The sequence below is a fragment of the Rattus rattus genome, chromosome 3, assembly GCF_011064425.1.
Source record: "Rattus rattus isolate New Zealand chromosome 3, Rrattus_CSIRO_v1, whole genome shotgun sequence".
Lineage (NCBI taxonomy): Eukaryota > Metazoa > Chordata > Mammalia > Rodentia > Muridae > Rattus > Rattus rattus.
Genome location: NC_046156.1, coordinates 7,479,906 through 7,624,084, shown reverse-complemented (window position 1 = coordinate 7,624,084; position 144,179 = coordinate 7,479,906). Strand labels below are relative to the sequence as shown.

Sequence of the window (144,179 nt, the reverse complement as noted above, 5' to 3'; positions counted from 1 at the left end):
TTGCAGGTGAGCAGGTGCCAAGGGTGTGAGCACCAGAGAGCTGGTTCTGCCTCTTGTCTACTGGGTGTTGGCACAGACAAGTGAGAGACACCGTCCTCCCCTCACTCACCATGGGGGGCATGAGTCTACAGATCCAAAACTCCAGGATCTCCATGGCATGGGGCAACAGCAGGACCTCTGAGAGGAGTCCCAGTGAGGATCCAGTATTGACAGATTAGCAGAGACTAGAGGCCTCATACCAGACCAGTGACTCATTGGAATGAACATTTGCAAGCAAAGAAGTCTGGACAGAGGGGAAAACTGTGGGACACAGAGTGCACACTGCAGCTTTCGTGAGATTTTGTTCTCTATTGGGTGTCAGTCATGGAGGGTGGGGGAGGTTGCAAGCCTGGAAGGCAGGTACAAGGGTTGATGAGTGGTGGTGGAAGTATGATGTGAAGTCTACAAAGAACTGATAAAAGGTTTGAAAAATCTTTTTTTTTTTAAGTGGAAAGATCTATTTTGCTTCATGGTTTCAGTTTCTGTTTCCTTGGTCCTGATGCCTTTAGGTTTGGCCATGGTGATACTGCGTGAGAGAGAAAGATGCTCACTCCATGGCAGCTTTGAAGAGAAGAGCACAAGGAATGCTCACCCAATGACTATTCTCACTAGAACCAAAGGTTGCCCAAAGGTCACCGCCCCCTGATGTCACTGAAAGCTGGGGACCAAGCCTTTACCACATGGATATTCTGAGGACAGTCACGCAAACCACAGCAAAAACTCAATGGCAGGAGCAGAGTTCTGTGTGCGTAAACAGTTCGCCACTTTCCCTAAAGTCTTACCTGAGAGAGGAGCCTTGAGGACAAAGTTGGTCAAGGACACTGCCTGCCTAGAGGGCTGGGTTTACGTATTAACCCACCAGATCTGTGTCCTATGTACATGTTAGAGCACACAGCTTACTAACCCACCAGGCCTGTGTCCCGTGTACATGTTAGAGCACACAGTGTACTAACTTACCAGGCCTGTGTCCTGTGTACACGTTAGAACACACAGATTATTAACCCACCAGGCCTGTGTCCCATGTACATGTTAGAGCACACAGCTTACTAACCCACCAGGCCTGTGTTCCATGTACACTTTAGTGCACACAGTGTATTAACCCACCAGGCATGTGTCCCGTGTACACGTTAGAGCACACAGTGTATTAACCCACCAGGCATGTGTCCTGTGTACATGTTAGAGCACACAGTGTACTAACCCACCAGGCCTGTGTCCCGAGTACACGTTAGAGCACACAGCATATTGACCCACCAGGCCTTGCTTTACTACCATTTTCCAACATCCAAGAAAAAGCATCCCTGGCATCTGAATCACCGAGAGGCGTTTTACTTCTATCACCTCTAATAGACAAAGGAAATGCACTCAGAGTGTCTGTCTTTCCCTGACTGCTCCTGGTCTCCCTTAGCTTTGCTAAGGAGCACTTTAAAGGTGCTTCAAGGACACACAAGCTCAGACCTGATTATTATTTCTTTTGACAATGTTTATTAAAAACTGGGGAGACAGAGACCCTGTCAATTTCTCATTCTGGCCGACCTTGTCATTTTCTAACGACATCAGCAAGAATAAGGCATTATCTGTGCCAAAGGTAACATTATCTTTGTAAGAGGATATACTGGAGAAATCGCTCGTCTGGTGACTTACACTTTTTTATCATTATGCTGAGAAGCCAAGGGAAGGAGTCACGATTAATGTTGGTCAAATATAGCTTCCTTTCCAGTCCACCTTGGCGTCTTCACTGCTGAGGTTTCTAAGACAAAGGCTTACATTAATAAGCTAATGGTAATTTCTCTTTTTCTATCTTGTGTGTGCATGTGTTTGGAGGTACACACGTGTGTGCAGGCCAGAAGTCACCATCCGGTGTCTTTTTCAATCACTCTCTGTCTTATTTTTTGAAACAGGTTCTTTCCCTGAACCTGGAAGACAGCAATTCATCCAGACTGGCTGGTCAGCAAGTCCTGGGTATCCCCCTGCCTCTGGATGTGCAGATGTGTCACTACAGTGCTAGAGATCCAGATTCATATTTGCATGACAAGCATTTTGCTGACAGAACCGTCTCTCCATCCCTGATAATACGTCTAATGCTAATTCTTCCAAAAATGCTAGATACAGTGTGTCTAACATGCGTTGACATTCATGTTCGAAATTTTATTCTCACCAACCAACCAACCAAAAAAGCCAAGGTTGTGAATTACAAAGAAAAAAAAAAGTAATTTGGTCGGGCAGACCAAGCTTGGAGAAGGTCACCTGCTGTTCATGGGTTGTATTTACTGGGGGAATCTCTGGGATTTCTTCTTCCTCCTCTATAAAGCAGGGATGGTCTTGAACCTACAGCCTCTATGATGCCTCTGAGTGTGTGTGTGTGTGTGTGTGTGTGTGTGTGTGTGTGTGTGTGTGTGCATGGTCGGCGCATATAAATATGTGTGTGTGCGCGCGTTCGCATGTGTGCATTTGTGTGTGTGCATAGTTGGCATACACACACTCACACACACACACACACACACACTCCATTCCCTGAAGAACCCCAGTAATATAACAGGGTGCTATGGTCTAAGGGACAGGGGGATCTGTAACATGGCTGAGTGGTTGAGAGCTCAATCCGTTCTCACAGAGGACCCGAATTGGTTCCCAGTACCCATGTCAAGGAGCTCATACCTGTAACTGTCACTCCAGCTCTGGAGGATCTGACACCTCTGACCTGCACTCGGGTGACCACACCCATGTACAGGCACAAGTATACACACATGATGCACACATATACGCATAATTTAAAAAACCAAATGGCGTCATGAGGTATTTATTAATTTGTTAAGTACAATTCCCGGCACACACTAATATACACACTGCACATTGTCTTTCTTGTGACCGACAACACGTAAATTGTTTGACCACATTGAAATAAAAATATCCCAACATTATCCTCTTGGATTGAAGACACAGGATGAGTAGCGCAGTATTGATCAAAGCGGCTTGTCATTCATCCCGAGTGCCGTTGTCGCCTGAGTTATTTGTTGTGATGAGACTACAGACTGGGTGGACTCCGTCTGTCCTGTTGTTAGTTATTACGGCCATGCAGCTCACGTTGGCTTATTACAGTGTCAGTAACGTCAAGGCCAACCGCCTACTTCTCTTTCCTTACAGATATTTTAGGTCATTCCTTTTTAAAGCTTCTTTAAGGCATCTATAAAGAAAAATAACAGCTCAATAAATAAACTGTCCAATTGGTGTGGTGACACTGACCTGTGTCCTCAGACGGAGGGGATTATTTTCTGTACAATGTTCTTGTGAAAAGCCCACAGTGGAACCCTGCAGACAGAGTGTGATGCAAAATGTCTTAAATGACCTGTTCACTCCCGAGCAAAACCAGGAGAACAGAAGTAGAAGGGCTCACAGGAAGGTTGAGTAAGGTGGATTCTGTGCATGGCTTTCCGATCCTGACTCAGCCCTCTGGTCTTGGATGGCTGTTTTGTATCAGGCATTGTGGTTGGTGCTGAGTGCATAAAGGAGAAAGAAACACCTTCTCTGCTCCTGAGCTCAGTCTGCCTTCCACCCCGTGTGGGGTCCAGGGTTTAACAAAGAAACTGAGAAAAGGACAGAGGGGAGAATAGGTCAGCTGGGTGGAGAGACAGGGAGGAGGAAGGGTGCTGCTGAGGAGAGAGGCAGCAGCAGACAGGTCCACAGTGCAACCTGATGTGGCAGGGTGGACAGTGTTCTCACCAGCCAGCAGAGGGTAGGGGGCACAGAACAAAGGTGGGTATGTTCAGGTTACAGAGACCGCCAGGGACGTACACAGGGATGTCGGTGGCTCATACAAACCACTGTGTCTGTATGCCTCGGTGCTCTCTTGGGGAACAGAACAGATACAATAAATGTGTATTTGAAGAGGATTCAATGGGTTGGCTTTTATGGTGTGGATAAGTCAGAGCAGTACGGTGGCTGTCCCACACCAGAGAGGCAACAAGTCCAACCATTCGTTGCACACCGGGAGCCTCAGTGCTGCAATCTGGCACTGTGGTCCCACAGGGTTACTGATGGCCTCTGGTCATCAGTCCTCATCAGCAGCTCAGATGAGCTCACCACGAAGAGCGAAGTCCAAGCAAGCACCCAAAGCTTGCTTTCTTCTGTGTCTTTTGTTCTTGGGCCACACTACCAGAGGTCCTGCACACATTTAGGTCACAATTCACAAAACACTTCTCTCAGACTTGCCTACAAGGCAGCCTGATGTAGATGATACTTCCTTAAGGGCGTGTCCCCAGAGCCCTGCCAACGACCCTGCCACACAGCAAAGGTGGGGAAAGGTGCCCAGGAATCTGGGCAGAGGACATACAGAGCTGTATCTGCTGCCACCATGCACTGTGGGTGGGAGAAGACATCCAGAGACCGGTCTGCTGTCGCGCTACAAGGTGCAGGTGTTGTTGTAAAAATATAAAACATAAAATGGTATCTTTTATCCCCACTAGGTCTACACCGCAGTGTTACATATGAGACAGGGAAGCAAAGGGAAGATGGCCATAACTAACTCATGGATCTTCAGGGAGAGGAAGCCGGGTTTCATATGGATGAAATCACACTGGAGCAAGGCTGAAGTTTACAATCAGGTAGCTCAAATTATCCCCCACTAGGTCAATTATGCTGGGACAAGCTCACCTTTTCAATGCAAACCTTGTAGCAGGACTGATTTATGAAGACTGAGCTGATTAAGCACGGAGCTGGAGCACGGACAGGGGCGTGGGGAGCACAGGCTGTGACGGGAAGCTTGTGCCTTACAGAAGGAAAGGCTCCAGAGCCTTCCGTGTTCATCCCACTCAGGTTCCACCAATGCCAGGAGAATGTGTACATTGCTGGCATGTGTGTCTAAGACTTGCTTTTTCAGACATGGCCAGATTCCTTAGTTAAAACCACTAAAACATGTACTGATCCAGAAACCAAGAAACAGTCTGTGGAGGTTTGAATAAGCTTAGTCCAGGGAGTACCACTGCTAGGAGGTGTGGCCTTGTTAGAGTAGGTGTGGCCTTGTTAGAGTAGGTGTGGCCTTGTTGGAGGAAGTGTGTTGTTGTAGGGATGGGCTTTGAGACCCTCCTCCTAGCTGCCTGAAGACAGCAGTCTTTTGTTTGCTTTTAGAACAAGATGTTGACTCAGCTCTCTCAGCTCCATTCCTGCCTGGACACTGCCAAGCTTCCCACCATGATGAAAATGGACTGAACCTCAGAACCAGTAGGCCAGCCCCAATTAAATGTCGTCCTTTATAAGAGTTGCCTTGCCTATGGTGTCTGCTCACAGCAATGGAAACAGACGTCGAATAAAGTAGAATGTTCTCGGAGGACCTAAGATATTTTGTAGTACTTCTAATAAGTTGGTTTAATAATCTTTTTTAAAAAGTCATCTTTAATTTTTTTAGAATTTGTGTCAGATAATTTATTTTTATACTTTATGCTATAAATTGACATGTAAACAAGATTGATAGCTAAAACGAGATTTAATAAATATAATTTTATATAGAAAGATATACTACTAAATCAATTATTTTAAATATGTGTGTGCATATGGATAGACAATTCGGTCATACTCCTAACCCCCCCACATTGATAAAGATCTGGGGGGGGGTTATTCACACTCTTTATCTGCTCTAGCTTCTGTAGTCTATACCATGTACAGCTCATAAAACACAAGTGTTCTCTCATAGTAGCCATCTCTACGTTAGCTTGTACTATGAACGTGCCTTGCCTTCAGAAGAACTTAACCAGTTCAGGTTAACTGAACTTTACACAAAGTAATGGCTTCCACTAGGAGATTTTCCAGACATATTTGTGGTTGTTGATCCTCTTGCTCCACTCTTCCTCCCCCACTTCCTGTTCCCCTCTGCTGGCCCCCTTCCTTCTGTAGAAGCCCATCCCACGTTCATGTCTGATTGTGCTTCATTACCTCGGAAGTCTTCCTGGATGCTCCCTTCTACTTTATCTAGTCCTCAATTGTGTGTGTGTGTGTTGGGGGTGGGGGTGGGGGTTAGCACCACCATCTTTGCCCAGTTTGGTGCTTTCCTGACTGCTCTTCACCTACGCCTGGCTTAGACACCACCGTGAAATGCTTCAAATACCTTGGTTTGTGTCCTACAGTATGACCAGAAAACTAGTGATTATTTCAAAAGCAAACTAATCTGGTTTTGCATTCTTAATTTTGAAAGAAAAAAAAAAAAGGTGTAACCGAAGAATCCAGGCAAACGCAGGGACCTAATTGATATAGACCCACGCACCGCTGGAATAGGAAGGGCTGGTTTGGGAAGCACTAAGGAGCATTCTGTATGGGAAGGGTTACTATGGCGGTGAGGGGATGGAGGAGTCGTGGGCAATGAGAGTTCCTTGAGACTCAGCCTCAGAAGAGAAAGGTGAGCTGCAGACTGCACACTTCTCGCCCAGGACATGAAAGCTGAAGCTTGTAGAAGTTCACAGATTGATAAGAGACATTGATCCTAGGTGGATACAGACTGATGAGAGTAAGAGACATTGATCCTGGGTGGATAGTGTCACTTACGAAGCAAGGAAGGCCTTCCAAGACAGCTAAGCACTCTGAGACATAGTCACATCTGAGTATGAAATGTCACGAAACCAGAGGGGTAACCTTCTCCCACCCAAATCCATTAGTTGCCAAGTTATCGATAAAAGACTTAACACACACTTGCTCTTTTGAGCATCTGAATTCACAGTTATGCTGGAAAGCTGACATCTAAGTAGACATCTGGTAGACCAGAGATTTGGATCTGAAGCTGCCGTATTTTTAAGATGCCTTGGGAACAACCAAGAGATAAATATTAGAAGATCTGGATATGTCTTGCAAATAATGTTCTTGGGTATCAGTTTAAAATGACGAGAGCTGAAGATGCAGCTCAGCTGGTGGCTTGCTCGCCCAGCCTGCATGACGCTCTTGAGGTTCATCAGCAGCACCACATAAAGTAGGTGTGGTGACCTGGGCCTGCCACTCATGTGCTGGTGCAGAGACGGGAAGATAAGAAGCTCAAGGTCATTCTCAGAGCCAAATATCCAAGTCGAGGGTAATCTTGGCCACTTGAGATGTAAATAAATAATAAGAGTGAAAACAGGGAATCCCTGGTGTCTTTGGAATGGTGTTCTGCTCTTTGTTGGTTCTGGGCCCTCATAATCTCTAAATTCCGGAGAGACAGAATGGCAGGTGGAGTTCACTGGAAAACGGAACACACACTGGGAATGGCTGGGGAGGGCAACGACTCAATGGCCTTCCCTGTTTTTTCAGTACTGGCTCTGTGGGGCACTGCACTTAATGGGCTAGAGCAGTCTAGTGATCCCCCTCATTGATTTCCACCTCAGATTATCTTGCCCAGTGGCATTAATCCCCTTGCCCACACGACCAGCAATTTGAAAACAAGAGAGTTCAAATTAATAATGTTTTCCTGTGGTCTTCAGAGTCCTTGAGTCAGAGTCGCCTTTGCCTCAGCTAATTTGTAATGGAAATAAAGGCATCGGAGAAGTCGCAAGTTAGATCCTGACCTGGTAAATTAACTTCATTTAAATCACTCTGACTACAGGAAAGAACAGACCTTCCTGCTTTGAGGGCAAAAAGAATCACAGTTTGAAATGTCATTTGCCAGGGGCAGGCACATCACATTGAGTGGTATTTAAAGATTGCTTCAAGATAGCTTCACTCTGAGGTACAATGGAGAAGTCAGGGAGTCATCTCCTCGTCTCCTCTAGGAAAGGGGAAGAGATTTAGTGCTATTCAGCCTGGAAAGCAGCTCCTGGGTCAGGACCAGTCACTACTTTTTCCTGAGGAATTAAAACCTAAAAAGTTTTCCAGTGACTTTCTATACAAAAACAGGGTATTGTGATAAAAATAGGAATTTAAAAATATCTAATTATTGTGGTTGGCAATGATGATTTAGGGTTAATAATTATCTAAAAAAAAAAAAAAAAGCAAGATAAAAGTTGAAAAGCTTTTGTGCTCGGGCTGGTGAGATGCTCAGTGGTTAGGAGCACTGAGTTCTCTTCCAGAGGTCCTGAGTTCAATTCCCAGCAGCCACATGGTGGCTCACAACCATCTGTAATGGGATCTGATGCCCTCTTCTGGTGTGTCTGAAGACAGCTACAGTAAAAAAGCTTTTGTGCATAAAAGTATAAAGTGTGCTAACAAGTAACGACATCCAAAAAAAGAAAGTCATTTTTCAAAGCGTTTTCCCATATTTTTGGTCAGTCCAGCTAAAAATCTCTGGCTACATGAATCATACCTTCTTGTCATATATTCTTTGTAACACTCGGGCTGAGGACATGCCACCTGGAGGTTGGTGAGCTCTAGGTTCATCAAGAGAGAGAAACTTGTCAAAATCAAAAAAAAAAAAAGATAGACAGTGATAGAGGCAGACACTGGACATCAACCTCTGGCTGCCACATATGTGCACATGCATAAGCACATACAGCACACATAGGCATATACACTGGCAGACAAACACACATATATACACACTGACCTGAGACAGAGATCACACACACACACACACACACACACATACACACACAGAGAGAGAAAGAGACAGAGACAGAGACAGAGACAGAAACAGACAGAGACAGAGACAGACAGAGACAGAGAGACAGAGAGAGCCAACAAAAAGTATGATTTTCATCTATAAGATGCCCAACAGAAAACACATAACCCTAAATATTTATCCCAAATATTTTTATTAAGCCAAGGTAAAGGGCAGTAAAGAAAAACAGCTAGCAGCTTGAGAAGCTATTAAAAATGAATGCTAATTGTAAAAGTAATATCAGGAAGGTCAGAAATCAAAGTACTAGTGAAAAAAGACAATGGTTTTATTTGGTTTTAATGCTGATTTGGTCTCTCTCCAGTGTCTTCTATCAAGAAACACCCTACTCTCTTCTCATTCAAATGGCATCAGTTAGAGATGTTGGCATGAGTGTAATTTCTTCAGAGACTTCGCCAGCGCGCATTCCTGTCTGCTCTGCTTGGCGAATGCTTCTGTAACACCCAGCACAGCACTCTATGTGCTCACAGTCTGTCTCCCTCACTGGTTTATAATCTTACTGCCACTTCCCCGCATAAAATAAATAAATGTAATAATAATGGAAAAGATATCTCAACAAACTCTTCTCATTTTTTAACAGCAGTCAAAATACTACCAGCTATGGGGGAATAATCAAAGAATGGAGTCTTAGGGGCTGGAGGGACAGCTCTGCAGTAAGAGCACCAGCTGTTCTTCCAAAGGACATCGGTTCAATTCTAGCACCCGCAACCATCTGTAACTACAGTTCCAGGGGATCTGATGTCCTCTTCTAATCTGCTTGGTCACCAGACATACTAGTGGCACACAATATACGTTAAGGCAAGACACCAATATGAATGAAGTAAATAGAAATTTTAAAAAGAGTAAGGTCCCTTAACTGAGTGGGGTTTGCATCAAAACAGAAGAGCGGAGATTTAGGAGATGCAGTCCCAATGTCTCATGTCTTTACCCAGGGCCACTGGGTGAAAAGTCACCTGATCAATGGAGACGTTTGGTTGAAGTTAATACATGTGCCTGATGAATGCTTGCTTAAGTAGGCCCAGCTATGGTCACACTTACAAGGGAAAAGGGGCCTTAGCAGAGGTCCGATACAGAGCCTTCTGTCCTTGCCATTCTCCATCCACCTCAGTGCTACCTGAAGCAACAGCTGAAGGGCCTAAAGCTTCTCCAGGTACAGGAGACAAGTCCCCATGTGCCGTGGAAGAGGCACAGGAAGTCTTTGGCCATCGATGATTCTTTTGAAGGATGAGGGCAAAGCAAGGAACGTTCTAGCAACAGTTGTCTAACACTGGCTTGAAATTCCTACCCAGTAAGCAAGGCGGGAAACAGAAGTGGATACAAATCTTCGTTGACCTCAAAATGTCAAAATTATTTTTATTTTCAGATGACACTCTTTCTTGGGAAGATGCAAAAAGAAGAAACTAGAAGAGAACATGGTTAACAAGAACCATGGTCTGGTCGTATTTCTGGTAATAAAATCCATATGGAGAATTCAAGTATTTTTTTTAACATTTCAAAAACTGATAGCTAGATTATAGGATGGGAAAAGTTCCATTCCAAATATAAATAAACAATATAAAATACACAGAAACAAACAAACGTACGGAGAGATGTATCAAGGTTGTTGATGAAGGATAAGGAAAACCTGGAGAGAGAGTTCTATAGGCAAGTGTCAGCTGTGCAATCGTGAGGGCAGGAGTCCAGAGGCAGGGTGATCGCTGGAGCTCGGGGAGAGACTGTGCCCACAGGAACAGATTCAAACTGGTACTTTCCTCCTTCTAGCCTCTGCTCATAGGTACACACAGATACACAAGGAAATAAACCCTTTTAGAAGAAGAAGAAGTCGCAATTGGGAGACTTAAATGACTGAATGTCCATCTTAAGTTTCTAGATGGAAACACTCAACATTTAAACATCTTTTAAAAGATATTAGTTCATCCATCAGTATGGATAATGGATGGGTATGAAGATTCACCACGATATAAACATAATGATAAAAGGAGCTACATAACTGTGACTGAACAAAACACGGTGGAAATTTGCAGAACTAAACCCGACTGAATAAGTTTCCATTCATCCACCCCCGGCTTTCCCTGTCTCTCAGAAGTCAATTGCACATTCAGACTTTTAAGCGGTAATTTCTATAACCTTGTGGATTTTGGTGGGTTTTTTTTAATGCTGATTTGTATCTCATTCTTGCATGTATACATGTTCTCTGTGTATGTGCGAATGTAGGTATGTGCATGTGTGCATGTGTGTGTGTGTATGTGCAGATCTCGCTGTGTGCATGTATTCAGAGGGTAACTTGCAGAAATCAATTCTTTCCTATCATCTGGGTTCTGGGGATCGAACTCCGGTTCCTAGGCTTGGCAGTGCACCTTTGAGCTGAGCTGTCTCACTGGCCCTGTGAGCTGTTTGTTATGCAATACGCTTCATCTAAGATACAGAAACGGGGTGTGTCAGCCAAGTGACAGGATAGGAAACCCCAGGTCTCCAGCCTTCCATGGAGACACCAAATTACCAATGCACGGACCAATTCTGTTCTCTGAAAATACAGAACCAGTGTTCTCCATTTAAACTATATGTCCTGCCTTGATTTTGTTTATTAAAGGGCTAAAACTTTAGTATACATCCTTATGTTATCTAAGTAATTGTATTTCTAATGTTCTTAATGGCAAATCATCTATGTTTATTTTTAAATGAGGTTCCAATTATATAGATTCTGCCAGGTTTGCAGAAAAAAGTTCTAAGACCGTGTTTCTAGATTTTGTTTACTGGGTTGTACGTGTGGGGATGGAGATTACCTACTGCATGGAAAAGAACCTATGAGGACAAGAGTAGGCAGGAATCATGCAGAACTCAGGAGTTGTACCTGACTAGGTTCACATTAATAATTAAATTAATATGCAGTGTGATGTATACAGGGTGCTTCTCACACCTGAGAGATGCATGGCACAGACTGGGTGGAATTTTTCTTAAAGTTAAAATTGTTTGCTCTTAGCTCTCTGCATACTGTCGTTGTCCTCTGGGTTTCTCAAATGCCACTAACTTCACAACTGCCTTAGTTTTCTGACCCGGGCTGATGACAGTTCGGCAAGTATTGTGATGTCACCCCCTGCTGCCCTTGCTCTGGCTGCCGGTGGGCATGTCTGTGTCTGGAGTTACATTATCAAAGCATGTAACTGAAGAATGGCAGTATGACTGCCCACCGTGTTCCCTCTACCCTTAGAAGTAAATGAATAACTCTTCTAAATTATGCGGAAGACTTCTTTTCCAAGAGGCAATATATTCTGCAACCTCATTGACAAGATAGTTAAGAGGCCCTCTTTGCAGTTTCTGGGTCAGTGGGGGTACCACTGCTATGAACCCAGGATTTACAGAACGCTGGCAAAAATTCTGAGGTATGTTGACTTGGATGGCTTTGACATACTCCTCACTGACTATATTGCTTTTGTGGAAAAGTCGGGACACCGTTTTGAACTCAATTTTAACCTCGAAGTTTACTGAAATATGTGTGAATACCATTCTGTATTGGGTTTTCGCCAGAAAAAGGTAACCCTGACTTTGTGGAACTGCTTCTCAAGAAGACGAAGGACTATGTCCAAGACAGAAGCTGCAGCCTAGCACTCATATGGAGGTAATTTCATGGTTTGTCCAGAGGGAGAAGTGTGCCTGGAGTGAGTGCGGTGCTGTCTTCTTAGATCAACTTGCATGGTGGGGATGTGGACCGTGAGCTTTACCTGTAGTGTGCACTGTCAAGTCATAGTGGACCTGCTGAGTAGAGCAATGTTAGCAAATGCACTAAAATCCCTTTAAAAGGAACAGACCTGTCCTTACGGGTGTAAGCGGTGGTCACTTCTCTCGCCTACTGAGATTGCAGTGTGGGCACAGTTCACTCAGAACCTTCCTGTCACCAAGTGGTGCTCCATCAGCACAGTTCCACAACTGAGTCCAGTGAAAAACCATGTTCTTTTACAAGGCCAACTCTTTATAGCCCGAACTTGTCAATCTGTCTGACAATGTTTAGGAAATTAAAAACTCCAGCTTGACTGTCTGGTAGCTCAAGAGTTTGATCCAATGTCAATTAGTTCTCTGGTTTCAGGTCTCAAGCCTGATTAGAACAGGTGTGCATTGACTCCTTCATTCAACAAATCGTTTATGCGTCACATCCTGTGCACAGTGACAGGCCCAGATCAGAGACTAGGCAGGATGGGTTAGGCCTGGAGTAGCCACGCTTTCCTGGCTACATCACTCTGAGGCTCAGAGCATGCAGGACTGTGTTCCTGAATGATCATCCCAGCACATGAATGGGTAGCTGGGGGTCTGAAATAGTAAATAAAACACCCATTAGGACTTGGGGTGGATTGAATATCCTTGACCCACAGGAAGTGGTACTTTTAGGAGGTGTGGCCTTGTTGGAGGAAGTGTGTCACTGTGTAGCCAAGCTTTGAGGCCTCCTAGTGATCAAGTTCTGCCCAGTGTGGAAGAGAGCCTCCTCCTAGCTGCCACACAAGACAGTCCTTCTGCTGCCTTTGGATCAAGATGTAGAACTCTCAGCTTTTTCTCCATGTCTGCTTGATGTTATCATGCTCCCTGCTGTGATGATAAGGACTGAATCTCTGAAACAATAAGTCAGCCCCAGTTAAATGTTGTCCTTTATAAGAGTTGCCTTGGTCATGATGTCTCTTTACAGAAACGAAACCCTAATGAAGACATGACTTTTTGTCATTTTAAATGTTGTTTTATGTAGTTACAGCTTTGACTAACTAGCTTAAAGCCCAGGCATATCCTGGGTCAGGCCGGTGGACAAGAAAAGTATAATAAAAATAGAGAAACGGAGAATTAAACATGGGCAAGGGAAAGGAAAAATTTTAAGGAAAATGAAAGAGGAAGTGAATCGTGATTTGACACATTCCTAAGTGTGGTGCTGGGGCGATCTTGAGGCCTGTCACGTCCATGCCCAAACTCCTCACTGGGCAAAATGTGCTACATTTGAGCTGCCTTGCTCACTCCCCTCTATGTATGGGGCAGTTTTTAAGGTGATAAATTCTGATGTGGATGCAGAATCATCTAAATCATTATCTCTAGCCCCAACCTCTTCTGCTGTTATCAGAAGTTTTGCCACATGGAATAAAACAGAATACCGACTGGCAGACATTTGGGATTTATCCTTGATTCTTGTATTCCCTTGCCATCGCTTCAACAAGTACTTTTGACTGTCTATAAAATCAGATCCTACTTAGTTCCATGGATATCGCCTCATGTCTAGCCGGAGTGGGGGCCAATGTCATCTCTTACCAAAGGCAACTCTCTTAATGTGTCAACCTTTTAAAGTTGGTATACAAAACAATGGTTTATTATGACTTGTCCATGAATTGGTGTGACTGTGCCTTACTCATTCCCTCCCCAGCTACCTCCCATGCCCTTGGGTCCCATCATGTTTCCTAGTAGTTCCTTCTGCATCCACACCACCTTGTCATACATGTACGTACATACAAATTTAAGTCTAAATTGTTTATAAGATGAAGCATTAATATCTTGTCTTCCTCCCATTACTATTCAAATTTTTACACACACACACACACACACACACACACACACACACACACACACACACACACACACGGACATGAAAGAGAACATGATATTTGACTTCCAGGTATTAGCTTATTTGACGTAACATGATCATTTCTAGCTACAGCTCATGTATTTACTTGCCAGTTTGGGCTCTAGATATTCCTCTGTCATCCTGATGGGTTGTTATTCAGATAACCTCAATGGTTCCATATGAACGATCAAAAGAACAACTAGACACCTATTAAATCCGTTTTGGACATAGCAGTTTGAGCTTCCCAGGAATACTCATGTCGCAGGAGTCCAGCACGTACTAGATACAGAGTGCCTGCCATCTTTGATGTCTCTGTCTCTACATCTAATCTGTTAGGGACATCTGTTGGTTCTGTCTACACCAGCGAGCAGTGGCAGATATGGGTGCCTCTTTTCTCTCACCCGTCCTACTAATGGGCAGCACCTTTCCACATGCTGTGCAATGAACAAAGGAAAGGCCATACTGCTCCTACACCCCAAACCTCATCTTTATTATCCATTCCATTTGGAGCCAAGAGACTTTCTCGTGACAGTGCATTGATGCTCTTCATAAGGTGGCTTACTGTCTCCCTAGCTGGCTTTACCCTTGGTCCACACTGCTCCCTTATTCTCCCTTCCTTCCACCCACACGGTGATACAGCTGAGTAAATGGGTCTCTAGCCTTTGTCCTGATGGAGCCTTTCAGTCACGTCCTGTCTCCAGTGCTCCTGCATCTCCTGGTGTGCCTGTCCCACCTCCTCTGTTCTACTTTATCTTGGCTTGCAGATTGATCTCCTTCACTGTCTTCTCCAGACTCTGTGGGGAGGCTTGTTTCTGTGTCCGTCCTGACTCGTTAGTCATTGACATCATTAAGAAAGGACGGCAAGGGTTTATTCCATTCCAATATGGGTACCTAAAACTGCAGCTGTCGCTTAGCCTTGATCAGTACTCTGTTAAATAAATGAAGAGCAGTTGATAATCATGGTTCTGGATGAAACTGCGTGAGAATGGCTGAATCAGAATCGCCCATTATCTGGCATGCAGCACCTTGTTAGACAACCGAGGCCAAGGGAAAGGACAGGAGGGATGAGGAAGAGAGAAAGCTGGAGAGGAGCCTGCATCGTGACCAGGAGAACAAACCTTGGAGACAGTGCAGTGTTAAGCACACACATTACACTATTGTAAAAAAATCCTTATTCAGTGTAAAACGGTCAGCGGAGAATGTAGAATTAGAAATGTGTGTATCTAAAAAAGCAAAATGCGTCCTCCGTGTGCCTATACAGAAATATTATGCCTCATTTCACACGCATGTGTGGCAAGCTTTCAGGGGGACACAGAGGGCTCAGTTCATTAACCTCGCATTTAAAACCAGCCCTGCCTCGCTCCATCCACGTAAGTACTGCTGATTAACTGTCAGGACAGATTGGGAGTTTGTTTTACAGTTCGCTCTTTAAACCCAAGGATTAATCACATCATATGGATACAGATTAGATGTAAAATCTCATTTTAAACCTATTTGAGTTTTTTAGCCATCTTTTCAACATTTTTTTTAATATTCATTAAATATCCTGGAGGCAATGTAAATTTTAATACACCTGAACCTACTGGGTCTTAACAACGACCACTTGCTTTTGTCCTGAGTTTCTGAGCTCCTTAGTTAGAAGGACAGGTCAATGCCTTCTCAAGAACTAAGCGAGACAAAAAAACTGCAAATGCCTCTTAGAGGTTCAAATGAGTAAAAGTGCCAAAAATCTTTTTAGGATTGAAATGAATTCAATAAAAAGCATTTGATTGACCCTTCAAACTCAGTATTGTAGCTGTCATGAGAAATACATTTGGAGTGAAAACCAGAGTTACTTCCCTTGAACTAGCGAGCTCGGCTGCCAGAGGCAGCTGCTGTCAGTGTCACCCAAGTTCCATCCTGGAACCTATGATGTAAAGAAAGTACTGACTGCATGCTGTCATCTTATCTACACACACTCACACACTCTGCACATACACACCACGCACACACCTACACACCTCCACGCACTCTTACACACGCACGTATACACACACACCCACACACTCATGCACACTTTGTCTACATATACCTCACACACACACTCACGCACACACACACACTCACCACGCACACACAGGCAGGGGGGAATAAAAACATTTTCCTATTGGAGACATAAATTTACAGAGCTCACCTTGTTCAACTTTTTTTTAAAAGAAAGATGAATTTATAAAATGCTAAGTAAGTTATCAAAAATAAAATGTTGAAATCTGTAAGAGTTGAAGGTAGAAAGGACCAAGGACCTCAGGAGACCTCAAAGAGACCTTAGAAAACCTCAGGGTGACCTCAGGAGACCTCAGGATGACCTCAAGGAGATCCTCAGGGTGACCTCAGGGACCTTGGGAGACCAAAGCACATGCCATGAAGAGATCCTGGACAGTCTCTCCCTAAGATGTGCTGTATGTATCTCAGGATAGAATGGGAGGAGAGAACACAAACAAGACAATGAAATGCAGTGATCTTGGAATCAGAGTAGCAATGAAAGATAATCTAAAAAATAGAGAAAAGGAAGAAAAGAAAAAACAAAACAGCTGGAGTTCAATCTTTGATGTATATTGGAAAAACTTGAAAAAAGTTGAGATGTCCAGGAAAATACTGATTTCAGGCAAGAAAGAGTATCAGCAGGTGAAACACACACACACACACACACACACACACACGCATTTGCACAATCAGTAGTAGAATGAAGACAGGGCCCCATCCTGTGTCCTAAAATACTATATAAACATTATAGTATACTATCCCTTTAGGTGAGAAGGCTCTGACATTTTAGAGCTCTGTGAAGCTTTAGAGTTAAACGAGGCTACTGGTTTCCAACTGTACTTTGGAGTTCTTGACTAGGGATCTGGTAAGGAGAGAGAGGGTTCTAGGACCCTCAAATCCATGTTTACTAGGAACGTTTCCATCTTAATGTCTAGGCACAAAAATACTCCAGTGCAGCATTTGCTATACCCTGAACCCTCCAAGAGTTTCATTGGAAAAAAGTTGGTAGGCCTACAACCCTTCATTCTTTGGTACCTGCAGGAATGACCATCCCAGGGAGAGGTAGGTGTCACCCTCAGGGATGCACTGCCTGGAGTGAACATAGCAATGGCGTCCTGGGCTCTGTTTACAGTCTGCTGTCCTTAGCAGGCTTCAAGAATTGCATCTGTCATCTATGCCTACTCTCTAGTACACCTGGCTGAAAGGTGGCAGGCACAAACCAGGATAAAAGAGACAAACAAGGAGTGCTCGCTTGACGGCACATATTATACTAAAAATTGGAACAATACAGAAGATTAGTACTGGCCCCTCGCAAGGATGACACGTAAATTCATTGACGTTCCATATTTTTTTGAGGCAAATGCCAGCAGCAAACCACTGAACTGAGAATGGGACCCCATTTGAAGGAATCAGAGGAAGAACTGGGAAGAGCTTGAAAAGGGCTCGAGACCCTTATGAACAACAATGTAAGCAAACAGAGCTTCCAGGGACTAAGCCACTACCTAAAAAAGACTATACATGGACTGACCCTGGACTCTGACCTCATAGGTAGCAATGAATATCCTAGTAAGAGCACCAGTGGAAGGGGAAGCCCTGGGTCCTGCCAAGGCTGGACCCCCAGTGAATAGATTGTTGGGGGGAGGGCGGCAATGGGGGAGGGAGGAACACCCATAAAGAAGGGGGGGGGAGGATTAGGGGGATGTTGCCCGGAAACCGGGAAAGGAATAACACTTTGAAATGTATAAAAATACTCAAGTTAATAAAAAAAGAAAAGAAAAAAAAGAAAAAAAAAGACAAACAAGGAAGCAGAGACTTGAGACTACTACCCAAGTCACACAGCTGCTCAGGACTGAACTGCTGAGCTGCAGAGGCTCAGGTCTGCTTCATTTAGTCTACCATCATGCTGGCTCCATCTTATCAAATATGTGCAATTTTTCACATTCTGTTACCTGCATGTGTGTGGGTACACTGTGCTACAGCACAAGTGCGGCAGGCGAGGACAACTGGTGGGAGTAGGTGTTCTCCTTCTACAACTCGAGTCTCCAGGCTGGGTGCCTTTACCCACTGGGCCGTTTCACTGGTCTCTATTAGCTACTCTCCTAGTGCTGAGATAAAAGCCGTAACAAGAAAATATAGAAGAAAGAGTTTCTCTGGGCTTACGGTTCCAGGGCTTAAGAGTCAAGTTCGTGGGAGCAAGCTGCAGGCATGGCAGTGGAAGAGGGCTGAAAGCCTCACATTTTTGAGTTAAAGGAAACGGAAGAGAGAGAAACTGGGAGTGGTGTGAGGCTTTCCATGCCTCTATGACGTATTCCTCCAGCAATGGAGGACAAAAAAATGTTCAAATGCATGACCTATAGGGGACATTTCGAGACCAACACATGTGGTCCTAAAGTTTCCACTTCACTTGCTTAGAATAGCTGTTTGAAACCAACACTGATATTCTGTATGCTATTGATACAGTCTATAAACTGTATCAATATTTGATTAGACTATTCAAGAGAATTTGAGAGACAAGGTTTACTTAATAAAATTCCTCTTTTGCTTAATGTAAAAGTGGTCTTACTTGGCAAAGTTAAGGATCTGTTCTGGTCAGAGACATGATTCAGCTTTCTCTGCAGCTATAGTGATTAACTCTGAACGAAAGAAAAGCATGCTAATTGAAACAATTTAAACTGCTCTCTGCCATTCCACTTCTGGCACAGGGAGTTAAAATGGACATCTAGCCACTGTGTGATACTCCAAGATCTAGATTTAAACATATTATTTATCTTACGTTCCAGGTTTTTCCTGCAGATGACTTTCTATTACATGCACGCCTGATGTCCTGGGGGCCAGAGGAGGCCATTGGGCCCTCTGGAACTGAAGTATAGACAGTTCTTAGCTGCCATGTGTGTACTAGGAAACAGATCCAGCTTCTCAAAGGACAGCAAGTCCTCTTAACTGCTAATGTCAGTTCTCGGCTCCACCCTCTTTTAAAAACTGTCTCATAACGCCGCCCTGCTAGCTAGAAATTCAAAACTTTTTAAAAAGGTGTCAGTATGCTTGCGTGTGTGTGTGTGTGTGTGTGTGTGTGTGTGTGTGTGTGTAGACCAGTAGGCAAACGTGGAATGTTGAATTTTCGAGCCATGTATGTTAACTCACTAAACCCAGAGCTCATCAAGCAGGTCATTAGTTGGCCAGGCTGAGCCTCCCAGCAACCTCCTATCTCCTGATTCCTCTTCAGGAACGTAGGATTACAAGCACAAGCTGCTAGACTGCTTTTTTGTGTGTTTTATCATTTGTTCTAATGCTTGCACAGCAAGCACTCCACCGTCTTTTGAACCATTCCAGGGTTAAACTTTACCTTTTGAAGGAGGAAAATCAAAAACTGAGGAACCTCAGATAGGTCTCACCACAATAGCATGTCTTGATGTTCTAAAAAATAGACTAGGGTGTTTCTGCTTGTTTGTCATCTAATCTCACTCTCAATTCAATTTCATGTCTAATATATGATCGAAAACAAACAAAAAGATATCAAAGTGATCGATATTTCTATTAACAAAGTAAACTTTACCCGAGAGACTGTCTGCCCTGCCTTCAAAGGAGGCCACCCATGTCAAGGCAGCCCACAGCTGCCTGGGTCATTTTCCATCCAAGACACCTGACAGCCTCCCCTGCCCTCCTCAGGCACCCCTTATAAGCACAGCACATTCACAGGTATAGACACACATAGTAAAAAGCAGGTATGAAAACTGTTTTTTCTTTCATTTCTATTTGCAGAGCTTGGAAAGGTTTATGCCCCCACCAGTGTGGGGAGAGACTTGTAGGTAACACTGAGCTTCTGTGATTTGGTGCTTCTTGACCTGCAAAACCTGTTGTTTTCACAGGAGCGTGAAGGAGGCTTCAGCATTTGGTGGGGGCTTTCTTTCCTCCTTCAGTTTTGTCTACAGTTACAATGCAAATTCTTAAGACGTTACATGGGGAACATTTAGTTACATGGTGTACAAGTGAGAGGTCAGTGAATCAAGCCATTGCTGCTAAGACAAGCATTCACGAGCCTGTTTCCTCTGCTTTTGGCTTGCAGAACCTTCACACCCGTGTACTGCCCAGCCCCTGAGTGGCATCCACACCTCTACTCTATGTGGCTCAGACAAGACAGTCAAATATCTTAAAATTCTCCTGCAATGGAATCCTAGAAAGAGAAAAACCCCTATCAACATTGTCCTGACAATACTACTTTTTACCCTCGAGAGTGAGAATAATGGTTGATCATGGTTGATTGACATTCAAGAAGATGCCAAGACGGTTTAACGTTATGTTCCATGCTTTCCAATCTCAGTCAGAGATAGAGGTACAGAATACTGCCCTTTCCCAGGGGATGTGGGGGAGTGGGGTGAGGAGGGATAATCAGAGAAGCAGAGCAACACTTTTGGGTTAAGCGGAGCTGTGTTCCATGGGGAAAAGCAGCCGCTTCTTTGGGTGCAATCTACCATCAGTGGTACACAAGGCAAAAGTGTACAGTATTTTAATTATGTACTACTCAATCTGAATTACAACCGTATGTTCAGTAATTAAAAATGAAAAATTTGAACTAGCTAAAATTAGTCCTTCAAACGTTGGGTTTTATTACCATGAACTTCAAAACGGCAAAGATCAATGTCCTATAGACATTTTAGTGTTATGCAAATTGTTATATTTCAATAACCAAACTCTATATTAAGATTTCTATATTATAAGAAAACAAGTTAGATTTTAACAGCTCTTAACAGTAGAATATTTTAAAACGATAGCTCCATTTCTTCCCACAAAATACAACCACATACCAAGAAATAGATTTTTCCATTCAAGATCCCAATGCAATTTAAGCATTATAGAAATATAAAGACATAAAATATTTATTCAACTGAAAATATCTCTCAGAAATACAGGTATCATTCCTTAATAACATTTTGGGACTACACCAAGTTAGAGAAGAAAATCAGCTATAATTGGGAATGTTCATTCTTCTAAATGAAAATGACAGTATCAAACTGTATCTTGCCCATTAGCAGCAAGAATTTAATTAATCTGTATATAGAGGTTAGTCCTATCAATTTAACCAACTAGCTTAACAAGGAACCAAAGTTGTTCTAGTCTTTTAAAAGTGTAAGATTAGAAATAGACTTATAAGAGGCATAAATGCTGATTTTTTAAATGCCTTGATAATAAATACTGATGTGGTCAGCTGTAAGGCAAACAAATTGTTCTGTTATAATTGGCAACCTATTTTTTGAAAGAGAACATACTTATTTTTATTTTTTAATTTTTATTGGTTTATTTATTTTACATTGAATGTTATCCCCTTCCTGGTTTGCCCCCTCCCTCTGCTCCCCTATGAGGGTGCTCCTCTACCCACGCACCCACCTCCTCCACCCCCCTTCCCTGGCCTTCCCCTACCCTGGGGCATCCAGCCCTCGACAGGATCAAAGGGGTCCCTCCCACTGATGCCCCACAAGGCCATCCTCTGCTACACATGCAGCTGGAGCCGTGGGTCCCTCCATGTGCACTCTTTGGTTGGGTCCACGTGCTCAGTCTGACGGCTGGGCTGCAAGCACCCTGCCTGTATCGTGAGAGGCTCCGCAGAGCCTCCTGGAGAGCTGTTTCTGGTGCCTTCATTTGTCTTTACACCTTTGCTTCACAGTGACTGGCTGGTCTGCATGTTTACTGCAGAATACATGAATTATAACAAAAATACTAGGATAGAATTGATCAAAGTCACTTGAGAAGCACAGTCTATAGCCAGGCTCCAAACAACTGTAGTGAGAATGTCCAGTGGGGAAGCACAGTGTGGAAGGGGGTCAGGTTCACGCTGCCTGGGGAGCTGGTTCCTCTGCACCTCCACCTCCTCTCCTCATATCTGAGGCGTTTGGATGTCTACACCACACCTTCTTAAGCACAGACACTGAATCTACTTTGCATACCTGCTAACTATCTGAAGTACGTGCCATAGTTGAATATGCATTAGCAATTCTTTAATCACTGGATAAATAGTGAATATATGGACGCTCACCTAAGTGTCAAGCGGCCTGACAGTGAAGGTTTGTTTTGTTTTTAGCTTTTTACTATTTTATGTGTGGTACAGTTGGAGGTCAGAGGGCAGTTCTGTAGAGTTGGTCTCTCTTTCCACTGCTATAAAGGTCACTAGGAAAATCTCTTAATGCAGCAGTATCTTTTTCCTTAGCATTTAATCTCCAAACAGAATCTTTAAACAGATGTCTTCCTAAACTTAAAAAAAAACAAACCAACCCCTCCTGTTATTTCCATGGTGTCCACTGAGGCTCTGGCATTTTACGCGGTTGGGTCCAACTGGGTAACATGTATGATTTACACCATCTGTTTCCCAACTCAAACCACAGAGTCCACTGTGGCTTTCCAGATGACTCCTGCATGTGGCGGTGGCGGTAGTGCCTCCAGAAAGGATGACAAGGCAGAAGATGATCCGTTGAAATGAAGAGCTTACCTGTCCACAGTTTAAATTTTGTTTAGTGCCTTTCACAGACCACTAGGAAAATAAAATCGAATAAAAATGCCTGTAAAGTAAAAAGGGCTTAGATAAAGGTTCTAGGTTATACAAACTCAGAATCTCCTTTCTGAATTTGAATAAAATATAAACAAAAAAGTGCTGAATCCTTCAGACCATTTTAATCATTACAGATAGCATTTTCGCTTTTTTTTTCCCCAGACACAGCTGAACTTAGGAAGACGCCCAATTATTCAAAATTGGTTTGGACTACATCCCTCCAACAAGATACAAAGATCCATGTGAACTCGGTCCACCTCTGCAGAATAACCATTAGAACCCAACTGCTGGCCAACAATATGCTCCCCAAATGGAATATTTTCGCTTCTAATTCCTACTGCCTACAGAACTTCCCTGAATTTAGAAAGCTAACATGCATCTTTATGCTGTTCCTTAGGATAATAGCACTGTACAATTTAGAAGTTAATAAATTGTTAACTTCACACAACTCCGCTATGTGCTTCTGAGATGTGTTGTGGGGATAGAGGTGCCCAGCGTTAAGAGCATTAGTTGCCTCACAGCAGACCTTGGGTCAGTTCTCAGCACCCACAGGATGGCTAGCAATCACCCACACCTTCAGTTCCAGGGGCTCTGATGCCTGCTTGACCTCTGGGAGCATCAGGCATGCACATGGTATACACAGAAGACAGATCTTCATATGCCCTACGAGAGCAATTTTTTAGTTACTTGGGCTACACAACTTTACCCATTACCTCCCATGCAGTGTGGAATACATTCTGTGCAGTAGATAAAAGGAGGTCTACTGGGTATATTAACACAATATTCAGGAAGTGCTAGGCACTCTGGAGGAAAAGCCTCATAAGGAGCTGAGACCACAGCAGCAGTCTTTACGGCCAGAGAACCCTGCTCATCTCAACTGCAGAAGCTAGACACGTTTGTCAGTTTGTTGAACTCAAAGCTGCACATCACAGTCACTCCACCCTTGGCTCTAGGGCCTGAGATAAGCCCTCTGCCTTCCACTCCCTGTGTTTTTTATCTAGAGCTGCGCACCACCTTTGCTATAGATTTAATCTGTGGGACAAAGGTGTAACAATAAACACGACTGCTGAGGTGAAATAAAGGAAGGTATTAGTTGCTCTCTGTTGATGGGATTAGGCGCCATGACCAGAGCACCTTACGGAAAGGTTTGGCTCACAGTTCAGAGAGGCTACATGTCCACCATGGGATGGGTTAGGGTAGAGGGAGGCATGGTTCAAGAGGTAGGAAGCTGACAGATCTACATTCAACTGACACAGGAAGCAGAAAGAGTAAGCAGAAAGTAAGGCAAGGCTTAAATTTTGAAGTCCACCCCCAGTGCCATACCCCTCTAGCAAGGCTCCTCATCCTCAAAGTTCTACAACCTTCCTGAACAATGCCACCAACTAGGGACCAAGTGCTATAGAGGATCATTCTCAATCCAAACACCACAGGAGGCCTGCTGAGACACTGAGGGCGGACACAGAGAAAGGCTGGGCCAGGGCCCTTTATCTGTAACATAAACTCGGGGCCAAAGAAAACTAGCAAAGACAGCAGTAGCTCTTAAAGCGAGGCGAGCTGCTTCCCCAGTGCTCACCCAGTCATGGCAGCTGGATGTCTTCAGCTCACTTGCTTTGCAGCATGCCTGCTGCTGCACACAAACAGCATAAGAGAAAGTAACTTAAGAAATAAACTTTTTTCCTTGAGACTGATTTCTCTGTGTAACTTTGGCCTTAGAACTTGCTCTGTAGACCAAGCTACCCAAACTCACAGATATCTGCCTGTCTCTGCCTCCCAGTGGTGGATTAATGTGTGCACCCTACCACCACCCAAGTTATAAGTTTATTTTTTAATTTTAATATCTAAAACAAAAAGAGTTTTCAATGATGAACTCTTTAGAAGTCGGTCTATTGGCACTGAACACTGGGTTAAAGGAAGGGTGATGTACAAGAATGATCTTGATATATCCTTATTTGCCCCTGAGTGTTGGACTGTTCAACTCATGTTGTTCTGACTCTCTGCCTCCCCCCAATCTGCAATACCTGTCCCTTCTGTGTCTTCACAAAGCTGCCATAAACCTGAATTATCTGATCTAAGGATAAAATAATCCATTGAGATGTTAATTAAGATGCAAACAGAATGAAGCCAAGCATGGTGAAACATATTTTAATCCAGCACTGGGAGAGGCAGAGACAAGCAGAGATGGCTAGCCTGGTTCCACAGAATGAGTGAGTTCTACACAGCCAGAGCTCCAGAAGTTATACCCTGTCTGAAGAAAAAAAGAAGTGATTAAAGTTCAACTATTCTGATTCTCTCTTTCAAAGACACAAATAGGAATACATAAGTAATTAAACAAGAGAGTATATATACTTAAGGCACAATGAATTTAATTCTCAAAAAATATGCATTTCATTTGAATTATGACTTCTTGAATATATTCATGGCTATTGATGTTGGAATAGTGAACCAAATAGAAATAATAAACTTTTCTTTTTCTTTTGAGACAAGGTTTCTTCTGTAGCCTTGGCTGAACCAAGATTAATAAAATTAATAAAATGGTACCCAGATCCTTCTGGGAGAGAGCTGGATTCTTAGAAGTGCTGACATTCCTGAGAGAGCACAGATGAAACCACACACTTATGCTTAAAATTCCTGCTCAAGAGGAACCTGCCTGGGCCCCTCCGGATACAGGAACTGAAGAGCAGTCTGAGACAGGATCCTTCTTGGTTTCTTGTCTGTGCCTGGAGTTGACCTGGGTGTCACAGCTCTGTACCCAGATGCCCCTGGCAGAGAGCTGGTCTCCTAGGAGTGCTGCCACACAGGCTCACAGGAGGGTCAAGCCACTGTCAGAGACAGCAAGACTAGCTAACACCAGAGATAAGCAGATGGCGAGAGCCAAGGGCAAGAACCTAAGCAACAGAAACCAAGGCTACTTGGCATCATCAGAACCTGATCTCCACCAGCAAGATTTTTGATTTAAAATTGCAACTCATGATAATGTTAGGGGACTTTAAGAAATATAGGGACAACAAAGGTAAACAGGTAGAGTCCTGAAGAGGAAACACAAAACTATCCAAAAAAGGTGAAGGCTGAATTGAACAAACCATCCAGGATCTAAAAGTGGAAATAGAAACAATAAAGAAATCTCAAAGGAGACAACCCTGGAGATAGAAAACCTAGGAAAAGATCATAGATGTAAGCATCACCAAACAGAATACAAGAGATGGAAGAGAGAATCTCAGGCAGAAGATACCATAGAAAGCATAGACACAAACATCAAAGAAAATGCAAAGTGCAAACGCCCTAACCCAAAACATCCAGGGAACCAGGATGCAATGAGAAGATCAAACCTAAGGATAATAGGGAATAGAAGAGAATGAAGATTCCTAACCTAAAGGGGTCAGTAAACATCTCAACAAAATTATAGAGGAAAATTTCTAACCTAAAGAAAGAGATGTCTAGTCATACAAGAAGGATTGAAGGAGCTGAAGGGTTAAAACTCAATAAGAACAACAATATCAATTCAACCTAAGCTCCCTAGGGACTAAACTAATTATCCAAAGAATACCCATGGCTCCAATTTTCATATGTAGCAGAGGATGGCCTTGTTGGGTATCAATGGGGAGGATTTGCCCTTGGTCCTGCCAAGGCTTAATGCCCCAATGTAGGAGAATGTTAGGGCAGGATGCGGAAGGGTGGTGGTTGGGTAAAACAATTCATAGAAGCAGGAGGACGGGGTGGGGTGGGGGGACAGAGATTTTGACCAGAAATCAGGAAAGGTATAACATTTGAAATGTAAATTTAAAAATATCCAATAAAAAAGGAAAAAAAAAGAAAGTGGTGTGTGTGTGTGTGTTTAAAAACTCTATGAAGGTTAAAAAGATGGCTCAGTTGTTAAGAGTACTTCTTGCTATTTATTCCACAGGACCTAAGTTAGAATCCTAAGACCCACACTGGGAGTTTCTGAACCATCTGATAACTCCATTTTGAGGGGTCCAATGCCCTGTCCTGGACTCTTCTGGTACCAAATGGCACACAGACAAAAACACAGACAACGTGAACCAACCAGCCTATGCAGTCTGTGAATAATTTTGTTGTTCCAATTACTATGAATATTGCAATTCCAAAATAAATGATTCAGGGGTGTACCAGTCCAGGGACTTTAGTTGTTTAAAAAAAAAAACAGAAAACTACAGGGTAGACCTGAGAGTTAAGGACTTTTATGAGCAAGTCACTGGAGGTGGAATTGTTACAGAAGCATTTGAGAAAAAAGAGTTCTTTCCTCCCAGGGAAATAACTGACATGGTTTGTTTTTGTTTTTTGTTTTTTCTCTTTATAAAACAAGGATCTTTTGTAAAACTTGATATGGTGGTGAATGTGGCTTGCCTGGTGAGGCACTGATTTATAAAAAGAATCACACTTTGAATGTGTGTTTATTTCTGGTTGTTTCTCAATATTATAGCACCATAGCATTTGTGTGTATGGAGGTCAGACAACTGTGAATGAATCTCTCATTACTGTGTGTATGTTTATATGCATGTTTACAGGCATGTAAAACCATGGTGTATGGAGGTCAGGACAACTGTGGATGATTCTCTCATTTACTGTGTGTATAAGCTTACATACATACATGTTTACAGGCATGTAAACACAGTGTAAAGTGGAGGTACGAGGACAACTGTGTGAATGAGTGCCCCTCATTACTGTATGTTACATACATGTTTTAAGGCATGTAAAATCTATGGTGTGTATGTGGAGGTCAGAGGACAACTGTGGTGGATGAGTCACATTACTGTGTGTATGTTATATTACATGTTTACAGGCATGTAAACCATGGTGTGTATATGGAGGTGGGAGGACAACTGTGTGGATGAGTCTCTCATTACTGTATGTTTTACATGTTTACAGGCATGTAAACCATGGTGTATGTGGAGGTCGAGGGACAATGTGTGAATGAGTCTCTATTTCAGCACAGGTTCCAGGAACTGAACTCAGAAGACCGGGGGTTTATATAATGAAGCAAACTTGGCCTGAAAGAAATAAAATTCCCAAGCAAAAGAAGAATGTTCCTGGGAATAGCCAAGAAAGGCAAATCGCATCATTTTCCTTTTTATGCAAAATAAGCGCGGCCACAAAATGAAAAAAACTAGAAAGGAGGATTGACGAGCAACGGCCTGACTGCTGAGCACTTGACGCAGGGCTGCTCATGCCCCCTGCCCCAGTCTCACTTGCTGCACTACAGTGCTTATCTCCACCTTGAGGGACGCCTTTGACCAGACCTTCCCAATCCCAGCACCACAGTATGGAGTTCAGGTCACTGGTGTTAGGGACTTGAGACCCCAGCTAAGATGTGGTTAAATCATGAGCATCAGAACAGAAGGCAAAGGCTTACAGGAAGCTTCAGACCTAGTCCTTACTGTATATTTGAAGCTAGAATATTTGTTAACATTCTAAACATAAATCATAGGAACTAAACTTAAGCTTACTTCACAAAATGAAAACTATTGTACCATTTTTCTAACAAAAAAACTTTTCTTTAAAAATTTGTCCCTTTTTTTTGAATTGATATTTTCTTTTTACGATATCAAATGTTATCCCCTTTCCCGATTTCCCCTCTAGAGTCCCCCTATCCCTTCCCCTTCTCCCGGCCTATGAGAATGTTCCCCCACCCATCCACTCCCTCCCATCTCCCTGCCCTGGCATTCCACACAGGGCATTTAGCCTTCACAGGCTAAGGGCATCTCCTCCCCATCGATGCCTGACAAGGTCATCCCTGCTACATATGTGGCTGGAGCTGGGTCCCTCCATGTATACTTTTTTAGTTAATGGTTTAGTCTGTGGAGCTCTAGGTTTTTTTAAGCTATTGTAATAAATATTTTTCATTTAGAGTTCATAGGTGAACATTCTGAGGTTAATATACTATAATTTTCAATTAAAATATAAACTGATAACCAAGATTAAACCCTGTATACACTGTGAACTGATCACCAGTCTTTCTGAAGGTCCGCAGCCCTGGGAAAGTCCTCATACTTCTTTCTTGAGATTACTCAGATATGTCCGCAGCCTGTCCCGGCTCCAACTGAGAGTTTCGAGCAACCTGGACAAGCCTTTGTAGCCAGATGGTACAGCTCTCTGCCTATCCATCTCAGGGGAACTCCTTCGGGTTTTAATTATCAAAATATGAGATTAAAAAATAAATGCATATTTAATTTATATTTTTGTATTATTTTATCTCATTTCATAGAAATAGGAACTCAAGGTCTCACACATGCTTTAAAACATGCTATCTTGGAGAATTAAATTTCTCATGTACATATACCTTTATGAAGGACTTGAATCCTTGCAATTGACATTTGAAGAAGAAACTTTTCCTAAATCAATCAAATTCAGAAATGAAATACCAAAAAGTAAAGAGAAACTCAGCAGAGAGAGGAGTTCTGCAAACACATTTTGTTTTAGAGGTGGATGGGCAGTGGGCTTGCTAGCAGGGACAGCTGCAATGTCACTCCGGGGATAAGATGAGCCCCAGAAAGCCACTCCACAAAAGACATGCAGCGGTAGCTAACAGAAAATATTGCCTGAGGAGCAAAAATGTACCAAAACAAACATAAATGAGAGCTATAATTATGACTGATTCTTAACAAACCATATTAAGAATTTCTAAAATTATTACTTAAAATATATCTATTGTGACTTAAATGTTGGACAGAAAGTAAGGGTTTTTTTCAACTTCTAATCTATACAACTCACTGAAGTAGGTAACCAACAATTTCTACCTTAATAACTGAAAACTTAGTAAGTTTCCCAGTACTTCTTAAAGTCCTAGGCAGACACCTCTCTGTAAAATACACTTCCCTCTTCCAACACAGTAAAGTGAGTAAACTTCAGTGCAGCAGAATACAGTCATGTCTGGTCATCCATTGGTGCCCTTAATTAATTACTCTTCTTTATATAAAGCTGGGGTGTGCTCTAGGCACTGAAGCTTGTGTCTGCGTGTTTCTACCACAATCGTGCTAATGCTAACGGAGCTCCAGCAGCGACACTCTCGCAGTGCCTGTGAGTACTGTGTGGCCTGCCGTGAGCCCTGACTGTGGTTATGGGAGGTCTGTAAGAGGAGCCGGGCGCGCAGTGCAGAGAAGGCAAGCCCACTGCCAGCACAGACCAGGAAAGCTCACAGGAGACAAGAGAACGAACCAGTCTGACTGACTGCAGTGCCAAACTGAGAATTCTGGGTAGAGAAACAGTCAAAGCAGGGGGTAGAGACCTGAAACACAACCAGGAGATGACACATCAGTAATGGAAGCAAATGACATGAACCATTGAGGTAGGATAAGGGCATACAAAACAAAAGAAGACCCTAAAGCAAACTAAAACCTAGAAACCCCAGGCACTTAAAACTGCATGCTCTGATAATTGTAGAAGACCTTAAAGGCTCAACTTCAACTTGTTAATGTGTCTGACAGCTCCTGATTAGGGCGGTGGGATTTATGCACTGAGAGACAATGTGGAAAGTGTACAGGGTGGATAGGAAAGACAGTAAAAGTCTAATGAAAACGCGGTTTGTGAGGAAGGGGCCACAAACAGCTGTAATGGAGGGCATTTGACGGAAGACAAGAGCTTTTTTCCAACAGATGAAAATTTGATTTTTTATTTAAAAACTGATGATATATTGAAGGGTGGCTGGCAAGATGCCCCAGAATGTAAAGGTGCTTATCACCAGACTTGATGACCTTAGCTCAATCTTTGGGAACACATGATAAAGAGAAGCAATTCCTGTTTCTGTCCCTACCCTGCCCAACAGCATGTGAAAGTTTAAATGATCATTAAAAACATTTTTAAAAGATGTTATAAGAAATGTGGGGAGGAATGGATGCAGGGTTAGTGGAACTAGCAAATGGAAGTTGGGGAAAAGACTATGAACAGTGCAGACTGCACACAGAAGGGGGCTGAGGCAAACACCTTCCAAACCAAATACACTGGGCACGTGAAGAAAAGGAAGGGCGGGTGCTGGAGAGATGGCTCAGCGGTTAAGAGTAACCACTGCTCTTCCAGAGGTCCTGAGTTCAATTCCCAGCAACCCATGGTGGCTCACAACCATCTGTAAAGAGACCTGATGCCTCTTCTGGGTGTATCTGAAGACAGCCACAGTGTACCTACATATATAAACGAATAAATCTTTTAAAAAAAAAAAAAGAAAAGAAAGAAAAGGAAGGGGTTCTTTTGTGGAGAGGACAAGGTCCCAAAGCCCCACAGGATCAAAACTTTCTGGGGAATAAATCTACTAGGCACCAGGTAAGAGCTGGGAAAAGACAGTACAGGGTCTAGGGGATGGGGATTGGGATATGGGGATGATGGGGATGGGGATGGGGATGGTGTAAGTACAGAGAATAGGTGGTTTCATTAGTTACAGCTTAGGAGAAAGTTAGTCTGTAAGTGAGTCATGGGAGAAGTTAATATTTCTCCAGGAAGAGTACTGTCTGAGCAGCAGTTCTCAAACCTGTGGCCATGATCTCAATGGAGGTTGAAAACCCTTTCACAGGAGTTACATATCGATATCCCATATCGACACTTAAAATTATGATTTACAACAGTATAACAGTATCAAAATTACAGTTATGAAGTAGCAATGAAAATAATTTTCTGGTTGGGGAGTCACACAACATGAGGAAATGTATTAAAGGGTTGGTGTTAGACGACGCTGACACAGCAGAAGGAAGAGATGTGTGAGAAGGTTGGAGAAGATTTTTGAAAAGCACTAAGCATATGAGAGACGGAGAGTCAAGTGAAGAAACATGGAGGCAAAAAAGGAAGACAGGCAGCTAAGAAAGTGGATCGAGGGGAGGAAGGAGTAAAAGTTACTTTGACAATATCTGAAACAAGGTTTCTAAAAAGATGGCATTGGGGAAAACGCAGAGAGTCCAACTCGGCAGGCAAGATGATGGGAGACAGAAACACTGCAGGGTTAGGCATCCAAAAGAACTCAAGATGATCAAGTAGTTCTTTAAGCGCAAATCAGAAATTATTTACAGACACAGGGTCATCAAACACTCAAAACATGGAGATGCTCTTTGACAAAGTCACCTAAGCCAGGCTGAGCAAGGGAACAGGATGAGTATGCAAATTGTTGAACATAGAGATTCAAGTGGGAACACTAGGCTCAAGATGAGTACTCTCAACACCATTAGGGAGACTAAAGGGAAGAGAGTTGGTTGGTAACACGGGATACATAGCGGGGATACAGAACATGGGGTATGAACATGACATGTAACATGGAATATATAACATGGGATACAGAATATGGATATAGACCATGGGATGGAAATGGACATGAAGAATAGGCAACGAAGGGTCTTCGTGAATGAGAATAATGCCCAAAGGGCTGATATGTAATTCAAAAGACGATTCGCAAGTAAAGTCACAGATACAGTTCAGAAACCAAAGGAAAAAAGCACACTGAAAAAAAAAATGATAAAACAAAACCAATCAAAACAAACAAAAACTAAAAATAAACCAAAAAACAGCACAACAAAAAGAATGAAATGGACAAGTAACTATTCATGAAGAAACTTCCACACTACAGCAGCTCCACATACCTTGGGTTAATTTCCTGGATTTTTTCAAACACTATGAAACAAAAAGAAAAAGGATCTGATTTCCAGGTTGGACATGTGACTTCACTTGGACCCACTGTTTCTTAGCAAGTCACTTAACTTCTATGAACTAAAAAAAGCTGAAAGCAGAATGATCCTCCCTACAATTTACTATTTAGACATAGGACCATTTATTCATAAAGAAAACAGGTTTAAGCGCATAATGGAAAGAAGAGCTTTGAAAGGTAAAAAGATTGAATGTTGCAGTTCATGCTTTTAAATGCACATTTCAAACAGATTTGCTCTCCCAAAATAAAAGAAGCGGTAATTATTCAGGAGCAGAACTCTGTCTGTTAAAACAACAGGAAGTTGAGATGGAATGAATGGAATGATTAATAATAATAAAAAAGAACCAACTTCATCTTTTAAAGAAGAGATTTTCTTAACTAAAATTGACTTTTATCTTAAATTTTTGATTATGAATATATTTAGATGCAAAAAGCCATAATAGTACATATTGAAATATTGTATGTACTTTCCATTGTAACGCTATCCACCAAAAAACAAAAACAAAACATGACAAAGCAAAAAATCCATGAGTTAAATCCCTAGAAAGCAGCCAGCCTCTGTTCTTGAGGTGGCTGACACTCCCTGCCTGCAGCTCCTCCTCCTTCCCTTCCCGGTGCTGCCCTGGCTTCTGCAAGCTTTACCCACCCTTGACTGCATGCACACCAGGGCAAGGGCCTGAGTGGCTGTGTCTAGCTGCATGAAGTTCTTACAGTAAGCTGTGTCACAGCAAGCAAATGCAGACTTTAAGGTCTTATTTACAAAGTTTGGGAGGTGTTTATTTTTACCGAGATTTGCCTTGTAATTTGTGGGTTAGGATCTCTCTGGCATCCAAGACAATTGATGGCGTTGAAGTGAGGAGGCCTCTGCAGCTTTTTAATCCCAAAATTACAGAAAATGGACATTAAATCATTGCTGTGTAGTCTTGGCTGTGTGTTCTTCAATCCAGCAGACAGTTCAGTGAGCATGAAGTCCCTCCATGATACCTTTATACAAACGCCAAGTGCCAACTCCCTCCTCGGCAGGCGCTGCCCTTCCACAGGCTTCCTAAGGATGCCAACAGTTTACCTTCCTGCAGGGTCAGAAGGCAGAAGCAGCACCACATGTTCACCCAAATGACTGATTTCTGTGCTTAAAAATAGGGCTGACACTTGATAACTACTGAATTCTGATGACTCCATATCCAGGACAGATTATTCCATCTCACCCAATTCCCAGTTGAATGGAGAGTGAGAAGGCTTACTAACTATGTGATTCAGGAAACTGCCCAGTTCATTTCCTACTTTTAAATAGTAAAGCAGGTTTCATTTTTCTCATAAGAGCTCATATCCATAGATAAAAGTGATTTTGAAGACTTCAAAATGCGGAAAGTTGAAAATTTCCAGAACATGAGAATCTGCATGTTACACAGTTATTTACATAGAAAGTAGTTGACAAGAATTTAAGAATGTCATGGTTTGAAACACACACACACACACACACACACACACACACACACACACACAGAGAGAGAGAGAGAGAGAGAGAGAGAGAGAGAGAGATAGTTTGTATATGCTGGGTCCATGGAGTAGCAATATTAGCAGGTATAGCTCTGTTGGAGTGGGTGCCACTGTGCATGGGTCTTAAGACCTTCATCCTAGCTGCCTGGAAGCCAGTGTTCTAGGGCAGCTCAGATGCAGATGTAGAACCCCAGCTCCTCCTGCACCATGCCTGCCTGGATGCTGCCATGCTCCTGCCTTGATGATAATGGACTGAACCTCTGAACCTGTAAACCAGCCCCAAATGAATGTTGGCCTTGTAAGAGTTGACTTGGTCATGGTGTCTGTTCACAGCAGTAAAAACCCCAAACCCAACACAACACACACACACACACACACACACACACACACACACACACACACACACACACACACACACACACACACACACACACACATCCTGAACGTGTTTGTAGACCAGGATTGCAGACTCAGAGATCCACCTGACACTGCCTCCCAAGTGATTAGATTAAAAGCATGCACCACCACCACCCAACTAATGTATTCCATTTTAAGATTTTTTAGATTTAACTATAAAATACCCTGAGAATAAAGTGACTATGGAAAAATGAGTGTATGGGAAGTAATGATATGTAAAATTATACAATTTATAAATGTATCTGTTGCACTGAGGCTGGAAAGACAGCTCAGTGATTAGAGCCCTCACTGCTCTTTCTAGAGCACTGATGTTCAACTGACATTACTGACGGACGGCTCACCACCATCTGTAACTCCAGTTTAGAGGATCCCACGCGATTCTGGTCTCCCTTGAGCACCACACAACACAGGGGTACATATACATACATGCAGGCAAAAACCCATACACATAAAATAAACAACCTTTTTTAAAAAAAAAACTTAAACTTTCTACAAGCCAAGGCTCCTAGGGCTTTATGCTGTTCTAATGCTACAGTTCAGTTGTAATGTATCAGTTCAGAAGACATAAATGACAAGCAAAGAACATAAACTCATATATATTATGAATTGGCAAAGAAACTAGGCTGTTAGAAAGCATATAAACACAGAGAAGGATGGGGACAGGCAAACAAAGGGGAAAGAGGTCTGCCTTAAGAGACGTGCATTGTCTTGATGTCTACATTTAAATTCTACATGCAGTACCATAGTTTTTTTTTTCTTCGTGAGTCCTGAAAGTTTGTAGGCATACAAAATTGCGCCTTTATTTTTGAGGTATTCTTACATGCTGAACTTCAAAATGCATGTTTTCTACATTAAGATACAGGGTGTCTATATGGCACAGTCTCCAGGAAATGGGTAGTGAAGAGGTAAATGCCTAGAAACATAATAAACAATGAGTATGAGTACTTTTAAATTATCTGTAAAAAACCTATTTCAACTATTTTTAAACATAACAATTAGCTTAACCTTCCAACAAGTTTGGCAAAGGCAGGAGTAAAAACCATCATCTCAGAGATGACATGTTCAGGCCATGGGTTTTCAAGTTTATATCCAATGAAAGGTCAACTTTGTTTGCACGCACAACATATGTGAAAGAGACTGCCAGGCATGGAGGAGCACACCTTTTAATCCCAGCACTCAGGAAGCAGAGGCAGGCAGATCTCTGTGACTTTGAGGCTACTCTGGTCTACAAAGAGAGTCCAGGACAACCAGGCTACAGAGAGAAACTCTCTCTCAAACAAAGAAACAAACAAAAAAATGTCATGAGAAAAGACTAAATTCCAAAGTAAAGAGATAAAGTTGAGCAGAGAAAGCGATTTCGAAAGGTGGCTACCTCTTAGGGAGGCGCCACAGCTCTGCCACAGCCTTACAGCACTTTCCTCAACACTGCGCCCTTCACACTGCGCTCTCCTCCTAGAAGGACCAGCAGAACATGGAGTTAATGCAATTTATTAGGTATTTAAATTCTCAAGGCTTTTATTTTATGTTTGTTTTTTTTTTCTTGTTTTCTTTTTGTGCCAGAAATTAAATTCAAGGAGAAATTCCCTGAGCACTTGAGGGGCAAAGGCAGATAGAGCTCTGCGAGTTCAAGGCCAGCCCAGTCTACAGAGCAAGTTCCAGCGAGGACTGCACAGAAAAACCCTTCCTCAACAGCCCCTCCCCCCGAAAAAGAGCTATTACACTTAAGAAATAATAGAGGATTGGTTGAAATTTAAATGTCATAAATCCCAGCATCTGAAATGCTAAACCAAGAAAACTGCTGAGTTTGGGACCAGTTTGCAATTCACAGAGAATATAGGCCATCTAGTAAGGGTGTATAACAAGATTCTGTCTCAAAAGAAAGAAAATTAAATATTTGGCTGGCAAATGTCTCAACCAAAGATAACAGCAAAAAAGCATAAAGATTTGACAATATTACATAGAAATTCCCCAACTGTGACTAGTAGTTTGATACAGCGGGTGTGTCCTGGATAGTTAACTGGTCACAGCTGACCAGTGTGGCAAACTCCAGGGAGATGGAGAGTAAGAAAGAACAAAGCTGAAGACATTTTGAATAAAATTTCCATTTTGAATAGGGGTCAAAGTTTAAGTTCCCAAGACCTTTCCTAGTAACTGACATGCTGGTTATTGAGAGAGAGAGGATGTACATGGGTAACTGACATGCTGGTTGGTGAGTTGAGACATGAGTGCTAGACAAGATATCGCCATAGTGGAATAATCCAACCAATGGAGCAGCATAACTGAACCACAAGACGCTGCTCCTAAGGACGCCTCTCTCCTAACTGCTGGGATAGTCGGCACATCTGCTCCCGCAGCATTCTGGCTCAGGGTCGCAGCTCAGCCCCTGAGTCTGCTCTGCAGCCCTGATTGATCAGTAGCAGCCTGAATACATCTTTTGGATCTGCTTAAATACTCACTAAGATGAACGCTTGAAAGACACAGTCCGCCCCGAGTCTGTGCTGTTGTCCCTGACTGAAATGCCTCTTGTCATTTCCTGGGTTTTGTTAGGACTTCTGACCCCAACAGAGGGCCCTTAAGAGGAGTGGTTTAGTGGGGAGATCACTGGACACAGCTTTGGAAGGAGTTATCTGGTCTTGGTGGAGGAAACTTATGGGAGTTGCTGACATAAAAGATTGGCCTTCAAACTGCTGAGCAGTGAATGACTGACAACAGTGTGCTTAGAAGGACACGTGCATCAAGGGCTGCAGATGCAGCTTTGTGATAGGGAGAGCACTGGCTTCCCAAGAGCCAGGCCATGACTTAGGGTCCTTTTCAGCATGCACACATGCACACAAGACCTTTATAAGCCCTATTAGGTTAATTCAGTAAAAAGTAACCTCGACTGCCCCTAGAGCCCTTGAGGCTTGGCTGCTGTGTCACGTGGACGCCAGCAGGGGCAGAGAGGAGAGATCTGTCTGTGCTCAGTGTGCTGACCCCACGGCATCTGAATGATTAACATTCACTGAAAAAGTGAGCCTGCGCCTGGTGCCACAGATCCCATGAGGGAGTGAGTCTGAGACAGATGACCTCCCCATGGGGCCATGCAGGTGACCCAGGTAAGGAGCAAGCCTTAGATGACCACTCAGTCTGGTGCTGTGCAGGCCTGAGGTCTGGCCATAGCGGAGATGACCTTCCTGGTGTCAGAATGCATGGGTAGGGCCTAACACTCCTGAGACTACACCTAAGGCAACCTCAGACCCTGAGCAAGCCCCGGGCACCACTCAGAGGAGCAGGTGAGTGGTGGAGAAATGAACGAGAAGGAGAAGCAGAAGGAAGTGGGCGCAGAGAAAAGAGACAGAGGAGACTCGAGGGTCGTGAGGAGCAGCCTGATGTGAGTGGCCGGTGATGCCTCCTCAGACCATGGTGGGGTGGTCCTGGCCTGTGTGGCAACAGAGGGTCACATCTGGGTCTGTGACCCTGCAGCAGCAAGGATCTGTTACCACCAAAGGACAGATAGCCAGGTCTAAGCCGCTGCCTGTGGACATGTTGATGTGTGATATAAGGTCTTGTTCATGTGAGAAATTCTGGCTGACATTTGAAATTACATAAAATATGTGTATTAACACTACTTTTATTAAATATATGAGATAGTTTTTCACCCTCTATAATGAACTATTGTGGACTCTTGTTTAAGGTTAAAAAAACTCCTTAAAGATGCTTTAAGGTATTTTTTAATTATGAAAATGTGCTTTTACATTTCTCATATCTAAATATATTTTAAATAGTCATCTATGAAATAATTTTCCAAATTAGCTCAATAACAAAGCAAAAATAACTTTTACAAGATTCATGAGAACCTGTTTTCTTTAAAGGATGCTGTTTCCTCTGGGTATTTTGTTCTATGATGCCTCAGAGATTGTTACATGTGTAACGTGCTGTCTTCAAATTGTCAGATTCTGTAATATGTAACATCTTCATATTTTGTTATTCGATTTGATTAAATTAAAGCCAACTGACTTTTGCACTATCTGTAGGTCTCAATTTACTCATTGATTTCTTGTATACACAACAGTAATTATTTCTACTTTCACCAGAAATCAAACAAAATCCCTGTAGTATGCCTTTTTACCCAAAATTGTTTAAAGAGCTATTTTGGTGTTGACACAATCATCATGTTGCATACATGAAACAGGCCATTTAGGATGAACAGGGCATACCTTTTGTGCTTCAGCAGATGCTCACAGACAGCATAAGAAATCCCAATCCTTCTTCTGTATTAGTGCCTCTGCCAAGCTCATCAATCAGTATGAGTGACTTGTCGTTAGCATTGTGAAGAATATATGCTATCTGGAAGACATAATTTTAATACTATTCATTAAACCCAAGCAATGCTGTTCTCTTAAAAAACAGGGAAATTGGTCCCTTTATAAATATGTCTGAAATTTATTTTAATAGAGAAATCCTGCTGAGCAGAAAATAACATATTGCTTCTCTTTCTGGCAATCTCATAACTAATAATTCCATTTGAATACTCCATATATAAAAACAGACATCTACATATGTATGAGACAACAAAACAGTATTATCTACAACATGAAGAAGCACATCAGTGAACATTAAATGCTTAAATAAGACACAAAGATGGTCGTTCTCTTCTCCACAAATTACCAATCACCGTTATACAATGTTGAAAACCAATTCAAAATATATTTACTTGAAAACATACTTATATTTGCTAAAGACAGAACAAGATATTAAAAAACATATTTGTTTAACAAATTTAAATCCCTGGCCAACAAACAACAAGACTTAAATTGATAGAAATTCTTTCCCTCTGGAGAATATCATCCTCTTTCTCAAATACAGACTTCCACTCAATTGCATTATAACAGACTAGCTTTTTGTGCAAGCAGGCTCTATTTAAAAGATATGCTTCCTAGGAGACAGAAGCACTCAGCTACACTGCCAGCACTTAGAAAGACAGAGGCAGGTGGATCTCTGTGAGTTCGTGCCCAGCCTGGGAGGGCTAGAGATAGTGATATCCTTTCTCAAAAATAAATAAATAAAAGACAAACCTTCATGTATCTAAACTATTGATAGAATCCTCACAGGCATTCTATACATGCTAAGTAAAAATAATGTGTTTCTTTTTTAAAACCTCACCTTCTATGACACATCAGAAAAGAAACCTAAGCTCACAGTGATGCATGAATCCTTCCGAGCACAGACGTTATAAGTGCTCTGCCTTGGGCACAGGTAGGGTTTACTCAGATCAGAAAGGGAAGGGTATACATGTTTGTGGGGAGCAAGCATTCTCATTCCCCTTGTTTGTATGGGCAAAGACAATGACTTTTAAAGCTAACGGACAATTGATTCTATGTGAAAACACCACTGCCTTCTGAAAAGCCTGTCAGATACCCCACCATGGCCGCCCAGAGCTGTGTTTTCTGTGAAGCATCGGCTTCCATTTCGCCCAGGACTCACTAGGAAGCTGTGTCTGACTGCCCTCTGGCTCTCAGGAACTGAAGCGCACCAGTAACTCTGGATGCTCGGACACTTGATGTGCTTCTAAAGAAAGGGAATATTGCTTAGTTACCTCTTTCATTTCTTTCATAAATGTTGAAGAGTTTGTTTCAATATCATCATCAGTGCTGATTCTCGTAAAGATCTGCGCAGCAATCCTGAAGGAGGCGTACTGTGCTGGGACGAAGGAGCCTGTGAAAGAGAAGCAGCACTTCCAATAGACAGGAAGGTACCACAGCACCGCGCCCCTCACAGAGTGCTGGACGTGGAGTCAGAGTACGGCCCTGGCTCTCTGCTCACTGTACAAGCTGGGACTTAAACCCTTTCGCATAGAGAAGACGAGTGCCTCTGGTACCTGCCTTACAAGTCACGCAGAAACCCAAAGATTGTGGTGCTTGATGTGATGCTCAGCCACATCAAAAGAAAGCAGCCACTTTAACCTTCATAAAGGATTAGTTATTAGCTAACCGATAAATCATGTTCAAGAGAGAAACAAACGAAATCTGAAAGAAACATGTGAGGGCCAGGCTGATGAAAAATCACTGTAAAACACAAATAGTTGTGTCTGTGCAACCATGCAGAAATGTGTCCAAAGCAGGACAGTAAAAACCAAAAGAAAGATGAGTTATATTCCATGAGTCTATTCTTATGCTATTGAGCTATCTACTCTCCATTTGAAAGCAGAAGATCTGAGTGTTAACCCATTTTTCTACATAATGTGACATGAAAGTCATTCTAACATCATAAGACAAAACAAACAATGTAGAATGGGAAACATCTCTCACAGAGCCCTGTGTAGATAAAGGTGATGTAATGGGAGGGAAATGCAAGTGAAATTAGTCCTGGATCTAGGGCAAAAGAAGGATGGGGACAGGGCCTGGCTGAGGAAGAAAGGCCCACTGGAGGAGGTCATGTAGCCTGGTAGCCAGATTAAACTTCCTCTCCCTTAATAAGGTCCCATCCAGCAGCACTGCCTGTGGTCTCTTAGCTCTGGGGAAGTCCTTCCTGCCTTGCTCCCCTCTCAGGATCCACCAGTTATGATCACAGGTGGTCACGCTGCTACTGGTGGGGAGGCAGAGCTTGGACGGCAACTAAGAGCAGTGTAACTTGTCTAAGATTGCAGGGTCTCCAGGCTACTCATATATATGCCTTCAAGCTTCAGTTTACTTTGCACTCAGGTCTGACAATACACACACACACACACACAGACAGACAGACAGACAGACAGACAGACAGACAGACAGACAGACACACACACACACACACACACACACACACACACACACACACACACCAGAATTTAAGATGAAAGTGATAAAAAGTAAACTAAGTGCCTCAGACAGTTGAACACCTAGCACAGGAAGAGGAGGTCACTCTGGGATACATAAGAGAACCAGATCAGGGCTACTGAGTGAAAAGCATGCGAAGCCAGGTTTCAATTTAGTGCAGTGATCCCCCCCAATCCTCTCATTCCCCCCTTCCTCTCTTTTCTTTAAGACAGGATCTCTTACAGCCCAAGTGGGTTTCAACTACATATGTGAGCTTGGCTTCTGATCCCCTGCTTCTCCACCTCCCTAGTACTGCTGGGATACGGGTGTGAGCTGCCATGACTGGCCTCCTATAATTCACAATCAGTTCTCAGAAAAATTAGCTGTAAGACTTATGTTAGATCTCAACATGAAGACATATGTAACAGTGCTGGAGCATTGGTAGGCATTTACCCACATGTACATGCATACACACAAACACACATTATACATACTTATATACATAAGGAGAAAGTCTCTATGCCCAATGTTGTAATGTTTAGAAAATGTCATGTGGTCACTAAAAATAGTTTATCCTACTCACGATTTGGTGTCTTGGGTATTTTTCTATTGCTATGAAAACAGCATGACCAAGGCAACTTATAGAAGAAAATGTGTACAGAGGCTTACAGTTCCATAGGGTGAGTCCATGACCATCATGGTGGGGGGCATGGCAGCAGGCAGGCATGGCACTAGAAGAGAAGCTGAGACCTTGGACTTATCCTCCGGTTGGAGAGAGAGAGAACTACCTGGGAATGGCTTGGCTTTTAAAACCTCAAAGTCCACTCCCAGTGAGACACCTCCCCCCAGCAAAGTCACAGCTCCTAATCCAGCAGCAGCTCCATAACTGGAGTCTACACATTCAGAGATGTGAGCCCAGGACCAGAGAGCAGGCTCCGCTGTTAGAGGCTGGGCTCCCAGCCCATGTGAGCTATGGGATCGTTCTTGTTCAAACCTCACAACTGGCAATCATACAGTGAAGTGCAGCTTACCGATCTGGGCCATGATCTGACAAAGAGCAATCTGCTTTAAGAACGTGGACTTTCCACTCATATTTGGTCCAGTGATGATCAGAACGTTACTCCCTTCTGTGATATATGTATTGTTTGCAACAGGTTTCTCTGCAGATATTTTTTCAAGAATGGGATGCCATCCTTGTTTGATGGCTAAAGTGTCAGTAAATTCTGGTCGAACTGAAAAAAGAAGGGGGGTTTTAAAGCTGAATACACACACACACACACACACACACACACACACACATATTGTGGTATATACATGGGGGCTGGCCTAAGTAATTTTTTTTTTAAAGATTTATTTAGTATGTATACAGCAGTCTCCTGCATGTATGCCTGAAGCCCAGAAGAGGGCACCAGATCCCATACTGTAGCTGTCTTCAGACACAACAGATCTGATTACAGATGGTTGTGAGCCACTATGTGGTTGCTGGGAATTGAACTCAGGACCTCTGGAAGAGCAACCAGTGCTCTTAACCGCTGAGCCATCTTTCCAGCAGCCTGGCCTTAGTAACTTTATGAGCCTAATTTGGGACAGTAAGTTACTACTTTATCCCCAGTATACTCTTGAATCTCCCTTAATTGTAATGGGTATAACTCATTATTTTTAATTATTTCCAGAGAATGTAGTTCCTTTTCACTGTCCTGGTTTCCAAAACAACTTATGAAACATCTGTAAAAATTAAAATGAACCATATGGCCATTGGCAATGTCTTCAAAATAACCACTGACTCCTCTACATAGAATGTTTACCTAGGAGGCCTAAACATTGCTTCCCATCTAACCATTTAGTGTTGAAAGCAGAGTGTAGCTAAAAAGTGGAGCCAAACAAAAGTAATATTCTGTCCTACACCCTTGAAAATATGTCTAAAAACCTATTTTGGAAATGGAGAAACCCAAGTACAAAGGACCTGTTAGGTGACAGAGGGATCTCTCTGAGAAATGGACTGCATGGGTAAGCTTCAAACTCATCACAGACTGAGTTGGTACAGAAAAAACCAAAGGGATCTTAAAAACTACTACATTTGGGAATTTAGATATATTTCTCAAATTAAATAGTAGGTTACTTAATAATTAACAAAACAATTATTAGAACAGCAAATCCTGGGCGGGGACATGTCCAGTTGATAGAGTGCTTGCTAAAGTCCATGCCAGACTGCTTACAGTGGGCATGCCAGTGCATGCGTGAGGTGGGCGGTCTGAAGGTAGGGCCATCCTCACTCTCTAACTCGTGTTCAACAGTCTGCAATACTTGAGATCCCAAGGTAAAGTTCTGATCCCAAAGAAAATGTGAAAGAATAAAATATTCCATCCTAAGACAGCAGTGAGAAAAGTTAGTATCTATTATTTATTGTTTGCTAGTATCATTTGGCATTATTAAAATTTATGTTTAGAAGTATAAAAAAATTTTGTAAGGTACTTCCCACAAAAACAAATCAATGTAATGGTACTGGAGAGATGGTTCAGTGGTGAAGTGAACTTGTTACTTTGCAGAAGACCTGGGTTCAGTTCCCAGCACCCACATAGCAGCTCACAACCACCCATAACTTCAGGTGACCAGATCCTCTCTTCTTGCCTCCAAGTGCACTGCATGCATAGGGTGCACAGACATATATTTATGCACACACATACATACATACATATATATATATGTATGTATATATCAAAAATAATCTTTAGAAAACAACCAATCAATGTAACAAATCAGAAATGTTGTTGCTAAATTAATCACAAATGTTAATTTTAACATTATCATACCTGCAGTTACTCAACCATAATTAGCACACACTAGGTCTAGGTGTTTGCATGATAATTACTGGTGAGTTTCATAAGAAGTTTCAGGGGCTAACTCTACTGGAATGGTGATCTGACATTGGAAAATGGCTATACATTTGCAGAAAGGCCTTTATACAGACTTGGGGTGTGAAATGTAGCACAGATCTTAGTGCACTCGTGCCCCAGAGCTGAGAGATGTGCACCATGCAGATTTGCTTCTGTTAGTAGTCAGTATACCGCTACTAATGAGTATCCAGGTTATAACTTTTGAATCATGGCCACTTCAGCAGTCTTTCTTACTTGGGAAATCTTTAAAAATTACTGTAGCTTTGTTCTTTTTGACTTGCCAAGTTTTAAATGAATATTATTTGAATTTAACTTCAAATTTCTGTAGATTATTTTTATTGTAATTATGTGTTTGTGTGCTTGTGCTTGGGTATGTGCATGTGAATGCAGCACCCTAGGCAGCCAGGTGTCTGTCCATGGGGAAGAGTTACAAGCAGTGGTGGGTGCTGGGAATCAAACTCAGGTGCTGGAACAACAGAGTGCATTCCCAGTCATGGGACCATCTATCCAGCCCCTGAGACTTTTTAAAATGGTGATTCCACTATCTCCATTGTGTGTCATAGGCAAGAAACTATCTTAAGTAAAAAGAGCAAACTATGCACAACTGTTCTATAAAGTTGAACAAAATACAAACTTCAGTATGCCACATGCTTTTCTTGTCAAGGCAGTGACTCACCGTAGTCAGAGAGAGTGCAGGCATGAGCAAACGACAGCAGCATGTCCAGCATTGACACTGTGTCCGAGAGCTTGTACAAGCAATGGATGTGCTCGTAGATCTCACTGAGCAGCTTGCACACTATCCTGAAACACAGAGCGGACAAGGAGATGAGCAGGCTTTAATTGCTTAAGAACAACAGCATTCACAGTTGTGCACTACAAGAAAGTCTATTGTTTGGTTGGCTCATTTTAGATAAAATATACGTGTCTCAGTTCACCATCACATCTATCAGATAAAAAATAATCCATCGTCTTCTATATTCATTGTTGAAATGATGGCCTCATTAAATATAAACAAAACAGACATTTTCAAATAAATAATGTGCTTTAGAAAATATAAAATATTTTACATAGATATAATCCAGTGCTCATTATACATACATCTTATCTGCTAGTAATCTTTCTCACACACAAAAACATAAACACATATATAAACATACAGACAGAGACACACAAAACACACACACACAAAGACACAGGGGGAAAGGGACGAGGAAGAGATAGAAACTCAGACAAACAAAGAGTCACATACACAAATACAAACATATACACAGGTGCACCCCATGTTTAAATCATGTCATTGTTTAGATTTTTATGAGCAAGGTTATGATGTAATACACTCCAGGGATTATTCCCCTTCCAAGGATGCACCCAGAATTTGTATTAATAGTATCTGAGGCCCAGGACTTGAGACTTTTGAAAGCCTACATCTTCCACTCCATCTCAGTCTACCAGTTCTAGATGTTCTGTCTCTCCGATATTCAAAGCTACTGTTCCATGGACAAGAGAAGAGCTGGCACTATTGTGATGCTGCCTTAGAAATACCAGAATGTGAGAAGCCAACGCTCAGGGCATGGGAGAAAATAAGCTGAATTAAGCCCAAGAGAAGCTCATGCTTTGCACAAGCTTTGCACAATGGCGCAGGGCCCGTGCAGAAGTCCTGGGAGTCCAGCTAGCTCTTCCTATTGCCTCCCCTCATGCTTCCATGAGGTCCATTTGTTCTCAACACAGTGGCAGGCTTTCTGTTCTAACAGTCACAACTCAACTGCCTGTAATAAGACAGAGTCAATTAATTAAACCTATTATAGTTCCCCTAACTAAACCAGTTTAATTCTGTACTCAAATACTTCAAATGCTCTTACATGTAGGTCATGTGATAGATTTCTCATAAAAGACTCTTGGCATCTTTCATTCATTTTAATTAAATCTGCTGATGTAAAGCTATATGAGTTTTTCACTTTAGAAATCTGTAGGGAGTTAAAAGCAATGTCAAGCTACGTGTACATGCACATGAGGTAAAAAACACACAGCTCATAGGACGGGAAGGTCAGTGCTCAGATTAACCACTTTACTTTCTAGGATAAAGTAGTACAAGGAAATTGAAACACTGTCTGTGAAAATAAAAACAAGATCATGTAAAGAAAAAGCAAGATATTTCTAACCCAAGCTCTCCAGTGACTGACTGGTAAGTTCTGACATGGCCTTATGGACTGCATCTCATTGGCAGGTGACACACATGGTGGACAGCAGGGACCCTCTGTGACCCCACTGTGACTAGGACCCTCCTCAGCCCGTGTCCCCTATGGAACCTTACTCAGAGTCTAGCTCTGTGACCTTTTCATGTCCACCTCACAGTAAGACAGTGTCTGTGTGTACTGTCTGTGTGTGCAGGAGAGTGTGTCCACAGGAAAAAGTCCTCCATAGTCACAGGCTTAAAAACACTATGAAAACAAGCGTATTTCCTTACTGCAGACATTCTTAAACCTTTCACAGGAAAATGAGTCTGGAAAACTGTGTAAAATAAGAGGTAGGTGAGGTCCTTCAGCAGGTAAAAGAACTCACAGCCGAGCCTGGAGACCTGAGGTCAATCCTGGGACCCACAGGGTGGAAGGAGAGACCTGACTGGCACAAGATGTCCTCTCACCTCCAGTGTCACATATAAAACAATGATATTTAACAATTTTAAACAAAAGGCACTCCAATGATTTCCTAAATTTTGTCAAAAACATCTTTTGGACTTTGTTTCATTTGCCTTTTGCCTCCTTCAGTTGTCCCCTCAAGGAGTCAGTATGGTGTGGCTGCTCAGTGGGGTACAGTAGCAAAGCCACGCCCCAAACAGAAGCCTGGAAAGTCTACCGTCAATTCCACGAAACCAGGAACAGCCATTTCCTTGGCACTGAGTTAACCTTAATAAACTCTGAAGGAAGCTGGTCACTGGAGAGCGCAGCAGTCTGTGGTCATCTGGATGAAAACCCCCTCGCTGAGCTGAAGCTGGTCCGTAAGGAAGGCTGTACTTCTCTGCGAGCTGTGATATCATTCCTAGGGACCAGAAACCAGGAAAACAAGAATCTCCTGATGGCAAATTTCCCTGCAGTCATAGCCTTTTACTTATTATTTTTATACACAAACAGGAAACTATTCTTAGTTTTTTTTAAACATCAAAAAAAAATGTTAATGTCTAAAAGATGTGGAAAGTCCCTTAAAACGCTGCTGTCTGATGTGTGTTTCTAAAGAAGAAATTATAAAAATTAAAACAAGAGAGAACAAGAATAGTAGTATTAGAGTTCTGTCTCGTTACTCGACTGTTCAGGAAAACAGAAGCCACATAAACTGCAGCAGCTCGAGTCTTCCCACGGACCCTGCGCCCCTACACAAGCTCCTGCTGGCTTTCCTGCTTTCCCAACCGACTCACCATTTGGGGCCTAGACATTTCACCTGGCATTTGCAGCTACATTTCTCTTTACAGTGGCCATGCCTATCTAATAATTGGTAAGTTTGTTAATTAGTATTATTTTTCTGTTAACTTTGTGTCTTGTTAGGGTTCCTATTGCTGTGATAAAACACCTTGACCAAAAAGCAATTTTAGGAAGGAAGAACAATTTTGAGGTGGCACCCCATCACTGAGAGGAGTCAGGGCGGGAACCTAGAGTGGGATCTGTGCAGAGACCATTGAAGTCTTGCTGGCTTGCTCTCATGACTCCCTCCCAGTCCTAGTGAGCTGGACCCTCTGCTATCCATCATGAAACAGGAAAATGGACTTGTCCATAGGTCAGTCTGGTAGGGACATTTTTTTTCAGTTGATGTTCCTCTTCCCAAATGACTCCAACCTGTGTGGGGCACAAGCAGCCTGCACACCCAGCACTCTCGTCTTGGACCTTCTATCACCTTTCACTGTGCATTCCCAGACCCCGGCCAGTGTGCGCACGCTGTAGGAGCTCAGTAAGCACGCAGTGAGTCACTAGTAGCTCAGATGCTAAGCCTCTGATAAAACTGGTGCCTGCCGCTCCTGGCTAAAGCACATTGATAATCTCTATTCTCCAGAACTCCCATGCACATGATTTCCCTCCAGTACTCTGACATCATTCCTTTTATTCTAAGATGGCACCTCGCTGGGTAGAGCAGGCTGGCCTGTGTAGACCGAGCTGGCATCAAACTCATAAAGATTTGTTTCTGCTCGCCCTTAAGTTCTGGGATTAGAACGGTGTGCCACCAGGTCTGATGATAGCACTGCTTTTTTCAACTTAATATTTTTTACTGATTATCTGGGAATTTCAAATAATACACCCAGACTACACTCATTTTCCAGTCTTCCCAGATCTATCCATCCACTGTTAATTACCTCATCCTTCAAAAAAAGAAAAGAAGGCAATTTGTATTGCCCATAATAGACTCACTGAAGCATGGTCAAACAACATTGGTTTTTTCAAAGAGGCTTTTTAGAGAGCAATGTGTATTAGCCTTACTGTGTACATATAAAATTATACTATATATATTATATATATAAATATATATACTATATATATTTATATATATAATAGATATATAGGTAGTAGGGTTTTATATATATGTATCTCTCTCTCTCCCTCTCTCTCTCTCTCTCTCTCTCTCACACACACACACACACACACACACACACACACACACACACACACAACACACTCACTCACTCCAGTAAGCAGAAGTAAAGCATGTGATACAATGCAGCAGCATGCTGGCACCATTACCTGCTATGTCGTCCACTATCTCTGTGTATGTCCTCCTGGCTATGTCCAGGAACTCACTGATGTTGGAGCGCACTGCATAGCACTTTGAGTCCGCATGTTCAGGCAGCCCTTCATGTACCTTGCATCATCATTTATCACTGTTTTAATCTTCTCAAGTATTAGCCCAAACCTAGAATTAATACAAAACAAAGACAGGTAATAAGCAAATAGCTACTTTCATAGTTAATGAAACCAAACCTCTGTGAGAGTTATTTTACAATAAATAACAAAGGCTTACATTTATCTAGGTTAAACTATCATTGCCTCAACTTAAAACTATTTTCTCAGTCAAGACTACTCAAAAAATGATATGAAACAACCAAATAAAACTAAAATTTGCTAATGGGGACATCTCTCAAGTCATGCATGATTGATATGCTGATATGCTGTGAGTAAATACAGGGTTCACTAAAAACAAGACCCCTAATGAATTGACAAACAATTCTAACCCCATCTTCCTTCATTCCACATACACTTAGGCTGTATAGCAAGGGTTGTATTAGACAGGATTACCCAACAAATATGCCCCCCTCAGTAAGGGGACATGTGCTGTGGGACACAAACAGGAGCCTACAACCACCAGTTGACAAGCACTGTAATTACAACTATACAAACCACAGACTGACATCAGTTTACCTAACTTTTCAAATATTCTGTTCTTGAACATCACATTTAACTAAGTTGGTTTCAGTATCAAGTTCAGCTTGTAGCATAACAAATGATTCAAATCTTTGATCAACAAGGCAACTGTTAAGTTTGATAACCTGTTTGGTCAAGAACCAAGGTGCTGCTGCTAATAACTTAACAATACTAATTGTTTTTAGAACTTGTTCTATATTGCTATCTATTGGGATTTGTTTTTCTACATCAGGCCTTCCATGGTTTAGCAAAAGAAGATGATGTATTTCATGGACAAGTGTCCCCATGGAGAATGGCTACAAAGGAAACACTGGTCATTGGTACAAGCAGTCATTGGGCATTTATCCTACTATCCTACCCACAGAATCAATATGGAACTGGTAGTTAATGAATTCTTTGAAGAACCTTGAACAAGGATCTTCCTTTGTAGCCTGTTTTCCCGGAATGTGCTATGTAGACAAGGCTGCATGAACTCACAGAGATCTGTATGCCTCTGCTTCCCGAGACCACGCCCACACCAACAAAGTTTTCTATAGAAGATACGGTTCAAATCAATTATGATTAAGAATAGAAGTATGAACTATTAGTAGGTGACAAACCTATGGTCTTCCAAGGAGCCATAGTAAGCTCTTAGTAAGGGTGTGCTACAGTTCTTTAAAGCGACCTGTTAAAAAACAGAACCAAAAGTCAGCAAGTCATGGCACTACTCAAATTCAACACTTGGTACTCAACACTTGATCAAACGCTTTTGCTCCATTTTCTCATGTTTATTCTCAGGAGATTTCAGACATGAGTGAAGGTGAAGACAGACTGCATCTTCCCATAAAGTCATCTTTCACTTCAAGGTGATGATTTCTGTTTTTCTGTCTCCTAAACGGCATCCATCATTTTACAGAGGTAGGCACTGACACAGCTACTGCTGGGCAACTGAAGCTGCCCGACTGCTATTTCAGCATTTGGACTTAACGTTTATAAATGGAGCAGTCTCCCCCTCCATACAGTAGAAGTGGGATTAAGAACTTCCTTTTGTTTAATGGGAACTGCAAATAGGTAGCAACTGAACAAAGGGACACAGGAGGAGGAGGGGGAGGGGAGGGGAGGGAAGAGGAGGGGGAGGGGGGAGGGGAGGAGGAGGAGGAGAAGGAGGAGGCGGCGGCGGCAGTCTCTCTCCACGACCATTTCAATGTGGGGAGACATGACGGCTATGATTTGATTTGCTTCGGAATGGAAAAACAGTATGTACATACTAGTAAAACTAAGAAGTTCACAGAAGCATAAAAAAAATCAGCCACTCATAATTCAATTTACTTTCCAAAGATTATACACCCTAAATATTATGGCACATTTCCTGCCTCCATCTGAAATTTAAAAATGTATATAATCATATGTTCCCTTTTCCCTCACTTAATGCATCATGGATATCTGAAACTTTTTTTTTTTTATTAACTTGAGTATTTCTTATATATATTTCGAGTGTTATTCCCTTTCCTGGTTTCTGGGCAAGCATCCCCCTCCCCCTCCCCTTCTTTATGGGTGTTCCCCTCCCCATCCTCCCCCCATTGCCGCCCTCCCCCCAACAATCACGTTCACTGGGGGTTCAGTCTTAGCAGGACCCAGGGCTTCCCCTTCCACTGGTGCTCTTACTAGGATATTCATTGCTACCTATGAGGTCAGAGTCCAGGGTCAGTCCATGTATAATCTTTAGGTAGTGGCTTAGTCCCTGGAAGCTCTGGTTGCTTGGCATTGTTGTTCATATGGGGTCTCGAGCCCCTTCAAGCTTTCCAGTTCTTTCTCTGATTCCTTCAACGGGGGTCCTATTCTCAGTTCAGTGGTTTTTGCTGGCATTCGCCTATGTATTTGCTGTATTCTGGTTGTGTCTCTCAGGAGCGATCTACGTCCGGCTCCTGTCAGTCTGCACTTCTTTGCTTCATCCATCTCGTCTAATTGGGTGGCTGTATATGCATGGGCCACATGGGGCAGGCTCTGAATGGGTGTTCCTTCTGTGTCTGTTTTAATCTTTGCCTCTCTATTCCCCTGCCAAGGGTATTCTTGTTCCCCTTTTAAAGAAGGAGGAAGCATATCTGAAACTTTTATTTCAATGTCCAATCATTTGTTTTATGTGTATGTGTGTGGGCATGTGCACAGCACAGAACATGTATGAAGGTTAGAAGACATCATGCAAGATCTTCCACTACATAGGTCTTAGGAATCATATTCAGGTGGTCAGGCTTGACAGCAAGTAGTTAACCCACTGAGCCACCTTGTCTTGAGAGCAGTTTCTTTAATTTCCAACATTCCATCTTTGTTTATTTTTCTTAGAGAAAGAGAGAAAGAACGTAAAGTTGGGATGTAGGGAGGTCTGAGAAGAACTGAAGAAGGGAAAAAACATGATGAAAATATATGTATAATTTTTTTAATAAAAATGTTTTAAAAGTGTTAAAAATAATTTTAAAGACATTAATGAACAGTTATGGGTGAACTCTATTAGAAAACTATAAAGAAAATTACTAATACTAAACAACTGAAATGAGTGTTAGATGCAGATATTATTAATGCAGATATATTAATGCTAACTATTCTGAGTTTGACAAATATATTGAGGTTATGTAGAACATCCTTGCTCATAGAAAAGACATGATTAGTACTTAGATACTATAACTTGTTTTAAGTGGGTCAGTGAGAGTTAATTAACCAAAGACAACATGTATTTATGTATGCATGTTCTATACATGTAAAGAGAGAGAATGCACTCTTCTTACAACTTCAAAGTTTACTTTTTTCTAAAGAAAATGTGTAAAAATAATGCTTTATATGTTTGGTGCAACACACTTGAATTACCTTTAAAGGATCCACAAGTTCCAATGTGTGCTTCAGATAAATCAAGTTTGTTATCTTTGATTCAGCTGCATTAACCTGTACAGATAAAAGACAAACGTGAACACCCTCAGTTTCCTCTGGGCCAGTCAACTTCTATTAATATCCCATAGCTGAATACATCATCAAAGCTGGGGTGTCATCACATGGTGGTTAGAAATTACTGGCCATAACTACAAACCCAATACGCTGATCTCCGAAAATTTGATGAGAGTTCACATAACTGTACCAATTTTCATTCTATTTCAGCATCTTTAGTGTAATTTAAACTTTAATAGTCAAAGGAAACACAGCAGCAATACAAATACTTAGCAGCAGCAGGAGACTGATATTAATTAAAGAAGGCGCAAAGCTTCTTGTAACCAGGCTGAATCTCAGTTTCTCGGGTGACTTAGAAAAACTTTCCCCATTGGTTCCTGTTGGGCAAGCAAAACGATTTTTAACAATTTCAGTGTCTAAAATTAGTAATAGCCTTTCAGAATACAGCACTTAAAATTATATAAATAAGCTTCACAGAAATTAAACTATACTCTCTAGAGCTGAGCAATGGCATAACTTAACACTGACAGACTGGCTTAAGACGTCACAATTGTGACACATTGAACTTTATGTGAGGCTGCTGCTCTCTAAGGTGCCCTCACTTGGATTCTCATTACAAAAGACCTGAATTGTGACCCAGTGTGCAAGAAACATCATGAATGTTTTAGTCCCTAAAGATGTAATCTCACATTCTCTTACAATGGATTCCAGAAGATTTAAATAAATACAACTAAGCAGGAAAAGGAATCATTATCCCTAGAAGGGAGGGGAAAGTCAGCTGTAAGCAGTGGAGCAGGTGTCTAGACATGGACCCAGAGCACACCATAACCTGACTCACGGCCAAGCTGAGCACAGTCCACTAGAACCTCTCTATAGATGGCAGCGGTACAATTGCAAACCCATCTGGGGAAAAGAAACGTGGCTCTTTCTTTGTGCTGCACACACAAATTAATACAAATGAGTTTACAGATCTAAATAAAAAAGTAAAGTGATACAGTATTTGGAGTGTGTCAAGAAGCCCCTGTGACTGACAATTAACTTCATCTGCCTGTCACACAGTCAAACTAACAGCCCAACTTGGTGGCAGTCTTGTTTCTGCCAGTGCACAAAAGCCCAATTCCAAGTCCTCCTGTCACAAAGCTCAGCATTGCCTCATAGATGCCCTCCCTTAAGGGCTTGCTGGAACTGTAGACATAAAACTCTTCCTCTACCCTGCCCCCCTTACCCCTGGCCTCTCTTCACACTCCTCATACCCACTGTGTGGCCTGACTTGAGCAGCCTCCCCTCTTGTGATAACAAAATGTTTGGCACTGCTGTCTCTGCACCATCATTCATACATTTTCATCATGGGCTGCAGATAAAGCATTACTACAGCATGAGCAATTCTGCCACTAATTATCTGTCTTAGTTAGGGTTTTACTGCTGTAAACAGACACATGACCAAGGCAATGCCTGTAAAGGACAACATTTAACTGGGGCTGGATTACAGTCCATTATCATTAAGGCAGCATCCAGGCAGGCATGGTGCAGGAGGAGCTCAGAGTTCTACATCTTCATCTGAAGGCTGCTAGACACTGGCTTCCCAGGCAGCTAGGATGAGGGTCTTAAAGCCCACCCCCACAGTGACACACCTACTCCAACAAGGCCACACCTTCTAGTAGTGCCACTCCCTGAGCCAAGTATATACAAACCATCACATTATCCATTTTAGAAAATAAGGAGGGTTTTTAAGGGGCTCAAAGGTTAAGAGCACTAACTGCTCCTTCAGAGGTCCTGAGTTCAATTCCCAGAAACCACATGGTCATTCCCAGCTTACAACCATCTGTAATGGAATCCCATGCCCTCTTCTGGCGTGTCTGAAGACAGCGACAATGTATTCATATATATAAAATAAATAAATTTTGAAGAAGGAGGAGGAGGGGAAGGTGGCAGCAGGGTTTAAGGGTTTTTAGGTCAAATGACTTCAGCCTCCATCATTAGAATGTTAGGACAGGATCAACCAAATAGACCAAAAAGCAAAGAAGAGAGGAAATAGACAAATCCACCTTACCCAGGGGTGGTCCTGGTCAAGGTCCATCAACAGAAGAATGTACATAAAACTGAGGAGAGCCATGAAAGTGGGATAACCCTTAGCGGACCAGAGAAGGGCACATTCAAATTACCATATGGTCTGCAAGCACACCACGGAAGACTCCACAGACACAGTAGGTAAAGGGGCATTGTGAGCAACTGCATGACAGTAAGTTTACAAAAGTCTTTGAGAGGCACAACTAACAAAGTCCATTCCATTGAAATTGCATCTCATCTATTTTATTCAAGTTTTTTCTACAGAGTATGATACTGATGGCCATGTTCTTGAAAGCTCTGTAACAGGGGTAAGGAAGGAAGAACGAAGCTTCACACAAATGCTACCAGACACTGAGGAGGGATAACCCCACAGCCCTGCTATGGAGCTGGTTCTCTCCTACCATCATGTGTATAGACTGGATTATACAATCTTCTCTCATTTAAGGAGACTCCCAACTATGTGGTGCCTGTCAGCAGGAGGCGTTTCCTACCTCCTGATGCTTCTATTACAAAAGGACTCTGCTCTCCAAAGCACAGAGAAACTCCCCAAATATGCATTAGGTACCAGTGAATTTATACAAATCATCACACTCAAGTTTCAGAAATGTAAAACAGCTCCTTTTTTCAAGTAAGTGTGTATATGTGTGCAATATACATGCATGTAATTAAATATCCTTCAATTTCACCCCTAAAAGGAAGAATGTAAATAATCTATTATGTCATTTATCTGTAATTATGCCCTTTATCTTTATGGGGTTACTTAAATTTGAAAATTATCCAGAGAGGTTTATTTTTAAGATTAAGCATGCTTGAAAAAGTAATCAAAGTTCATTTGATGATTGCTTTAAGAACAACAATATAGCTGGACCTGATAGCATGCCTTTAATCTCATCACAGGAGGCAGAGGCAGGTGGATGTAGACTGGTCTACATAGTGAGTTCCAGGAGCAGCCAAGACTACAGGACCCATTCAAAAAACAAAAAAATACAACAGAAAACAATATAAAACTTTAGAACTAATATAAATTTTTATATAGTAGGAAAATAGTATATATATAGGTTTGTTGAAAAAATAAATTATATTTAAGTAAATATTTGATTAGCTTAAATATACTACTTCTTCAACTGCCAAAGATGCTTTTACCTAAGGCATAAAACTAATCTGGGCCATCAGTGAGGCACACGTACCCAGGACATTTTCATATCCTCGCCCCACTGTCCATCAAGACAAGCTGTGTTTCATGAAGACCAGCACAGCACAGCACAGCACAGCACAGCACAGCACAGCACAGCACAGCACAGCACATGGTGCCCTGTAACACATACGTGTCTTGCTTTGGAATCCTGAAACCAAAACAGAAAGCAGCTGCTCTGTGGTGAATCTTGATATGACTGCAACAGAAAGTGAGCACTTGAACTTCACACAACAATCCAGGCAAGGGCATTGTGGGGCATTCACTGGAGCACAGACAACATAGGTCACAGGGAAGTCAGGTATCGACTTAAGCACAGCCAAACCCTGTGTATCAGATTATATACATTCTATATAATCACAGGGCAGGAAAGAGACGAGATCTCAGGATGGCCACCTCCCCAGTCGGACAAAAGTTAAAGTCATGGCTGGCTACAGCTAGCCTGCTTGAGGTCCATGATGGATCTGAAGCTTAGCTGGACTATGGTCATGTGTTACCTGGAGTAGCACATAGCCCCTCCTAAATGAACAAGTATTAACTCCCCATTTGGCAAGGAACATACATTAAGGCCTGTGGCTGTGTGTAATTTAGCTCTCAATGTTCCCCTTTGTCCCCCACTCCCAAAAACATGAGCACTCCCAATAATAATGACCTCAGTCAGTCTTCCTCCAATCCCTGCCATAATCTACATAAAACCCACTGGTCAGCACAGCACAGCACAGCACAGCACAGCACAGCACAGCACAGCACAGCACAGCACAGCACAGCACAGCTAAGCCATGTATTCCTCCCTTGGACTCACACTCTTGAGAGTTCTTATATTTCCTTAGTAAACATGTTTGTATTTCCTTAAATCCTGAAGCCAGTGGTCTGAGGTGGTTTTGGACACTGTTAAGTTTCTGGGATGCTAGCTCCTCAGTTAAGCCCACTAAGAGTCTAGAAAGGATTTGTCCCTCTCAAAGAACCCACTTCTTTGTCTCAATAAATAAGCCTGAGAGCAATTGAGGAAACTTCTTGAAGTCAATCTCTGGCTTCTACACCCATGCACACATATAAACAAGCACACATGTGACATACATATACACAAAGAATACATATACAAACACACAAAGAATAACTCAAAGTTCTGGGCTGGGAATATATGTATGAACCCACTAAACTTAACAGCAAGCCTTTGATGGTGATAGTGCTAGAATACATGATTGATGATGTGAAAGTCTTCATGTGCAGGGCGTGCAACCAAATCAAACCAAGAGGGTATGGGCAATGACAGGAAAAGTGACAGGAATGTACTTTTCAGCTGAAGGTGGTGGCACACTTGCCCACAATACAAGCACACAGCAGACTTGCCAATCTGAAGCTGGGGTCTGGATTATATAGCAGATCCTGTCTGTCTCAATGAGAAGGGCTGTAACTCCGGTTTAAAGGGTACAATGCCGCTTGGTTTCTGAGGGCACCTACATGCATGTAGTACACATAAATTCATGCTATCACATGTACATAAATAAAAATATGTCTTTAAGAAAGGAAAGATGGGAAGAGGGCAAAGGTACAGTAGAGGGGAGGGGAAAGAAAGAGGGAAGAGAAAATAAAATGAAGGAAAAGAGAAAGGGAGAAAGAGAGGAGGACAAGGAGGGGCAGAAAGGAAGGGACCTAGAGACTTTCAGAAAACTCCCAGGCTTTACTGACCCCTGCAAAGCAGTTCTGGGAGTGCAGTCACACCAGGCTGAGAGAGCTGGGCTTTTACACACCAGTAAAAGGGCTCTACTTACCCCAAAGCAGCCTCTTAGGACAGCCTATGTATGACATCAAAGCAAACATACAGGGTGATGTAAGAAGGATCCAGAGAGCAAGCAACACCTGAAATGGTACCTTGGACAAAGCATCTCAGTGCACTTGTGGAAACTAGAGACAAAGTGGCAGCTGACAGGATGTGCTGAAGAAAAGGACAGTGAGCTTTCCACTGTGCAAAGACAGAAGGGGCTGGAGAGATGGCTCGGTGGTTAGAGGCTGAGCTGCTCTTCAGAGATCCTTATTCAATTCCCAGCAACCACATGGTGGCTCACAACCATCTGTAAAAGAGATCATTCCCTCTTCTGGTGTGTCTGCAGACAGCTACAATGTACTTATATATAATAAATGAATAAATTAAAAAAAAAAAAGACAGAAGAAACTGTGGTGAGAGCTATACAGAAAGGTGATCTGAGGGAAGTCCAAGTCCCCATGGCAAAAGCCCACAAACACACAAAGCCAAGCCCAGGAGGCAGCCAGTTGGACAGAGATGCAGGCAGATGAAGAAATTAGCAACAGACAGGCACAGAAGAACTGTCACGCAGGGGTAAAGGACAGGCAAAGTGTGGACGGACTGCATTTAAAAGTGAAGTTTAAACATTTAAAAAGCTGGAGCTTGGTCCACTTCACAGTGAAACAACTTCAAATTTTGGCACTTAGGATTTATAGAATGCTAGATAAACAGCTAACAGCATATTACTGTGAATAATAAAGAAAGGGCTAAGGTTAAAACCTCCTCTTCTGAAGGTGGAGAGAGTGCTTAGTGATTAAAAAATAAAAGTACCGTCTGCTCTTCCAAAATCTGAGCCTGCAGCAGCTCATGATTGACCTGTGATTCCAGCGCCCTCTTCTGGCCTCTCAGCAGGCATCAGACACACAGTGCACTGACATACACTAGGCAAAAACCATACCAGACATTTTAAAAGATTAAAAACAAAAAAGTTTTTGAGATTTAAAAACTTCAGAAAACTACCTTTCAGAAACTTAAGCAAAACCCTGAAGCTGGCCAACATTTTAATTTAAGAGATTAGTTAAAAGGCAGCATAGGCATCCTGTAATCCTAGCACTTGGGAGACTTAGGCAGGAAGGTCTGACCGACCGGAGCTAAATTGCGACTCTAAGTAAATAATAAAATCTGCTCCCCTGCATGGAGTCCATAGAAGAGCTCCTCGTCCTGGAGCAGCTCCTGGACACAGTCCAGCCTCATGCCATTGTTCCACATCAACCAACGGCTCCCAGGAGATGTTGGAGGCAGCCTTCCTGCTCCCTCCCGCAGTCTTGGTGTAATTTAAAACACCAAAGAGAGTGTGATTACTCCTTCCAAAAGACAAGTTGGAAATCTCATTAAGGAAAAACAGAAAAATCCTTTTCCTTTTAACTTCAAAATTAAATAATTCTATAATCTACATCAATGATTCACAAACTTTATACAGACAAATTGCATGGGGATGCTAACTCAGTAAAGACTCAAGTAAGGCTAACAGATACATTTTTATTTATGCTTATGTGATTTATTTACACAGGGTCTCCCAGCACAGGCCATCCTTGAACTTGTCTCCACCTCTGAAGAGCTGATATCAGAGGGGGGTGGGGTGGACCACACCCAGCCTGAGAGTCTCCTGATCCCAGTGGTGCCATCACTGACCCACATGTGACTAACGAGGTCAGCAGCATCCTCCCTGGGAGCACACAGGGCAGATGTGGTTCTACTCACGGGCTTTGCAGGTCAGTGGCTGATGCAATAGTTTTTTATCAGTCTACTGGTCAAGACTAAGGACAAAACAAAGCATAGGGAGAGACAGACAATCAAATTGTCATCTGAAATAATCGTGATGACATGATGACTCAGTGAGTGATGGTGCCTACCACAAGACCTGGGGACCTGAGTTTGATTCTGCAACCCCACATGGAAAAAAAGGAGAAACCAACTCTTGCAAATTGTCCACTGACTTCCACATACATGTTATAGAATATATATGTATGCATGTGGGAGCATGTGCATGCACTCACACACAAATCATTATAAAAAAAAAATTTAAATTATTACCCGAAGGTTGGTCATTGGCTTTCTATGTTCTTATAACACCAGGAGGCAATACCAAACAACTGCAGAGCACCAGTGAATATGCTAGTGGTGTCAAGGACAGCTAAAATGATCTGCATTCCTCCTGGACTAGTGACAGTGAGCATCTCTCTATGAATTTACTGGGTGTCCACACAAAGGCACACCTCTGATCTCATAGCAGATAAGACAGGGGTTACTAAACTTAAATATAAGCACCATGGCCCAGGAATGATTTAAATTACCCCAAATTCCATGTGATGACTTAGTTTCACACATTTTTATTTAACAGAACGTGTTGTCCGCGGATTTGTAAGATGCCAGACTTATTAAGCAGAGATAACAGCAAAGCAGAGAAATTTCAACTTCAGGACTCAGATGCTGTCTGATGACTCTGGGCCTTTTTAGTTAGTAGAAAACAGTTTGTTAATTCATTTCAAAAATGTTTTTATCTGTTTGTCAGAGGGTAGTAAGTACAGCACAGAGGTATGGGATCGGCTGTTTCAGGCCAAAGATAGTCCGCGATAATCCCGTCATCAGGCTTGGCTTCCCCACCTCCTGCAGCTAAAAACCAGCTCATCGCCTGTGGAAGGAGGCCACAGTGTCTTCCTGGAACCAGGACCACACAGGGAATCATGCCATCTTTTGATTATGGTCCTTTGCCGTCTTGGCAACTAAGGTTTTACTTTTTGTCGATTAGTAAACACGATTCTTTTTGAAAACCTGCTTTTGTGAAAATCTTGATTCAGCAACAACACAGCAATGATTTAAATGTTTATTTACCGTTTTTCCACCAATAATTTAAAGAACTTTCAAACAACTAACCCCAGAAGTTGACAACATGACATTCAGTGTTTTCAGGAAGACACTGGGTTGTCTTTACCTGTAGTCCTGGTTATTAACTAACAGCTCCAGGTTTTTGGGGCTGATGATGAATCTATCATGGTATGCTCACTACCTTGGAAATAAATCTTTAGCAGTTTAGGTGCATATAATTGAATTTTGAATAAATTCAACATATTTTAATAAGGCTGTGCAGCTGCAAGGCAGTAATACCTGTGATTGACCACAAAGCAAATAGAAAACTTGGATAAATAAACAGCTGTATTGTAAAAGAGATTTAATTACCCTGAATATCATGAAAATTCGAACATTCAGACCATAGTTCTTAAATCCAAAGGAAAAAACATTGAAGGAATGCCAATTTTGGAAACTAAATAAATAATATTAGATTGCTTTTAACAATGGATAAATAAATGTTCATTTGATTTTAGAGCAGTCTAGTCTAGAGCTGCCTGAATCCACCACAACCTTGAGTGTTATCTTCCAAGTTCTGAGATTACAGATGAGCCACCATGCTCAGCTATAAAGGCAGCTTTTGAAATTCAGATTTTCAGGATAGCTTACGTTAGCAAACTGTGTATTAGAAGACAACATTCCAGCAAAAGGACGCAGTAGTGCACGCCTTTAAATCCCAGCACTTAGGAGGCAGGGCCAATCTGGGTCTACACAGCAAGTTCCAGCTCAGCCAGGCAATACAGTGAGACGGAAGGTTGGGGGTATACAATGTGAGGAGGAGGAAGGAAGAGAGGAAAAGGAGGAGGGAGAGAAGGAAGAAGAGAAGGAAGAAGAAGAAAAGGAGGTGGAGGAGAACATAGTTTCCTTCCTTAAGACATTCTCACTTTTAGGCCTGACTAGCCAGGAACTTACTACATAGCTCTAACTGGCCTCAAACTTGCAGCAATCCTCCTGCCTCAACTCCCTAAAGTGCTAAGATTACAACTATGGGCTGTATTCCTCCCGGCTTGGCCAACTATGTCTCTCTTCTAGGACTCACATTTCTCGCATCCTGTAGCCAATCAAAACCTTTCGCTATGAAGTAAATGGGTAGCAACTATTAGAGCAATAAATTACAATTCATTTGGAGAAAAATCCAACTTAAACCAGAATATACACCTTATCCATAAGTTTCAGTAACTCCTGATGTCAGTAATAACTGGATGTACATTTTGAGCCAGGAAGTGCCCTAGATGTAGTAATACAAAGACAAAGAGGTCTCCCCTGGAGAAGCAGCATTGGAAGGGGTGTAACTCACCTGGATTGAACCTCCATTAGGACAGAGCTGAACTCAGCTATGCACAACTGTTCAATGTACTCTAAGCCCTTTGTTTCGTTGAAGTATTTCCTTTGGACTGTAGTGAAATTAACGTTCTGAAGGACATTTTAAAATAAATCATTAAATAGCATGCTTCAATGCCGATCTCTTGTCTAAGTCTAGTGAATCATACCTATAATCTCAACACTAGAGAAGCTGGGGCAGGAGGATTTTCATGAGTTCAAAGCAGGAAAACAGCCTGTCCTAAAAACAACCTGCACAAAAAATAACTCTGATTTCTTTTTAAATATTTTTATTTATTTAATGTATATGAGAACACTGTAGTTGTCTTCAGATACACCAGAACTGCGTTACAGATGATAATGAGCCACCATGTGGTTGCTGGGAATTGAACTCAGGACCTCTGGAAGAGCAGTCAGTGCTCTTAACCATTAAGCCATCTCCAGCCCCATAACTCTGATTTCAAAACACTTCACAGAAATATTAAGGAATGGATATCTTAAATATCATAGAAAATTAGTTTACTGTTTCCAATATTTAAATAAAGGTTTTCATTTATAAAAATGAAAATGGAAACTGAGAGTAGTGGAGCACACCTTTAACCCAGCACTTCACAGGTAGGCAGGTGGATCTCTGTGAATTGAGCTGCCTGCTATAAATTATGAATTCAAGGACAGCTTGAGCTGCACAGTGAGATGCTGGTCTAGAAAAAGAAAGAAAATGGCTACCCAACTTTCTGTGAATGACAGTACCTTCATAGTTCTCAGCCTCGACATTACTTATGAACCTAGTTGAATATATTAAGGACAGTAATAAAATGATACACACGTCTCGTATGTAGGAAGTGTGCCTACGGAAACATCACACAGGTTTTCAGGTAAGGAGCAGTAACTGAGAAAAGGTGCACTGCTTTAGATCTAGGCAGGGCAATGGTGAAATCATCGGCTCCACTGTCAAACCCAGGAGCTCCAACTTCCATGGAACAAGTTATTCAAAAGTGTATATAGTGGCCCTGGGCATTTTTTTTTTTATTTGGTTTATTTGTTTATTTAGAGACTTGGTCAAGGTGGCCTGGGGTAATTGGCCAATGATAAGTGGCACCCTTTATTTAATGAAGCAGATGGAAAAAATAAAAGTGTGAACCAATTGCTTTGTAAAAAAGGAAGGGTGGATAAAGGGAAGGGTGATTAGACCAGCACACAGGTTAAGGGCCAGAAGATCAAGAGTTGGAGGCCAACCTACATTACATGAAACCTCTCTCTCCACCTCAGAAAGCGCAGCAAGGAAGGAAGATGGAGCAACAGACTGTGGTGTGTGCACTGTGGAGTGTGTGCACTGTAGAGTGTGTGTGCACTGTGGGTGTGTGCACTGCAGAGTGTGTGTGCACTGTGGAGTGTGTGCACTGTGGAGTGTGTGCACTGTGGAGTGTGTGCACTGTGGAGTGTGTGCACTGTGGAGTGTGTGCACTGTGGAGTGTGTGCACTGTGGAGTGTGTGCTGAGACTAGGGAGGCTTCAGCATAATGGACATGCCAGGACTCCCCTCAAGTGTCTCACTCAACTTCACAACAATCCACAGCACAAGTCTTTTGTTCCAATGTTCATGTATCACCCACTTTTAGAGCTGTTAGCCTTCATTAATGCTGGAGGCTCGCCTCTTCCAATTCTATACTGCTTCAATTTAAGAGGGCACTCAGAGTGAGTAATAGAAACAACGACAGCACATCAAGTTGAATACTTGAATACTTTGCCTGAAATATTTTCATGCTTGCTTCTTTACTCCCATTGACTCCCTTGTCATCATACAACCCATCCCTGATAGTATCACCAATCACTCTTTTATGAACAATTGTTGTTTTTAAAACAACTCACAAAACATTTGATTCTATCAAATGAAGACTCAGGAGTCAGATGCTGTGCTGAAAGCCTGCTAGCTCCAGAGGCAGAGAAAGCACCCAGCTCACCTTACTGATGTCATCAACTGACGTCCGCAAACAGAAAAAACAAAAAAAAAAAACCCAACCAGTTCTCTCCTTTCTCCACTGTCCCATAAACCCTTCCAACTGAATGTCTTCCTTTCTACTTCCTAAGTGTGTTTCTATCCATTCTCCTGACTTCCTAATTCTGTATGTTTTTTCCCTATGTTCACTCCCTGTCAATTGGTTACTTGCTCCACCTCTTGACCTGTGGTTGATTTTATTCAATCTTGTTTACAATAAACAGAAAGCTCTTGGGTTAAAGCTAAGGCTGAGGCTAAACCTCACAAGTCACCTATACATAATAGAAAAAAATATTTGGGGTGAGAAGGTAGTTGATGAAGATTTCTTTACCAAACTTTGGATTCCTCTGAGCCCTCTACTCAAGACCACCTGCTGTCTGTACTGAGGGTGGGAGACTAACTTCAACAGCAGCCAGCTAGCAAATCCAGGTGGTTCACATACATCAAGCCTCTGCTGTCTCTGTTACCTTCTCGACTCTTGTTAGCCCATGTTCTCTACCCTCTCTGGACCCTTTACTTTCCCATTAAAATTCCTATTCACTGCAGAAAACAAATCTGAGTTTGGTTCAAACTAGGCTCCTTCTCCTCATCTAGCTACTGGGGTCCAGGAATCACCTCACAAACCACACACTGATCTCAATCAGACAGGGATAGTCTTTGTGGAGTTGAGGACTGAACCCAGGACCTTGCACTTTCTAGGCAAGCGCTCTACCACTGAGCTAAATTCCCAACCCCAGACAGGGATAGTTTATTGGGCACTACAGTCCTGGTCCAGATTTGGAAACTGAACCATGAGCCTGAATTCAGAACCTACAGGGTCTTTAAATCCCAATCCACAAACATCTGTGCCATGTTATTTCACCAATCAGGATTTAGGGAACAGGGATTCCCTTAGGAACATGTCTTGTTGTGAATATTCTGCTCCCATTGGTTGGGGCTTGTCTTACCTAATATTCATGTCCTAACGTCTACCAGGACGGGACTTGTCTAACATTCATGTCTTAACTTGCCAACCAGGATGTCAGTTACACACATACATGTCTCCTTCTGTCAATAGGATGTCAGTTTCCAGGGAGGTCTTGGGAACTTAAATTTTGCTGGACCACTATTCAAAATTGAAGTCTTATTCCAAACAGCTTCTTGTATTGGTTCAGGTGTCTCTGCTATGTTGAGATCCATCCCAGGGACAGTTTATACCATAAAAGCTTATATTATACACAGGTCCAGAAAGTGCTGTTGGGTGGTTGGTTTGGGTCTAAATTTATTAGACTATATGTAGTAGTTTGTAAATGTTTGGCCCAGGGAGTGGCACTATTAGAAGGGATGGCCCTGTTGGGAGTAGGTGTGTCACTGTGGGTGTGGGCTTTAAGCCCTTCATCCTAACTACCTGGAAGCCAGTATTCTGCTAGCAGCCTTCAGATGAAGATGTAGAACTTTCAGCTCCTTCTGAACCATGCCTGCCTGGGTGCTGACATGTTCCTGCCTCTAAACCTTCCTGTCCCAATTAAACGTTCTTTGTAAGAGTTGCCTTGGTCGTGGTGTCTGTTCACAGCAGTAAAACCCTAAGACATAAGTTGGTACAAGGGACGGGGTATTACTGTGACAGGCCTGACCCTGCTTTTGTTTGGAAGAATGTAGATTTGGGGACTTGGGATTTGGAAAGCAGTGGGAAGCTTTAAATGGGGCTTAACGGGTTGGGGATTTAGCTTAGTGATAGAGCGCTTGCCTAGCAAGCGCAAGGCCCTGGGTTCGGTCCCCAGCTCTGAAAAAAAAAAACAAAAACAAAAAACAAAAAACCTGTAAAAATGGGGCTTAACGGGCCATCCTAGTAGGAATATGGAAGTCTTTGTTACTGAGAGTGATTTGAACTGTGCAGAACTGACCCAAGATGGTTCAGTGAAGAAGAATTTCAGTATGTGGCCTAAAGACTATTTTTGTGGTATTTTGGTGAAGAATGTGGCTGTTTTTGCAGCCCCCCCAAACTCCCCATATGAATAGTCTAGCTGAGGCTAAGGTGAAGAAATTTATACTAATTACCTTGACAGAGAAAATCTCAAAAAAGCCAGCAGAAACTTTGTTCTCTGGTTAAGTCTGAAGAGTGTTCTGAATAAGCATAGCAAGCTGAGAAAGGGAAGATATAAAATATATGGTTTGCATATTAAAGGGGCACCAGGAAGTGAAATGGAGTTGAATCCTGTGTTCAAGGACATTAAATTGAATTAAGGGAGTAGTGACCTTGGGGCAAGGTCTCAGCCATCTACGTTTAGGTCCAGGCATGGTAGTACAAGCCTTTAATCACAGGAGGCAAAGCCAAACATATCTCAGAGTTCAAGGCCAGACTGGGACAGAGCAAGTTCTAGATGAAGAAAAACCTGAAACCAGGCTTGGTGAACTACATCTTTAGTCCAAGTATTTAGGAGACAGGCATGCAGATCTGAGTTCAAAGTCAGTCTACACATGAAGTTCCAGGATAGCCAAGCTTAGGCAGTGATGGAGTTGGAAAACAGAAAGCTGCTGATAATGAAATAGAAAAGGGGGACCATGTCCCAGCTCCAGCAAGCAGTAGAACTCAGCAGCTTTTGCCATGTGGCTCTGGCTTAGAGTGAAAAACAGAAGGGACGACTGGGACAACTGATGCTGCTTTGCTGGAGCTAAGAAATTAGTGGTGACTCAGAAGACACCAGCATCACTGAGGTGAAATCTTCTGAGCAGTCTTTCCTGAGAGCACAAAGAAGCTGTGTTCCAGAGAGAGCCAAGGTTGTGCCTTGAGTTGCAGCTGTACTTGGTAATGTGTGAGAATCACCCAGGTGGTGCTGGTTTTGAAGGCATGAAGGGGTCATGAAGAGCAGCTGAGGCTGGGCACTGTGAGAGACCATGGAAGGCCATTGGTGAAGGTGCAGCCTCAGCTGCAGTTGATGGCCCAGTTGAAGGGGTCATGCAAAGGAACTGAGGCTTCACACCATAAAGAGAGCCTATGAGAGGCTATTGGTGAAGCCTAGTTCCCCGGCGTGTTGGAGACACCAGTACCATGGGACGATCACCGAGTATAGCAGTGGCAGTGGAGTGGATTAACCTGAGCTTAGAGTGCTACATAGGGCAGAGCTGGAGAAGTGTCACCAGTCCTTTGGAGGAGTCCAGATGATCATGTGTGACTCTAGACACTGAAACAAAAGGTGTAACACTGAAGTTCAAGATGCTAGAACCATAATCTATCTGCTGAGGAAATCTGCTAACAGGGAGTAGAACCAGCCCAGGAGAAAGAAGTTTCTTTTTTTTTTTTTTTTTTTTCTCCCCTACTCCCCGAGAAAGAAATTTCTTGAAGTCAACAAAGATGAAAACGTTGGAGACCTGAAAACTGCTCTGACATCAGACATGAAGATGGATGCAAAGTTTATAGTTGCCCAGCTGTTTCCTGTCTTGCCTTAGGGATTACAGTTAAGTGATTGGATGAATCTCAGAAGAGACTTTGAACCTTGGACTTTTAACATTGTTGAGACTGCTATAGACTATGAGGACTTTTGAAGTTGGACTAAATATATTTTTGCATTGTGCTATGTTTAGTTATATGGCCCCACAGACTTATATGTTTGAACATGCCTATGGGGGCCAGGAAGAGGAATCTGATGGTTTGTATATGCTTGGCCCAGGGAGTGGCACTATTAGAAGGTGTGGCCCTTTGGAGTAGGTGTGGCCTTGTTGAAGTAGGTGTGTCACTGTGGGCATGGTGTTTAAGACCTTCATCCTAGCTGCCTGGAAGTCAGTATTCTGCTAGCAGCCTTCAGGTGAAGATGTAGAACTCTCAGCTCCTCCTGTACCATGTCTGCCTGGATGCTGCCATGTTCTCGCCTTAATGATAATGGACTGAATCTCTTATCTGTAAGCCAGCCCCAATTAAATGTAGCCCTTGGTCATGGTGTCTGTTCACAGTAGTAAAACCCTAAGACACTATACAAAACCATTCTATTGACTTTTATCATAATTGGTGTCCAAGGGCACAAAACATAACAAAATATGAAAACAATCTTGGCATTAAAAACTTTTCTAGTAACAATAAAAACATATGAAAAAGTCTCCTTATAATGGCAGGCAAGCCAAGAAACTTACCTAGGCCTTAACGTTCCATCTGTGCCTTAATATTTTACCTGGGCCTTACACCAACAGGCCGTTACTGACTGGGTCTGTCCTTAACATGTGTACTAGAGTCTGCCTTATTTTGACAACAGGAAATATGAAGCCTAATAATGCTCATTCTTGATTAAACTAGTTTAAGTTGGATTTCTGCTATTTACAGCCAAGGCCTAGAAGGCCTAATCAAAACAGCATGTAGGGCATGACTTTCTAATCCCAGCATAGGCAGAGCCTAGCAGATGTCTAAATTTGAGGCAAACATGAAACACAAAGCAAGTTCAAGGCAGCCAGGCTACATAGCGAGGTCTTGTCTCAGAACAACATCATAGACACCAGCTGAGTCATGTGGGAGCTTTAAGAGTTCCAAGAAACTTGAGGGCTGCAGGGGCTGGGTGTACAATGAATGAGAAAGAGCCCAGCAGACCTGGAGCCTCATCTTGGGAAGTCTGCAAGTGCAACAGAACACTGTGCATCTGGATGATAACTTGCACCTTTAGGGATTATTCCACCTGCACTACTGCCAGCTGTTTGGAAGCACAACCACCATTGACAAGACAGATGAGCCGAGGGAAGAGGCTCTGACTGAGCTGTCCTCAGTGGTTTTCTGTCACAGTCCCTGCTACAGTGGCAGGCTGAAAAGGAGTGTAAACTAGAGTAAGCCCAAACAATTCCCCCACATGGAGGAAAGCACACTTGCTGCCACCCCCACGACCAGGAGAACTTCAGTTTCAGCTTGCCTGAAACAGGGCTTTCGCTGAGGGTCTGCATCTGTCCCTTGTATATTCTGAAACAACTGTGATGGCCGATGTTAAATACCAACTTGCCACAACTTAGAATCATCTGGGAAGAGAGCTCAATTGAAGAATTGTCTTTATCAGGTTGATCTATGGACATGTCTACAGGGAGACTGTCTTGATTGCTTTTAATGAGAAATTATGAGTAACAGCCCATTATGAGTGACACCATTCCCTAGGCAGGGGGTCCTGAACTACATAGGGCAAGAGAAAGCCAAAAGAAAACAAGCAGGCAGCGTGAGTCCACTCGCACTCTGCTCTTAAATTCCTGCCTTTACATCCCTGCAATAATGGACTTTCCCCTGCAATATTTAAATTTTGTTAGGTTTTGAGACAGGGTCCTCTACATAGCCCTGGCTATCACAGAACTCACTATGTAGACCAGGGTGGCCTAGAGCTCAGGCCTCCTCCTGCCTCTGCTACCCTGGGATTAAAGATGTGTGGCAGCACACCTGGCCTGACCTTGTAATGGTTAAATAAGCCCTTTCTTCCCCCAAGTTGCTTGTGGTCAGAGTGTTATATCACAGCGGAAGACATAAACTAGAACACCTCTAACCACCAAGCAGTTTTCTTTCCTGCTTTAAGGTAAAACCCTGGCACCAAATCAAGCACACCCACCATCATTTTTATGGTCTATAGTAATATCTTAGACTACAATCTGCATTAACTGACTACCTTAGGCTCTTAGTCAAACAACTTCTTCCTGTAATACTATGGCATGTACTCTAAACAATTATATTTTGAATGCTACCAGAATGAAAATTTCTTACCTTAAAATTTTCTGTGATCAGAGTAAATAACTTAGTTGAATTTCCCACAACACAAGCAGTATTTGACATTATTATTTCCAAAGGTGATAAAACTTGGAGTTTAGTGATCACCTGAAATTATTAAAATAACCATTTTCTAAATGTTAGCAGTTTCCAAAGTAGTTTTTACATTCTAAAAAGTAAACTGTTAAAATGCACAGATTAAAACCCAACAGTCTAAATTTAATGTTTCAGTCAAAATATATGTTAAATGATGATATAATAAACATCTATACCTATGTACAAATTTAAAGTACCAGAAAGATAGGTCATATTTTACTCATTGGCTTCTAGTAGTTTAAACTCAAAATTAATCTGTTTTTCAAATATTTATTCTCAATACAAGATTAATGGGTTTTTTGTTTGTTGGTTGGTTTTTGTCTTTTGTATGTGGATATAGAATTACTTCAAATTTACAAGTTGTAAAAAAAGCTTACTTGGGTTGGGGGATTTAGCTCAGTGGTTAGAGCGCTTGCCTAGCAAGCACAAGGCCCTGGGTTCGGTCCCCAGCTCCGAAAAAAAAGAAAAAGAAAAAGAAAAAAAAAAAAAAAAAAAAGCTTACCTTTGCATATGTTGTGTTGTCTGCAAACTGTGACAACATAATCTGTGGGCTTTTTAAATCGATGCTCGCCATTCCTATCTCGCCTCTAGCCAGCCCTCTTCCTTCCACCACTGCTACAATGACTGACGGGGCATGTGCAGACACCGCAGAGGATGTGGCTGGAGGCAGTTGGCATGAAGAACGCAGATGAATGTTAATGGTTGCCTATAACTCCTTCATTGAAGTTCTCAAAGTCCTAAGTCTAGTGGGTTTTATATCTTTTGCTTATTCTTTAATAATGTCATCCATACATGCACACAGTGTATACGGCTCATACCCACATGCCCTGGCCCTTGTCTCACTCCATGAACACCCTGACTCCTAAGCCATGTCTCCTTCCACAACCACACCCTCTCCTTTGTCTCCTGAGCCCCGTTAGTGCTGCCTTCAGTCCTGCCTTCAGGAGTGGTGACTCATCTTGCTGCCTTGACCTTGTGCTGGCCTTATATAGGTGCCATGTCTAGCTAATAACATAACATCCTGAAGGAACCTTTATTTTCAAAAATAAAAAAACTTCATTTTCCAAAAACAAATAAAATGATTAATTTTTATTTAATTTTTTTATTTTATTTACTTTATTTTATTTAATAAAATAAAGTGTTGTATCAAAGCTTAACGTCACATTAAGGGATTTTTATTTGCCTTAACTGTTAGATAGGCTGTGTATCCCTGGCTACCCAGAACTTGCTGAGGAGATCAAACTGGTCTCCGACTTGTGGCAATCTTCCTGTCTCTCCCGCAAGAAGTGCTGAGATTCCAAGCATACACTACCAACTGCTGTCTGCCAGGCAGAGGCAGGTGGATCTCTGAGTTTGAAGCCAGCCTGATCTACAGAGAAAGTTCCAGGACAGCCAGAGCTACAGAAAACAACAACAACAAAAACAAAACAACAACAACAAAAAAAACCCCACCACTACTACAACAATAATAACCCAGTCAAACAAACTTCGAAATAAAGCACTGTAAATTTATCATCTAGTGTAAAATTAAGGCTTGGCAAACTCAGAGGTAGCTGTCCATATATCTGGCTACAGGTTTCTAATTCCTGGGCTGAGGAATACACAGATGATAAATTTACCTGCCTCTGCCTCCCAAGTGCTAGAATCAAAGGCATGTGCCATCATCACCTAACTTTTATTTTAAATTTTATTAAAATAAAGTCATTAATGGAATTTTTAATTTGGTGTTAAAATACTTATTGTTCACTTTTCTCTGTAAGTGCTAAAATTATCTCATACTAACTAACTTTAAAGTGAAAAGTATAATGTCTAACTCAAGAGCTGGCCATGAGCAGCAAATAAATACACTGTGCGACTGTCCATGCACGGCTGTGGGCACCAGCACTCACTAAATCCTTATGTGTCAAGGACATCTGAAGTTATTTACTTACGTTCATTTAATTATTACAAAATCCTATCAAATATACAATTCTCTTTACTCAATTAATTTCCAAGAAGACTGAGAGATTAGCTCAGTGGCAGAGTGCCTACCCTGGTAAGAACTTGGGTTTAATATTCTGCATTAGTAAGAATATGAATGAATGAAAAATAAATGAATAAAAATGAATCAATAGCATGTATAAAGCTTCAAGTGTACAGACGAATGCTTAGGATGGCAGAGATGCAGAGGGGAAGTGAGAAGGTATGTGAGAGTCTGGAATCAGTGGCTGCATAGATGCCAAGCAGCCCTTATGGTGATGCCCACACTCTTATCCTTGATCTGATAGCAATGCAGAAGCACGAATACTAGAAACAGTGAGTGTGGTACGGGATTCTATGGCTTCTCTGTGTCCTCAGCATTCTAGTCCCCAGCACCTAAGTGTGACCTCATTTACCTGGATCTGAAAAACATATCTGCCCTTTATAGGGGTAGTTAGTATTAAGTGAGGTCATTTGAATGACCTTAGTCCTTACAAATGGCATACAGATGTGAGAAGTGTAAGACACACAGAGACTGAAGGAAAAGACTAGAAAGAATGGCTAGGGGTGAGACAAGCAGAGAGGCCTCAGATAAGAAAATAAATGTAGTATTTGTTGTAGGAGTCCCAGAAAGATGAATGTAATAAACACAAAACAAATAAATGTGTGTGTGTGTGTGTGTGTGTGTGTGTATAAAGCTATATATGTAAAGCAACACACACACACACACGTATAGTGTAATTTCTATATAATTTCTAGTATAATAACAGAAAGATCCTAAGACTGCTGTGGTTGGATGTGAGTGGAAGAGCTGGCCCCCAGTAGGTGCCTGGGCATTTGCATCTAAACACATGTAAATCATCTTAGAATGCATAATGACAACACTAGGTGACAGGATGTTCCCCTCATTATAATGACAGTGATGGCGGTGCTATCCTAGATGCAGTATGTCTCCACTGAAATGCCATCATATAGCACTACATACTTCTAAAAAGCAATGTAGCAGCTGGGCATGAGGGTTTATGCCTTTAACCCAGTGCTCAGGAAGCGGAGGCAGGAGGATCTTTGAGTTGAAGGCCAGCCTTGTATATGAAATGAATTCCAGGACAGCCAGACTACTCAGAAAGGCCCTTTCTTCAAGACCATAAAAACAACAAAACAGTAGCATCTTAAAATGTATGCATATATGTTATGTAGGTGTTCCTCTGTCAGAATGAAGCATTCCCTCCTGGAGACTCCATTTCTTCTCAGGTTGTATAAGCAGGAGCAGTTTCTTCAGGAGAAAGAGAGAGGTGAGGTGCAGCTGTCTGCAGGTCAAACTTCAGGAGCACAGCTCTCTCTTGGCTGGGGGAGCTGTTCTGAGAGGCAGCTGCTCTGAGTTATCCATGTTCCTGCCCCAAATCTTAGGACTTCAACAAGCTAGGCTTGGGTGTGGTCATTTCTTTGGTTTGTTTTTAGTATCTGTGGTGAACAGACGTTTGTTCTTACCTTCTCAGAAAAGGCATATCATGTAGCCAAGACATACTTTTAGACAGTATGCCTTAGGAGGTGGTGTGCACAAATACCTACTCACTCCTGATCCCTCAACAAAATTGAGTACATTTTAGTTTAAAAATTCAGTGACAAAACACTCAAAAAATCTATTAGGGTCAAGTTTTCATAAGTATCACCACAGTGAGATTTCCCTCTGGGTCAGAAAAGGTTCAAATAATACAAGGCTGCATTTATTAATAACCAAGATTAACAAACAAGACCAGAAGGCTCATGGCATACTAGCCTGCCCTGAGGTGCACAGGGGTCAATGATATACCTGCTTTCTGCCTCTCTATCAGTGACAGATGAGCCTCAAATAAACTCACCACCCAACTTATAATTATGAAACTTAAAACATTTTCAAGATTTACCTGAAAGTCCTACTTGTGGTGTCCAACCTTTATATGATCTCTGGGGATTTCCAGCAGATAACGGAGTTCTAAACGTATGTGGATACGTGATATCTTGTGCAGAAGACGAGCTCGTACCAACAGGAAAATTAGATGCAGCTTTGTGTGTAGTGTAAGATCTTTTGTTTCCAAATGATGAACCTAAGTTTGAAAAATTATGATTAATTTTTAATGATTAGCATTAGGGAATTATATGTTAATTCCTAAAATTTACATTGTATCATGACTATTTTCTATAGAACTTAATCTGATTAATTAAAAAATAATAACTAAATGATTATTGGCAATTCCATTTACAATGACCATATTGATCTGCATTATCATATTTGGTTCCATTGTGACATTTTCATATGTGTATATATTGTATGTTGGTCATATTCAACCTCCACTATTATGCTCTCTTGGCCCCTCCTACTCTGACCCTTCCTCCACACAAACGACTCCCCTTCTACTCTCACGTCATTTTTGGTTAGTGATGAGTTGTGTTTGTTTTTTAAAGGCAAATCTCACTATGAATCTCAGGCTGGAGCTGAATTCACTGTGTAGCCCAGAGTTGCCTCTAATTTATGATTCTCCTGCCTCAGCCTCCCGAGTGCTGGAATTACAGACATGTCCCATCACACCTGGCTTGATAATCATGTTCCAGCACATGCTGATACAGGTTGGGGTGTGGCTTAGTGGGAAGGGTGCTTGTCTGGTATGGATGAGGCTCTCTCTGGGTTTCATCCCAGCATACATAAACCAAGTGTGCTGATACTTATCTGCGATCTCAGTGCTTGAGCGATGCAGGAAAGGGGTTCACAAGTTCAAGGTCAACCTTACCTACAAGTGAGCTGAGGCCTGCCTGAGACACATGGGATTTTGCTTCAAAGTATGTTGACTTATTAAAGAGATATTCCAATAGAGCTCTTGTATATGAGTTCACTGAGACTGCTCTTGCTAAAATTAGAAGGGTCCTTTCAGTCACCAGGTGTAGTTTATACTATAATTAGTATCTTTTCCTTCATCAACTCCCTCCTCTGAATGTCTCCTCCTATGTAAATAAATGGTGTTATGAAGTCGGCTTCAGACTCCGTCCGCACTTTTTCAGATCATTGCTTACCAACATGTTACCTATTTCACAGTCACGTCATAACATTTCACACAGTGTACATAAATAGCCTAGCACAGTGTCTGGTAACACAGAAGCTCCAAACAGACAAACAAGCAAATGAAAACACAGGGCTTTTCCACACACACCGGCTTCCACGCCACATGTCTGAGCCTTATCCACAGCTTCCTGTAAACCCCCTGTCCTTTGCCTTCCTCTCAAGTGTTGGCCTACAGCGCTCAATACTTTTAAAACTTCACTACTACATCAACATTTTATTTTTTCTGGCCTCTCATCTGTTCTCCCCGTTCCCGCCGACATCCACTTCCTGACGACTTTCAAACTTTCACTTCCAGCCTTCACTCATTACACAACTTGAGAAGATTCCAGTTACAGCAGACGGCAGATGTCTGAGGCTTTGTGAGCCACAGTCACTGTCAGGGGCTCAGCCCCTGTGTATAAACCAATGAACACATTTATATGTTTTTCAAAACAATTTCTACATATTGGAATTTGAATTACACATGCCATAATGTCTTTTACATTTTTCTCAACCCTTTAAAACCTCAAAAGTAGCTGGACTCAGTTCCTCACGCCTTTAATCCCAGCACTGAAGAGGCAGAAGCAGGTGGATCTCTGAGTTGCAGGACAGCCAGGGATACAGAATAAACTCTGTCTTGAAAAAAACAAAAGGACCAAAACAACAACAAAAATAAAATAAGCATTCTGAGTTTGAGGCCAGCCTGGTCTACATAGCCAGTTCCAGGACAGCGAGAGTTACATACAGGGACCTTACCTCTAAGAAAAATTTAAGTTAGTGGTTAAGAGTACTCGATGTGCAGCCCTAAGGCTGAGCCAGATCCAAGCTAACAAGGGCCTGCCTGCCACGAGTCTGCCTCAAAAGGATAAGGAAGAGAGCAATGAGAGGAGACTCCTGATCTTCATCAGGAATCAGCACACACTCATAAAATACTCATGACCATGTACCACCCAGGCACAGTGCCATGGGTCTGTCTTGTAGGAGGTTCAGGTCCCACATCCGAACTGTCAGATAGGTCATCTCCGAGGTAATTCATAAGCTTGTTTCTCTCAGGTCTTTTTGCCTAACATTGAACATAGAAGACTTCGTGATTTAACTCTCTCTTCACTCACAATATAAAGGACTTTTTCACCTAAGTCCACGGGTGTTTTGCCCTCATGCATGTCTGTGCACCAGAGGCCAGAAGAGGGCAGCAGATCCTCTGGTATCAAAGTGCTGAGTCCTCACAGGGACGCTGGGAATTGGAATACTGAACCTCTGAAAGACTAGATGAGCCATCTCTTCAACCCCAGAAGGACTTATTTTCAATAGTTAGCATCTGAACTGGATGAGATGTTCACTTTAACCTATTACCAATCCACTCTAGAACCTAAAGAGTAAAATCCGTCAGCCAAAGACCAGCTCTCCACTATTAGAAAACTTAACACACAGTCTCCCACTTGCCACGTTTTAAGAAGTAGGGGGCCGTCAAGATGAGTAGAGAGGTATTACCCACCAAGCCTGATTCAGACCTTAGCTGGATTCCCAGAGCCCACTTGGTGGATGTAGAGCTCCAGAAATTCGTCCTTTGATCTCTACACCCATCCCTTGCACACTCATATACTCAGAGGGGGAAAGAAAAAAACTTTTTTTTTTCTTTTGAAGGAAAAAGGTAAAGGTCAGGCACCGCACCGTGGTATAATCCAGTACTCAAGGGGCTAAGGCAAGCTTTCCTACTAATGAGTTTCAGGGCAGCCTGAGCCATGGAGAACCTGCCTTAAAACAAAACAAGAGATTAAGGCTTTACATGAGAATACTAGCTGGGCCACCTTTCCTTTCACGTCTTAATAAAACTGTTGTGAAGAGTCAAGACTTTCTCTTCTGTGTTTTGTTTGGTTTGAAACTATGTAGCCCAGGCTAGCCTTGAACCATAGTCGCTAAAATTGGGATTAAAGGCACAAACCACCCCCAGTATGAGTGACTATGGAACCCCGGCTAGCTCGCACTCTCCAGCAGGGAGCTGAGGGCAGCGCCGCTCTGGTACCCAGCGCCGGCACCCGAGCTGGCGCCGTGAGGTGACCCGGGGCCTTGCCTGGAGCGGCCAATGGCGCCGGGCTGCTGCTGCTGCTGCTGCTCCTGTCGGCCACGGCACCTTCTGTGCTCGGCCTGGACGCGGAGGCCGGCGTCCTGCCGCGGGTGACCTCCCTCCGCGATGGCGTCCACCGTGGGGAACTCGAGAGCGAAGCAGCCTCCTGCCTCAGCATCTCTCTGGCCTTTCTGACACTCGAGGTTCTGCGCGTGAGGCCTCGAATACCCCAAGGCCGGAAGCCGTGCCACTGAAAAGGCGGGAGGCTGGGCGCATGTGCAGTGCTGTCATCGCGCAGGCGCAGGCGCAAGCTGCACACGATGCACACAGCGCAGGCAGGACACTGCGCAGGCGTGGGTCGCTAGTCTCTCACCTTTGCTTCCAGGGCTGTTTTTGTTGTTCTCATCAGGTAATTCTGAAGCCTGTAAGTTATCAGTATCAACACAATTCAAGGCCCACTACTGACCAACAACTTGGGTTGTCGACAGTTCTTTTTTAAGGAGGGGGTCCTTTTTGAGGACTGAACACAGGCTATTGCATATTTACCGAGTCCCAAAGTTATATCCCCAATACAATTATCCCTGGTTTTTAAACATGAAAAGGCTTCACTCAACAGTTGTACACATGACCTAGTACCAGAGACTGAACATGGGTGAGACCACATGTACCGTTAAATACAGCTTTTCCCAACCGTCCTATTTCTAGTATTGCAGTTTTGGACATAGGGTTTAAAACTACAGCCTTGCTTTTTTATCAACACACACAACCTTCTGGGTGACAGAACTGAGGATGTTCTCCAAATAACAGGAGCATTCTTACTAGTACATACAAACCATTATATAGTTTTTGAGTAAAATAGACCCATACATTTGAAGGCTTAAAGTGGGGAGCAGCTTTAAGTAGGTGTAGTCTTCAAGGCATGCCTGTCTGCCTGCCTGCCATAATGGACCAAACCTTTTGAAAACTCTAAAGTAAGCCCTAAATCCAAGACCTGATCACAGGATGTCTTCATGAGAAATAGAACACCAAGACATGTAGACTGTACACAAAGCGTAGCCCTTGATTGAAAAGCTTAAAAATGTCACAAAAACACACTTGGAATCTATATTAATAAAGATGAGTTCTAGTGCAATGTAGGACTATCTCAGGAGGGAAGATGTCCCCCCTTTAAATGTTAAGGGGCAGAGGCCCTCAATAGGAAAAGGTATCTCTGGTAATTCTGACCCAGAGGCACCCACATTTCGAGTAAGTACCATCACCATCTACCCAACCTGCAAACCAACCGGCATTGTAATCACAGTCAAACCCTTTGAGACCTAACCTCACAGGGGTCCCCCATCTTAAGAATAACTCCACCTAAAAAGCCATTAGAAGGAGCAAACCTCATTCTTTGGGGATGACTTCCAGCATCCAACAGTCTGATTGGAGGAGTCCAAACAGCAGAGACACTGGCAGCAGAGGCTGGTGTTCCCTGGAAAAATGTAATGCCCCCCCTCAGCCCGCCTATAAATAAGGTGTTCTTGATTAGAGAGGTGTTTTGGTTTAAAGCTATGCAATAATAACAGCCACTCACTCAATTTTATGCATCTTTATTTAAATCATGAGTTTCACCTTATCCTTGATCATCATCTTTATTAACAGAAATCATTTCCCATCATTGTTACAGGTCAAAAGGACACAGGGAGGTGGTAGTTAAATATCTAGCTTTAAGTTTGTTGCTGTTAGACATTAACAAACAGTATTGACAGAAACTGTACTCAGAAACACTAAAAGATCTAAATATGACATTTATTTTACAATACTTATATAATTTTATCATTGACATATGATATAAAAATATTAAGTCACTTCTGGGTTTGATAACCACAGTAACTGATACTGCACACTGAAGGCTCTTCCCTCGTACTAGCTCACTAGTTCAGGCCAACATTCACCCTCTGCAGCACTTCTTCAGGCATGCAAAGACAGGGCTGACGGGCTTGATCTGTCTTCCCCAGAAGTGACAATCCAGCAATGCCAAACAAAGGTGTGAAAGGGATCCTGCAGGAAGTCCACAGACACGTAAATATACTCAACCATCTGTCCATAGGAGGATTTGCTGCTTTCATGCCATTACCACTTTAGCTTTAAAAGTTTTCTGATTAATACTAGACCTCATAAACAATAACACTACAAGAAATTTTACCCTGTTGCGCATTTTAAAAACATCAAGCAAACCTTGGACTATTTCTTACACAGACACTATTTCTAATTACGCATGTTCTTCTGTAGGGCTGGAGAGATGGCTCAGCGGTTAAGAGCACCCGACTACTCTTCCAGAGGTCCTGAGTTCAATTCCCAGCAACCACATGGTGGCTCACAACCATCTGTAAAGAGATCCGATGCCCTCTTCTGGTGTGTCTGAAGGCAGCTACAGTGTACTTATATATAATAAATGAATAAATCTTTAAAAAAAATGTTCTGTAACCATGAAAAACTGCAATGTAGCATTATACTTACCATGTCTCCTGGCCTGTCTGCAAACCCTCCTGTCTCTTCATCTTGACATGCCAAGATGAAGCTTCGAAGCTTTTCTCTGTCAATCCAATGAAGTCTCCCAATTATCTTTAAGGAGGCCAACACCCACCAGGAATAGCACACATCTGGTAACTAGAAGGGGGAATCAGTCAGACAGCTGCCTTACTTCACCACTCTACTCTCAGATTTGATAGATTTTTAAAAAATGTCTAATCCCATGTTCCAAACGCAGAGAAGTAAACAAGGCAAACAAGGGTCAGGGTATAGTGGACAATAGAGTCTGAGGCAGCACAATCACTACAGTTTAGAACAGCTTCAGCCATGCATAGGATGGTAACTGAAAACCCAGAAAGGACTGAGACCAGCTCCCATGCACTGTTTCTCAACGCACGCCAGGACTGTAGGCTGGTAATCAATTCACTTGTCTTTGTAAAGAACATCTTACTCCATGCACAGCTGAGGTTACGGGTGAAACCCAGGGGTTAAGTCCTAGGCAGGGCCATTTCCAACTAGTACTGTCCAGGTAGACGCTCATCAGCTGGCTGAGACGGCACAGAGGCCTCAGTTCCTACAGACCAGCCTGAACAACCTACTGATCCTCGAGAATGACTAGCAGGCACATGAAGTTTCTAGGTTTTAGCCCAACTGTTCAGTTACTAGCTTAAGACTCCAGTCCTGTTCAGATACTATCTGTGGGGGTACCCACACAAGGAAAATTAGCATTCTCTGACCCTCTCACAAAGCAAGCTCTACACGGAAACTATATAGATCTGGAGCTCAGATTAGCAACACTTGAAGTGTTCACCACCCATTTTTATTTATTAATTGATTGGATCCCCCTAAATAGAGTAGGCTAGCTTCAAACTCAAAAGACTTCTTGCCTGTGCCTCCCAGGTGATGTGGTTAAATTACAAGCTGGGCCACTCCAGCCCCAGCATCGCTTTTGAGCATGCTGTGGTAGAAAGACAGCACCTGTCCACGTCCCAAGGCAGAAATGAATTCAGGTCAGTGAGATCCCAAGTTCTCTCCTTAAGGTATCATCTTAAAATCACCCAAGAAACACAGTGCAGTTTTAAGCCCACAGCACGAAGAACCACTACAAATAATACCTTCTCGGGTCTTCCATTGAGTCCACCTGAGGGCAACTGTCGTTCACAAAGCCACCAACCAAGTAGGTCGGAGTTCACTTGATGCAACTGACTAGTTATGGCCAGGAATCCTGTGCAACAATAGATCTAAAATTACAGACATAAAGTACGCAGGTATAGTTTAATAGTAAATGGCAGACACTACCAAAATCACTAAAGCTCCATCTTCCTACCTCAGGCTGTGCCACTAGATTCGATACCACAATGAGATGCTACACTTGCGTGTTTACCTACAGTGTTCTCTGGCACAAGCAGAAACGTGCTCAGATGGACATACTGGGGTTAATTCATTTGAATGAATCAAGTCAAGCTTGTGCCTCCATTCCCAACATGTGACACGAGGACAGCCTGGACTACATAGCAAACCTCAAGTCAGTTAACAGCACAGAATGTGGACCCCACATAAACAGACAAATGCCAATAAGGAACACTGGTGAGGTCTACTTAGGAGGACGAAATTGTGTAGACCAGCATGGCATATACAGAAAACTCCCAACACAAAACCCCTATAGATTTTAACTGCAGAATTACCTGTCCTGCGTGAGATTCAGAGCCTGGTCTGCACCCAAATCCACCATCAAAGTTCATACAGGACAAAACAAATTCAATCGCCTTTTCCACATTAATAGCATCAAGTTTGCCCTATAAAAAGAAATGAAGCCTATTACAACTACCTAGACACTCACAGTGCTTAATCCGGCCCTTTGACCCAACATTCAAAGCTTACCAAGAGAGCCAAAGTTGCCACTGCACAAAACGAGAATCTTGTATCGATTTCTCCTAAAGACAAAGAGAACCAAGGCAGGACAGACATGTAAATGCTACCAAGTCACCCAAGAACAAAACCTATACAGCACATTAAAGTTCCCAAAGCCAAGACCATGTTCACTAGGAGACAGTCCCCCAAGCTAAGGAAACCCAGCTAGACAAACAGAAAGCAATAGCCTTCCGAATTAGCTTGCAACAGACCCAGAAAAATAACCCACAAAATGAAGGATTATATGCCCTGAGAAATTCATGTTAGTAATTTAGTAACACCATTAATACCCTACTTTATAAAAGGTTCACATCCCACAAAGCAGCTGGTCTCAGGACTGCATTTTGCTCCACCCCAAAACAGATTAAGTTAATCGAAGGAAAAATTTTCCATCTCCCAACTCAGGTATTTACTACCTTGACAGTCTAATTTTAAAGACCTCCTCAGGTCTTTACCTTCAGGGAGGTTAGCCCTTCAAAACTACCAAACACTGGGGGGTAAGACTTGGACCTACCTTATCTTTTAGTGTGGCGTGCTGACAAGCCAGCACGGGGCATGCTGGGACTTCCAGCAGGCCATTTTACTCCAGTTAGACCAACTGCTTAGTGGGACCTGAAAAGATGAACAACTTGAAATCTTATGATTACTACACCAAGACAAAAGATGCTCCGAGTGGAGTAGCTTGACTAAAAAAAGTGAAAGCCGATCTTACCCCAGATGTCTCCAGCAAAGGAACCATCTTCTTTCTGTAGACTCTGAACATAGGCTACCACTTTGTCTACGTTGATTACATGGATGCTATCATACAGAGTGAGAATCTGAAAGACAAGCATCGCAGGAATTTTTCCTGGTCAACCACCATGCCCTTCCCCCATTACTATAAACGTCTCACACACACTGGCTGTTACTCATTTCATTACAATTTCTTATTTGATAATGCTTGACAGAGGTAGGCTACCGCCTCTGGCTCCTCCACTAAACCAACTCTGACCTGGACTAACACAGATGGATTTACCTCCCAGGTCTCAGTGCCATTTGTAACTTGCATCAAGTTGGCATTCAGCTAAGCCATGCCATGACATCACTGACCTGTAGGAAGAATTCACTCTAAAAGGTGGGCAGTTAACATCTGGGTTATCCGCGTGGGGTCGATGTTTCTGGGGGCTTACCTGGGCGGCACTGAGCGTGTAGAGGAAAATGGGGGTCGTGCCGATGCTTTTAGACCCCCCACACTCATGCTGGCACGACTTGATAAACACCAGTATCTCCTCTTTATTCATCCCGATGAAGCTGCCCATGAGGTCCATCACTGTCAGGCCCCAGTAGGCCACTCATTCTGGGTATTGGACGCAGTATTCCTGGGGTGTCTTAAATTTGTCCTCTGACTACCAAAACCCTTTACCTGGGTCATGCTGAACAACTTTAGGGCTTTAAAAGAGCATCAGTTCTCACCCCTTTGGGTCCAACATTACAATCTTTAACAGCAAAATTAAGTCTTGAACAGCAACAAAAAACTATCTTATGGTTGGGCTCACCCTTTGTATACAGAACTGTATGGTATGACAGGGTTGCAGCAAGAAGATTGAGGAAGCAAACTTTGTGGTTTCAATGCCAACTTCAGTTGAATTTAGCGAAAGTGGGCAACATTCACTCCTTCAGTCTACCAAACACCAATTACTGCATTTTACAAGGTCTATGAATATGGAATAAATGGTGCTGGAGATGAAACCAATCAAGCACATCTGTTTAAGCGTTCATTCAGGTGAAGGTGTCATTAGTGTGCTGCCAAATAGGCGCCCTAAAAAGGGCCAGGCGGACAGTTGACAGAAGGATACATTTTAGGCCCTGATCCCCCTAAAATAAGATCTGATTACCCATGTGATTCCTCTTTGGAGAGGTCTCCCCACCCAGGGTTTTCGTGCTCTACCCCCTTGCTGGAATTATCACTGGGGTTAGTAACCTCCTTATTATACTGTTTTAGGTAAAACCACTTTCAAGGTCTCAGCGTAATTCTAGAAGCTCAAGTGTTAGGACATCAGCAAATTCAGATAATACATGCCAACATCATTGACCTTCAAGGTTATACCCCAGACAGAAAAAGGGTAAACCCCTTCTACCTGCATCCCTGTACTCCTGGCCCTTCGTACTGGTATGCATAGCTAATGCTATCCAATATCAACCTCCTAATATACAGAGCCCATCTACCTAATGGACTTTCGTCAGGCCTCTGCCAACAGACAATGCTTTAAGAAACAGGCCTGTCCATTAGTATTAAACTAACAAGAAAATCATACGCACATAATCATCTTTCTTTGCAGGCCGTATGAGGCGATATAATCCAACATGCTTCTCCAGCAGCAAAGGTGTCAGGAGCATCTGACTTGATAGTGACATCCTTCTGCCTTATTGCCTTCAAGAAAAAGAGACCGATCATTGTTTCCTTTTACATCCACCAAAAGAAAACTCGACAGCCCAGACTCGTATGACCAGATGACGGTACTTTTTTCGGGTCTCAAATAATTCTAGAGCTAAGTGGTTATTAATCAACTTTAGATTCAGAATACATACTCATCAAATGACCGGTCTGCCGCTCACCTTTTGCCGACCAGAAATTTAATACACTTCTCGTCGGTGGTGCGAAGCTTCAAACACTGTTCAACGGTCCTCAAAATATTATCACTTTACTAAACAATCAGGCCCATTAGCTTCCAAATTTCACCTTCGGATCTAAGATTCGCCATCACCATTAAGTAGGTCCAAGCAGATCGACTGCCAAATAGTTATTTTCTATTTTTGTTCAGGTCTAGCTGCCAGAAGCCTGTGGTCTGGAACTCTCCGTGTAGACCAGGCTGCCTGCCACTGCTTCAGGAGTGATAGGATTAAAAGGCGTGGGCCAAGGCCGAATTTCTTCCATCCCAGTTAGAATATTCAACTTTGAAACAATATTCGTAAATGATCATTGAACCCTGAAAAAAACAGGCACACACAAGTCTCCGATGCAACGGGAAAAAAAAAGGCGGCTCAATCCAGAGAGGCTCGCCTACGGGCCGCGGATAACATCACAAGCCTCGAGAACTGCAGAAAACGCTGAGCCATTGCTCAAGGAGCCGTCCAAGACCGGCCTCAGAAGGCCGAGGCAGGGGCACTGCTGAGAGCTCACAAGAAGAATGCTAGCCTTGCATTCCCGCCCGCTCCCGGTGCTGCGCCTGCCCACGATGCCGCGCAGCCTGACCCACCGCCCAGGCCTCCCCAGCTTCCGCGCACCAAAGCGATGGCGCTCTCACCATGTCCGACCGCCGAAAGACTGAAGAGCGCGGAGCACGGAAAGTCAGGGCCCGCGCGCCTGCACTTTCAGGCGCCCGCCCGGCAGCCCGCCCTACCTAGCCATGCGCTCGCCAGCGAAGGACCCCGCAGTCACGGTTAGCCGGCGCACTCTTGCCTGAAGGACTCCGCGGTCACGGTGCGGCAGACTACGCGTCTGCCTGAAGGACCCCATGTCGCTCAGTTTGTAAAAAGGCTTTCCTAGCACTGAAAGGCGGGATTGATTTCCCGATCTTTGCGTATCTGGAAACCCGAAGGTAGTGCGGACCTATATCCTAGCAGTGGGAAAGTGGTGGCTTGGGAGGATCAGTGGGTCCAAATCATCAGCCATGTAGGCACTTGGGAAGCCATCCTGAGCTAGAGGTCCTACTCTCCCCATAAAATCGATCAATTTTGGTGTGTCTGTTACCCAGCTAATGGAAAATATGTTGCCACATATATTACTATGGAAAAATACCATGTGAAAATGGATGGTGGGTTTGATTCAGAAACCGCTAGAATAAGGCTAGTTTTTCCACTCTGTATTGGTAAGTTTTATGGTTTAACTCTTAACTTTCAATATTTATTTTAAAAGCTCCAAGCCTTGAACTCACAACTGAAAATGCTAGGCATACTATCTCTCCCCAGCCCACTTTGCCTCTTCAAAAGAATAAAATATGCCTCCCCGACCCAAAACTGTTGCTGCAATAAAACAGGTCTATAAATTCTATCTCTCAAAAGCCAAAGATGTCAGATACAGCCGTACGTGAGGGATTTGAATGTCGCCAGTCTAAACTGAAAATGTGAGTCATAAAATACAAATTGCGTGCCAAGCTGCTCATTTTGAAGTTTGTTTGTTGACTGCCTTCTGAATATCTATGCTTATGACCGTAGAAAACGCTACTCTCAGCCCTAATCAGATAAGCCTTTCTATGCAGGGAACGGCAGTGAATACAGAGATTCGCGACTGCCCAAGGTTATCTGGAGAATACATTAGTTGAGGGATGACCTCCTAAAGCCTAGTGACTCTCATAAAGAGGGCAACGAAAGAAGAATATAAGGGTAGATAATAAAATGCCCAGAAAGCCATCTTCTGAGCATGACAACCACTGTAACCTTGAACTCAGAGCCACTGTGTTTAACTGAAACTTCACACAAGCCAAGCCGGACGGTCATGGATGGGGAAAGGGACTCAAGGGCCTACCCCTCTCTGCTGACCTAATGGTGCAGACACACACTGAAGAAATGAAGTCATTATTCAGACGTGTGCCTGTTAAGCTGACCAGGCGTCGTGGACTGCTCCAACCCCATGTGGTCACACAAGGCAGCCCCAGTTAAACTCAGCGAGTCACAAAAATAAAAAGACATGGATGTGAGAACAGGGGGTGCGTGGGGGGAGGGAAAAAGAAGGGGTATGTGGGAGGCAGATAAAAGCGTGAAGCAGAATAATCAGAATGCATCATACGCCTGCCTACAACGGTCAAAGAACAGCGAAGAGAAGCACTGTTGGCTGAAGTGACATTTTAGGTAGACTGGGCTAAATATGTTTTAAAATTAAGGTAATCTATTTTCACTTTCTAAAATGTGACTTAGAAAATTCTTTTTTTTTTTCTTTTCTTTTTTTGGGGGCTGGGGGCCCGAACCCAGGACCTTAAACTTGCTGGGCAGCGCTCTACCAAACTAAATCCCCAACCCCGACTTAGAAAATTCAAAAAAAAGATGATCTGTGGGGCACACTAATATTACACTGTTACTGTTTGATGCATGTCGGCTTTCTGCCCAGAGGCGCTTATTGCTGTGAGGTGCCTATAATGCCAGCACCTGGAAAGGCTGAGACAGGAGGATCACAAATTTTATGCCAGCCTGATAAGTCTGAGGCCAGCTTGGGCTACATAGAGTGACTCTGCCCCCCAAAATAAAAGAGGGAAACATTTATTATTAACATTTTAAAAGATCTCTTTATTCTTATTTAGTATTGGCAGTTTGTGTGTGTGTGTGTGTGTGTGTGTGTGTGTGTGTGTGTGTGTGTGTTGCCTGAAGAGAGGGAATGTAGAGTCCCCCAGATCTGTAGTTTATATGCAGCTGTGAGTTGCCCTGTGGATGCTAGAACTGATCTTAGCACTGAACCACCTCTTCAGCCCCTAGTTATAACAGTTTTAATCCATGTTCATGCTGCGAACTGCTGGAACTGTAAACCTGGCCCACTAGCGTTTAGTATGTGCAGGCAATGCCTAGCCGGCCTTAACGTGTTGATTATCATTAAACAGTGTTCCTGTGGAGAAAAAGTATCTCATTTCATCCACGATGCCACTGATTTCATCAACTGTAGGGACACGGTTGATTGCAAAGACGAGAATCGAGGAAAGAGTAGCCAGTGTCTATTAATTATCCAGACTTCTGGGATGTTACTATAATAAAATGTGTTTTCTGAGTCAATGAAATAGAGTAAGTATGGAGTGGTGTCTGGAAGTAGCTCAACTCTACTGTTAGGGGCCGGGGAACGCATGGCTCATTTACTTGGCCTGTGTGGGCGTCCATTCCCAGCACTGGCTAAACTGTTCACAGTTCTGGTTCTCTACCCTGTTATTTTTTTATACATTTTTTACAGGGAAATGTGAAGGTTAATCTTGTCTGCCAGTTCAACTGGACCAGATGCCCAATGAAGACAAGCCTTGGCCGCTCCTGGGGGGTTTTCTTAATCCCGATAAAGGGGGTCTGCAGAAGGCACAGGCTTTCGGGCTCATCGCTGTCTCATCTTGCTGTTGAGTTTATGCTGCAGCCACCACTGATACCAGAAACCAGTGTCTTCAGACTTCTAACAGACTGAAGGTTCTCTCCAGGAATCCTGAAGGACCCAGCACCATTGCAACTTCTTGAGATCCAGCTTGTAGAATAAATAGCTACTGGGTCCTTGACTTCTTCATCCTGAAGATGCCATTGGACTCAAAGGCTATATCATGTAAGTCAATCTAACAAATCCTGTTATTATGTGTCATTTCTATTTGTTTAGCTCTCTTTGTGAACCCTGATTAACTCAAAAATCTTACATGTGCAGCAACGTTGCATGTGCCTGTGCACAAGGCATGTATATACGTGTGAAGGTCAGGGATCCCACGTTGGGCGTCTTCTTCGAAATCTCCCACCTTAGTTTTTTGTGACAGAGTCTCTCCACTAAACCTAGACCTGCGTGGATATGGCTGAGTAGATGGATGTCCACAAGGACCAGGATAAAAGCCCTCAGGACTATGCAGCAAGTACTTCATGAACTGAGCTGTCTCAAGACCAGTAATTCTTTCTCTTAAGCATTGTTTATTCTGTGGGTATATATGTGCACATGCATGCCATAGTGCACGGTGGAAGTCAGGGACATCTTGAACGACTCTCTTCTCTCATTCACCACATGGGGACGGCATTAAACTCGGGTTGCCAGGCACAGTGATAAGTGTCACCCATTGATCCATCATCCACCAGACCATGAGTGAAATCTTATTCTAGTGTAGGACTTCAGGTTCCAGGATAACCAGTGCTGAAGAGAACACTCTAGGTAAGATGTAGTTATAAAAGTAGAATTTAACTCTGTTAATTTTGAAAGATGGAGCTGTATTAGTTAGGGTTTCCATTGCTGTGAAGAGACACCATGACCAAGACAACTCTTATAAGGGACAACATTTAATGGGGCTGGCTTTCAGTTTCAGAGGTTCAGTCATTATCATCATGGCAGGAAGTACGGCAGTGTCCAGGCAGATATGGTGCTGCAGAAGAAGCAGAGAATTTTGCATCTTAATCTGACTGCAGCCAGGAGAGACTGATTCTTCCAAAATAGGAACTAGGAGCCTCAAAAGCCAACCCAGCAACACAGTGAAGACACTTCTCCAACAAGGCCACATCTCTAATAGTAGCACTTCCCATGGGCCAAGCACATTCAAACCACTACAGGAATAGAAAGATATTTTACAGTCAGTTTCCAGTGCCTGGAAGGTGTAGATGAAAGATCGGGTTTAAAGTTATCCTGGCTATATAGCAAGTTGGAGGTAATCTGCTGGCAACAGATGCTACTCAAAAAAAAAAAAAAAAAAAAAAGAAGAAACGGGCAGAATAAAAAGCCTGCTATTTATGAGTAATAAAAACAACTTTGGAAGTCAGCTGGTTTACTTTGAGTAATTTATTTTTAAATCTTATTTTTTTTCTTTATGCCATGTTAATGTTTGCCTGCATGTATGATCATTAGAAGGTGTGGCCTTGTTGGAGATCTGTGTCACTCTGGAGGGGCTTAGAGACCCTCCTCTAGCTTTACCTGAGGATGTCAGTCTGTTCCTGGCTTCCTTCGGGGTGAAGATGTAGAACTCAGCTACTCCTGCACCATGCCTGCCTGGATGCTGCTGTGCTCCTGCCCTGATGATAAATAGACTGAACCTCTGAACCTGTAAGCCAGCCCCCAATTAAATGTTATCCTTTATAAAACTTGCATCGGTCATGGTGTCTGTTCACCTTAATAAAAGCCCTAACTAAGACAGTATATGCGTTCATGCACCAGGTGTACAGTGCCCCACAGAGATCAGGAAGAGGGTGTCAGATCCCCCTGAGACTGGAGTCATAAGCTGTGAGCCCACTATGTTGGTGCTGGGAATTGAACTCAGGTCCTGTGGAAGGGCAGCCAGGGGATCTTGCTTCTGACTCAGCTCTTCTTCAGGATACTTGATGTGTTTGTTCTCTGTGTCTATGTTTTTGAACAGGCTGGGCTCATCAATCTAGGAGCATGTGTTTAGCTACCCTGATGGACGGGCTGTCAAGGGATTGCAGAAGATCAGTACCTGGAGTGCGACTTGACTGAAATGTCTTTTTCCTTGGCTCTCCCAATTGCTTCAGATGGCAAGGACCCTTCCCTCACCACTGTTCAGGCTCAGATGACCCATACTTTAGCCCTCTCATCTGGAGCAGCAGTGATTAGGGACTGTGTTTATGGTCCATTGGATGATTGACTGCCATTCTCTCTTAGGTGTAAGATGTGGATTTGGGAGATGTGTCACTGTGGGGGTGGGCTTTGAGGTCCTATGTCAAGTTTTGCCCAGTGCAGAAGAGAGAGAGCCCACTTGGCTGCCTGCAAAAGCCAGTCTGCTCCTGGTTGCTCAGATCCAGACAGAAGAACTCTTTGGCTCTTTCTCCAGCACCATGTATACAGCAGGATGTCATACTTTCTGCCATGATGATATGGGCTGAACCCTGAAACTCTAAGCCAGCCCCCAATTAAATGTTTTCTTTTATAACAGTTCCCTTGGTCATGATGTCTCTTCACAGCAGTGGAAACTCTATTTAAGACACGCTCTCATTGCACACTGATGAAGTGGTTCCCCCACTTTAGAAACAGATTAATAGACTTTATTAATTTGTAGAGGAGAATAAATTACATCTATTAAAGAAAGTCCCCAAATTTAAGAGCTGCCAATGTTAACTTCTTTTTTTTTTTTTTTTTTTTTTTTTGTTTCTTTTTTTTTTTTTTCGGAGCTGGGGACCAAACCCAGGGCCTTGCGCTTCCTAGGTGGCAGCTACCGCAGCCAATCCCAGCCCCCAATGTTAACTTCTAAGCCAAGTGTTCTGATGCGAAATTATCCCTAGCTCACAAGAGGGGCACAAAATTTGAGGGTTGCTGGCAACTAGAAAACTACTTCTCTGAAGAAGCTACAATTCAAAGGGGGGGAATGTATTCTAAGTTGCTAGCTCAGATCTTTAAATATTCAAAAGTCAGTCCAACTGCTGTGGTATACACACCTTTAACTTTCTTAACGCCAGGGGTCAGAGGCTGGTGGATGTCTCTGAGTTAGAGGAAAATCAGGTCTATTTAGTGATTGCCGGGTGCCTGCCGAGGGGTCACATAGTGAGGCCTTTGTCTCAGAAAGTAAAAGGAACAACAACAAACCAAAAACAATTTGGTAACCCTTCTAACAGCTTTCTAGTGCTGCTTCACACAGACCACTTTATAAACCGAGTGCTTGAGTTTGTCCTTAACTCAGGCGTTTGTCAATCCCTTCGTGCTTATTGGAACCCAGGATGTCCCTACTCTGATTGTCCAGAGGGGTGAGACCCTGGGATGAGTGTGGGTGAGTGCCCTCAAATGAAGAGGCCACACCTGCCTGGTCTTTTCTGTCCGGGAAGGGCACTAGGGGAGACAGCAGCCCAAAGCCTGACCTCGGAATTACAGCTCTCAGCACCAAGGGAAAGCACAGTTCATTTTTGATGCACATGCATCCCAAAGGTGTTTTAATGTGACAGCTCAAGCTAAGATTAGAACCTTGGTCAGGTCAAGTGTTCTAGGTATCAAAGCTAAGGCTTTAAACATGCAGAGCACAGACACTCACCACTGTTATACCTTGCCCTACAGTAAATTTTAAAACATTTTACTTAAGATTTATTTATACTTTATGTGCATGAATGTTTTGCCTTGCATGTGTTATCTATGCAGCCTGGTTTTTTCTCCAGAGGTCTTGCTGCGTCACACAGGTTTACCTCAGATTCCTAATCCTTCTGCTTCAGCAGTGTTGGTATTCTAGGTATGTGCCATGGCGGACATCTCTTTTCTCTTTATTTCTTTAATAAAGGTGTGTTCCACATAGGCTGGCCTGACCACCCAGTTCTCCCAGAGTCTAGACCACCAACCAGAGTATACCTGAGGGACCCATGGCTCCAAATACATGTGTAGCAGAGGATGGCCTTGCCTGACAGCAATGGGAAGGAGGCCCTTGGTGGCTTGATACCCAGCGTGGGGGATGCTGGAGCAATGGGGAGAATGTGGGTGGTGGGGGAGCACCTCATACAGGCTAAGGGTAGCAGGGAGGCAGATGTAGGATGGGGGTTGGTAGATGGTAACCAGGAAGTGGGATACCATTTGAGATGTCAAGAATGGAATGATTAATAAAAAAAAAAGGGTGTGTTCCCTGAGGTGTATCCTGTATGGTGATGGTATTGGACATAAAAGGTTTTCGGACTCAGGCTCTTCCTGTTCATGTGTTAAAGGAGGGAAGGGACATGGCACCATCTGGATTTGTAGTTTGTTGGACACGGTGTGGGTAGTATGAGGAACCAGACTATGGCAGTAGGCTGGTTGTTTCTCTGTTGCTGTGATAAGAAATCTTTGACAAAAAAGCAACATAGGAAATGTTTATTTTGGCGTGTGGTTCAGGGTCATATCTGTCAGAACACAGGGTGACATCAAAAGTTCAGAGAATCAGAAAACATCCTTCTTAGCTTAATTTACCTCTGTAATACTTTATACCAGTGTCACAACTGTGGCTGTTATTTTATGCTCATATCTTCTGTGGAATTAGTGGTAAGAACTGGTCAAACTGCACACAGACACAGCCTAGGACCACACACACTGCACACAGCACAACACAGGACAGCACACACACACTGCACACAACACAACACAGGACAGCACACACACCGCACACATTTGTTTTATTTTAAATCCCTTTTAAAGTTCTATGTGTGAAACACAACTGTGTACACAGCACAGGGGTTTGTACAAACCAAAGAAGTCACAGAAGAATAAGTTAAGGCTAGCTTTATTGAATTATTGTAATCAAGACAAATAAAATGCCAGTTCAGAATTAAGATTTTCCAGAAAGTTTTAGTTTTATAATGGAAAAATGCATATAAACTTTTTTACTCCTGCAATACAAGGAAATATAATCAAAATTATGAAACAGCTCAGCACAGAAATGCTCTCTCTTCACAGTGTGATGGGTCCCGATCCACCGCATTCCTCAGTGTCTGTGTAGAATCCAGAGTTCTTTCGCGGACAGGACATCCTTTTTGTCACTTGAATGACGTTAGAACTCCAGGGTATTTCTCCATCTCAAGTGATCAAGGAGCAAATTAACACAATTCGGGGCCAAGGACTGACCACTCACCGTCCAAACCAAACCTATCTAGAAAGGGTCACCGTGGAGCTCAACAGAGGCAACCTCCCGCCATGGGGACCCCATTGCACAGATTGCGACGCCGCTTTTTATCTCATTTTGGGAAGACAGTAAAGCCCTTTCCCCTGAAGCAGCAATGTGCTCTTGAGTGAGTTACATGAGGGCATCATCGTTCCATAGTAATTTCTGTTAATTTTTTATACTTTTCAATGCTCACTAGATGATCAGCCTCTGAATTTGTGCAGTACCTTCAAATCTGAAAGAAAAACACAAAGTTGTTGAAACATCTCGATTCATTTGATGTCTCAGCTCTACTGCAGCACCAAACTGAAATGTTATTATATATCATATATGTATATATATATGAGATGTATAATTAAATATTATATGTCATACTATTAATACTACATATATAATTTATAATTAATAATATCAATAAATAAAAATTTAAATATAGTACTATATAGTATATTAATATAATATATAACATTAATACATAACACAATACATCTATATACTGTATATATAAAACATTAACATATTATATATATGTTGTACATATGCTATATTGTAAGCCATATATCATATATTATGTAAATTATAACAATGTAATAACACACTAGATATTATTTTAATATACACATATAATAATATACATTATAGGTTACATATTAAATATAAAATATAAATATATGATTTAACGGGATTTAATTATTTAGTATATATATTATATATAAAATATAAAAAATATAAATATATACATGTATGTTGTTTGTTTGTTTGTTTCTTCGAGACAGGTTTTCTTTGTGAAGTTCTGGCTGTCTTGGAACTTGGCTGAGCAGGCTGTGGCCTCAAACTCACAGAGATCCCCTGCCTCAGCCTCCTGAATGCTGGGATTAAAGGTGAGTGCCATCACCAATCAGCTGAATGTTATTTTATTAGGGAATATTTAAATAATCAAAATTATTTTACAAAAATTAGAAGGTAGCTTTATAACATCAAAGAAAATAATATTTGTATTTCAAAGTGTTTGGGAAGTGTAAGGTTCAGTACTACTGAGACAGACATTCACGCCCTCTCTAGCTAAGTTCTTGGCAGCTGTGTCCCAGTCACTCTCTGTTCTTACTACTAAACACACATTAAAGGCTTTGGGCTTTAACTTAGTAATCCACCTTCTTTCCCACTCCCAGCTTCTAACCTCGGGCCACATTCATTCACTGTTATGGTGGGGGTGTCAAGTGGTTGGACAGGAAACAGTTGCAGGCTTTAGGAGAGGCAAAATAGCCTCTAGAAGACTGGTAACTTAGTTAGGGATGCAAACTGCAGTGCGCAGTTTTCCTGTGCTTGGATTTGCAGGGGCAGAGAATCAGGAGACAAAATTTGAATGGCTTACTTTTGTTTTGTGTATGTGAATGTTTTGCCCTGCATGTATGGATGTGCACCACATGTGTGTCTGGTGCCTGTGGGCCTCGGATACCCTGGAACTGTTGTTACACATGAGCCCCCATGTGGTGCTGAAAATCAAATCAGGGTCCTGTAAGAGCAGTCAGTGCTCTTAGCTGCCAAACTGTCTCCAGCCCCATGATCTTTAGTGTTGATAATGGTACAGTTACTGAGCTTTTCTTCTGTAGGCATTCAATGACTGCAAGGCTTCCTGTTATATGAAAATTGGGCTAGTGTGCCAGAACATGGGGTATGAGTAAGTATACACTATAACTAACTTCACAAGCGGAGAATATCGCCATTATTTCTATCTTTAGTTTATGAAGTTACCCTTTTTCTAATTGCCAACTTAATTTCAGAGTCAAGTATCAGTTCCTCAAGGACACATGGCTTTTCACTGTAAATACAGTTTCAACTAATTAAGAGAAGCCGGGCTGGAGAGATGGCTCAGTGGTTAAAACTTGACTGCTCTTTCCAGAGGGTCCTGAGTTCAATTCCCAGCAACTACACGGTGGCTCCACAAATCATCTGTGGTAATGGGATCAATCCTCTCTGGCATGCAGGTGCGTGCAGATACAGTACCATAGATATAAAATAAATACACCTTTTTAAAAAAAGAGAAAGATGTCACCCAACATCCAACACAAGACAAACATATAATCTTCAGAGGCAAAAAATGTAGCTTGTAATTGGTTAAAAAGAATTGAAAGAGTCTAAGGTGGCGTTAGACAGGTGATACGTGCCTGTGCTGTTTGCTGGTTCAGCCTTTCCCTTTTAGCAGCTACACTTAATTGCGGTCCAAATGTCACCACCAGTTGTTTGACACCCACTGTTGTCATTTGTGAACATCCTGTACCCTCAGACACAAATGCTAGAGCTCACCTGATAGATCTTGGCGTCCCGCATCAGCTTTTTCTACTGGGTACTCAGTGTTGAATCCATAGCCTCCAAAAAATCTCTGCACAGCATCGGATGTGAGCTGGTTGGCAATATCTCCAGCAAAGGCCTTCGTGAATAGAGGCAAATCGTGTTCAGCGGCCGAGTCAACCTCCCAGGCTGCTGGCTAACCTGAGTCTGGCCAGTTCAGCTTTCGCCGCCATTTTCAAGTAGCAAATGAAACTCCTTGGTGCTAGAATTAAGGAGAAATGGTTAAAGGGCATCTCAAAAATTTTTTCCTTAAAACTCTTTTATTTTTATTTTTAGCCTCACTGTGGGCTTGCAGAAAAGTTACAGCAAGCTTCCCCCTTGGTAAGATGAGGGCAATCAATTTATGGATGTGCAGACTCCATACCAGGTCTCTACACAGACTCCAGCCAGGGGGGGTTCCCCACCAACTATCCTGTTGTCTGTTTCCAGTACCACTAGTTGATTCAAACTATGTTTTTCCTTTGGAGTTTTGGTCAGGCCTTTCTGTGTAGCCTTGGCTGTTGTGGAATCACTCTGTAGACCAAGCTGGCCTCAAACTCAAGAGATTTGGTTGGCCTCTGCCCAAGTACTGGGATTAAAGGCACATGTGCCAAAGAGACCTGCAATATATTTATTTCTGTTGTTGTTGTTTCTGTGTGTAGCTTTGGCTGTCCTGGAACTCATTCTGTAAACCAGGCTGGCCTTGAACTCAGAGCTCTGCCTACTCCTGCCTCCTGAGTGCTGGGATTAAAGGCGTGCACCACTGCCATCAGGTCTCTTTTCTATGTTTAAGACATGGCCTTGCTCTGTAGCCAAAGAGATCGTGAACTCCAGGCCCACCCCGCTTTACTTCAGAGAACCTCCAGACTCTGTAATCCCTGTCTTAGCTTCTGACTTTGTCCTTTTGAAGATTTTTTTGAAGGCTGCTCCTGAGTTTGGTCTATCTGATATTTCTCATTATTAGACTGAGGTTCTGGGTACAGATACACGAAAACCTAGCAGTGTTCTTGTCCTTTTAGTGTCTGCAATGATTTAGGGACAGGGAGTGGGTGGACAGACGGATGGATGACTGACTCTAGGGAACATCCCCGGTTGATCCTACTGTGCTGGCCCAGGCAGGCATCACACTTGTGATCCTCAGCCTCCAGAGTACCTGGGACTTTCAGGATACACTATAGAGCTCTGCCATACTGGGCCTTTAACCAAAGGCATTACCTACATAGGAAACTAGCATAAGAAACATGTCAGAGAAGACATGATGCTTCCTGTCCTCGTCATATCAGACGGGAGATGAAAGCCAACACATGCTGTAAGAGATGGGCAGAGCTGTATCATGCCCAATACCATCAACATGCATCGCAGGGTAGAAAAACGTTTACCACACATTGCTACGTGACATTTACCGTGCACTGTTACATTTACCGTGCACTGTTACATGAAGTTTTCAAACAGTATGATGATCACTCTAGGGAAACATGGTCAGGGAAGTAATAAAGTATTTGCTATAATTCTGAGTGATAGAATTATGGCTGTTTTAGTATTTTGCTTGGTATCACTATAAAAAGACATTTTACTATAAAATGGGACATGTGCCTTAAAATAACAAATCAAAAAAGAGTCTAGTAGGTGTGGAACATTAAGATCACTGGAAACTGTTCTGGTGCAGTGAATAACAAGAAAATGGTATCTGAAGTTTTAGAGGTTATAAGAAGCATAAATTCTGCAGTAGAATAGAGACTGACGCGGACCAAGCTCAGGTCAAGGAACCAGACGCCCAGCCGCTGGATTCACATGTCCAGCAGGTTTCACGCCATAATGGGGGAGAAGTTGCTTGAGGTAGGGCAGGTGACCAGGTTGTGCGGAGGATTAACTCCCGTGGGTGACACCCTGTTTCTCCATGTTTAATTTGTTTGTGCCGCGTGTGCAATGGCGTGTACGGTCCATGCATCGTGCAGGCTCCTGAACTTGATTTACAGACTGACCACTGTGAGGCAGTTGCTGTGGCTGCTGGGACCAGAGCTGTGATCCTCCTCTTTAAGAGCAACAAGCACTCTAATTCCTGAGCGGTGATCTCCCAGACCCTGCCCCCTCCCTGCTTCTATCTATCTTAACTGTGCCCATCCCTCTAAGCCAAGAATTCTTTCAAGGACCTTGCTTGGAGCAAGGTTGTGCTAAATACCCCAGGCCTTGAAGTCAGAGCAATCCTCCCTTCCAGCCTCTTGAATGCTGGTATTATAAATGTGTCACTATATACTGCTTATTGTTTATTTTTGTTGTTGTTGTTTTTTTTTTAAATGATTTTGTCATATAGCCCAAACTGCCTAAACTCTTCCTGTCCCAGCCTGCTGAGTGCTGTGACTTCAGAGTTGGGATTAATTTATTTTATGTCATTATTCTATGTATTCAAGTATACTGCACGTGCATGCAATGCCCTCAGAGACCAGAGAGGGCATCAGCGCCTCTGGAACTGAAGTTCCAGACGGTTGTGAGAGCATCTCATATATAACCATGGAATCACCTATCTAGCTCAATTATTTTTTCCATACAAGGTCTCTTTATATAGCCCTGGTTGTCCTGGAACTCGCTCTGTAGACCAGGCTGGCCTCAGCCTAGGCTCACCTGCCTTGGCTTCCTGAGTGCTGGGATTAAAGGCATGGGCCACTATATTTGGCTTGAGTTTAACTTTTGAATAGACAGGTATCCCCCAATCAAATGTTCCAAAAAGTAAAAGGGATATTCAGTAAACATTTCCCCTCCTCATTCAGTCATCCCTGCCTTCAGCCACCTGCCCTACAGCCACCTGCCTATAGCCACCTGCCACCTGTGTACAGCCACCTGCCTACAAGCCACCTGCCTACAGCCACCTGCCTACAAGCCACCTGCCTACAAGCCACCTGCCTATAGCCCCCCACCTGCCTACAGCCCCCTGCCTATACCCAGCCACCTGGCTACAGCCACCTGCCTATAAGCCACCTGCCACCTGTGTACAGCCACCTGCCCACAAGCCACCTGCCTACAGCCACCTGCCCTACAAGCCACCTGCCTGGGCCTACAGCCACCTGCCTACAGCCACCTGCCTACAAGCCACCTGCCTATAGCCACCTGCCTACAGCCACCTGTTTACAGTCACCCACTCCAGCCCCCTCCCAGGGGGTAAACAATGGTATCAGTATGTGTGTTTTTAACTTTCCAGAGGCAGTTTACACACTGGAATGCAAATGTCTCCCTTGTTTTTACACACATGCTGGCCTACCAGGGCTGATGGTTTTCATTCTTTTTTTGTCATTAATTGTACACAGCTGTCTCAGGACATAAAGACTTTTCTTAGTTTTTGAGCTGTTCAGACTCCATCTCTCCTCTATGGGTCATCAATATTTTGGTTATTTCTGCACGATGCTGAAATGAAGGCTAAGTGTGACACAGACCGTAGCTTAGAGCTATCTTTTAAAAAAAGAAAGATGTGTATGTGTACTCTGCCTGCCTGCACAGATACATGCACCTCATGCATGCCTGGTGCCATGGTCCCCTGGAACTGGAGTTACAGACGGTTGTGAGTTGCCATGTGGGTTCGGGAAGGAACTGAACCCTGGTCCCTAGAGAAGCAGCCCATGCTCTTAACCACTGGAACCGTTTTTTCCAGCCCAGGGATAGCTTTTTAATGGGTCCAAGGTAGGGGCTGTCACTGATTGCTGAATGGGATTCGTTGTTACTCTCTGTAACATTGTCTCTGTCCCTTTGGTTTTGATGTCTCCACCTCATAGGTTTCGCTTTGGGGACTTAATCTGTGTTGCTCTGCGTTCTTTGTGTTTGTCCGTGATGACTAACTTATCTCTAAAGTAAAGCCCGAGGGTATAAGGACAGGATCTCTTGAATAGCGACTGTCAACTCTGTCTCACATGGCACAGCTTCTGGTGAGAGTAAGGGGCTGCCGACGACACACTGCGCAGCAGGTGGCGCTGGGAATAAGTGTGTGCTGAGGTGTCACGCGTAGAATGGACAGAGGGAGATGCTCTGTTGACATCAACGAGGAAGGTAGTGGAGTTTGAAAGAAGTGAAAGCGCCTTTTGGGGAAAGAATAAAGCCAGGGCGAGTTGACAGGGGAGACAGTGACAGAGACCACTGTATAGGCATGGAGCTCCGTGCAGAAGTCCAGGCTAGAGAGAAAACACTCAGAAAGCTTAGAGCTAAACATCAGATGTAGGCAGACATGGAGTCATCTTCCACCACCCTGCTTTACTGAAGGGAACTGAGGCAGAAAGAAGTGGAGGAGAAGTCTCAACGACCAACAGAGATAACCATGAAGCCAGGCTTGAAGGTGCCTGATCTCTCACGATGGCATGCACACCATCCCAACATCCAGGACGCGGGATGGATGGATCTCAGGAGCGTCAGGCCAGCCTGGCCTACCAAAACACGCTTTTACTGGACGCACATATTAACATTGATAGCAGGGTATCAGTTATACAGAAGGCATGTAATAATAAATACATTCTTTTTCTTAACATTTAGAGGACTAACTGTGAGTGATATAGCCAAAAGAAAATCTGCTCAGGGATTAGTGAGGAACCTTAGAATCTTCTTTCCCAACAAAAATAGAGAACACTATTTTTTGCTCTTTAGAGGTAATTTCTAAATATTTAGATGCAATGAGTGTCTTGGATGTCAACAAAACAAGCACAGTGCTAAGATCACCTCAAGAGCAGGGTCGGTGGCTGTCAGGAAAATGCTTGCCCACCCAGCGTGAGGAGCCGAAATTTCAGATCCCCGAACCCATGTGAAAACGCTTTGGGTGCAGAGGCTTGTGCCAGGGAATCCCAGCAGCAGAGAGGCAGGAGACAGCCTTTTGAGCTCACCCTAACTGTGGAGCCCAGGCCAGTGGAGAGGTTGTATCACAAAACAAAAACAAGCTAAGAGAAGCAGGACACCGAGGTGGTCCTCTGGTCTTTATACAGCTGTGGATATGTGCACTGCCCATTACTCAGGGCACGCTCGTGTGCGCACACATACAGAGAGAGAGAGAGGGAGAGAAGGAGAGGGAGAGGGAGGGAGAGGGAGAGGGAGAGGAGAGGGAGAGGGGAGGGAGAGGGAAAGGAGAGGAGAGAGAGAGAGATTACCCACTAGCAGCTTTCCAAATGTTTTCCTGTCCAGGGCATACTTTGGTAGCTTCATCCAGGGCTTTCTGGGCTAGCCGACAGCACCAGCTGCGACCTAGAACATCAGCATTAAATGAAGCAAAAACTCACATTGTCATCAAGCCACACGGCTTATGGCTTGGTTCTCAGCGAAGGACTACATAGACAAGAAGTGGTGTCACAGGGGGGGAGGAGAGTACTTGGGTTTATTTTCAAATTACAGGTAATAGCAGGGCTGGAATGCAGCTCAGTGGTGGGTATAAGGGCTATTTCAGTAGAGCCTGAGTTTATCCCCATTGCTATTCAATCAATCAATCAATCAGCCAACTGACTAGCTAAGTCATTGCTGTTTAACCGGGAGCCTTCCATGGACCCATGCTAAGTGAGCAGTAGAATACACAGCCATCCAAGATCAACAGGAATGATCAACTTAGGGGTGGACGCTTGGAAATCTGTTAGTAGGGAATACCTAGTTTCTACAAATTGGGTTTCTATACTGAGCAGTGAAAGAAGGTGAACACACAGGACAAGCACCAATCTCTCTCCACCATCATTAAAAAAAAAAAAAGCAGACACCAAAAATAAAGAAGACATCATACGCATAACACTAAAATAATCTTAATCATTGAAAACTATAAACAAAAGGCCCCACATATACGATTGGCCCGCCTGTCTTTATCAAAAGCCCCATCGCAATCTTTTGAAACCTGCTCTTCACCAATTAACACATTTTCTTAGGCACCTGACATCTTCAAGGTGATTCCTCTGGTGTCAGAGTAAATCGCTGACCCATGTTTAGTTCCTTTTGGGAGAAGATCGCAGAAGAGACGCCGAAGAGGGGTCACAGCACGGTTTAGTGTCAATCATTCCTAAAGCAGGGCCTGGTAGCACCTGGCCAGAGCTGAGCTCGTGAGAATCCTAAACCCTCCTGTCTCTGCCTCATCTTCCATAGCTTCCCCTGGGACAACCATGGCTGCAAGGCCCGCTTGGGATCTTTCTAGAAATAAGTGCTGCCTGGGTCAAAATAGTGTTTCACTATCGGGTTTTTTTGTTATTCCAGATGAACGGTAAATTGTTCTGTCTAACTCTGAAGAATTGGATTGAAATTTGAAGGGGATTGCACTGAATCTGTAGATCGCTACAAAATGGCTTATTTTTACTTATATTAATCCTGCCAATCCATGAGCATGGGGAGATCTTTTCCATCTTCTGGAGATCTTCAATTTTTTCTTCAGAGGCTTGAAGTTCTTGGCTACACAGATCTTTCACTTGCTTGGTTAAAAGTCACATTGAGGTACTTTATATTATTTGGGGACTATTATGAAGGTGCCGCTCTCCAATTTCTCGGCTTGTTTATCTTTTTGTAGAGGAAGGCTACTGGATTTATTTTGAGTTAATTTATACCCAGCCACTTGGATGACGTGTAAGATTAGGTTTTAGTAGTTCTCTGCGGGAACTTTGGGATCACTTAAATATACTATCATATCATCTGCAATAGAGATATTTTGACTTCTTCCTTTTGAAAGATAAAAGTTTTTTGTTGCCTCTAGACACAAAGTTTAGAGCAGAAAAAACAAAAACAAAAACAAAACAGGTTAGGCCCAGAATTGATGTTCCAAGAAGCCTAGGGCTATAGAATGGATAATTACACTGGCCAAAGCTCTAACAGCCCCAGAAACTAGCTGACCATAAATCTTAGAGAATAACTTAGAGAAGCAGGAAACAACTTCTCCTAGGGACTAGCAGGACCATGAAGTTAAATAATCTGAGAAGGAGACAGCTTCTCCTAGAAACAATCTGGGGACAGAGAGTTCTTCCCAATTTTTCTATTATTCTACACCTTCCAATGACGCCATCCCTGCCTCGAGTTGTGGTTTTCCCTTTAAAGGTCACCTCTCTTCTTCTCCCAGCCTCCTCAATGAATCCACTGCCCCTGCGTGGGATAAGAGTCTCGACCCAGTGCACTGTTGCTATCGATAAACCTCATGTGGATTACAACAAGGACGGTCTTGTGAGTTCTTGGGGGTTGCATCATCCCTTTAGACTTGAATGAGGGTCTCCCCATAAGGGGTCTTTTCACTTTCCAATCTGTATCTCTGATCTCCTTTTGTTTGTCTGATTGCTCTGGCTAGGACTTCAAGAACTATATTGAATAAGTAGGGAGAGAGTGGGCAGCCTTGTCTAGTCCCTGATTTTACTGGGATTGCTTCAAGTTTCTCTCCATTTAGTTTAATGTTAGCTACTGGTTTGCTGTATATGGCTTTTACTATGTTTAGGTGTGGGCCTTGAATTCCTGTTCTTTTCAGGACTTTAATCATGAAGGAGTGTTGAATTTTGTCAAATGCTTTCTCAGGATCTAATGAAATGATCATGTGGTTTTTATCTTTCAGTTTGTTTATATAGTGGATTGTTGACGGTTTTCCGTATATTAAACCATCCCTGCATCCCTAGAATGAAGCCTATACAAACTGAAAACAGCACTAACTTAAACTTCATTGGTGTCTCTCTGTCTGTAAGCTACTTTCTCTCTGTCTGTCCATCTGTTAAATCATTTTGCAAGCAAAACAATCTACTGAGCTCTCCCACATTTGTGGGGACATTGTTACTTTTTTATGCTGTAGGGAGCAGGAGCCTGGCACGGAACAAGTGTGGACATCAAGGGATATCTTGTGGGAGTTGCTTCTGCCTCCCACCACGTGGGATCTGGAGAAACTCAGGTCATCAGGACTGACAGGAAGAGCCTTTACTCACTAAGCTATCTTGGTCCTCCCCCAACTCAGACTCTACGTAATTGCCCTATGAAAAGTATGTTCTAAGATGTTCAGTGGAAACTGTGGATAATACTGGTCTTCTACATGCAATGCCTTTTTAAATATATAATTATAATAACAAACCTGGCTCATAGATTAGCAACAGTAACGGGTCAGAGACAGAATGAGGTCAGGTGTGGTGGCACACGCCTGCACTCAGGAGGCACAGGCGGTACAGGCGAGGACCTTTGTGAGTTCAAGTTCAGCCTGGTCTAACAGTGAGTCCGGGACAGCCAGTCTACGAAAGGAGACCCTGTCTCAAATCAACTAAAAACACAAAACCCGAAAAGTTTAGACCCATCTCAAAGCACACAATTTCTAGGATGCAAAAACATTTTGATAACATGAACCTCACAGATTTGCAACGGCCACTTGTTTAAAAGAATATTTTTTAGGAGGCTAGTAGCTAACAATCAAAGTATCTTCGTGCACTTGCCAGAAATAAGTCTCGGGCAGGTTTTTTTATCAGTACCTAGTGTACCGTGTGCATTCAGTAATGAACACTGATTCAGTTACAGTTTTCAAAGTGAGAACGATACTGAAACATGGAGACAACATCAGTTAGCACACCAGTTTGCTACTGCCCTGAGCTTCCTTCTTGTTAGCAGAGACAGTCAGGCTTGGCCTGAGTTTGCCAGAAACCATCTCTATGGGGGAGAGTGGGGGAGAGCATGATCCGCCACATACACACGCAAAGGGAGAAGCGTGACCATCCACAGTACTCATATTCTGTATATGCATGGGCTAGTAGTCTCTTTATAAAGCGCAGTCAGCCTTCAATATCTTCTCTTTAAAATATAGCGTAATACGGCATCAGAAATGTCTCAGGCCAAAGCCCTACAAGCCTATTAGTAAAGGACACAAGATCACTGATCTCAGGTTGGCCTCTGGCTTTGTGGGCTGTCAATGAATCAGTATTTGGGCCTTGGTTTCTGTAGTTGGAACAAGGCTGGGAGTAAACAGCACGCGTAGAGTCCAGCCCTTCCACGACCTAAAAGGAAGTCCTGTCCTTGTCCCCTTTTTGAGACAAAGCCTCAGTACACCATCCATGCTGGCCTGAATTTGTGATCCTCCTGCCTCAGCCTCTGCAGTACTGGGGTTGAAGGATGCAGTTCCACGCCTGGCAGAAGTTACATACATTTTACATGGTCAAGCAACACATTTCTAAAGAGATGTGGACTCAACAGACATCCTACACTGAAGGTTGCCTTGAAATCTTATGTATCAATTAAGATTTGTTTTTTCCAGTTCAGCCTCAGGAGACCAACTCCAACATCTGACCAGCTGATTCAAACCTTCCCAAATGGGGAGGAAGACAACGGTTCAAGTAATCTCTTCAGATCTGGTTTGGTTCCCACAACCCTCCTTATGCCTTAGATGGAGACATCCTCATTACTCAGAGTTCTCTTTGAGAACTCCCTTGCAAAAGCACTTCAGTTGCGTTATAATCCCAAGCTGTGCTTGTAAGCTCTCGCCAGGACTACCTTCATCATGTCACCTTTGAAACCTCCTGCACGCTTTGAAATTGCGTGTTCCAATATGCCATCGCCTTATTTGACACACTCTCCCAGCCCCACCCCCAGCTGACACTGATTGACATCCTCACATGATTCCAAGGTATAGATGTTTCCGCTGTTGCTGTGGGATTGTGAGTAATCCACCCACATATATGGCTTCACCTGTTCTAGTTTAAGCTTGTGCAGATCCTCTAGGGAGGAGGAGGATCCTCAGAGTCCTACACTCTCTCCCTGGGGCAGCAGCCATGGCGTGCCCCATTATGCCCACATCTACAGCTGTCATGAAGGTGTTCTGCACAAAATCATTTTGAAAGATTTTTCAACCGACATGCAAACTACGTCCCCAATATCATCAAGACACAACTAGATTTTTGTTCCAACTTAAAAAGTATTTTTCATTAAAGGAAACAAACAAGAACCTTGACATTTACCGTTGAAATCCCACGTGGAGGAACTGTTGTTAAAGCACAGTGTTTGGGGGTTGGGGATTTAGCTCAGGGTAGAGCTGCTAGTAAGGGGAAGTCTGGGGATCAGTCCCCAGCTCAAAAAAAAAAGAAAAAAAAAAAAAAAAAAAAAAAAGAAGCACAGTGTTTACCTTTTTCCGATGTGTATTCGGTGTCGGCTCCAACGATGAATCCCGTGAAGGCTTTACTAGCAGGTACTTTAGGATCTGGGTTAGATCAGCGTCAATACAAAATACCTAGTGCACACAAAACACAATGGTGGCCATGGGAAAGGAACAACACACGTTAACTCACTATCTCAGCGGGCTCAGTGTTACCCCCCCACTTAACAGAAGAGAAATGAAGAACCAGATGGGTTTCTAAACCTGTACAGATGCCAGTTTTTTATTGTGAGACTAACCCAACTGCCTCTCTCCACTAATGTGGGGGGGAAGTGAGTTATGAGTAAAAGTTCCTTCTGCAAAGAGAGTGTGAAAGCATAGTATGTGTGTGGGAACGGGATGCTCCTCTCCGGGCTGTCCTATGTCTCATAGGACAAGCAATCTGCAAAGATGAACAGAGGACCCCACTGCTGTGAGGGCTGCCCCCATGCAGCACAGCCAGCAAACCTGACTTACTAGGGATATTTACTGGCTTTCCACAGAAAGACATTTCCCAGAAAAAGATTTAGAAGAAATGAACATGAGCAGAAAAAAAAGAAAAGAAGTTCTTGTTTTGAATCCCCATATCCAAAACAGCTTTCCTTCCATATATCCTGATACAGATTTTTTTTTTTTGAGAATCTGTAAAAAAAAGATGAAAAGCCATACAGCTTAGAGGGAGAGTCCACAGAGCCTTAGTGACGGTTTAGCATCAAAGAGAGAGAGAGATTGACCAAGTGTTTTTTATCCTCCTTAAGCAAATGGATTTATGTTAAGGCAATAAATAAATAAATAAATAAATAAATAAATAAATAAATAAATAGAAAAGAAAAAAAAACCCAACCCAATAATTTATCAGTTTATCATCGACTATGGTTTTATTTGGTAATAAAAAACAAAATTATTTCTAATTTCCCTGAGTCACTGCACTTGCCTTTTCTGGGAAGAATTCTAGTCAGTTTCTCAAAACCGTGACGTTTACTTGCATAATTACATCTCTTAGCTTGTTCAGTTCGGCCTCTCTACTTCCTCATTCCTTGCTCATGCGAGCACACTAATCGATCCTGCATCGAGCACACTAAGCGCATCCTGTTATCCCTGTTCTGCCTTTTACACCTGTGCTGGCGAGCGATCGGGTTTGTGAGCCTCACAGCCCACCGAGGCGGATGCTTCTCCACAGTGCTCGACACGGCCAAGTATGCTGATACAGCAGAATGCTTCCAGAGTCACTCACGTCTGAGTCCCAGCATTTGGGAGGCTAAGGCAGGAGGACCATCATGAGTTTGAGGCCAACCTATGCTCCACAGTGAGTTTTAGGCCAGCCTGAGCTAAGAGGAACTGTGGCCAAAACCAACTGACCAACCAAACAAACTAGATTTTCTTTTTCCAAGACAGGAAAATTACTGCCCCTAATCTCCTCGGCATTTTGAATGAGAGCATGGCCCCATAGGTTTACAATACATCTGACTGCTTAGTCACCAGGGTGTAGAACTGTGACAGAGGTATTAGAAGGTATGGCCTAATTGATGGGTTGGCCTTGCTGGAGAAAGTTGTGTCACTGGGAATGAGCTTTTGAGGTTTCAAAGTTGCCAGGTCCAGTCAGTCAGTCAGCCTGTCTGTCTGTCCATCTGCCCCCTCTGCCTGCTGCCAAAGGGTCAAGACATAAAGCACTCAGTTACTGCCCAGCACCATTCTTGTCTGCTTCCCATCATGATGGTCACAGACCCTTCCCTCTAAAAACTGTAGGCAAGCCTCCAATTAAATGCTTTCTTTCCTAAAGACTTGCTCTTGGTCATGGTATCTCCTCACAGCCCGTGGAGTGGTAACTACGACATCCCCAGACCACTCCCTGAGAAGTCTCTGTCACGTACTCACTCACATTAATGAGTAAAAACACTACTTTCCAAGACAACACATATGGGCTCTATTATTGGAAAAGACTGTCCTTAGAATGAGCTGGGGTTTACAGTTTCTAACTTTCATTTGTTAATTCTAGACCGCCTTCCTCAAATAACCATGCGAGACTTGTTCCATCCCATCTTAGTCAAAGGTCAAGAGGGCCTGTCGTCCTGGCCTGTCTGTCTCTCTTCATCTATCACATCTGTCCATCAGTCTATCTATCCAATTGTTATCTATCACTGTCTATTTATCATTTATCTACCTCTGAGTCTCTCAGCGTAGCCTACCGACATTTAAGTTTTGGATTTCCCTGCCTGTTTCCTCCACTCTTCCTTTCACTTAAACATTATTTCAGAAATTAAATTCTAAACGACCAGGATGGACGCTGATGAACGATCTCTGCACGCTCAGGGGCTCGGGCCTTGCAACAGGTCACGTAGCAGGCCTGGGCTTATCCTTCTTGATCGTGCTCACGCCTGGCCATCCCTGTACTCATTCTCTCAGCCTGAAGTCACCCGCGGAGGTGCATCTCAACCTACATTGCTTTCATTTATCAAACTTAGAGTTGCTTATTAAACTTTCTTTTTAATGGTCAGTAGTCTTCTTAAGTCTGCATTTTTTGATGTTTAATGGATCATTATATCATTGTTTAGACCTACATATTTGGAAGTTTTTAGATTTAGAGAACATCAAATAGCAAAGTACTGCCCTTTTGGTATAGGCTGATGTTTTTTATCTTTTTTTTTTTTTTTTGGATATTTTCATTACCCCAGGCTGGTTTGAACTTGCTACGTAGCTGAAGATAACCTTGTGAACTTCTGACCCTTCTTCACCTTTGCTCCAACCTTATAAGTAGAGTGTATCTCACCACTGGAATGAGACCCAGGATGGTGTGACTCCTGTGTAGCAAGCACTGTAACCACAAGGTTACACGCCCAACCCCATGACAATAAGAATGCCTCTACAGGGGATGGGCATCAGCGTGGTGCTTCCCAGGTACACACAGAGATCTAGGTTCAGTTCCGAGACACAAGCCCTGCTGAGAATCAAACAACATCCCCTTGAAGCTTTCTGTTTCCCTTGAAGGGGCTACTGTGCCCTGGACCGAGCCTGCCTGGCGGAGGTTGGCGATGAGATTATCTATTCTTACTGCCTTTTCCACTTTGGACTTAAACTAATCTGGAAGGAATAGTTCAAGGGCTTAGAATAGCTCACGAGCCCACTGAGTTATTTATAGTCTCCCTAGGATGGGCCTTCAGCTTTAATGCACAACTGCTCTAACGAGAGAACTGAATGATAAAGAGAAGGAAGGGGGGCTCTGCAGGCGGCAGCAGGTCATGAAAAGAGGCAGTACCAGTTGGCCTTTCCCCGTTGGTTATCCACATCTTCTGTGCCATTGATGGCCGTATTAAATCACCCTTCTTCTCTGCTTTGGTCTTAATGCCCGCCACATCAGAGCCTGCTGAGGGCTCTGTCCCATGACAGGCCTGAAACAGGGCACAAGGAAAAATTAAGTGTTAATTATTAATTGTGGATACCTGGCAACGTGTTATTTGGCTTGTTTGAGACTCTAGGGACAAACCCAGGTTCTCAAATTGCGCTAACTAATAGCGTTCCACCATTGGGCTGCACTCTGTGGCTAACAAGGCACCACGATAGATGGATGCCTAGAATTATAATGCTCTTAGAAAAACCAAATAGATTGTAAACCAAATGTTAAAACGGTTACTATTTTAAAACATTTTGACTTAACGGAAACCTAAGACTAGCATACCAATAAACTACAGGACATATTAAAATATTAGGCACATTCGAACAAACTCATCATTAAATTGAAATTAACATAGGTTGATCTATTCGAATGTTCACTGAATATCTACTATCTGTCAGTCTATAAAACCAGATAGGAGGGGTTGGGGATTTAGCTCAGTGGTAGAGCACTTGCCTAGCAAGCGCAAGGCCCTGGGTTCAGTCCCCAGCTCCGGAAAAAAGAAAAAAAAAAAAAAAAAAACCAGATAGGAAAACCAGAGCTGAAAGGCAGCCCGACTTGAGACTTCGCGGGGCAAGGGTACCTATATTAAATGTGAATTGTTAATACCAGGATTTGAAGCGGCTTCCATGAGATGATACTGTCCGTCTCACAAAGAGGCATCCTGTAACTATTTATCCTCTACCACGATGAGGATGGAGCATGAGACAGGGCTGGGCCTGGCCTAGCATGCCCAAGGGTCTGGTTTCAGCCCAGGCACCCACATAACTGGGCATTCCATACACTGAGTTCTGCGTGGTAGCACATGACTGTGGTCCCAGCACTAGGAAGGTGGGGCAGGAGAATAAGAGCTCAAGGCCATCTTGGCTACCTCTGAGTTCAAAGCTAGTCAGACTTTTCGAGACCCTGAAGAGAGAGGGGAGTGGGGGTCAGAGTCAAGGCACAGAGATGTGAGGACAGATCCTCCTAGGCTCCCAAGTGCTGGGATTAAGCTGTGCATCACTGTGCCTAGCCAGAATACATTTTAAATTATAAATGAGGCGTTTTCTCCGGGATATTGAAGACAGCCTGGGCTGCAAACAAACAAATACACCCAGATAACTGCTCCCATCTGGAGCTGCAGGACGAAAGGTCCTGCTGTTCTGTTCAGCAGACATCACTTTCTGAAAGTCAGACTCAGGACAAGCTCCATGTTTTGGAATCCAGAAACAAGTGGATTCTCCTTGTGAAACAGAGCAGGAGATTACTAAGACACCCCCCTTGACAGTCCACCCACGTCGTGTCTGCTGACTTCCCGTCTTGGGCATGCGGTCCAATAACACACATGCAGATTTAAGCAGCAGACCCAAGCTCCCTGACCCACTCACTGGAAATAGGGACAAAACCTGAAGAACATACTCACACACATCATGGCTGCTCCGTCATCCTCCCCTAAATACTTCTTTGGATCATTTCCAGCAATAATCACAGGCATTTGCTACCAAGGAAAATTAACATTCAAAAGGCAACATATTTAAATTAGTCGCGTGGATTCTCTGAATAAGAAAAAGAGCTACCGCCTCCCGTAAAGGACTAAACTTAAAGAGTTGGCATTTGCTCTGAACCTAACATCGGGATATACTAATACACGCTTCTCCTGATAGCAATACACAAACATGGCTGACAGTAACACACCACAGATTAAAATTAGGCTACATGACTCGGTCTGTAAGGGTAGAGTCCTAGACATTGCTCAGTGCGTTTCAACACTGTAACCCAGCAGCAGGCCAAAGAGGATGATGGCTTCAAGCTGCCTCCCAGGAGCTTCTAGCCAAAGTGTACAGTTTCCCATTTTGCGGACACCCAGAACTCCCAGTACTGAGGACAACAGAACCAACTGTGTTCAAGCTGTGTAATCACAACCCCAGGCTGGCTAGCTGACCTTCCTTATAGTTCTTACGGAGATCAACCTAACGTGACTGTTGGTGTCTCATTACCAGCCCAGGTAAGTGATTAGCACTTTTTAAATGGCCATTTTACTTATTTTGTATGTATGCCCACATGTGTTTATGTGTATGTGTGCCGTGCTACAGCTCCTTCTGGAGCCCAGAGGACTGTAGAGGGGAGTCCGTTTGTCTCCTTCCCATCATACTGGGACCCCTGGGGGGAACTCAGACCATGGGAACCTTTACCCCACTGACCCCACCTCATCAGCCCCCATGGTAAACTACAGGTGTCTCTGTCACTTTACCCCCAAAGCAATTTGCTTCAAGGCAGTCTGCACCCCTGTACACCCATGCCAACTCTTCTGTAATTAAACACGCATCAAAAGTTCCCAGGCCAAGACCACCTATGGTGTCAGAGCACTCACCTAGGCGTTATAATATGAAAGAACAAGTTGATGAACTCAAAACCATCTAGACACAGGGAAAATGCCTGTGCAGAGGGCCAGGATCCTCCAAGCAGGCAAGCACTATGCTGCGAAATAGGAAACAAAAGCAGAAAGCCACTGACTGGCAACAAGGTTTTAGAGAAGCGCGAGATTTTCTTTTTTTTTTTTTTCTTTTCTTTTCTTTTCTTTTTTTTTTTTAAATTTAGTACCAAACATGTAGGGCTTACCCAACTCTCGGAATGTGTGTGTTGATCAACAAGTTCCCAGGCTCTCTTGATGAGAGGAACGGGTACTGAAAGGAAGGACAACAGCGTGGTTATACTATACTGAATCTAGGCAGGCAGGTAACCCGATCTCATGGTGACCTCCCCTGTAACGTGATAACTTTACTTCCCCTTTTTATCATAGTCTGGGGGCGACGGGATTATTTCCTCTCTGGCAAACTTCCGAGCAATTGTTTGAAACTCTTTCTGCTGCTCCGTCAACTCTAAGGGAACATTGTTTGAGAACATCAAAAGGCAAAGTCGAAGGAACAAGTGGAGTTATATTTACCTAAGATCTGCTTACAGGAGATATGCGTGTAGGAGGCAGCCTGAAGGACAAACAGGCTCGGTCAGCAATAAAACTTGTTTTGGAGACTTCTGAAGAACGCCAACGCCAGAATTTAAATTTACATCTTCTTTTGAACCCCCAATCAATTTAAGGATGAAAGTTCCCAAACAAAATGGTAAAACAATGAGAAATCTCCCCCAAAATAATAACAGCAGCATCTAACCCTCTGTATCGGTAACAGGCAGTGTTAAAACAATGTTTACACAATGCAAAACTAGGTAACTGTAAGTGAATAGGCAACTATGTTGCCACAGCCCCTGGGTAATCCTAGATGGCTAATTGCACATTTGTAGACCTGTGCTATCTGGTGTTTCAATGTGGGCATCGGTATGATGAATATGAAGTGGAATGGAGCTCACTGGTGAAGTGCTTGCCTATGTAGCCTGTGTGCGGCCTGGACTCCATCCTCCACACAAGGGTGAGGGAGTGCTAATGGTGTTCTGGGGCATTTCAGGCAATGAGAGTAAGAGCCAAAGCTAAGAAGGACAAGCCAGGTAGGGCAGCATACCCGGTGCCCATCACTCAGACAGCAAGGCAGGGAGGGTCTCTGTGGGTTCAAGGCCAGCCTGGTTTGCCCAGTGAGTTTCAGGCCAGACAGGAATACCTGGCAGACACTGTCTTGTTTTGTTTTTAAAAGAATAATTATGACTACAATTCTCATTTTATGCAGGGGCTGAGAGGTGAAGTGTAAAAGACGGATCTGTCTCTCACGGTTAGACACGGAGGCCAAGGGGATGGCTGAATGCCATGGACTTCCATCAGTAATGCACATAGCCAGACACCAAAAAGCGAGTCTTCCTCTAAGGCGACTGGCATACTGGTATATCGCTACTAAAAGTTAAGTACAAAGGAAAAAGAAAACAGGAAGAAAAGGAGCAGGAGACAAAGGCAGAGAAGGGTGGCTTCGAGTCCGTGGTGAGCACAGAAGTAGACAAGGAGCCTGGGGCTTTGTGCTGGGATTTTCTGAATCACAGCTTCACTTCAAAGATCACAGATTAATTCTTCAAGGTTGCATATGGGGTCCAGTGTGGAAAGAAAGGCGTCTACCGTATTATTATTTGTTGGCAAACTGCTTTCACAAACTCCGTAATCTTCAAGCTACCCTACTGCACATCGTCATACCTACTTTATCCGTCAGAACCAGACCGGCTGGTCCTCTTGTGCTTCTCCGTGTAGCCTTGGCTGTCCTGGAACTTGTTCTGCGTCAGCTGGGCCTTGGACTCAGAGATCTGCCTGCCTCTGTCTTGAGTGCTGAGAACAAATTTGCACCTCCTCGGCCCCTCGTTACTTGCACTTTTTGTCAGAGCTCACAGCTCCTCCCAGACGCCTCTATCTGCTTCACCCCGCTGCCAATTCGGTAGCTTGTCAGACTCTCAATACTGTTAACTAGTATGAGGGGTGTGCACTTTCATCAGAGCTCACAGTTCCCTTCAAACGCCTCCTATCTGCTTGGCCTCCGCAATTCAGTGGCTTATCAGATTCTTGATACTGCTAACTAGTATGTGGGAATTACATGTAAAAAGTAAAGAGTAACAGATAACAGAGTAAACGTTTACTACTCTCAAAGGCCCACTAATTCAGCCTGCTATGCTCATAACATTTGAAAATTCTTTAATTCCAGTTGTGTGTGTGTGTGTGTGTGTGTGTGTGTGTGTGTGTGTGTGTGTGAGAGAGAGAGAGAGAGAGACTATTTTCACTCAACTATACTCAAATAAAAGGCAATAAACCTAACCACTTTCAGACTACTAAGGGCACTGAGTGCATGTTAACCAGCTCAGCCTTGTAACTTTTCAGAGATCAAGCAAAAATAGAGAAAATGGTTTTTCCCTACCTAGAGGCAAGGTAACAATCTGAAGTGAAAACCCTTGAGGTTTTTTTTTAGGACATGAATGAAACCAGGATTTAGCTCATTTTTTTTTTTTTACCTGAATGTTTCATTTTTATAAAAAAGGAAAGAAAACCTAGCTTTTTTTCCTCCAAAACCACATTGCTCCCTGGTCTGAGAACGCCACGTAATAGCATGGAACCGCAGCTCGGATAAAGTAGGCCATTTTTTTAATCGTTACATATCGCTTAATTACGTAGAAGTATTTAGAGAAATACTTGTTGAGCAGGCGTGGTTGCTCACACCTTTAATCTCAGTACTAGGGAGGGTGAGACAGGCAGGTCTTGGTAGAATTCAGGCCTGCCTATCTCCTCCTTAGGCTTCAGCCAGCGAGCTATATAGTGAGACTGTCTCCAAAGACAAAGGAGTATGTTAAGACAATTCATATAGATTCATTTGTTTGGGCTATCTATCCATTTGGGAAAAAAGAGGAAGAATCCTAGAGAGATGCCCGAGAACACTTGAATGTGCCGGAGAGAACACAGAAGGAGGCGATGCAGCACAGCGGCTGTGAGGAACCTCGAGCCAACTGTGGGTGGTGACTGCTCTTCTCATTAACAGACATAACGCTCACAAACATATCCCAGGTATATCTTCAAGCCAACAAGCGGAGCACATACCGAAGCTAAACCCTAGTCCCAGCTCCTGCTTGAGAGATGCTTTTGTGTGTTGTGCTCGACACTCAAAATGAGAGACACTTCTCAGGACCTGGAGGAAAAAAACATAATGATAGACACAATGAATGAACCTGATAACAATCAACCAAAGGCAAGAACACTGGCTAGGCCACTGGGGTGCGTACTGCATACTCCCACTACCAACCTCTGGCCTGTACATCTGCTTTATGTACTCTAGGGAGTTCCAGACAGACACATCCCCAAGTAATTACTGCCATACTGACCGTCCAAAGTGAGCACAGCATGTGGCTATGTGTTTATTCAAGAGCTGTGTTTTTAAAAGTCAGCACTAAACACATTATGATTAAGTGTCCACTATAAGCTAGAGGGATGCCTGTGTATAAAGGAAATATTATTAAATTTTATTTTCTATTCAATGTTGAACTGGCCAGAAGAGGGCTGGGACTCCCTAGACTAGAGTTACATATTGTTCTGAGCTAGGGAAGCATCAGTGCTGGGAAGTAAACGTGGGCCCTCTCCCCAACCCCCCGTGAGTGTGTGTGTGTGTGTGTGTGTGTGTGTGTGTGTGTGTGTGTGTGCTCGCGTGTGTGTATCCAAGTGCAGTTTTTGGTGCTGCTGTTTGTTTTGTGTGGTTGAGACAAGTAGCTACAAGCCTCAGGATGTAGCTATGGCTGACTTGGAAACTTACTTTGTAGACCACGCTGGCCTTGAACTCTCAGAGAGCTCCCAACCTCTACCTGGTAAGTGCAGGGTTAAAGGCGTGTGCCACCACTGCAGACCCTAATCATTGGGTTTGTGTTTCTGTTAGGACAAGTTCTTTTGAAGTAGTTCAGGATAGCCCCTGTGGGATCCAGGCTAGCCTTGGGATCTCAATTCTTCTGCCTCTACTTCCAAGATTAGATGAAGATCGACACTCTATAAAACTGGTCATGTGCCTTTTATACAACTGAAGTGGAGAGCTCCTTATATACTGAAATTAGTCATTCAACTAGATAGCTTAACATGGGGGCCTGCTCATTGCTTGTGCAAAAGTACGAGCAGTCTGTATGTGTTTATGTGTACGTGTGCTTGAGTGTGTATGTGTATGTGGACACCTGTCTATATATGTGAATGTGTACATGTGCCTGTGTATGCGTGTATGCATGTGTGTCTTTGTGTGTAGACAGCTTAGAAACAGTAGGAAACAGGATAGGATTAAGAGGTTAGCATTGCAACACAGAGTTAAAATTTTGCAAACACCTGTCTGGGAATAGTTCCAAATACACAATTTGTTTTCACACCTGGAAAATGGAGTTCACTAATCCTAGAGGATAACTGGAGATTATTAAAATAAAACAGCCAGGCTTGAAGGTAGCAGCTCTTGGGAGGCAGAGGTAAAGCTGTTAGCTCTCGACCAGGCTGGACTACAAAATGAGACCCAATATAAAGAAACAATAAATACAACGTTCTGAAACTTTAAAATCATAAGAGTACTGCTTTTATTATTCCTGGCTCTCTGCCAAAAACAAAGAATTCCAATATGGGAACGATCCTAACTTTAGTCTTCCAGCCTGCAGCTACAGCACAACTAAGTGACAAATGGCTTAGAAATTTGAGTCTTGGTTTTATAGCAGCGTAGAAAACAGGATAAAGGAATATGCATTTTCTTATTCGTTATGGGATTAGACTTTCCTTCACCTGTCCTTGGAGGCACCAAAAAACCTTAAGTTCTGTTGTCAGAATTAAAAATAACTTAAAACCCCCTTCAGCTTCTGCTTTCAGAGCCTGTTAATTTGTATAGTAATGGCCGGGGTGAGGGAGAGGGGCGGTCAATCAACGCAATAAAAAAATTGTTGTAAATTCTAAAACTCAGATTTTGGGAACACAGGCAACTGTAGTGCAGTTTTGGTGGTGTAAATGGAGTTCTTATACGAATGCATCCCTAGTATTTAAGTCAATTAGTGGCTAAAACGGAGCTCAGGAAACAAAATTCTGGAGGGTACAACATTTAGAAGACAAACTTCATGAAAGTTCTTCGGTAGGCTCTTCTCCCTTTTGTTTTTGGGAAGGGTACCTTTCTGAACATTACAAAACAACAGGTGTACTAACCCTGTTGCCGTGAGCAGCCCACTTCCCTTTCCTTCTGGTAGAATTAGCTGTGTTTTGTGTACACCCAGGATCAGCCAGTTTGGATCCTAACACCTGCTCACACCCGTAGCTACAGAACAACACACTGATGCTTTCCTGGGGTGGGACTATAGTCAAAGTTTTCTGGAAGTGCTTCCCTCTGCCAGAGCAGAGTTCTGACACCGAATTCGAGAAGGGTTGATGACGAAAGGAAGTGTCTGAGCCCCTTGACCGAGAGCGAAGCAGGTCCACAGGGCCACCCCTGCAGGGGTCAGCGGCCGGAGGTCAGTAGGCAGCGCGGGGGGACTCCAGCAGGCTCGCGCCCGCCTCCCGACCGCGTAGGGCCGACTGTCCGGATCCCGCCCCGTCACCCGCTCACCTTGTAGCCTCTGCGGAGCGCTGCTGCCATGATGCCTTCTTGCTCTGTTGGCTCTGCTGGCTCCGACCACCACACGGCAGAAGCTAAGCGGACTGGGGTCCCGCCCACAGGGGGCGTGGCCTGGAGGGCGGAGAGGGGCGGGCCTTGAACGCGGTACAGGGGCCTGCGAGTCAAAGTCCTCGGGGGCGTGGCCTGGGGAGTCCCTTCTCACAACGACAAAGTCTAGGCTTCCAAATTGACGTCAGCTGAGAGACAGGCGAATGACCCGTCCAAGCAGAAGACCTTGGGTGTGGTCATTGCAGGATCAGGGGGTGTGGCCTGGGAGGCCGGGTTAGATGAGGGAGATTCGCCCGGTCCGGACTAGGGCCAGAAGAGGGAGGGGCCTGAAGGCCCTCGGCGCCTGCGCTCTGCCCTCGACCTAGCTGGAGCCTGAACTGCTCGCCTTGGCACGGGCTAAAAGCTGTCTACCCCGTGTCACCCGAGCCCGAAGGTCGCGTCCTCTCCGGAGGGATACCGGGGAAAGCTGGACCCGAATCCAGGCCAGAGGGCGCAGGCAGGCGTTTCCTGCACTCAGTTGTGACCTTTACTCGGAGAGTCAGATCTTTTATATCTCCTGTGTACACTGGAGCGGCAAACGCTGGGCTAGAGCGAAAGGTTGTCTGTGCTTCTGAAAATTTAAGTGGGAGTTTAGCTGCTTGTGTAGCCGGGCGACTGAGAAGTCTCAGTGCCAGGAGACTGAGAAGGAAGACTACTGCGAGTTTGAGGCTAGCCAGAGCCAAGTAGCAAGAACAAACCAAAGCACAATATCATCTGTGGTTTTTGAACGTTTTCAAGGCTACTTACTATCCACTCATGTAGATGTGGGCAATGTCCTTGGGGACGGAAGCTGAGCCTATCCAAAAGCTCCCTAGCTAGTGGATATTGGGAGTAAACATTTTGCTCGAGTTTGTAAATTTTGCTGAAAGTCCCGTTGTCTTCCAGTTGTACTTCATGTCTGAGATGGTAGCTGTGATGTTACAAAGGTGAAAGATTATAAAACTTCTCAGTGTTGGGTACCTCGGTTGCCAAAGCTTCAGTGAAATATGCTGTCCGAGTCCTCTTGCTCCCTGCTTCAAGCAGCTGGGAGACAGGAACTTATATTTGAACCAATAGTAAACAATGGAAAGTTCTCATATTCTCTCTGTCTTGACTGTAGCACTGTCAGTCACACCAAAGCCTGGCAAAGGTATGTGGATTCCATTGTAAGATAAAAGCTGAAGTCTATAAGGCTAATCTTTCAAGAACAACAACAGACTTTCCTGAGACATAGTCTTTAATGGTTGTAACTTACAGAAAAGAGTATCCTCCTTTGAATGGTCTGCTAGTCTGATGAGGTGTTTAGATCCCTGATTGTGGAGTGTTCCAAGTCCACAGTCAACATTTTCTGGGCCATTTTTAAGCTCCCTTAGTAGCCATTTAGTGCCCTCTTCTGTGGGTAAGCTAACAGCGTTGTGACCGTTAGGTAAATCCTTTAGAATATTCAGGCACACATCTACCTCTCACCTACCAGAAAGCAAATGCTGTCAGAGAGCATTTGAAGCCTATGGCTTTTTTTCCCTGTAATATTTCCACTAATGTATTTGAAAAGTATGTTGAGATCTGCATGGCCTTCTTTGCTCTGTTTCCATTAAACATCTTACTATTGCTTCTTCACTGGAACGGAGACGTTGGGGCAACGTGGATAGATGTTTTAGAAAGCATGTCTCTGCGTCTGGTACGGAATGCTCACCTCTCTTCACATTCTTCCTCAAACAGGAACAGCATGGGCTAGGTATCTTCCAATATTGGAGTGATTAACAGGCTTGGGTTGAGTTAAGGAGTTGAACCCAAAGTTAAGGAGACAGAGGCAAATGAAGGTGGTAGACTTTTGTTCTCCATAATCTTTGAGTCCAGCCAAAGAGTTGGAGCTTCTGGGTAAGAGCAGTCTCTAAGAGCTTGATTAGTCTCAAAACTAATTTTAACATAACACGCTCCAACTCTAAATATTTACATAACACACTGTCTTGTAAGCCCCATTACCACCTTAGTCTCTGAGCCATTATTCTCCACTGTCATTTAACATCCAGTCACAGTCAATACGCGTGTGTCCCTCCAGTGCCTTGTACATGTAATTTGTTTCCAAACTAGGATTCTGCGAATGTTTCCCATTTCAGGCTGGTTTTTAACTTTTTTCTGTTTTTTAAACGTATCGATCTTTTGTCAACAATACTATTATGTTTAAAAATATGTGTAATTGTGTGTCTCTGTACACATTGAGGCCAGATGAGGATATCAGATTCCCTGGAAGTAGATACAGGTGATTGCTAGCTGCTGGCTGAGTGTGCTGGAAACCAAACTTATTTCCTCTGTTCTTAACCCCTGAGCCATCTCTTCGGCACCCCCTTTGCTTTCATTAAGAGGCCAAGCCATGAAGAACGGCCCCTGCTGTACATTCCTTCCGTGTCTCTGGATCCAAGACTCAAGCGGCTGGAGGCTTGAGCACTGCCTGTGCCATTCATATTGCTTCCTGTTACGAAGTCTTTAATGTCACTTTTGTCCCCTGATGACGGTTGGCTGTAGCCATGAGTTTAGCTACACCGCTTTGGCTACCGGAAGCAGGTCCCACGCAAGCATCCGCCACGCCCGAACAGGAGATCTTTGGATTAGCAAATGAAAGTCTCTCTCTCTCTCTCTCTCTCTCTCTCTCTCTCTCTCTCTCTCTCTCTCACACACACACACACACACACACACACACGCGCGCGCGCGCGCGCGCGCGCGCACACACCAGTTAATTTTTGATTTGCTGTGACTAGCTCAAAGGTTGGGTACTCCTAAACTTTTCCCTGCCAGCCCAAGTCCACATGGTTGATTGGCTTTCTCTCCTGCAGCTCTTAGGTCCCATCCTTCTTCCCTGAGTCATGGTGATTCTCCCTCTTCCTTTCTCCCAGTTCCTAGCCCGTGCAAATCTAAAAGCTCTGCCCCTCTCTCTCCTCCCAGCCATTGGCTGTTGGCTCTTCATTGATCGGGACCACCCACCCCAGCAAGGACACTGAGAGCAAGAGAGAGGCTCTCAGTTGCCTCCCAATTGACCCCCAACACTGAGCATCTCCCTCACAATTTCCATCCTAGACCCCCCCATGATAACAGGAGGGCCGGGGAGCCCTCTCTCTCTTGAATACCATCAATAAAGTTTGCTGTACCCACAACAAACAAACAATTGGGGACAAGGACGTCAGCATTTGGACATGCAGATCCTGATTAATTCAAACATTGGAACCAACCCCAACAGTTGGTTATTTGATAAAAGTGGTGACAGAAAATTCTTCCTTTGACAACAATTTTAGTTTCCTTTGGCTTGTCAGGAGTAGCCACAGACCTATGTCCCCAGCAAGAGTAATCTTTATGCTGAGCTAAACGCAAATTTTATGTCTGGAGAAACTCACAAGGAGAAGATTCCCCACAGCGGTAGGACAGTTAAGACTCTGAGGATCCAAGATGGCCTGCTGATTCACACCTCTAATCCTAGCACCCAGGAGGCATGGAGGGTTCAGCTACTCAAGGGGATGAGTAGGAGGTGGAAAGTTCAAGGCCCTGGACAACAAAGCAAAGTTTAGGGCAAGTCTGTGCCACTTGACAAGACCTGTGGGTCAGAAGTAAAAATTGCAAGACAGACTGGGAACTCTGGTGCTTGCCTAAGGTGAATGGAGACAATTCTGTTCAGTCCCCAGAAGTGCTTAAAGGAAAGAAAGAAAAGAGAGGACAGGAAAGAGAACTGACTGCACTTCCCTCAGGTCTTTGTGGGTTCTTTTTTCCAGTCAGCTTTGCCAGTGAAAACCTAGGCTTACATTCCACAGTGTTGCCCTTTGTAGAGCAAAAGTCACACTTGAAACTGTTGACTGTACTGTGAGTGCTAGATCTAGCGGTTAACTCTATCCCTGGAACTGATACTTAGTGAATTTTCCTCCTCCTCCTCCTCCTCCTCCTCCTCCTCCTCCTCCTCCTCCTCCTCCTCCTCCTCCTCCTCTTCCTCCTCCTCTTCCCCTTCCCCTCCCTCCCCTCCCTCTCCTCCCCCTCTTTTCCTTTTACCAGGCACAAGATCCTGAGTTTTACCCCCATTGCTCTGCTTGGGTATGAGGGATATACTCCCCTTTTAGTTGGGCTCATGAGTGTGATCACCAGGAAAGCACACGTTGGGTGCTTGCTCCTTTGTTTCGTTTTGTTTGGTAATAGTGTGCCATGCAGCCAAGACTGGCTTTGAGCCACTGATTGGCAGGCAGCCTCTGTCTCCCACCTGTTTGGATTGTAGGCATGCACTACCTACATGCCTAGTTTCTCTCTCTCTCTCTCTCTCTCTCTCTCTCTCTCTCTCTCTCTCTCCTTCTCTGTCTCTCTCTCTCTCTCTCAGAAGTATTTATTTTATGTATATAAGTACACATTAGCTGTCTTCAAATTACCAGAAGAAGTAAGCCACCATGTGCTTGCTGGGAATTGAACTTAGGGACCTTTGGATGAGCAAGTCAGTGCTCTGCTGAGACATCTCTCCAGCCCCCCTTCCCCAATTTATTTAACTTTTATTTTCTTTCCGTTGGTGTGAGGGATGTCAGATCCCCTGAAACTGGAGTCACAGACAGTTGTAAGCTGCCATGTAAGTGCTGGGGAATTGAACCTGGGTCCTCTGGAAAAGTAACCAGTGCTCTTTACTGCTGAGCTGTCTCTCCAGTCTCTTGACCACCATGTCTGCCTGCATGATGCCATGTTTCCTGCTGTGATGATAATGGACTGAAACTCTGAAACTGTAAGCCAACCCCATAACTAAATATTTGCCTTTATAAATTGCTCCTGGGACTATACCCAAAAGATGCTTGATGCTTGTGTTACAAGTTGGGGAGGAAAGGGTTTATTCAGCTTATACTTCCACATTGCTGTTCATCACCATAGGAAGTCAGGACTGGAACTCAAGCAGGTCAGGAAGCAGGAGCTGATGCAGAGGCCATGAAGGGATGTTACTTACTGGCACTTCCCCTGGCTTGCTCAGCTTGCTTTCTTATAGAACCCAGGACCACCAGCCCAGGGATGGCACCACTCACAATGGGCCCTCCCACCCTTGATCACTAGTTGAGAAAATGCCTTATATCTGGATCTCATGGAGGCATTTCCTCAAGAGAGGCTCCTTTCTCTGTGATAACTCCAGCTTTGTCAGTTGATACACAAAACCAGCCAGTACAATGCTCCACCATCCCACAAAGGCATTTGCTCAACTGTGTTCATAGCTGCTTTATTCATAAGAGCCAGAAACTAGAAACGACCCAGATGTTCATCAACTGAAGACTAGATAAAGAAAATGTGGTACACCTACAAAATGGAATACTATTCAGCTATGAAAAACAAAGACATCATGAATTTTGCAGGCAAATGGATCGCTTTTAAGAATATCATCCTGGTGAGACAACCCAGTCCCAAAAAGACCGCGTGGTATGTACTCACTTATAAGTGGATGTTAGCCATAAAATACAATCCATGGTACATCCCACAGACCCAAAAAGCTAAACAAGAATGAAAGTACAAGGGAGGATGCTTGAATCTCACTTAGAAGGGGGTAAAAGAGTCAGAGGAGGAGGGAACTGGGAGGGAGAGGGAATGGGAGGGTTAAAATGAAAATCTGCAACTGACAGGGGTGGGGAAGTGGGGGTCATCTTCAGGAAGAGATGGAGACCTGGGATAGGGGAGTTGCCTAAGAATCAATGGGGTGGCATTAGCTGTGACTCACAGCATTGGGGATATGGAGCCTGGGGAGGCTGCTCCTGGGGACAGGCAGGACCCCAGTGGAGTGATAGTGACACTAACCCACCAAAAACTTTCAACCCCAAGTTTATCCTGTCTACAAGAAATGCAGGGATGGGGTTGGAGTAGAGACTGAGGAACAGACAACCAATAACTGGCCCAACTTGAGACCCAACCTATAAGCAAACACCAATCCCTGGTACTATTAATGATGCTCTGTTATGCTTGGAGACAGGAGCCTAGCATGGCTGTCCTCTGAGAAGCTCTGCCCAGCAACTGACCCAGACATATGCAGACACCCACATCCAAACAGTGGATGCTGGGGACTCTGATGGACAAATAAGAGGAAGAATTGCAGCCCCTAAGGGATAGAGACTCTACAGCAAGACCAACAAAATCAACTAACCTGGACCGTGGGGGTCTCAGAGACTGAACCACCAACCAAAAGAGCATACATCGGGTTGTACCTGGGTCTCTGCACATATGTAGCAGATGTGCAGCTTGGTCTCCATGTGGGTTCAAACAACTGGAGCTGAGGCTATCCCAAAAGCTGCTGCCCGTGCGTGGAAATAACGTTCTAGCCAGGCTGCTTTGTCTGGCCTCAGTGGGAAAGGATGGGCCTAGCCTCATAGAGTCTTGATGTATTACGGTAGGGGATACCAGGAAGTCCCCACTTGTTCAGAGGAGACGATAAGGGCAGATGGAGAAGGATTGTTGGAGGGGGTGACTGGGAGGGAGGCAGTGAGCAGAATGTAAAGTGAAAAGTAACAACAACAACAACAACAGCAACAACTGCAACAACATTAGAAATTATCTGAGTGTGAAGAAAAACGTTGCCTTAGTCATGATGTCTTTTCACAGCAATGGAACCTCTAAGACAGGCTCTCACCAGAACTGATGAAGTGGTTCCACTATAGAACAGATTAATAGACTTTATTATCTGGTGCCTGTATTATCCTAGCTCACAAGAGGAGCACACAGTTCAAAGCTGGCTTGAGCTATGTAGCTAGACCCTGTCTCAGGCAAACAGCTGATCTTTTTGAAAAAGCTACATTTGTTTGTTTTTGCTATTTTGTTGTTGTTGCTTTGGAGAAGCTACATTTTATTGGGGAAATGTTCTTAAATGAGTTGCTTGCTCAGATCTTTAAACATCCAAAGGTCAGGCCAATAGCAGTGGTGCACACCTTTGATTGTAGCACTCAGGGTCAAAGGCTGGTGGATGTCTGTGAATTTGAGTCTAGTCTGGCCTACATAGTGAGTTCCAGGTGCTCCAGGGTCCCCTAGTGAGTAAAAAAAGAGCAACAAACAAAACAAAACAACACAACAACAAAACGAAACAAAGAACTTGCTTGTGTCGTTCCACACAGATCATTTTATAAACTGTCTGTCCTTAATTCAGACATTTACATCTAATGCCACTGTGCTCGTTGGAGGGAGAACCTCTGGGAGCTGATTGTCCTGAGGGTGAGATCCTGATGAGTGTGGTGAGTGCCCTCATTGAAGAGGCCACACCTGCCTGGCCCTTTCTGCCTTAAGAGGACAGGCAATCTGAAGTCAGGACAGGGGCTCTCATCAGAAGTCAGCTGCACTGACCGCCTGATCTTGGAATTACAGCTCACAGCACGGAAGGAAGTACATGATTTCCTCCATGATGATAATGAACTGAACCTCTGAAACTGTAAGCCAGCCCCAACTAAATATTTGTCTTTATAAGAGTTGCCTTGGTCATGGTGTCCTTTCATAGCAATGGAAGCCCCAACTAAGATAGAAATCATTACCAGAGACTGTAGCATTGCTGTGACAGGCCTGACCATGTCTTTGGAGGAATGTGGATTTGGGATTTGGGAAGCAGTGAATGCTTTAAGCAGGGCTTAATGGACCATCCTAGTAAGTATGTGGAAGACATTGGTGCTGAGGGTGGTTTGTAGGATTAGATTTTTTAAAACCTGCTTTTAATAAGGGTTCTCAAATGCTTTGACCCCCACTTCTAGTCCACCATCTAAAGGTAGGGGAGAAAAGATGGCCAATAGGACAAGGGGATATTGACCTGTTTAGAAGTAGTTCCTCGGGGGTGATTCCAATCTCCATTTGTCAGGATACCAGCAGTCTGTTCAGTAGTATCAAGACACCAAACATGAATCATCATCAGTGGCATGATCCAGCAGAAACCACCAGGCCTCTGCTGAATGGGCATGAGTCAATGGAATTGAACAGAACCAGCTGAGATGCTAGGATTTCTCTGCCGTGCTTCTCTCAACAAAGTGAAGATTGGTGAAGAATCGAGACCAAGGAAGCATTGCAAAACTAGCTGTCACTGTCCATTGAGTCCTATTTTTACTCTCTCCAAACACCATGGATCCTTCTCTGGGTCTTGCCTCAGCAAAACACCATGTGAGTCTGCGTCACATGATACAACCAGAAACTTTCATTTCCATGATTTGAACTGTGCAGACCTAGTCCAAGAGGTTTCAGTAGAGAAGAATTTTAATATGTGGCCTAGGGACTATTCTTGTGACATTTTGGTGAAGAATGTTACTGCCTTTTCTCTTCGTCCAAAGAGTCTGCCAGAAGCTAAGGTGAAGATATTCAGATTAATCGCATTGACAAAGGGAGTCTCAGAAAAGCCTAGTTTAGACTTTATCCTGTGGTTTACTCTTATGAGGAGTGTTTTAATCAAGCATTGCAAGCTTAGAAGGGAAAATACAAAACGTATGGTTGAAGTATCAAGAGTTGCCTTGGTCATGGTGCCTTTTCACAGCAATGACACCCTAAGGAAGACAGCAAGTTTGAGGTCAGACTGGACTATAGGAAGTCCTATTGCAAAAAGAAGAAAGGAAGGAAGGAAAAATAAGAGATGGTATCTCTGTGATTCAGTGCTTGTCCAGCATGCCAGATGATGTCTACATAAAATAAAATAAACAATAATTAATTGATCACTTATTAAATGTATGGCATTTAATATTGATACATGAAAATTAGTATTTGGCTTTAAGGGTTTTTTTGAGACAGGACTGTGCTACATGTACACACAGGCATGTCTTTCGGCTGTGTGTGTGCACACACAGACACACACACATACACACACATACATACACACATACACACACCACATACACACACATCACACACACACACATACCACACACATACCACACACACACACATACACACATACACACACACACAGACACACTCACACACACATACACACATGCTCACACATTCATACACTCACACACACTCATACACTCACACACACACACACACACATGCACACACATACACACACACTCACACACAACACACACTCACACACACATACACACACACACACACTCACACAGTCACACACATCTCCAAGTATGGTTTCAAGTTTACCATCCCCTTGCCCTGCGGAGATTCTGGGCACATGGAACCAAAGTCAGTGCAGCCTTGCTTTTTATTTTAAGATTTATTTTAATTTTGATTATGTATATATGTATGTGTGTCTGCGTTGAGCTCCCTGTATGACAGTGCAGTACCCATAGAGTCTAGAAAAAGGTGTAGGACTCACTGAAGTAAGAGTTACAGGCAGTTATAAGCTGCCTGGTGTGGGTCCTGGGACTGAACTTGGGTCCTCTGCAAGAAGAGCAGACTCAAATGGTTGGGCCACCCCCTCCCCAGTACAGCGTTTTATTCAGGCACGGATATATCCCTGCTTGGAAGGGTGACTCTTACAGTTCCCTAAGCATTTCCATTGTAATCGAGTTCCTTTATTATTGAAGATGTCGGTGCATCTTGCCGTGAGGAAAAATAAAGCTCACGAATGCTTTTATGGCAGTGCTTAGAGAATGAACATTGGGCAGGAAAAATTATGACCTTACCAGAAAACGGCAGTCTAGACAGTTAAAGTCTGTGAATATGGGTACCCAAATGTCCATTTCTAAATGTTTAGATGGTCCCTGAGGTCTCTGGAGCTTCACCTGCACATTATGGCTGTTCCTTGGATTATAATTACAGAGACAGCAAGGCTTTGACACAAGTTGAACCTTTCTGGTGAAATCTCACCAATACCCATGCAATATTTGGTGGGATTTATCCTGCTGTTGTGGCTTCATTCTGAAGTCACCCATGCAGCATCACAGTCTGAGTGCTGGTTTCCCAGCTGGTAGTATTAGTTTGGGAAGTTGTGGGGTCCTTAGGGGGTGGGGCCAGGCTGGCAGAAGTAGGTTACTAGGGACAGGAGCCCCTGGTCCTCCCTTGCTCTTTGACTTCTGGTCCTGCATGTGAATATTTTCCATTACATGATCCTGCTCTTGGCAGTCATGTCTGAGCTGTTCTGCCACGCCCTCCGCACCATGACGGGTGGAGCCCCTCTGAAACCATGATCTAAGGTAAGTTTTCCCTTCTTTAGGTTGTCTTTGCCAGGATATTTTGTCACAGTGACAAAAAGTTACTTAAACGCCTGCCATTGTCTTTCTCACTTGCCAGGAATGTTAAGTTGCCTTCTTTGGACTGTGGGGGCTGGGATGTAAGCTCAGTGGTAGAGCATTTGCTTAGCACATGTGAGGCTCTGGGTTCAGACCCAGGTGTGCCGAGCACAGGGGTGCAGGCATTTGATCTCAGTACCTGGGAAACTGAAGCAGGACAGCGAGTTGTGTGTAAGTGTGGGGATGGGTCTGAGCACGATCCACGTGCACGTGGGTGTTCTTGTCCAGATAGGCCAGAGGCTGACATCAGGAGTCTTCCCTAATTTGCTCTCCTCTGTATGTTTGGGGATAGAGTGGTTGTTGTAAAAATATAAAAATAAAGGGGTTGGGGATTTAGCTCAGTGGTAGAGCGCTTGCCTAGCAAGCACAAGGCTCTGGGTTGGCCCCCAGCTCTGAAAAAAAAAAAAAAAAAAAAAAAAATATAAAATAAAAAAGGTATATTGTGGTCTTTTACCCTGCTGGGTCTGTGGTGCCCAAGATATCTTGGCAGAAACACATCCCAGCTCTAAGGCAGCCCAGTGTCTCTTGCCCACACACTTTCCTACATTCAAACCATAGCATAAAAAAGAACACACAACACAGTAATCTTAGATCCAATTGATAAGATATAATTGCTCACTTAAACATACACAGCCCGGTACCATCCATCCCTTAGGAACATTGATAACAACCTGTAAATACACAGAGCAGAATCTTAACATCACCTGCCATGGCTTCTTACCCTCTCCTCTTTTTTTTCCTCTTCCTTCAAACTTCTCTCCGCCCATCCTTCCTTCTCCTCCAATGATAGGTCTCCTTCTATCCTGTACCTGCCCCTCACCTGTATTTTACAAATTCAATGGGGAAAAGGTTGTGGTGAAGTCACCTGATTCCTGAGTAAGAGAATAGGCAGCTGTCCTTGGGGCAGTGGAATTAGAATAAAAATACAGATAACTCCAGGGCAAACCACAACACCGGTCCTTCACGGAGTGTAGAGCTCGTGGACTAAGCTGGACTGGCTGGCCCGTGAGTCCCAGGGCTCCTCCAGTTCTTGCCCCACCCCTCACCAGAATTACAGACACAGACCAGTGCACCTTGGCTCTTCATTCTGGCACCACGGAACCCAACTTGCATCCTCATGGTTATATGACAAAGACTACTACTGGCTGAACTCTCTCCCCAGTCCTTGAGAATTCTAAGTGTGAGACAAGCCTTGGCTATACAGCACGACTCTGTCTCAAGACAAAACAACAAATCAACAAAACCAAACCAGAACATTTTATTGGATCACTTTCCCCAGACGCCTGCTTTAGCTGTATTGAGCAATTAGACTTTGATAATTTTGACACTCACTAAGCGACCGATATTCAGCACCTCGTGTGTAATTCCTCCAAGGTTTAGTCACACTGGTGTCTTCTCCCATAAGCATGAAAAGCTAAGCGTCTTCAGTATATGGAGAGAAACTGTTATGAAATTACACTTGGATTCTTCTTGTTGCATGTATACAAGCAGCTGTCAGATTATACAGCATCCCTGGGAACACATGAACACACACAAACACACACGCATGCACACACACACATACCCATGCACACACACATGTGTGCACACACACACTTTATCTGAACACACACACATGCACATGCACACACACATGCGCACATGCACATGCACACACATGCACATGCACACACACACACACACATGTGCACACATGCACATGCATACACACACAGACCTAATGAGCTGGTTCCCTCTATTCAATATCTTAGCCAGGCACTCTCTTCTAAGGATTTCAGAGATGGCATTGACCTTTGAGCAAATGCCATTTGTCCACCCTGGCCACTCGCCTTTTTATTGTTAAAGGTCACTGCATCTATGTAGAATTTATTGCCCGTGCCCTATTATCGTAGTGTCAGAGGTACTGGAGTCCAGAGATCCTCCTGCCTCTGCTTCCCCATGGCCAGGACTACAGGCACTTTTAACTTCCCTAGATGTCTCTGTGATACCTTCCTTCTCTTGGAGGAAGTGAAGGAAAGGCAGACTGGCTGCTATAAAGCCTTTCTAGCTACTCACAGGATTCGATGGCACGCATGCCTTCTAGTCCTGTGAAATCCATCCAACGGGAGTTACAGAGGGTTATGAGCCACCATGTGGAAGTCGAAGGCCAAACCCAGGTCTTCTGTAGGAGCAATGGGTGCCACTAACCACTGACCACCTCTCCAGCCACTGGCCGCTGACCATCTCTGCAGCTGTTGACCACTGACCACCTCTCCAGCCATTAACTACTGACCATCTCTCCAGCCATTGGCCGCTGACCATCTCTCCAGCCATTGGCCTCTGACCATCTCTCCAGCCATTGGCCGCTGACCATCTCTCCAGCCTTGGCTGATCATCTCTCCAGCCATTGGCCTCTGACCATCTCTCCAACCATTGGCCGCTGACCATCTCTCCAGCCATTGGCCTCTGACCATCTCTCCAGCCATTGGCTGCTGATCATCTCTCCAGCCATTGGCTTCTGACCATCTCTCCAGCCATTGGCCTCTGACCATCTCTCCAGCCATTGGCTGCTGATCATCTCTCCAGCCATTGGCCTCTGACCATCTCTCCAGCCATTGGCCTCTGACCATCTCTCCAGCCATTGGCCTCTGACCATCTCTCCAGCCACCTCTGCCCATCTCTCCAGCCATTGGCCTCTGACCATCTCTCCAGCCATTGACCATCTCTCCAGCCATTGGCCGCTGACCATCTCTCCAGCCATTGGCCTCTGACCATCTCTCCAGCCATTGGCCTCTGACCATCTCTCCAGCCATTGGCCTCTGACCATCTCTCCAGCCATTGGCCTCTGACCATCTCTCCAGCCATTGGCCTCTGACCATCTCTCCAGCCATTGGCCTCTGACCATCTCTCCAGCCATTGGCCTCTGACCATCTCTCCAGCCATTGGCCTCTGACCATCTCTCCAGCCATTGGCCTCTGACCATCTCTCCAGCCATTGGCCTCTGACCATCTCTCCAGCCATTGGCCGCTGACCATCTCTCCAGCCATTGGCCTCTGACCATCTCTCCAGCCATTGGCCTCTGATCATCTCTCCAGCCATTGGCCGCTGACCATCTCTCCAACCATTGGCCGCTGACCATCTCTCCAGCCATTGGCTGCTGACCATCTCTCCAGCCATTGGCTGCTGACCATCTCTCCAGCCATTGGCTGCTGACCATCTCTCCAGCTGTCCAGCACTCATCTTCTCTATAGCCTCTATTCCAGCCTTGCTTAATGTTTTATGGATGACAGAAGGTGACCTTGACCTCCTGACTCTGTGTGATATCTTTCAATCTCCTCACAAATTTCTCTCCTGTGTCTAGTTTTTTTCACAACCCCAGTAGCTTGCCACAGTTTGACCTTTCTGTGTGTAATACCTGGCTTCTTCGATTTCCATCTCATTATTATCATTTAAGAGGCAGTTCGAAAACCACTTTTGGAGTAATCCTTGAGGCTGCTTGCCAAATTAAGTAATTTTCTCTTCTGTGATTACTGTACAAACCTCTTATAACGAAGTCTTGGCAGAATGGCTTCATCCCTGCATAGGCTTGTACTTGTACTTGGAAGCATAATGAAACGTAATAAAAACGCAGGCGTAAGGTGAATTTCAGCCTTTTCCTTAAAATCCTGCAAGCAGGCTGCAGCAATTTTGTTCATAACCTTTATCCCGTCATTTAAGATGCATTACATCCTGACCCCTATGAGATTAATTTGCTTGTTACAATGGGGATTGAACCTCGGGCCTCGGGTTTGCTACACTGTCTCCCTTCCGCTGAGCTACGTGGCCAACCGTTTGTTACTTCTGTTTTGGTTGCTTGCCTTTTGAGATGGTCTTACTATGTAGCTCTGGCTGGCCTGGGCCAGGCTGTCCGCCAACCCACCAGTCTGCCTCCCTGACCCTGGGATTAATGGTGTGTGCTCCATGACCAGCCTGCGATAGCTTGGTTTTGACTTAGTCGCCCTAGTAAGTTGCCCAGGCTGACTCTGAACTTCAGATCTCCTGCCTCAGCCTCCTCCATCTGGAATCTGGGGTTGAGACTCAGCCACGATGCAATGCCCTTCTATTCCTTACTACAGGTGAAGTTCTTCATTACCTGACCTTCTTCTCTCCTCTCTCATTACTGATTAATTCCTTTCCTTTTTTTTTTTTTTCCTTTTGCAGCATGGTCTTTCTCTCTGTAGCCTGGGCTGGCCTAGAACTCATGACGGGCCTCTTGCTTGAGTTTTCTGATGGTTGGGGTTCCAGGTGTGCACCTCTATGCCAGGTTCACGTTCCTTCAAAAGTAGTTTTGTCGAATTTGTGTTTATCAAAGATTTATTATAAGAAAATGTGCTCACCCAAGCCAAAAAGGTCATTTGCTTCTGGCCAGTCTGAGATCCAGAAGAGCTCAAGTAGAGCTCCAAAGACTGATATTCTAGATCAATAGACTGGAAGAACTCTCATCACACTCATGGTTGCATAAGACACCCCCCCCCGCCCCACTCCCATATTAGGGAGGGCAGTCGCCTTCACCCACTGTACCAATGTAAACATTCATCTCACCCAGAGACACCCTCTTCATGGTGGCCCTGCCTGTCGTCCCAGCTCTGAAAAGGCTGAGGCCATCTGGAGCTACACTGAGAGTCTGAGTTTGAGATGACCTTGATCTCATAGGAGACTTCATCTCAGAACGAATCATACTTAGGATAATATGTCGCCACATGTCCAGGGACTCCGTGGCCTGGTCAGCTGCACACACGGGGCCTATGGTCACCCTGGGTGGTAGTTATATGTGATCCAGAAAGAGCACACTGCCTGAACTACCACACCACAAAGTCGTCTGCGACTAGGAAGAATGTAGACTCAGAAGTGTGAAGCTATGCTCCACAGAGAAGCCCTGCCTCTGCTTAACCTTCAGTTGTTTGTTTGTTTGTTTACCTGCTGAGATCTCAGATACCCGGACAATCTGTGTTTTCACAACCACCTCGAGGTATCCCAGTGACCACATGATTTGAGATCCATTTTTTTTAAGTGCCACCATGTCAAAGTCCAAAGAGAACTGACGGAGCCAAGGACTCACCAGGCAGGTTAGACCAAGGAGCCAAGGAAAGAGGTTTAGATTCAGAGTTTTCACCGAACCCCTGGTTCTGCTCAGGGTTAAAGATGTGGGTAGTAAAGACAGGAAAACAAAAATTTCCAAAGCCCTGGATACTATGCACACACACCCACACCCACACACGCACCCCCCCACATGTGCATACACATAGACACACACTCACACACATGTGCATACACATAGACACACACTCACACACTGCATACACACACAGACACACACTCATATATACTCTCAGACACATATATACACACAGATACGTATATACAGATATGAATGCGTGAATGCGTGCACACAAGCACATACACACACAGCGAGTGTCTGCGCACACATGTGCGCACACGCACAAACACACACACACACACACACACACTCACACAGTGGGCTCATAGGAGCCTAACACCTGTGTTTTGCATTGAACTTCTTTCAACACTATCTCCACAGGTCTGATGGACCTGTATGATTTAATATGATCAAAACACATGTAACAAAAATGGATATTTTAAACATGTTTAGGAGATGGATTTACTTATGTGTTTCGGTGTTTTGCTTGCCTGTGTGTTTGCACACCATGTGCGTGCAGTGCCTGTGGAGGCCAGAAGAGGGCATCAGTTCCCCTGCAACTGGGGTTACAGACAGTTGTAGACTGCTCTGTGGGCTGTGGGAACCGTGGGAACCGAGCCTCGGTCCTCTTTGCAGGAGCAGCCAGTGCTCTTAACCACTGAGCCGTCTCTCCCACCCAATAACTGACTTACAGAGACAATTGGCTGCAGAACCCAAGGGTATAAAATGAACATCACTTAGGAGTAAGAGCGGCTTAGTTTTTGTTTTTGTTTTTGTTTTTGTTTTTGAAGTGTGACTAAGTGGTATTGCATGTAGCACATTTAAAAACTTCAGATTTCCCAAGTTTGGAGTGAACAGGAATGTTATTAAGAATTTACAACCAGCAGTGAGAAAAATCTCCCACCCTTTGCAAATACTACCGGAAACTGATTATAGCCGGGAGCAGGAGAGGCAGCCCTCCCCAGAGAAGAGCATACCAAATGGTTATCCTGTCCCAAATGGTCAGCCCGGACAGCATACATACAAGTAATATTGTATGGACGAAAAGATTGTGTTTAGGAATACACACACGCACACACACACACACACACACACACACACACACATTTGATAACAACTGCTGAAAAGGGGGCCATGATTTTAAGGGGGAGCAAGGAGAAGGGCTGTATTGGAGAGTTCAGAGGGAGGCAAGAAGGGAGAGATGTTGAAATCAAAACACAATCTCAAATACACACAACAACAAAACCTTGAAATAAATGTGCAGTTAACGGAATGGCCACCAGAGGGCGACAGAGGCAGAGCTTACTGCTTTGCAAGCTGTGGGACAAGCTGTGAAGAATACGCTGAATTGATAGTCTCTAAATTCTTTGTCTGAATTTTTTTTCCTTCAACACAATACAAAACACCCACACCCACACCCCCCCACCCCCACACGAGTAGAGGAGTCACTTCTCAAGTATACACAGATGAGATTTTAAGAAGTCTGACTAAACATGTTACTTCAGTTTTACCGGAATGTGCATCAGGAAGAGCTGTAAAGAGGTATGGGTGATAACGTCATCCTTCTCCCAGAATTGGTGGGTGGGATTTGTGCATATATTCACATGGAAATATTGATCCTTTCATAAATTCAATTTCTCAAGCCTTTGTGGGCTGTTTTATCTTTAGCGGCTCAGGGCAAGCACTGTCAAGCACTAGGTAGGTGGCCTGAACTCTGCCCTATGAAGGCATAAGTACCAAGCAGTAAGAACAGGGTGTGCTGAGTAAACGACACTGGGCTCCGTCAAGCATTGGAAGGACACACGCTGCTAATTCTAAGGAAGCTACCGGATCACACATAGTGGGTGAACAATGGCCTTCAGAGGTTTTGAACCATTTTGCTGGCTGTAGTGGAAGCCAATACAAGCTGTTGAAGGAGAGGACAAATTGTGTGTGAGATCCTCTGTGTGTGTGTGTGTGTGTGTGTGCCTGTGTGTGATCCTGTGTGTGTGTGTGTGAGCCTGTGTGTGTGCTCCTGTGTGTGTGTGTGTGATCCTGTGTGTGTGTGTGCTCCTGTGTGTGTGCTCCTGTGTGTGAGATCCTGTATGTGTGTGTGAGCCTGTGTGTGTTCCTGTGTATGTGTGTTCCTGTGTGTGTGTGCTCCTGTGAGTGTGTTCCTGTGTGTCTGTTCCTGCATGTGTGTAATTGTGTGTATGTTCTTGTATGTGTGTTCCTGTGTGTGTTCCTGTGTGTGTGTAATTGTGTGTATGTTCTTGTATGTGTGTTCCTGTGTGTGTGTGTGTTCCTGTGTGTGTGTAATTGTGTGTATGTTCTTGTAGGCATGTGTATGTCAGAGGACTGTAACTTGCTGAGTCAGCTAGACTAATAATGGACCAGTGCTGGTCTCATTTCCTACTGCCTCTTCTCCTGTTTTTGTTTTGTTTTGCTTTCTTTTAAGAAAACAAAACCGAAAAACAGGTTCAGTGACTGAACTCAGACCTTAGGATTGCACACTTAGCACTTTTCCAACTGAGCCATCATTCCAGTGTGTGGGGGGTGATGGGGAAGATGGGGAGAGAGGAAGAAGGGTGGGAGGGGGAGGGGCAGGTGCACCTCTTCCCTTACCTCCCTACTCATCGCATGGGGAAGAGTAATTGGGTCCTGACCCGAGGACCTTCCAAATCAGACTCACAGGTCTGAGAGGGGAGACTGCATCAGTGTCAGCAGGAGAACTTCTCATGGCAGGCTGCCATGGTGCTGCACTGCAGGTAGATGTAAGCAAGGCAACAGCACTCACCAAAACTCACCAGCCACACTTATTAATTAATCAACAATTAATACTATTAATATTAATAATTAATCAATTAATTAATATCACAACCAGCTTATTTACTGCCGGAAAGCCAACAAAAGTGAGGGCAACCCTGAACAGAGAGCAAGTTATTTCACCCAGCTTGGCTCTAACGGCCCAGAGCCAGTAATTTTAGAAGGCTTAACCCTCCTCCACAACAGAAGGACATTTCCATGAGGTCACTTGGGGGAGCTTTGTGTGGCCTCCTTAGTGAATGCTGCCCTAGGGTTGGTCTGCAGTTCCTCCAGGACTGCAGCCTTTGAGACTAGAAGGACTCTGTGGAAGTGACCCTAACCAAGTGTCCTGCTTAAAGGGAACAGAGGGGAGGACCCACAGGTTGAGAATCACTGTCCGCGGAGGAAGCCCACAGGATCAGCTGTTGAACTACTGCCACCTAGAGGAGCCTTGGAGAAAAGGTGCCCCTATCACCCAACACCAACCTGTCCAGCTTGGAGAAACAGTCACCAGCGAGTTAGAGACACCGGTCTAGGAAAGAACAGTTGAAACCCTTTGTGACTTGCTTTTAGTTCTGTGTCGGTAGTGAGCAGCTCCTTGTCTGTTTAACTTTCACCCTACCTCTTCATTTACTATTACTTACGGGGCGTTTGTTGTTGTTGTTCTGAGACACGGTTTCTCTGTGGAAGCCCTGGCTGTCCTGGAACTCATTCTGTAGATCAGGCTGGCGTTGAACTCAGAAATCCACCTGCCTCTGCCTCATGAGTGCTGGGATTAAAGTCTCGGGCCACCGCTGCTTGGGAAATGTATTTGTCTTGTTTTACATGTGAGTAGTTTGCCTGTGTGTATGGTTTGCCTATTTTGAATTATGTGTAAGAACCAGAGGGTCCCAGAGTTTGCTGTGAGACACTGTCTCCTCGTAATATCAGAAGCTACACACCAATAATGTCTCATCCACGTGACTGCCTAAATATGAATTGAACGCGGACATCAACCATAGACATGTCAAAGTGTTTGGGGAAAACTGGTGAAACCTTGACCCTTCACTACAGAGAGCTAAGGAGTACTGAGAGCAGGAGACATATTTCTCCTGGGAACAGGACACCTATTGGCTATCCAGTAGCAATGGCTAGCCCTGGAAACAGACGTACAAGGGACATACAGAACAAGCAGGCTATTTTTAGGAACACGAATCTGAAAATAACAAAGAGGGGTGTGTGGGAGGGATTGGACGGAGGAAAAGGAAGGGACAGATAATATATTATAATTTTGAAAATTAAAGGAAATAAAATAATTCTTGTGTATTTTAAATCATGTGTACGTGACTGTGTGCTGTTTGCATACATGAGTGCAGTGCCCTCAGAGGCCAGGAGAGGGCGCTGAACCCCCGGAGTGGGAGCTAGAGAGGTAGTTGTGATCTCATGTGGGTGGGTGCTGGCTGCCCCGCTCTGTGCTTCTCCAAAAGCCATCATTGCACGGCCCTCATCGCCTCAGCCCCTATGTTTTCATTTTATTGGCCAATTTCTAAAGGGATTTTGTGTTCTCATGAACTTTGCTTGGATCACCTTTGTTTCTCTGAGAGAAGGTTTCTCTGTAGCCCAGGCTAGGCCGTGTCGTAGCAGCATCGAATCATCCCGCCTCTGCCTTCTGAGTGTTTTCCTTCAAGGCAGGAGCTGCCATCTTTAATCCCACATGGCTCTTATTTTGATGATATTGTGTTGGTGCTGTGGTCCTTCTTTGTTAGTTTTTTGACACAGAGTCTCACTTCGTAGCTCATCTGGTCTGGAACTCCCTGGAGACTAGGCTGGCCTTGAACTCAGAGAGATCTGCCTACCCTGCCTCCTGAGTGCTGGGATTGAGGGTGTGTGCTGGCCAGCCCTCTCAGTTTGGTATAAACGGGTTTGTATGGACTTTCTTAGTTGAACAGCTGTAGGTGGGTAACTTCTGCTTTTTTTTTTTTTTTCTTTTTTTTTTTTCTTGTTTTCCCGGCCCTCGGGAGGAAGGGGGAATTCTATCGTCTCCTGGTATTTTAATATGTGGCTTGTATTTAGTTGGGGAGCAGACCTCACTCTGTGCCCTCAGTGACCTGGAGCTCACTGTCCAGCCTCAGGCTATGATGTGTGGTCCTCTGCCTCAGCGAGTCCCAGCAACTCTCAGCGAATCCCAGAAAGCCTCGGCGAGCCCCGGTGAGCCCCGGCGAGCCCCGGTGAGCCCCGGCAAGCCCAAGCTAGCCTGGGGAGCCCCAGTGAGCCTCAGTGAGCCTCAGGCTGTTCTTGTGTGTTATGTTTTCTGTGTTCCATTCTGCCCATCTACTGGGCTTGGGGGTTTCTTTTATTAATTTAGCACACAATGGAGGGTTAATATGGCATTTCTTTGTGCACGTATCACTGTACTTTGTTCTGATTTCTCCTTGTTGTTGGTCTGAGATGTTTTCTGATCTTCACACAGGGATGCCCTGTTTCCTTCAGATACAATTCTCTAGAACTATGTTTTGTCTATTGGGTCTGCTGCTGTCGGTTTTGCTTGGGTTTAGACAGGGTCTTGGCAGTAGGCTGTGTAGACCAAGCTGGCATTTACAGAGATTTCCCTCTGCCCCAGACCCCTGAGTGCAGGGATTAAAGGCTGTGCCATCACACTTGGCTGTTGTCGATCTCAACGTTTCCTTTCCCAGATCCCCCACCTGTTGCGGGAGTTTTGTTTACAACTCTTTGTGTTGCCAGTGAGTTGCACGTGCTCACCGGCCCAGCGGGCGCGCGCGCGCACACACACACACACACACACACACACACACACACACACACACACACACACACACACGTTATTCTTAAAACGCCTTGGCTAGCACAACGGCTGAGCACTCCTAAATCTTCCCCTGCTACCCCAGGCCCAATTGGGGAAGGGCTGGTTGGCTTTATCTCCTCCGCTGTGCTACTGCACCTCTGTCTCCTTTCTCCCAGTCCCCCATTCTCACTGCGGTCCTACCCACTCTCAGTGTCCCGCCCCATGCTCAGTCATTGGCTATGGGCAACTTTATTGATATCTCAAAATACAATTGAAGACAAGGAACTTTAGGTCAGCAAATACAGATTCCTGATCAAATCAAAGCATCAGAACCACCCTCTATGCCCACCTCCACCCACCCGGGTAGCAGTCTCCTCTCAGCTCACACTGCGAGCTCCCCGGTGGGGGACAGATAATAATTGGAGAGCCTTCCCTCTGGATACTAAGCAAGCCCCTTTTCCACTTCCGGTCCCCCAGAGACTCTTGGCCTAATTCTGTTTCCTGTTTCTGGCGGTAACCAACTCCAGGCACTGATGGCATTTCTGCCCCCCCGCCCCCATCTCCTCAGTTGGGGATTCTTGGTTGTTTCATTTTCTGTGAAGACAAGAAAGCAGTTGGGAAGGATTTCCCACTGTGAGCCAGAGTCTAATGTAACTGAGGCTGGCTAGAGTCACACTCATTGTATGGCTGAGGATGACATCGTCCCAGTCTTTGTTTCTCTACCAATACAGCTATGGCCTCAGAGTCGTGTGTCACCAAGCTCAGCGTCCCTTGCAAACCTCTTTGTCTTCTTTTAGGATGGCTACCAGCTTTAATGGGTATGGACTGTTTGAAAGAAAATGGCCTCTATAGACTCATAGGGAGTGACCTTGCTGGAGGTGTGGCCTTGCTGAAGGAAATGCGTCATGGGGGAGAGGGTGGGGGGGCGGAGCTTTGAGGTTTCAAAAGCCCGAGCCCGGCCCAGCGGATCCGAATATAGAACTCTCAGCTCCTACTCCAACACCACGTCTTCCTGCATGGCACTGTGCTTCCTGCCATGATGACAATGGACTAAACGTCTCAACTGCAAACCAGCCCCAGTTAAATGCTTTCTTTGTTAAGAGGCGCTATGGTCATGGTGTCTCTTCATAGCAATAGAAACCCTAAGACAGTCACTGTCTGGAGAAGCCCCACCCACTCTAGGGTAAGCAACGGTTTCCTTCTCTCACCTCCTCCCCGCTCATGTCCAAGCTTACATCTACATTACTACCTTTTAAAATTTAACTTCAACTTTGCTTCCAAACAAACCAGGCTATGACGTGACCCTGGCATGAACGCTATTGATATGTTTTGGCTAATTCAATCGTTTCCTCATTTGCTATTCATGTAATTAAGTTAGACAGGATGGAGAGGAGATCCTATTTTTAGGTCTGTCTGGCTGAACTCTAATGTTTAAAATTTGAACTCTCTCGTTTTTATTTGTCATTGGCATAAATTAAAAGTCATAATATTTAAGAATTTTGCTTGAAACACGGCTTATTGAATAAAGTGCTTTGAATCTAGACCTTGTAACCAATATTCTATTCAATAATCAGTGGAAAGCAGAGGCAGAATTTTTAAGTAGGTGGCTTAAGAGATGGAGCAGTTTGGTTCGAGAGCTGGTACAGGGTCTCTGACAGAGACACAGAATGAATGGGCAGAAAGGGGACCATGAGACAAGCTCAGAGGGTTCCACTATGAAGTGGCAGAGCTGAAGCTGGGACTTTTTCAGTATCTTGAACATCTAAGTTGGTAATCGAGCTCCTCTTTTCTCAGGGTGCCAGAAACCTGTCCATCACACATCGTAAGAACACTGGATCCTTATAGGATCAGTGAGAAACCCCAGGTTTGGTCCTCAGCACCAAATAAACCTGGACTTGGTCGTGTGGGCACGGTGGTGCACAACTGTAGTTCCGTGGGCACAATGGTGGCGGCTGCAGTTCTGTGGGCATGGTGGTGGTGGCCGTAGTTCTGTGGGCACGGTAGTGCACACATGTCAATTACACAGCTGAAGCCCTAGCACGTGCCAGGTTTGGGTGTGGGGGAGAGTCAGAACTTCAAGGCCATCCATTTTCACTCCATTACTGTGATACCCTTCCCCCTATCCTCTCCCCGACTCCAGCAAAAAGCTACTTAGGGGAGAAAAGGGATTATTTCCCTTCCAACTCCAGGTCACAGTTCATCATCTTGGGGAGAAAAGTGAGGCAGGAGCTTGAGACAGCTGGTCACGTGACATCCACCGGGAAGAGAGAGCGTGCCCTATGCCGGCTGCTTGCTTGTTCTCGCCTGCCTTCTTTCCTCAGTCTCCCATAGGTCAGGGCCTAGCTGATAAAATGGTGCTACACACATTCAGGATGTGTCTCTTCCATTCTTTCTCAGTGAACTCTACTGAGAAAATCCCCTGGAGGCAAAACTCAGTCCAGACGGCCCCTTTCTCAGGTTAATTCTGGGTTGTTTCAAGCACATCTTCCTCAATCACTTCCTTATTTTTTCTCTCACTGAGGCTGGAGCTCACTCTCCATCAGCGAGTCAAACTCCAAGGATTCTCCTGTTTTTGCTTCCCCAGTGGAGAGGGCACAGGTGGCTGCTGCCTGGGCCTGCCAGATGCAGGGACTCCTGCTTGAGCTTGAGCAAGCCCCTCAGTTCTAACAGACTGGTGTGGAATTCACTACACAGCTCAGGCTGTTCTTAAACCCTCTCTCTACTCATGGTAATCTTCCCGCCCTGTAAGAAGTAAAAAGAACGAAAGGTTCGTTTTCAAAACAACAGTGATTTCAGTCAACTTCAGTCAAACTTCAGATGAACAGATTATCCCGGGTCCCTGCTAACTCCTGTTCATCCAGCTACACCAAACCAAACCAGAAGCCTAGAGTAGAAAATTACTAACAGCGGAGGTTGCCTAACAACCTGCAGACATAACAAGGTCGTGTGTCTGATAAGCTTCAAAATTAAGGGCCATAAAACCAGCGATAAACCCAGTCTTTGCTGGGAAATAGTCAAATGACAATCATTAGTGTCAGAGGGGAAGATAAGACCTGAATGACCTTCTTGGCATCCACCAGTGTCTGGGTTTGGTGTCTGTGTATGGGATGGATCATTGTGGGTGTCAAGAAGTGCATGCTGACAGGAGCCTGGTATAGCTGTCTCCTGAGAGGCTCTGCCAGAGCCTGACAAATACAGAGGTGGATGCTCACAGCCAACCATTGGACTGAGCACAGGATCTCCAATGGAGGAGTTAGAGAAAGGACTGAAGTAGCTGAAGGGGTTTGCAACCCCAAAGGAAGAACAACAATATCAACCAATCAGATCCTCTAGAATTCCCAGGGACTAAACCACTAACCAAAGGGTATACACATGGACAGACCCATGGCTGCAGCCGCATATATAGCAAAGGATGACCTTGTTGGACATCAGTGGGAGAGGAGGCTCTTGGTCATGGAAAGGCTTGATGTTCCAGTGTAGGGGAATGCCAGGGTAGGGAGGCAGGAGTGGATGTGTGGGTGGGGGAGCACCCTCATGGAGGCAGGGGGCGGGAGGAGGATGGGATAGGGGGTTTCCGGAGGGGAAACCGGGAAAGGGAATAACATTTGAAATGTAAATAAATAAAATATTTTAAAAAAGACTTGAATGACCTGTAAGATCACTCTGTTCTGATGATTCAGCCAAGGAAGAGAGGAAACAACCTATATTTGGGGTTGTAAAACTGCTCTCTGCCCAGCCGCTGCCCCTGCCGTTTCTGGCTGGTGCATACTTTGCAAAACTTGTGAAACAAACATTCTCACATTAGCTACTCTGTCTCCAGTACCTCTGTTGAGTATGGAGTGGGGGTCCTCACAGCCTCACCTCAGCTACTCTGTCTCCAGAGCTCCAGATTATGGAATCTTAAGTGTGGAATTATGGGCATGAGCCAGCACTTGCTGCTGTGCAGTAATTTTGTTTTCTGTCAGTCTCATCAAATCCTGCATCTTCTTAACTGAGATCCTCTCTGTACAGCACATACTGCGAACACTCAGCATGCTCTCTCCCTTTTCCAGCCTCATAGTTGGCTGAATAAGATAAATGGGTCATTCCAGTGTCTTCATTGCCATCTTGACCTTGCAGTGTGAGGGTCCCCTTGGCTCTTTCATGCTCCTCTGTTTCCAAAGCAGGTAGGACCATTGCTGTCCTGATTGGACATACTTCCTCAGACATAGCACAGTCTCCGTCTCTTGCTCTAGCTTCCGCGATGTCTTTCTGTATTTGTAGATGGACCTGCCTCCTTATCTCCCTATGTTGCTTGGGAAAGTGACTGTGGAGACGGAAACTCCAACTGTGCTTATAGAAGGTTGGGGGTCAAGAAACTGAAAGGAGTGGGGACGGCTTAGAACAGATATAGACGAACCCAGACAAGAAATTCAAACATCTGGTTGGGGATTTAGCTCAGTGGTAGAGCGCTTGCCTAGGAAGCGCAAGGCCCTGGGTTCGGTCCCCAGCTCCGAAAAAAAAAAAAAAAAAAAGAACCAAAAAGAAGAAGATGAAGAAAAAAAAAAAAAAAGAAATTCAAACATCAAGACTTCCTGTTAGATCTGGTGCAACCCCTGTCCCCTAGGAGGCGCTGTAACCTCTTATCCTCTAGGAGACACTCTATCCCCTTGTCCTCTAGGAGGTGCTGAAACCTCTTGTCCTTTAGAAGGTGCTGTAATCCCATGTCCTCTAGGAGGTGCTGAAACCCCTCGTCCTCTAGAAGTCACTGTAACCCCTTGTCTTCTTAGAAGCGCTATAACTCTTTGAGGAACTTAGTAACTGTTGGGGCTCTGAGTAAAAAAGGCGGTGGAGGGTTGGGGATTTAGCTCAGTGGTAGAGCACTTGCCTAGGAAGCGCAAGGCCCTGGGTTCGGTCCCCAGCTCCAAAAAAAAAAAAAAAAAAAGGCGTTGGAAGCCAGAATCGCATACTAACAGAAAAGTGATCAGAACTTAGATTTCCTGTCGTGAAATGATTTGTGATTTCACTAACGAATGGTTAATTCCTGATTAACTTTTGCCCAATGGCTCCTCACTCATTGGCTCCATGGCACCCATTGTTTTGGGGAAGGCACAGTCCACCTAGAGAGCAAGGGTCTTTTCTTAGTTTTCTATCTCAGAACCAGTTTTCCAGAGCTGAACCTGAGCTGTGGAGGAGAGTCATAAACGTGACCCAACATAACACTGTAAACTTACTTTAAACATTGTGCTTTGTTGTTGTTGCTGTTGTTGTTGTTGCAACTGCACTATTAGGCACTTAGTGGCCATCATGGCTTTCTTGTTTCTTTAGGTTAGTCACCATTGCAAAGGATATTTCCTAGAATATCTGGATTCCTGATTTTCTTGAAAAAAACCAAAACAATGCCTTTGTAATCCCGGGGGGGGGGGCTGTAAAATTCTGTCTCTGCTGCCATTCCTGTGTAACCTCTGGCCGCTCCACTCCCTACCCTGCTCCGGTGTTACATCTGTTTAAATAGCTTGTGTAATTTGTTTTGCCTTACTGCTCAGTGCAAACATTTCATTTGTAACCTTTAAACAAAAGCATACAATGTATGCCACCTAAGAGATACTTAGCCTGGAAAGTCATGACCTTGGTACATTACAGTGCTGGTTTGGATAAGAATGGCCCTTCCAGGCTCATCTATTTGGATGCTCAGTCATCAAGGAGTGGCACTATTTGAGAAGGATTGGAAATGTGTCATTGAGGGTAGAGTTTGAGGTTTCAAAAGCCACGCCAAGGCTAGGTCCTCTTTCTTTCTCTGCTTTTGGATCAGGATGTAGGTCTCAGCTACTGTTCCAGTGCCATGCTTGCTGCTGTGTGACCTCCCATGACAATATGTCCTGACCCTCTGAACCTGTAAGCCAGCCCCAACTAAATGTTTTCCTTTATAAGAGTTACCATGGTCATGGTGTCTCTTTACAGCAATAGAACAGTGACTAAGACAAGTGTTGTAAATTATATATTAATCATAGTCTTCTAAAAGAGTGACATGTATAATCAACCAAAATTTCAAGTCACCTCTGCTGGGAAAGTATCCATGCCAGGGAGTGGCGAACACCTCAGTCCTAGCACTCAAGCTAAGAAGAGTTACACCATAACTTACAGGCCCCTAGCACTGCACTGTGAGCTGGACCTGGCCACCTACTGTGTGAGACCCTGTCTTAAAAGCCAGCCACCCAAATAAGCAACCACTTGCACACCAAAACAAGCAACCGCAGTGCCAGCACTATTCTTGTAAGGGAGAAGCACACACTGAAGCACCTCTGGTCTGGTGGCATTCATCTTCAGTAGGGGCAGCTGGTGCTGTGAGCAGATGTTGGAGTCCTAGAAGCCACGAGCCGTCATCACGTCTCCACAGATCTCTTCCTGTCACTGAAAACTGAGGAGAGGAATTACCACCTAAGCTGCAGACTTGAGGTCAGGATGGAATGAAATACAGTATATGGAAGTAATGCATGGATTGAAAACAGTATTCTAATATAGGTAGCAATGATGATAATCAGTGCCGAGTGATAAAGTGGGAGCACACTGGCTAGGCTTAGGATATCTACAGAGCCTAAATATTTACATAGCTTGAGGATGTGAAGGGCTGTAGAAAGCTTTGTCTCTTGCTTGTTTGTGAGACACGGTCTTGATGTGGAGCCCAGGTACTTTCCATCCTCCTGCTTTGTCCTCCTCAGTGCTGGGACTTAAGTACTACCAAGGCTAGAACGAAGTCATTTTCAGTTAAGTGAGAAGCCCCATTGGAAGAGAGAACTCGGGAAGGATTTCACCAATGCTGAGAAAGGAGTTATTTTGTTTATTGAAGTGAAATTGAGGGCTCAGAGGTAAGGAGGAAAGGAGGGGGAATGGTCAGTTTGTGGCCAGCCAAGGCCACATAGTGGGACAATGTCTCCAAAGCAAACAAGAACAAACACCAAAACAAACGCAACGAAGCAAGCAAAGCCCATGAATGGGCCTGGGTGCAGCCCAAAGACAGGTCGTACGCGCGACATACCAGGGTTAGATGATGGTAATCAAACAGGCGTCATAGCCATTGTTGACTGTGTTTTAAAAATAATGCTTGCTTTTGGGGAGGTATTTTATATACAAGTACTGAATTTATATCATTCTACCTCCCTCCTCTATCCAGCTTCTCCCAAGCCCCTTCCCCCAGACTCATGGCCTCTTGTTTTTGGATCATTACTGTTAAATGCAAGCACCCGTGTATACATTTATAAGGACAACCCTCTGAGTCAACGTTGCTTATGCACGTTTAGGCTTTCCTCAGAAGCCAACACCTCCAGCTCTTCATCCAGGGTGCGGGCGTCTGAGTTTCCCCCATTGCATTTCGCAGTGT

The 144,179-nt window shown here is 43.9% G+C and overlaps 1 protein-coding gene, 4 non-coding genes and 4 pseudogenes across 5 annotated transcripts; 3 read left to right on the top strand and 6 right to left on the bottom strand.

Annotated features, from left to right (window-relative positions):
• The first annotated feature begins 11,813 nt into the window (after nucleotides 1-11,813).
• Nucleotides 11,814-20,498, top strand: LOC116895214 (annotated as a pseudogene).
• Nucleotides 17,453-17,561, top strand: LOC116897442. Its single transcript, XR_004387478.1, has one exon. It is a non-coding gene; the product is annotated as a U6 spliceosomal RNA (small nuclear RNA).
• An 8,248-nt stretch (nucleotides 20,499-28,746) lies between the features above and the next one.
• LOC116895213 lies at nucleotides 28,747-79,851 on the bottom strand (annotated as a pseudogene).
• On the top strand, nucleotides 37,175-37,297 carry LOC116897596 (annotated as a pseudogene).
• LOC116896141 (geranylgeranyl transferase type-2 subunit beta-like) lies at nucleotides 78,799-81,650 on the bottom strand. Its single transcript, XM_032897126.1, has 5 exons — nucleotides 81,518-81,650; nucleotides 80,776-80,828; nucleotides 80,580-80,690; nucleotides 80,010-80,119; nucleotides 78,799-79,032 (listed from the first exon to the last, which is right to left on the bottom strand). Exons 1-4 carry the CDS (start codon nucleotides 81,636-81,638, stop codon nucleotides 80,105-80,107), a joined length of 300 nt encoding a protein of 99 aa, XP_032753017.1. The 5' UTR covers nucleotides 81,639-81,650; the 3' UTR covers nucleotides 78,799-79,032; nucleotides 80,010-80,104.
• A 174-nt stretch (nucleotides 81,651-81,824) lies between these two features.
• Nucleotides 81,825-81,895, bottom strand: LOC116897492. The gene has a single exon (XR_004387513.1). It is a non-coding gene; the product is annotated as a small nucleolar RNA SNORD45 (small nucleolar RNA).
• A 905-nt stretch (nucleotides 81,896-82,800) lies between these two features.
• LOC116897489 lies at nucleotides 82,801-82,878 on the bottom strand. Its single transcript, XR_004387510.1, has one exon. It is a non-coding gene; the product is annotated as a small nucleolar RNA SNORD45 (small nucleolar RNA).
• Nucleotides 82,879-83,311: 433 nt separating this feature from the next.
• LOC116897493 lies at nucleotides 83,312-83,386 on the bottom strand. The gene has a single exon (XR_004387514.1). It is a non-coding gene; the product is annotated as a small nucleolar RNA SNORD45 (small nucleolar RNA).
• A 6,718-nt stretch (nucleotides 83,387-90,104) lies between these two features.
• On the bottom strand, nucleotides 90,105-116,081 carry LOC116895212 (annotated as a pseudogene).
• Nucleotides 116,082-144,179: the final 28,098 nt, after the last annotated feature.

Excerpts from the sequence above, each read along its gene's own strand:
- LOC116896141 (XM_032897126.1), bottom strand. The coding sequence starts at position 81,638 with ATGCTTGTCTTTCAGATTCTCACTCTGTATGATAGCATCCATGTAATC. Across the intron at positions 80,829-81,517 it reads CTTTGCTGGAGACATCTGGG|GAGAAATCGATACAAGATTC; the intron begins GTAAGATCGGCT and ends CTTTGTCTTTAG. Across the intron at positions 80,691-80,775 it reads TGGCAACTTTGGCTCTCTTG|GGCAAACTTGATGCTATTAA; the intron begins GTAAGCTTTGAA and ends TTCTTTTTATAG.